Raw genomic sequence first — 102,069 nt, 5'->3', positions numbered from 1 at the left:
TATTGTAAATAAATTTGATTTCTACTTTTTGGATTTAACATAGAGGTATTCAGTGCCTAATGCATCACATTTACCGTATACCGACTATACCAACTATAGTTTGTAAAATTCCAAGTTAAATCTTTTCTCTGAGTATTATCCAGCACGATATTAATAATTAATATTTTATGTATTAATTTTGAGTATACTGGTTAGGTATATTTTAAGCTATTCGAGAATATTTAAAATTTAAAATGTCCTTATTTCATTTCCGATAGATATCCAATAATCAGCATAGCGACTTTCCCAGCTTTATAATATAAATTGATGTTTGATGTACGACGGCGTCACTCTATTCGCGGTTCGACCACAAGCAGACGGCATAGTAATATTCATATAGTACTCAACATTTATATGAACTAAAAATAAAAATTGTTGAATTTTGCGGGACATAAGAACTCCCGTGTACTGTACATTTGTAGTATGACTAGTATTTACAACACTATTTATATCATTTTAATTGTATAAATATGTTATTATTCTGCGACCTGGACATGCCGTCGTCGTTTGGGCTAGCGTATTTTTTTGTGTTGCGGGCTCGGGAACAAAAAATATGCCCCTATTTCACCCGGGTAGCAAATTGTCTGTGGCAATAAATTTTAATTTTGAGACTAAAAAGTAAAATATGTAAGCCCCAAAAGAATAGGTAATCAAACTTACGTATACATCGACTCTTCGGGTAATATATAGCTGCAAGACCATATCTTGAGCGCCGACGCCAAATCGAGGAACTTCTTTCTTCATCTAAACCCGAACTGAAAAAATCGAGATTTTTTATAAACATTACTCTAGTAGAATGAAATATGTGAGTAAATTTTTATTGTTGCCTTACACATTTCTCTTTTGTTCAATGAAATTATTAGAATTGTGAATCGTCTCCGATGAGTGACGACGATCGGCTTTTGCCATAGATGATAGATTTTATAATATAATATGTTGTTATCAGTTTTCGAGTTTTTGAATTCTTTGGATGACACGATACATTTTTTTATCAGATTCCGAAATAGAATATTATTCGGAGTGTTTAAATCTATACAATTCAGAACACGGAACTCTGCGTATAGGTATTTAGATACACTACTGTCGCGAGTCCATTTTTTTTAGCTATATACAACTCTCAACTTCTTATAATTTTCGTGGTTTGAAAATATTACGATGGTCTGATTGCATTTGCGTTTCGCCAGCACGGCCACTTTCGAATCTTAAATTCAAACCTTGACAGTATTATGTACTTTTTTTTGTACAATTTTATACAACCGATGCTGGAGAAACTTTACACCATCACTGCCATGAACCAATTATTATAAAATTGATATTTAAACTTCCCAATGAGAATTCTGTCTACATGGAAATGTTTTCATATGCTGTAGAAACGTACCTATCTAATATTTGAACCATGTGTCTTACCAATGTCGTCACTTTTCCCACTGTGCCTACTGTCGACTTACCAAAGCCAAAATGTTATGCAGTACTATGGTTTTACTAAAATAATGTGACAATAAGTTAATAATAACCAAATAATATGAATAAACTGAGTTTTCTTTTGTGACTATAGTATATGGTGAACTAAATGCAAATAACAATGTTTATAATAGTAAAACCTCGTTATCTGATTTGCTCTCGTAAGTTGTGATATTTTTACACATTTGCATTGTACAATTAAATTTTAATAAATAGGAAATACAAACTATAGGTATTTCATCAATTATATGATGTTTAACAGCTTATAATAAACCTTAGCTATTGGAATAATTATTTAATTATTAGCTATTAATTAATAAAAATATAACTTATAATTATGTACATATTAGTAATTGTAATTGTTAATGATTATTGACATCAGGTGGTTATTAGTTGTGCAATAAATTATTTACTGATTTATCAGCAAAAAAACATAAGATTAATAAATATTTAATGATAAATCTTATTATTTAAAAAAAATTGACTTACCAAACAAAAACCTTAATATGTGTATATTAGCATGTAATTCATTTGGTAAAATTTCAAAAATATCTCGGCACTTTTTTTTCCTTTTACAAAAATAGATACATGATATTGACATAAATACAAATACTAAATTTTACAGATCAGTTTTTATTGTTAAGATTTTGAATTATTCAACATCAAATAATTTGTGTTGCAGATCTTTGTTTTTTGGTGTTGCAGCAAATTTGTAAATTGGTCTGCAGATAACGTAAATTATTACTTCAATGTTTTAAAAATTTGTATATTGTTTGAATTTATACATCCTTGTTTCATCCTAAGACAGTTTTTTGAAAACAGATATTTAATAATAACAAATTATTATTCATTTATTTATTAAAATTGATTTAAACATTAAAATAGACTACTACCAATCATTGGTCTAATCTAATAGTAACACTTAGTATACAATATTAAATACTAAATGCTAAATAATATATTATGAATTAGGTATATTTTAATAAGTTATACAATTATATTGAATTGATGATACCTTCTAAAATAGTAAAATAGAAAGATAACCATGAAATTTGACTACAAATAACAAAACAATTATAAAAATATTGTATTAATTTATAATATTACTTTAATTATTTGTTAAGGACTGCAAGAGTAAACTCAACAAAATTTACTGCACAAAAAATACAGATTAAGTTTATTATTTATTATACTATAAAGTATAGACAATAGTTGAACACTTTAACACTAAGCAGCTATACTTAAATGACAACACACCTACTATAAGGAAGGTATAGGATATAAGTTTATACTATGCAATGCAAGGTTTTACTAATATTATACTTCCAGTAGATGAAAAAAAAAAATTAAACTTGTATTTCGTATTATTAATTTTTCCTTGTTGACGTTCCCAAATTTTTTTTTTTTTGGTTGTATACAAAAAAAGTACATAATACTGTACCTATAAGTTAAATATCAATTTTATAATAATTGGTTAATAGCAGTGCTGGTGTAACGTTTCCCCAGCACGCGCATGGACAAATTGGGTTTTCTCGTGTTTGGGGGAGTGTATAAAATTTTATTTTGGTAATACAAACTCGTACAAAAAAAAGTACATAATACTGTCAAGGTTTGATTTTAAGATTCAAAAGTGGCCGTGGTGGCGAAATGGACCTTGCTGAGGAAGCTACAGCGCTTCCGAAAATTTCGGGAAAATAAAAAAATGTTTTCTTAAGTGTTATGCATATTTCTAGAGACAAGATATAACTATGTGTTAAAATTATGATTTGTGTAAACGTTGCTGCATACATCCAATACTTACGGTATGAGCATGCCGCATTTACGATGGATATTATTGAAGCCACCCATATAAAACCAATTATCACATCATCCCTCGCAAAAAAAAAAAAACAAAATCTTTGCTACGCCACTAGGTTATACCAGCGTATTATTAGAATGGAAATGGAAATAGGTCTTTTGGAAGTGGTCAAGTGATGCGATCACTATAAATCAAAACAGTTAATAAGGTGCTTATATTACAATAATTATTACATAAGTGGGTAGTGTGTAAAAAATAATTTGCGTATACGACAATATCTTCAACTGTACACTTTTTTACTGTAATGTTTTTTCATTGTTGTAAGATGTAGATTTCTTAACAGGAACTTTAAATTATGTAACAACAAATTCAATTTTGAAACTTTTACTTTGCATTACTTTACTTTCCTTTCTTTTTTCATGTCATTTTCCCTTTTTTATTACATTTAAAACTGTTTTTTAGGCATAACAGGCATATTACATGATATTATATCAAAGGGTTTCATCACAATAAAATATGTTTTCTTTGTCCTTCATGAGGTCCTTATACTAACAGCAATAAACAAGAACAAAACTGAACGTGAAACGTGTAAACATGACGTACACGCAGTGACATACCGTATTGATGACATGCGTTCATACTTGTCATTATTTGCGAGTGTAAACTTATATATTCTATGATAAAATGTATTTACCTGTACAATTCAAGATGAATATTATTTAGGTATGGGACATAATATCGAAGACTATCTTAATGTGTGTATTATAACTTATAAGCAATTATAAAATAATTTAAATACGAAAAAAAAAATTTTATCTAACCATTATTTTGATTAGAAATTATAAGAGCAGACAGTTGTCCTTTCGGGCTATCACGACTATATATTATGGTATCTATTTATGTTAGAAAATATAATATGCTAAATTAATTCGACTAGGTAAGTAAAGTTCAATGTTTACGGTGGCATTCCTCTCTGTTCCTTATTTCAACATTAAGCCGATCAAAAGTTTGAGTATGTGCTCCCATAGTCTGACCTACAACATGGTAAGTATAATATTGATCACTGGCTTTAATTAATTTCCTCGGTGATATATGTTGTGTGCAAACAATAATCATGTAAATGGTTCAACCATCGTATTCATATGAGAAGACTTTTTGCATTTCTATTTCAGAAATCTCATGTCGATTCCAACTTACTCTTAAAAGGTTTATTTTGTCTTACGACAGAGTCCTAAAAAATAACCAAAGTTTTGAATGTATCCTTCCTCCGAGATTATTTTTCTTTTAGGTAAAATCATTTTTTACTCATTTCGAAATTTTATTCTATTCTATACTTATTGTCCCTTTTCGACTTTATCGACAACCATTAAACATATTTCTCATTAATAATTATTCCAGTCAATGCCCGCAACCTTTTTGTATCTTAATATTGGAATGAATTCATTTTCAAACCATTCACTACTGAGATCATAAACCTTGTTATTGCACTTTTTAAAATTATACTTTCAAACAATTTATTCGAAAAAATAAATCAAAGCATTGTGACTATTTTGAATGTTTCTTAACCATGGCAATACTTCGTTATTTTATAATAATTGAACAGCTTCTTAAGATTGAACAATAAATTATAAATTAATAATATAATATTCACTTATAAATGCTAACCTTCTGTCAATAATCATAAATTATCAAATGTACACGTTATACTTATTGTACTTCATGGATTGTAAATAATTCTGACAAAATATAAAATAATAATAATAATATTGATACAATTTTTTTTTTATTATTTATTATTATTCATCATATTAGGCGCATAATTTAAATCAAGTTTAAAACAAAAAAAAATATTTTTTATAAAAAGATTAACGAAAAATTGTTAGGAATAAATTTGAATCCATAAATGTATGTATATAATAATATATAATAGGAACATTGGTAAATTCTAATACTCCGTGATAACCTAGACATGCGATGTGAGAATATTTAAGATGGTCTTGAAATTCTAATATCTAACGGTAGTCGCTATCTGAAAGTATCTAAACAATATTATAAAATATTACACGTTGCCTACAGATTACTAGACACAGTAAATATAAAATATATAATGAACAAGAGCTCGCTTGACACGCTCAACGAAAATTTTGTTTCCTGAGGCCCCAATCAACACATCGGTTGTACATATATATAAATAAAATATGTTTGAATGATGTGAGGTAATTTAATTTATGAATTGCCGGGGAAACCGAAATTGTTTGTTGGCATTATCGTCGAACAACTAAAGTATAGTTCGTATTCGTCAAACAAATTGATGCCCAAGAATCTATACGAATCTATTGTTGCTTATTGTAGTAATAAAAACGTATTTTCTAGTTCTTTATTGTTATTAACTTGTTCATTATTATACTGATGTACATTAAAAATGTTCTGTTCGCAAACGGTCGATGGACAATCACCGTCGATCGTCGTTTGTTACTAATTATTTTAATATTTTCGTGTGCGTTACAAGGACAATCGAATGGTAGTCCCGTTCCAACTACACGTACGCATGATAATACATTTACCGATAATAAAACTACGCGATTCGAATTGAGCGCCATAAAAAAAGTACGATGTTTGTTTAAATCGTAGCTCTTTTAATGTATTTCCAGTACCGGCCAACCAAGATGGCGAGCCTTCGACTTCACCCAGCCAAAACGGTGGGCCTTCGATGTACAGCCGTTACTGGTTATCATACGTTTCGGTGCTGCTGCCGAAACCGTCCGACGATAATCAGGGCAATCCACCGATCCACGGCAGTCGGGATTCGTCGCCCGGCCAGTCGTCGAATCGCCGAGAATCGATTTCATCGCCCGACCCGGAGTCGGATCGCCGACAATCGATTTCGTCGCACGACCAGCGGCTGTCTCCGCGGTTCGATTACGACGAGATGATTACGCACCCGGCCCATTCGTCGATGGCCAATATGCGAAGTCCGTCGTCATCCGACAGCGATCAGAGGGTTTCGTCGTCGGCCGACAACGATCTGAGGATTTCGTCGTGGCGACCCATAAGTTTCCACGACCAAGGAGACAAAGATCACGAATCGCCGATGATACTATTTGACGAGCACGGGGAGATGCACAGGAACTACTACACGTCTAGCATGGGCCTCGATAATAAAAACAAATGAAAAACGGTAGTGTCGAGTATCGTCATTCTGAGGAAAAATTTTCCGGTGAATGGTCGTGAAATAACAATTAATAGTTACTATAAACTTTTGTTATTGTAAGCACTTCAAATTGCATAAATATGTGCTATAATAATATCACCTTAAACATCGTTAAAATATGCAAAAAAAAAATCGAAACTTATTAATATTATTAGGTCCTTATTATGGGACATGGTATAATAATTTAATAAACGGGTTTTGATTATTGTCCAAGATTTAATGCAAATAATATGACGTATTCAATAAATAGACACAGGCACGCTGACATGGCAGCGGTCGTTCATAATTTCATGTAATTTATTTGGTTTTAATTTTAAGCTATTTTTATCTACTGGTTTTTATGGGTTTTCGTCATTTATATGGTTTTAATGGTTTATTGTCGATTACAATAATTTCAAAGTTTAAGTAATTATTATAATTTGTAAATGATAAATCACAATAATAATCATAATTATTAGGTCCTTATAAGTGATACATCAGTTAAAAATTATAATAATTACTTAAACTTTGAAATTATTGTATTCGACAATAAACCATTAAAACCATATAAATTAGGAAAACCCATAAAAACCAGTAGATAAAAATAGCTTAAAAATAAGACCAAATAAATTACACGAAATTATGAAATTATGAACGACCGCTGCCGTGTCAGCATGCCTGTGTCTATTTATTGAATATAATATATTATTTGCATTGAATCTTAGACAATAATCAAAACCCGTTTATTAAATTGTTATACCATGTCCCATATAATAAGGACCTAATAATATTAATAAGTTTCGATTTTTTTTTTTGCATATTTTAACGATGTTTAAGGTGATATTATTATAGCAAATATTTATGCAATTTTAAGTGCTTATAATAACAAAAGTTTATAGTAACTATTAATTGTTATTTCACGACCATTCACTGGAAAATTTTGGAATGGTGTCAATTTTGGTGAATCAAAAACAGGTTAAATTGCAAAAATTCCAGAAATAGCACAAAAATCCAAAAAACTGCCAAATACCTAGTATACAAAATTAAACTTTTTATAACAGTTTTCTGGATTTCAATACAAATTTTGAGCTTACTCTACTAATTCTTAAGCACTTTAATAGAAAACGCTATACAATTCCAACCCTAATTATAATATTAGTTTATTAGTTATAAAATGTCTGTTCTTATTTACACGAAAATGTTCAACAAAAACACATTAGTCTTACATAAATCTGATACATAAATAACACTGTGAAAAAAAACGAAAATTGTATTAAATATTAGCTTTATTCCGAGGGTAAATTAAACCAAGTTCAACATCGGTGGCGGTTACTTGTAATAAGTAACTCTTTCCTATGTGAACCAATTGCGAGAAGAAACTAACAAATATGCAGTTACGATTTTAATATTATTATAAGCAAATAAAACACCATAAAATAGTTAATTTGATATAATTATTATCCAAACCTTTCTTGAATCGTCAGTCGAGTTATTTTTGAATCTATAAGCCTCAGTCATTATACACTTTGCGTTTTGTATAATTTTATAACGACTGTTCCTCGTGGCTTCTATTGTAATACTTTTACGACCCGTCTGGGATACAAAATAATATGTGTGCAAAGTTGGTGTCAATTATCTAGTCGAAAACTGAACTAAATAATATAAACGACATCATATCCTAGAAAATGAAGACCCTGACGCAGTATCATTGAAAAATAATAACATTATGTGGTGATTTAACATTTAAATGATCGATATTATATTAAAACTGCAACAGGCTGTGTATATTGTACTGAAAAATGTAAATCTATAGAAAATATGTTTTGATTTAATGAAAATAAAGTAAATTACTCTGTATAAATATTATATAATACAACATTATACAACACTATACACGGACATACCGCAAGTATACTATTACAATTTAAAAATATTTAAAAAAAACTAAAAGTGAATAAATATCTGTAGAACTTTTTGGGTCTGAATGCAAATATTTACATCATGTGGTTCGTTTTACGAGAAGTTTTGCTTAGAGCAAACCCAAATTACTAGACTTAACGTAGATGAGCTCTGTTAATATTCACACTTGAGAAACATTAAAAACCATTCACTTCGTAATATGATTCGACCTGATCAATTTTGTTTTTTGTATCAGCACAATTTATTTCTAAGCCCACAAACTGTCTGGTCCACCGTTTTTCCAGGCTTCCCAAATCTTCGTCCACTGTGTCAAGCCGTCGCTGGCAGAGTTTACCTCGTGCCTCTTTCACTTTGGTATTTTGATTCAGACCTTATGTAATACCTTAGGTATTAACTTGGTCTCCGGGCATGGCCAGCACACTCTATAGTATATTTTTAGCTTTCAGATAGTTTAATGTGTTGGGTCTATTGAAATACAGTAAGATGTATGATTTACTCATTTATAGAATCGATTTAATATAAACGTCATACATACTATATAAATAAATAAAGAAAAATCCATTCTATCATAATAGTTATAAGGCATATTATAATTCTCCGACAACGTCCTTATTTCGTCAACGCACTCCAGGATTATCAACGTATTAATGCGCAGCGATAATACCTAAACAATGTAGTGGGCACACCTATATCAATCATTTATCTTCAAAGAACATTATACATGCGTCGTATAATAATGTAAAAACACGTAAATCTGAGTTATAATATAATATATTATACAGGGTGAGTGTGTGTGTTTTTCCGAGGAAACGAGCCCGTAAAATCGAAACGAGCCCGTAAAACCTAACGAAAATCGGAATTTATGTATGCGCGGCGAAGGGGAAATTATTCTTAATGCCCTCGGAGGCCAAACGAGACCATGTATCATGAAACGGACGGTGGCTTTTCGGATCTCTGTATTATTGACATTCGGTCCAAGACTATTTGTTATAATAACACAGACCATATTTTACGAACTGACGACATCCAGTGTTCCCCCCTCCCCCCATACACACACACACGCGCGCACACACACACACACACACACACACACCCGTTACTTGGCTCTTGAGTCCTGCGCGCGCGCATATACACACTCGAGCACTTTTACTTTTCCGGCTGCTATTCGGCTGTCGCCGAGTTTTTATTTTTTATTATTATTATTATTGTTAGTTTTTTTTTCTAAAGGAAATTAAACCATAAATAAAAAAAAAAAAAAAACAGAAGATTTATTTTTCCTCTCCGTTTTCGTTATAGTTTTTAGGCACCATCGTTTATACGTCGCCGTATATTCGGTTGTAGTAAAATAATAATGTGAGCTCAGTGTGTTCCCGCGAGAGTCATAGTCAATTTCAATTCACCGCCTAAATCACGATATATGTACATGTTTAATGCAGTGAATTGTGGTTGAATTTTATTCATGAAAGATGATTTCTAAATCTTTTAAATACTAATCGAACGCGTTTATTCGTACATTTTTTGTTTGTTTCTGTAAGAATACCTCGTCGATGCTACTTCGTGATCCCTGAAAGGTCTTGTCTATTACGTAATTCGTTGTGAATTAAAAAAAAATATTTGAATATTAAAGATTTTTAAAGAAACAATAATTATTTGACTGATTCGAGTGTATCGGTGGAAAACTGAGCGTTCGAGGAGTCGTGTGAATGACATAGAAACGTACCGACAAATATAACCTTGAAACGGATTGACTACTCACTACGTACGGATTATTCGAATTATTAGTATCGAATTATTCTTCATGAAAATTCGGTAAACGATTGTTGAAATTATGTCCAAATAGTCGAGAATAATTACGAAGGCTATGAGGTGTGGTGCCGACTTTAAGGAGCCAATTGTATGCACTGTTTCATAAACAATTGTTATTGATGGAAACGATGTTGAACAATTACTATACAACCTTGAGGAAATTAGAAACATTTTAAAGTTAAAAAAAGATTCATTACCTCCGTAGTTGGAACAACTTCGTGTTTTTTCATACTTCGTTACGACTATAAAATACAATTATTAAGAAATAAAAGGGATCTTACCGCTTGCACTCGATTATTTGGCTTGAAAATTAACAGCGGTGGTTAATTACAGTATAAACTTTTTGAAACTCGCCATAGTTTAATGCGATAACTAAAAATCTTTTAAACGGGTTTTTAATAACAACATTTTTTTTTTTTTGTAGAATAAGTATACTTACGGGTATTACAATTGCTTGGTAATACATGACATAACAGTAGCGAATATAGTTTGGTAATCAAAACTGGGATTGATTTTGATATTAAAATGAAACATAAATGTAATTGTTCAACATCAAATTATACCATATATAGTAGCTATCTAATAAGTATGATGTTTTTTTGTTATGATTATTCCAAAAACGGAATAAAGTTATTGCTTATTTTACAAAATTAATAATATATCCAATAACTGTTGATTAAAAAAAAATTCTCATTTTTTTTTCTATGACATTTGAACGATTCCTCGAATTTCTTCTATTTCGCTAGTCGCTTTTATATAATATGTCACAAATTTTTCATTTTTTTAAGAAAATGTTTGCGACATAAATATATTTTATTTTATTAATGTATGTGTTTGTGGACGGCCCTCACGTCGTGTAAAATGTTAATACGTTAAATTAAATAATAGTATGTTGTCGTGCGTACAAACTAGATACGCAAATTGTGTCGAACTTTATTCCGTCAGCTATAGATAACAGGGCTTAAGTGGTGTTCGTTTTGTGTCACATGGAGTGCGATAGAGATCGGTTTAAAAACATCAACGAAATAATATATTGAACGCTAAGTAATTACAGTAATATTATGTTTTAATGGACGTACTGCGAAATTAATAAATAATCCAAAATAATAATAATTTAACTCTAAAGTTAAAAAAAATAAGCACCCTATGTGTTTTTAATCAACTAATGACGTTAATATGATTATACTATTTCCGATACCTATTTTACTCAAGTTGCAATAACATTATATTGTATGGAGGTACGATTATTTTAGGTTTTTATAACAACTCGTGTTACTATCGTCCGATTCATTTTAACAGATGTATGTAAAACAAAACGCATAGTTTTATGTTAGTAGTTTTATCATAGTAGTTACCTATTTTGTTTTAATTAATACGTTTATTCGCTATACTCTTTCTTACAACCATAGTTATATTCACAGCATAATCATATTTGTACGGTAACGATGATGATCAAATATATATTGCCATTGCTGTTATCGTGACGGCTGTGTATGGGTCTTATACATTTTAGACACGTTTTTTTTTTAAAATTGTATCGTAAGTATAATGTAGACAGACGTTAGGTTCGGTTTATCATAGACAGAATACTGTGTATGCTTTATTTAATCAGGAAATACATTTAAGACCTTCGTGACTTTTACTATTTCGGGGAACTATATCTTATATACTCTTGGAAAACTTTGGCCGACTAATCTTCAACAGCATACGTGGTCTCAATACACAATGGATATCAAGAGGCCTGTGAAAATATTAATCTTTCGAACAATACAATTTCATTTAGGTATATATGGAGACGTAATCTTCTTTGTGTAGGTATAGGTAGAATATAGAAGATGAATAACATTCGTTAGGGAAACAAACTTAATTCTATTGCGATCTTAAGCAAGACAACGAGGTAAGAGAGAGAAATTACGAAATACAAAACACACTGCAAAATTTGGTGGAACAATACAATTTAAAATTTAAGCTACTACATAAATGGCAATATGACTTCCTGGAAAGGAATGATTGAAGCTGGAAACCTGAGCGGTTCCGCGAAGGACTGAGGTATGACTTATGTGGACCAAATGCACTTTTTCGTCCCGCCAATTAGATTCCTGCTCAGCAATTAATTTTCATGATGCTCTCCAAAGGGATCTACGAACACCTATGACAATAATGTTGATGTTACACTTAATCCCGAAACTGCTTATTAAAACCGACCAAATGCAGGACCATTTAAAGCCGTCCAAAACAGACTGTCTATACTACCTAATTATTTTGAACACACGTAGTGTATCGACTATTTATAGCAATTAAATGTGCAATGCTGGTTCGTTATTTTATTTGTGTTCGCTGGGCATTGTCCGTACACCTACTGAAAAATCACTATTTTTTTGTCCAGACACGGATGCATATTATTATACCGATAACGACATTCATGCCAAAAGCACTTGATGCGTTTTTTTTTTGTGCAAATCGTTATTTCCTAGTAAAAAAGTAAAAAAAACCGAATAATTCTCTTGCACTGTAATCCCTTTAGGGGGAAAAATAGAGCGATTCTATTCGAGTTCCAGCAACTACCTACATTGTTATCCATCCAGATGCCATGACGGTTGACTCTGCCCACGTTTTGACGTTTGTGGCCGCCAGTCTTTTCTTATAAATTTAATTATTTTTCGACCGTCACTGCGCACGTCGGTATCTGAGCATTCGCAGGAGTTTCGTACGTCTGAGCATTGATGGGAGTCCGTGTTGATCATCAACTTTGAGGGTCATTTGCACATTCGCGCGCAGTCGATTTTTTGTGCTGATCATTTGAGACAGAGTTCGTTTTTATTTTTCACGGATAATAATATGAATACGACTTAGACCGGCCACTGTTATCGGTAGGTTTTACCGATTATTCACAACAAAAAAATATTGGAACTAATGAGCACCGATACCCCGACAGTGCGATGTGACGCCGGTTACAGAATCACGACAATATACTATTGCATGTTCCCTTGCTGCAGAGGGCGTGGACTGTTTCGGTGAAGAATAACGGAGTCAGACACATGGAAACGGTACGAATCGATTAAAATGTATATTGTACGGACATTATGACCGTAATAATATATAGTGATCTGAACCCCGGGCTTTGTCAACTACCGTTTTGTCGAACATTGTTTATCTGTGTATATTTTAATGCGTTATGTATATGTTACCGTCAGCCGTGTAATTTATGTACTAGCGTAAATGCCTAGCCAATAATATCATCAACGGCTAACATTAGTGGGCGACATCGTCCGTGTAGGCACAAACAGACGACAATAGATTATGTAAAACGTCGTAAAAATCAAATATGCATTTACCTACAACCGTGACTTCATTAGAGATTACCCATTAATGACTTCTACTGGTGAACGGTGTTGGTCAAAATATGTTTTTTAATTTGATTAGACATTTAAAATGTGACAGTGCACGGAGAAATCGGTCGACTACAAAATGGTTACCTACGAGCCATAATGCGCTCGTTCGCGTGCGCGTGTACAAATATTATAACAAATAAGTTGTCCGTTATCGCCGTCTATGTTGTGTACCTACTGTGTGGATTGTAGTAAATGTATAATATCCAATATAGATGCCTTGTCTTGATAATATCATTGTTTTGAACCTTGGCTTTTAACGAAGGTCGGCCGTTTCTAATTTAATAGTCGAATTCGATAAACATTTTCATAAATTTAGGAGGGAAGGGCCCGGAATTATCGACATCGCCTAAGAAATGTTGCCGAGTGCGTATCATTAAAACAATGGACATTGACGTTATTTCCTAGTCAATATCGGGTTTACAGTGTACAACTGAAATGGAAAAATCATTACATTGATGTTAATTCCTTCATAGATACAAGTCTTTAACAGTAACGTTTTTATATATATATTTATAATGCAATGTGTGTGTTTTTTTAGTTTATCGACCCAACATCTGGAGATATTTTGACGAATATTTAAAGGACTGTTTTTAGAGAGATTCCAAAGAACGGCAAAGAGTGATTTGAACCACATTCGATAAGTGGAACTGAAGATTTTTTTTTATATTCTTCTTGTTGTTTACATTCTATATAAACTACACAATGTATAATATAGCTATTACAATAATATAATAATAGTCCGTATATTTTTATGAATGGACGAGTAGTTTTTCGTACTCAAACATGCCGACTTACAGTTCGGGTTTTTTACGCCATGCAAATTTATATACGCACATTATTTGTAATATTCTTACAATTAAACACATTATTATTTTTTGTTCTCATTTCGTACCTGAACTTTAGAATGTACAAGCAACGAGAGATGAGCAGTTAACTTACTGTACATAGCTCTCTGGCGGCCACGCTATGGTTTTTAATATGTATATATTTATACATCTTACTGTTTACACGATTTTCACTTGGCGAAAATGAAAAAAAAAAATTGAAACAAGACGAGGAACTCAGAAAAGGTCATTAAAGAAGGGTAGAAAAGAGTTTTTCTGCATAAAGACTCTTGTTGTTCGGTCCGCGTCGGAAATAACGTTCGGTTTTTTTTTATAAACTTGAGCATATACCCATAGCGAGTTCATTGTTAATTTTTAATTAACCGATTGTGTTCCGTTAGTAATTATTATAATCTGACAGTATTTTCATACACTATTCTCTCTCTTAACTCTTGTCATATTCGTTAAATTAAACGTCATTCCCGCAGTAAAAGCTCCGTGAATGTAATTATAATTATTTTTGTTTTTTTTTTGTCATCGTCAAGTCTTACAAGACATTCGAGATGAATAGATGATAATTTTATTATTCATCAAATTTATTATTACCAACATCAAACAAATAAGTTCATTTCTTGCATAATATGTGAACGTTCACCGTTATCACTGTTTAGTTTTTGTCATTAAACATAATATGCCATTAAACGCATTATTATTAATTTAAAAACTGTTTAATGCAAACTGTCTGATACTCATAATATCAGGATAACTAAGACAGCAGTTTACATGGATAACAACATGAATCGTACTGCAGCGATTTAAATTATTTTTGTTTTTTTTTTTTTTTTATGAAGTGCATCATATTGATCTCACTGAAACTATTTATCGTATCGAATTGTGATTGAAAAATGAACATATTTTCTACGTGTGCTGTAAAAACACTAAGATGATAGGTATATTACAAAACAATAATTATTATAGTGTATCATTTATAACTACTAAGTACTAACGATAGGTAAGTATAGCGAGTTGTAAAAATTTACTTTATTCAATATTATAAACCACAACATGTTTTTGTTTAAGCTGGCCATTACAATATTTCGAAGTATTTCAAATTTAAAACATTTATTATCTATGCTAGTCGATTTGTTGAAAAATATTAATTTTCATGAATGATAGGTAAAAGTTGAAGCATTTTTTTTCTTCTTGAATAAGTGAAATACCTCATCCCTTTACAATATCCATACCTACTTCAATATTGTAAATTTTCAATTCAACTCAATACGGAACCCACTAAGTACCTACTTATAGTTGTACACGTATATTGAGTGTTTTAAAATCCAAGCAAATATTCCGCAGATTATTTTTTGGTTATTTTTTAATTGTATTAATTATAATAGCTTTAACTAAAATATTTTATTTCAACCAACTAGATTAGTTAGTTCTTATAATTAAAAATATAATAAACATTAAAACTTTTATTCCAGAACATTTTTAATAATGAAGTAACAACAGAGTTATTATACTATTAAATGTATAACTTTAATAAATATGTTTTTCTTTTGTTTTAAAAATAAATTATAAAATATAAACCTAAGCAGAATTTCATTATGTTCTACATTGTATATGTTAATTATTATTTGTAACTTACTATTTGTACTTACTAAGAAATTTTCAATAGTAATAATTATTATGTAAATACAATTCATATTGTGTTCAACTTATCTTTTATTATAATTTATTCGTAATATCAAATACTAAAAATGTATTTATTATTATATCATTAATTACCTAATAGAACGTTTTTTATGGCTGTAAATATATTATAAAACATATTCAAACAAAGAGTTTCTGTTTTGTAATTGTTTAATTTCGTATACCTTTGATTACCAAAAAAATGTTATATTTTTCAATAATTCCACATTTTAATTATTTGAGCAATAATCGTAAGTATCAAAAATTCCGCCGATGTTTGGTTTTCAACCTAAAATTATGAAAAATGAGTTGGGTTATTTAATATCAGAAGTAATAAATTAAGTAAACAGCGTTAAATAATTTCGGTTAAATAACCCCAGAAACACGAGGTATGACCGAAAAAAAAGTTCAAGTTTTAATAAAAGTTATTATTTTAATCAACCGTAATTAAAAATGATTATCTAAAAGCCTTGTCCTATATTATATTCTTAAAATATTTTTGAGCGTTGAAAAAAAAAAGAAACACTGAAATGTTGTTTCGCCTGAGCCTATGTATATACTATTATAATCCTTACTTTTTTTTCAACTTATACAGTACAAGCGAAAATAAAACGGTTCTTCGTAAACATTATTTGTACATCCAAAAGGAAAAAAGTAATAATAGGTAGGTCAATTTAATGTGCGTTCGTTTTTTCCTTGTATTTTCAATACCAGTGGTGGTACCCATGTTCCGATTATTTTTTGTTTTCATCAATCGTATTACTATAAGTTCACCATTTCAGGCTTTAATCAAACCGCACGAGGGTGGTACTTAAACGATATAAACAAGTGTCGTTGAACGGGTGTTATGGGTACACAGGTTGTGTAAACAATAAGTAGGTAGTCAAGACTTTTCTTTTTCTCTTTGCAAAAATAAATGGCTAGAGTTTTAAATGCAAATTTCATAAGAGAATGAAAACCCGAATTGCAAAATACTCTTGTTTTAAATAATTCGTTTCGGTTCTTGAACAAGGGTATTCGAACAAAAGATCCCAACAATCTTGATTTTCCTCTCGAGGCAGTAAATGACTTTGTACTGGATTTCCAAGCCTTCTTATCGGCACAAAAGAGTTTTCGTCATAAATGCCGGAAACAGGAAACTTGAATAATTAATATTCTCCGCCAAAATATTAATAGAATATCTCTTCTCCTTAATTATGAAAAGAAAAAACATCACAACATAATAAAAGATGATTCAAAATATTGAAAATAGATTATTGACTCGGTTATTAGAAAAAAAACTTCTTACGATCGCTGCAAAAATGTACTTACAACGACCATTTAAAATGTATTTGAACTTTTAACTATTACATTTTCCAGGACCTATCATTCGTAATATTAATGTTAATCAACTGAAAGTGCTCTCTCTTTATTAAGGCAATAAACCGTGGAAAGGATTTTTAACGAAAAAAAAAATATAGTATTAATACAGAAAAATAATATGCGAATAAAAAAATTATATCACGTTTTTAATTACGAGTAGTGAATTTCCAACTAAGGAAATGAGTTTTGTTTCATTTCAATAATTAAAAAAGGTACCTTAAATATTTAATTTTTGAAGTTCCATAGAAATGCAACTCGTTTTTCTTCAAAAATGTTTTCAAATGAAGTTGAAATAAATTAAACTATGTTTTCAAGAAATTATATAAAATTGTGTCCGTGGAAAAAATATTAAGTGTAAATTATAATCAAGGAGTAAAACAAATAAAAATAAAACAATTTGTTATCGGATAATTATTTAAATTGAATATTCCATAATTAAAAATATTTTATAGAACAGTAAAAAAGGGAATAAAAATATTTTTTCAGAGTCTCAGCGAAGTGATGAATGTATTTCATGTAGGCGCAGTGCGTTTGTTATTTGTTATTTTTTTTTTTTTTTTGGGTCAGTGACTTGTGTACACAAATAATCGTATTATAAGAAATGCTTCGATTGATAACTTTGGGGGTGGTTTCAGCAAGGAAATCGTAACTATTTGGTAACTAACAAAAACGAAAACTACCAGCACTTTTTGAATTAATCAGGAGAAACAAAAAGACATTTGTCTAAAACTGTACATTTTATGCAAAACCAGTTTATCAACTAATTTTATTTTTTTGTTGTAATTTAAATAACATAGATGACTATAGTAATAAAAATTAGACATTTATCAAATTTTCATACTACAATTTTCTTGACATGACATCAATTATTGCAAAACGTTTTGCATTATTTTAATGCCGGTTTATCTTCAACCAATATTTGTCATTTATTAATTATTCAAAAACAGTTACCGCAGGGCGTATACTGTATACTTGAAACATACCACCATAACCCAATCTATAATTTTCTTTACTTAGTGAAATTTTCAAAGTATTCAGACAAATTATAAGCGATTCATATCATAGGCATTTAGTTTTTTTTTAATTGTTTTAAAATACAACATACTTTTTACTAGAACGCCATGATTGTTTGTTTCCCACTTTCGATAAGTCTTTCGCGTCGTGTTTGTCTTTTTTTGTCACATTCCGATTGGTCTTAGAAAAATAAATCTTTCTTTTAAGATTGTTCTCTGTACAGGCGACTTTTCAACGCACATATGATATTAATCTTATAGGTATGTACCTACATTTTAGTTGTAATATTATGTGTGTGTGTGTGTGTGTGTGTGTGTGTGTGTGTGTGTGTGTGTGTGTGTGTGTGTGTGTGAGAGAGAGAGAGAGATACGTTGATCCCTTCAGGTATAAACAATTGTTTCCTTTTTACCTACCTACCTAAAAGTTATAAAGAAAAATATTACACTTGTAAAATAGCTTTAGTAAACAATTGTTTTCCGTGAACATAATTACCTATATTTTATATTTATATTCATATTATACTGTTATTCAGTGAGAACCACTATTGCTGTATCAGTATAATGATATCAATATGTGCATAAGTAATGTCATGATCGAAATAATATTCTATTTAAGTAAACCAAATATTTTACTGTAGTTTTTATTTAAATTATTTATTTATTCCATTGTTTCATCGTGTACTAAAATATTTTTGCAATATATTTTTAATTAATTCGGGACTGTAAAAAAATATTTTGAAAAATGAATATATTTCGAATTTAAACTTACGAAATTTCACAAGTTGTGATGATTCTGATAATAATGGTGAGAGTATGACATCTTGATCAAGTGGTGGTTTCAATCGGCTGTCTAAATTTATCTACCCGACTGTACATAGATTTTTAATTTTTGTTTGAGAAACAATTGTCATCCAAGCTATAAATACTCGAAAGTCAATACTACTATCGTCGCGCATAAAAGTTCTGTACAGTTAATATAATAATTGTTAATGTTAAAAGGAATTTGAGAACACGATGCCTACTAAAAATAATAAAATCGTTTTTAATTAAATTTGATTATTTACTACATAATAATAATTATGAACTAAAACAAATTAATTAAAAATGTGTTCAGACAATTCACCGGATCTCGGTTAATCCATAATTAATTTTGCTGTCTTCATTCGTATTGTCTGAACTCTTTAATCATTTATTTACACATATTATTTTAGAATTGAGAAAAAACTATAGGTACATATTATTGTTGAAGTTTAATATCGTAAGTGAACAGGGTGATTTTAAATTAAAAATATAATTATTTGGTATCTACGTGAATAAAATAAAATAATTTTTAAATTGTTTTATAGTTGTGTAAAGATAGCATTTCCTAATATTATATTATTATTTTTATTTTTTAAACATTATAATATCAACAATATTGTTTGGACATTGACGTATTTTGACTCAATACACACATGTTCACCAATACAAAACTTCTAAATTCCGTTCAATCTAAAACGTTTTCTAAACATTTATTAATAAAAGATTTTGCTAACACGACGTTTGTGTTGTGCCCAAGCCGTTAGTGTTAACAAATTTTAATTTGTATTGTGCGTTTCGACCTCGCATTGTATACTTATATAAAATGACCTGAGGTTTCGACGGCAGATTTGTAATCACCGTTATCCATTCAAAATTCTACGAGCATATTGTGCAAAATTCTGTTTGTCGAATAGTGTTGTAGGGGAGATGGTTTCGGTACGTACCATTCGGTACGTAAATGTGATCTGGATAATGCCTCCTACACACCTCTCTCGTTCGGTTTGCGTACAAAGGTCACGGGGACAAGGACGACTACGTCTACTGTGGCGACCAAGCGGCGACCTTGAACAAGTCATGGCCCCGTGGGGTAGTGATACTGGAAGACACTGCGACCCACCCCGACGAGGACTCGGGTCTCACAGCGGAAACGCGAGCGGACGAGAGGTGTTTACGCGTCGTTTTTAACCGTCGGCGCCGTCAGCATCCCTGCTCCTGGCCGGACGATATGTCTGGACCGGATATATGGGACGAACCCGGTGTAGTGTGGTTCCGGTCGGGGTGCAGTGCACAGCAAGCGGTTGGGTGCGTACGACCACGACTATGGCGACTCGAAAAAGTGGGCGGCGACGATCGCCGTAAATCTAATCTGGTCGCGGGGTATACTCACACACAATCGGTCGGTCTGCTGCGGTGGTAGAAGCGGCAGTACAATAATAAATAATAATAGTAAGAATAATAATAATAATAATAATAATAACAATAATAATACTAGAGGGTATTGTAGTATAATGCTCCTTTGAAAGTCTTAGACTCGGAGCCGCGATCCATTGTCAACGAGCCCGCGGCCGGTGACGACTTTACAACGAAATAATACATCCAACTCTTAGCTTTGTTCCGGATTCCGATAAACGCATATATATATATATATATATATATAGTATTTCAGTATAATAATACCGGTACGTTTTTCCACGCGATCGGACGATAAAACCACAGTAATTTTGTTATTATATAATATATACTTCACCGAAACTGTGTCAGTTTTTCAAGTGCGTAACCCGTTAAACCTAACCATTAGAGTTTTTTGTCAATTTGTTTGGTTTTCGCGAATACTTAGCTAATATAGATAATAGGTAAGCCATTCGTAGAGTCTGTAAGGCGATTGATCATTTTCCAAATTCATACGCTTTTGTTTTTTTTTACTGTGGGCGAAAATTTGGGGACCGGAGTATTTTTTACAATTGCACATCCTCCAGTCGGGAGAGAATGTATGTTGGGTTTTCCGTTATAATGTTTATAAATATTGAACTACTCGTTGGTTTTCTTCGGTTCGGTTTGGTTCTTTTTTTTTTTCAATCACTCATCGACAGTAGCCTAGCTGCAATATTTTAATGTTTACTCACCAAGTAAATAATTATTTCCGACGGTCATTTCGATCGTGTTATTAAATTGTACTGAAAAAAAAATTCGTTTCGCAAAAGTGACGTTTGATTTCGATTTTCCCGACATCGACGTCATATAACTACCGTTTTATTTGGCATCCAAGCGGTTTTGTAAATACGTATAACAATAATGTCGTACTCCCGAAGGTATTTGCACACAGCACTCGATTGTGAAATTCGTTCAATGCGAATTACCAAAAGCTTGATCGATTTCCTGTGTGACACGCGAACAAACACGGCACATAAAACGTGTCAATTTGACCGAAAAAAAAGAGGGAAAGAAAAAAGACATCGATTTCACGTCTGACGAAATTTTATGGGGTGTACGTTAAAAACAGAGTAATAAATGTGAACGTCGGAAATAATAAAATGACAGCCAAATTATCCACAGCGTCACTGAAGAAACGTTTCTTGGGATAATCGATAGTATTTTTATATTTTTGGAATGTTTGTTAATAATATACTTAACCACATTATTATATAGTATCTACGAGACAAATTTTGACTATTTTGACAAATTTTTAACCATTATAGTTTTATTTTCAAAAAATTGGGGAATTTAAAATCATCTCTTGTTTTCTATATATTTAAATGAGTAACAAGAATGGAGTACAATAATATTCCGTAGACAATTATGTCTAAAACAAAAAATTTGACAATAGCTAATGTTATATTTAACTGTTTTGAAGGTTAAATACTTACTTGAAAATCAAATACGTAAACCAAATTTACTTACAGTAGTTAAACAAAAAAAAAAAATAATTATGACGGTATGATTATGCATAATCATAATGGAACAACTGGAAATTTATTTTTAGATAACATTCTTCGTTCAATTTTTATTCAACTCTATGTTTTGTTTCATAAAATTAAATTATAGTTTCAAGCGAGGTGGAGCAATTAGTAAACAACAAGAAATATTAAATTATATTATTGACAGTGCTAAATTGCCTATACAAGGCTCCGTGTTAAGAAAACACATGAATACAACAATTAATTATCACAATAATCGATTAATGACCGCATACTACACTATATTAAATTGAAAATCTACACTAACATTATTCTAATGGTATCATCCAATCATATTTTACTAAACATTTTATCAGGAAGTTAATCATCTTCGAATATTATCATTCAATACGAGATAAACGAGATTAAGTAGTAAACATTATAATCTTGTTTTAATTTTCAGTAAAATAGAATATTAGTAAGATATTTATTACTAACTATCACCTGTAATGAGTAAGCTTTAATTGTATTGATCTTTTTTTTAAATCTAACTACACATTATCCAATGTTGGTCCAAAAATCAACTTTAGAACAATTATTATATAATTTCTTTTTTACTATTCTTCAAAATTTTAATATTTCAATAACCATTAAAGGTTTTGTTGAAAAACATTCGATTTTAGTAAAATTGTTTTTAAATACTAAAATTAAAAATTAAAATCTCATTTAATTTAGTTCGAATTAAAAAATTCTTAGTTAAAAGTTTTGTCAAATATTTAACTTTTATAAACTGTTTTCATTGTTACCAATATTTTAATTTTTAAATAGCATCAATTATAAATTAAAAAAATATTAATAACTATAAAATTATTATAAAATAATAATAAAGAGCAGCATGGCTTATACATTGTAATTTTAAATATAAAACCCTAATACTGGATATTGTAATATCGACTTCTTATTTTTATAATTTCCTATTTTTGTTGTATTTCTTAGCATATTAAAATTTAAAATAATATATAAACAAATAACAACTATAGTGTTATTATAGTATACCTAGCGACTTAAACCTAAAATAAAATATTTATGTAAATTTGGCACATTTATGTTTGTACAAAATATAAAATAAAAGAATGCAAATATCTCGTATTATAATATTATCAATTACGTCGTTATAGTACCATATGGATGAGAAATAAACATTGTTAACGAGTTGAAAAATCAAAAACAATTATTTTACATTCTAAATAGTGAACACAATTTATAGTTTTGTGTTTCGGTGTTGGTTTTTTTAATTAAAAATATTTACAATAATAATGAACTTGTAAAATAGGTTCATTTCGGACACTACTGTACTTTTACTCCATAATGGTCAAAGTGGAATAAAAAGTAAAAATTCTTTACAAGACACGTAGTTATATTCTAACAGTAAAAACTAAATCGTGCCTGAAATAATAAAACTTTATTAAACAAAAGGGATCGACAATTTTTTAAATGTATTTTTTAAACGTTTTTCACATTTTCAGCACTTTATTATTTCTGTATGAAAAATAATGAAAACTCGAATATGGCAGTACTTTATATTTCATAATCAACAGACAATATGTATATAATATTCTTCTATTTTAATACTCACATAATCTCAGATTATCTTAGAGGGTTAAACAACATTAAAAATGCGTACAACGAGGTCAACAAACAGTTACAACATTTGTTACAATATGAAAAAGAAAAATTAGACATTATTCCGTTACGTTGGATACTAGGTGTTTCTAAAACCTTAGAAAACGAGATGGTTGATAGGCAGCAGAAGATGCAATATAAGCCCATTAGATCAACGATTAATGTATGAGTTAGTAATCTATGCACAAACAATGCAAGTTGGTTTTGAATAATGCGTTTTTTATCTTTCATATAGTTGTAACGCATATACAATTTGGTATTAACCGTAAACACTTTTATACCAAATTTACTAATAGAAAATTATTACTATAGCCCATATATTTTCAAAAATATACTCACGTTATTGAAAAAGCATAATATATTTTTATTTTTTTTCAGCAGTCATTTTTTTTCGCATATACAAAAATCAACAAAACAATACTATGCATAGTTTTTAAGTATTTTTTATTATTATATAATTTTATTTCAATAGCAATAAACAACAATAATATAACAACAATAATTTCAAACATAACTGATTACAAAAAAAAAAAACGATGTCAATTTTTTCAAGCGATATTTTAAATTACTAAAATTCAAAACTTGTCTTTTTAAAAAAAAATGTACATAATATTATATTGTGAGGGGGTATTTTTTTAACAAAAAGCTCGTCATTATGATTCAAGTATGCAATTTTTATAATAATTATTTCAAGAAATAAAACGTCCAATCATTATTATTTTTGTTAAATTTTTTTTTCGTTTTTTGTCTATTGCGCGATTAAGGTTTATAAGATTTTAACATGTTTATCCTTAGAAATATTGATTGTCTCAGAAAGCCAATATTATATTTTGTTCGTATTTTTATAGAAATATTTTTTTTTTTCGTAATAGTTATTTGTTCATTTTGTATTGCTATTGTTTACACGAAATTGCAATATGTAAAACGCGTCATAACAATAAAAAAAAATATATTTTATAATTACAAGCTCCCCACAAGCCCCCCCGATTCCCCCAATTTTGAATAAATAGAACAGTGATTTTGTAATTTCAACTATAACACTTTAATTTATATATACCTATATATACTTTTTTTTTATGAACTTCATTTTAAGTTCATACAAAAATTGCGTGTAAAAAAACTTTTAGTGCCGTTGTAGTGATTTTTGAAAATATTATTATGATTTTTAACAAGAATTCATAAACAGCCGCGATTTATGATGGTTATAATTATAATTATAATAATAATAATAATGATAAAAAATCGTACTAATTTAGTAGATGATAAAAAAAATAATTAAAATTAAGATATAGCTGCTCATGAACGAAATATTTTTTTTCTCAAAAATGATAACTTTCAGACTATTGAAATACAATTATAAATTCGGTAACGCAGTGTATAAAATAATGTTCGAAATCAATAATGTACAGTTATTCAACTTACACTCTAAAATTTTTTTTAACCACTTTACATTTGATATTTACAATTATAAAAAAAAAAACAAATTACAATTTTGTTTTTATATATATAAAGAATTTTCTAAAGAACAATACTGCATATTAGGGTACAGCATATTCCGATACAATTTTTTTTTTAGTTTTTTTGTTTTCTTAATTATTTTTTTTAAATTGGCTCTCCTAAGGTTTTTCTCATATTTTTTTGTATAATACATAGGCGATTATAATTTTAAACTACACTCTTGATAATACTAAAACATTATAGAGTACAACGAGCGTTATACATATTTCTTTTGTTTTTGGTGTTCTACATAATACACATTATAATTATAATCAAATTTTACGATTACGAGACAATTATATAAACGATAAAGTAGTTATTTATGTAAACTATTATACAACGAGATTTTATGCTATACAAAAAAAGTTACCGACGGGTGTAGCGCTAACACGTCGTTCGTTTTCGGTCTAAATCGCAGCGGCGAGACTCGAAAAGTGGGGCAGCGCACACGTTGTGGGCAACACGATCGAGTATGACGGAAAAAACATTTCGGTGGGAAAAAATTGTATAAATATTAGGGCATGAGGTACATAAAAAGTGGACATAAAGTTGTTTCTCCTGGAGACAACGGTCATCAAGACACTCGAAATCATCAGACCCGTGAATCGAAACGATTGTGTACCCGGACCTGACCGTTAACCTGACAAGGGAAACGAAAAATTTGACGACCATGACGATTGTATTCTGTTTATTTCCAGTGTGTTCGAGAAAAATAAATTTTTCAAAACGCGCAGAGCGATCTCCGAACCATTGATCGTTCCAACGAGACGCGCAAGTTAGGATTTCAAAACACACCGACACGCATGGACACGTAGTAATAAGCGAAGACACGTACAAATACGCACAGCTACACACACTTAATATAGTATGTGCTTATACTAGATGGAAGAAATTTTACATCATAGGTTTAACCCCCTAAGTTATAAAATTTCAACTATCCAGTACACGCACACGCATATTAATCGGTGCGTGTGTGTGTGATTTGGCACAGGTACTCGAATACGCGAAAGATGTATACTTGAAGTCGTAACACGGCGATTGGGTGGATATGTTACAGTATGTGGTTTTGATCGACGATCACGTGCTTCGATACGTTTACCTAACCGACGTCCGGCGTAGGGATCAGATAATGGTATATCAGAAAGATTTCGTTTCAAACGTGTTCTGATTTCGATGAGTGGACAAACAACAGACGAAACGCCTATGATTCTCGGCGTTCTACCGTTCGCATTTTCGATAAACGGGAGTACAAACAGCAGAGTTTGCTAAAGAAAACGAATACAATAGGTGACACGAAGAAAACCATCGTAGTGTAGCCACGTTCGGCGGAGGCGGAGGTGTTGGAGGTCGTGGAGGTTGTGGTTGAGGAGGTTGTGGTGGTAGTGGTTGCGGTCGTGGTCGTGGAGGTTGTTGTGGAGGTGGTTGTGGTGATCGTGTTTGTCATGTGCGATTGCCGCGCAATCGAGCCCGGCCCCATGCGATTTAGATGTACGAATACGGACCGTCTGTGAGAGCGCTACAAAGCAATAGTCAGGAATTGTCGTCTTTGGCACGTCCTCCGTTCCTGCTGGTGGGTTTGTACTCGAGCCCAGGATCGAACTGCATCAGCACGAATACCTAAGACGGATAAACAATAATTCATATTAATAAACGACGAAAAGCCAATCGTTGAGTCCATGAAAAAAAAATCTTCATATTGTATGACGTCATTGTCGTCGTGAAAACAATAACAACATAATATTGTCATCGAAAAAAAACTCCGACGAAAAGATTAATTCTCGACTCGGACTCGTATGTTTTTTGAGGTTTCTTTTGCAGAAAGGTCTAAAACGACCGTTTTGCAAATAATACCTCATATTATGAACTAATAACTATATATCAGGTACGATTCGATAATAATGATTATAATGGAATAGGCACCTATGTACGCCTGTGCGCGACATCGCGCCTTATTCGCGACACAATAACGGCTAACCTCGACATTCAAAACGAATAATCCGAACAAGCCACGCTGCACTTGCGCACGCGGACGCGATGTCGTCTTGGCCCGGCTCCAAGTTTTTGGTAAAAGAGTACGCTGCGCATCGTTGGAAGCTGTGACCCGGTGAGTACCAGAATAGAACGCGTTTTCGAATCATATTGCCTACGGACACCGCCGCGGCGGGGGGGATATAAATTTACACGCGCCCGCCCGCAACTATTAAATTGTGTGAATCTTAATCGACCGTCAGCAACAGTCTGACACAGTCCGTCTGTCCGTCGTGGAGAGGTTCGAAAATATAATAGTAAATAAATGCGTCAGTTCACGGTGGGATTTCGAATGTTTCGATTCGAGGTGGATAACGTGTTCAAGCCACGCTCGTAGATTATGATAATACATATACATTTTTTTTTTTTTTTTTTACTACCTACCTACGATTTTATTTTGGAACGACGCTTCTTAAATTCGTGTCAACTCATACAGACAAAAAGGAATTTCGTTTTATTTTATTTTATATTTTGTTTCGTCTATAATTTATTATATAGCAGAAATAGACCAGCGATCGAGAAATTATTATTTTTTACTGGAGAACATTTTTAACGAAAACTATATGAATAATATGATACATTTTTACAGATACAATATAAAGCGTGTTATAAGAAGATATAGGACGTCCGTCGTCCCGTCGCGATATGATAACGGTCGCGCGAGGTCTGATAAATCGAATCTATGCAGTATAATAAATTAGAACCATCGTGATTATATTTTGCTAGAAATTAAATAACAAATCTAGAATGACGGTTATACTAATATGAAATAAGTTACCTGGTCCGTGGGCATCAGTGAGAAATCGTCCGGTGGGTTTGTGATGACGTATCGTTTTGATGACGCGTCGCAAGACGAGCTCCTGTCTCTGAATCTGTAACAACACCGAAGAGACCGGATGAGAATAGCGACGTCCGGTCGCCGACGTTAAAATACGCAAAAAAGGGACGACACTCACAAACAGTATAACTTAAGAGTACACCGACACCACAGACATACACACAGACACGCAGTAATGCAAACGGGGAGAAGGAGGAGGGGTAAATTAAGAGGGATCCAGTCTGAACCGAAAGACGACAAAAGGACAACTCACAGTCAATTTTTTTTTTTGGTCTTGTGCTAGTGATTCTTTTATCGAAAAATAATCAATGTTGAAAACATTACAACCATTTCCGATAATATTTTTATTACAACTTTTAAGTTATAAAACACCTAATGATGTATCATTATCATAAGTTTTTTCTGTTTTGAACGAAAAACATGCAATTTTCATTTCTTATTATAAAAATTAATTATTTTTAAAATACTTTGATTTATAATTTATAAAAATCAAATTTTGGATGAGTAGCTCACTATTTTTTTTTAATTTCCAGTAGGTTAACCTTGATGAGTTGAAACGAATAGCAAAACAGGTTATACACAAAATTATGCTCATTAAAATTTCAAATATTTTTAACTCATCAAATTCTCGTCCAAAATTTGATTTTATAATTATGAAAACTTCGAAAAATATCTTTAACTTTGAAAATGACAACAATAGAAAATGGTAAAGAATATTATTTTTTTGCAAAAACGTTGTTCTGTAACAACTTAAAAATATTATTTTCAAAAATGTTAAATTAAAAATTAAAGTTTTTAAAATAATAATTTTTTCCCGATAAAATAACCACTTTTAGAGATCAATATTTTTCTCTTAAAATTTTTTTTGTGAGAAAAAAAGTGAAAAAAGCATAAAATATATTTGTATAAATTATTCGGCGCCAACACCTATATTTTTGATAAAAGCGGTTTGTTCAAAAACAAATTGTGCGTCTTCGGATTGTTTTTAGACCATTTTCGATTCGGCCCCGACGAACAGATAAATATTTCGTCCCCTCGACAGCATAAATGTATCGTGCAATCGTCAAAATGACAATATTAAAGCAAAAATATTTTTTTTTTTTTAAGACTTGTTGTCCACATGCACACGCACACCACTTACATGACGTCTTTACGCTACGAATACGAACAAGTCAAGTACTTGGCAATCGATCGAAAAACGAGATGATTTTCTTCGTAATTTAAAAATCCCAAGTCATCGGTCCGTTCAATTGTCATAGTGACAATAATACCATAACCATAACTACATAATGGTAGATTGTTCGGAAAAGCTGAAGTGATGATCCCCAGAAATCAATATCCAATATTTTGATTCTCAAATAAATAAAACAAGTGTTTTTATAACTATGTAATTTACATATGTAGTGATAAAATAGGTTTCTTTTTAGCACGTCTTATGAATTTTTAAGTATAGAAAAATTCGTACAATTAAGATAGTACGTGCTGCTCGATTACAAAATATTTAGTGGATGTATACTTTTAATTTATATTTTTAAAACATAATAATATTGCACTACTATTATAGTTCAAGTTGCCCAGTCATTAGTTAACTATAGACAATATTATGACCTTATATATATAGCGCAAATTCATAATTAGTTAGTATTAATTCAATGTTGAAGTAAGCGACCTTTATTTAGTTTTATCAATCAGTATCTACATATTATAATCTTAATATGTATCAAAATCTCGTGCCACAGTGTTTGTTGTTTTTTATGTCTATTTTTTATTAGGTTTACTATTCCTAGGACTCAAATGAGATCTCTTCTGAATAATCTACAATCTGGTAGCGATATCGTTATAAAACGATGTAGTATAGTTATGGTAGTCATGTTTGCCAGTCGTGATGTCATGTGTTCGTGTGCATGTTATAATAAGATGTATGTAATACGATTCGTCTTCTGGTCGAGGAAACGAAATAACCGTCGTGACATCATATTTAAAGTGGCAACATAGTTAGGTCACCAAATTCGTTTTAAATTTAAAATAAGAGTTTTCTTTTTAAATTATTTGTATTATTGTTTATAACATTGAGTAATATATTATATTTGTCATCAATCTTAATAAAATAAAATAAATCATAGTACATCATATTTGTCATTGTTCTGCTGGAAAACCACCTTAACTCTCAAGTGCAAAATAGGTCAAAATATTTTCTTGATTTCTGTGATTTCCGAAAAAATATATCTCTATATTAAACACACCTCCAGTTGTGTAGGAAAAATTAATTTAAAAGGAAAAGTGATCAAATAAATAATACGTTATGTGGACTTTAAATTATAAATAGATACTATATCTGAGAAATAAATTATACACTAAAGCTAAAAACGTTAAATAATCAAAAATATATTTGTTTTCAATACGATTCTCTGAGCCTTTATAATTTCAAACCGATAATTATAATATAATTAAATTATTAATAACTAATTTTTTTTTTTTTAAGTCTGTTTTAAAATTTGATTTTTTTATTCTTTATTGTATACCAGACACCATTTTCAGACTGAAAGTTTCTGTAGTTTCCAGCACTCGGTACGATAACAACTTTCGATGGAATCCGAAAGCTATACTTCGCACACGCCGCCTCGGACGATTGCAATAAAGAAATAAAAAAATTAATTTGTACTGAAACGAAATAATATTATTATGATATCACGACGATGGATCACGATCATGACGATTGTGACGACCGTGTGTCGGGGACGGATCTGGGACCCCTCTTAATCCGTTTTGCGGTTATGGCACTTAAAGTTAATAGCAAACTACAAAACATGTATAGTTAGTTGTTCATACCGGTACCTGTATAGACCAATGCACAGCATCCCGTACGACTTGAGGGCGGACACGAACAGGTCGCCGTACTTTCCGGCCTCACCGAACTGCGCCAGTGGCCCGTCGTAGAGCGAGATCTGCCCGACCCGGCACCGATCGCGGTTAGCCAAGCTCTCGTCAGTGCTGAAAAACCGTGCGATTGCGTCATTAGAATACTGAATATGATAACCGAGACCGTTGACTTCTATATATAATGGATTTAGAGTTTAGACTTTGAAGGCCTGCGCTTTATTTTTCCAATCGGTGAAGCTCGGGCCACGTTTATATGTTATGTATTTTTCATTTTTCCATGATGGAGTTTTTTTTCTAATATTTTGTTTTATAAAAATATGTCGACATAATTGGAATATTTGACAGTTAAGTATTTAAATTGTGTACTCCATTATAATATCTGGGACAATGTTTCGAATCAAGTTGTCTTGGAATGTTTAGTCTATGGATATGATACGGAATTGGTACTTATATAATAGTACACTGCATTTTAAAAATAATAGATCGTTTTAAGGCAACTGTTCAGTCGTGCCACTAGTGAATTTTTCATTTTAATATAATTTGAGGTTATTACTTATTTTATTTGATAGCAAAATAACAAAAATTAAGATTTCTTATTCCACACAGCTATATTATCCAGTTTGGGAATTTGAATAATATATTTGTACTTGCCATAGCCTGGTGTTTATTTTTATTTGTTATAAAATGTTATATTGTTGATTTATTTGTTGTTCTTTTTTAATGTTTTATACAGATACAATACCTGAACACCAATAATAATATCATATTCTCTCAAACGCTTTTTACCGAGACTCAATTTCGGTTCCTACCATGCCGTTATTATTTTCACTTAAATAGACTCCAGGCGTTCCATGTGTGTTCTCCAAAAAACAAAAAACACGATAAATACCTACCGACATGCAGTATTTTACTGGTAAGTATAATAATAACTTCAGGTCGTTTGCGTGTTTAAACTGCGATACTCACGAACCGTCCCTGGTGCATATTTTAACTCAAAAACTTTACAGAGCACAATGCTATTATTTATTACACTATTGCGACTAGCCAGGGGCATAGTTTTGTTAGTTTAATTTGAGATTAAGATCCTCAAATTAAGTTGTACGAACGTTCTACCATGCTGAGTGAAAAAGTTTAGTAACTCCGATTTTAATCGAAACCAAGAAGTTATCACCCGAGTAACGGGGTACTGACTTAACATGGTTTTGTTTGATTTTTCATAAAGAAAATACTTTACTATATCCACTTTATTGTACGTAAAATGAGAGTATAAATATTTGAAAATAAACGACAAGTCCGTTACGTTTTACAACCGTAAGACATACGAAGCAAAAAAAGCCGACGATCATTCGTTCGGTAGTTAATTCGCGTAGTCATGTCCCACAATTGTATATAATAAGTGTACAAAACTTGAAACTAACCTGTAACCACCTCGGAGCCCTGCTCCTTCGGCCAAAATGAGTTCAAGTTCTGGCGTCGCACCACCGGTAATCAGCGATCGGATGAGCGTCAACGCGTTTTGATTGAAATAAGTCTAAAACAAAAACAAAATAGCATTCCATTAAATATTATATGATGTTTTCCACCGTCGTATTATTTTAATGTCACACACTTGTTATTATAACACGTTACTGCAAAAACAGATTAGGTGTGTCAAATTCCAAAGGTCAATAGTGTGTGCTGACGTCCTACTCTACATGGGGTTTTCATAAGAAGTCAAAAGGAGTTTTTGATTTAAATTATTGTCCTGACGAGCGAATACCCCAAAGCGGAAGTAAACTTTTATGTATACAGGTCAACAGCCGATAAAGTCACAGTAAGCGCAGCACGAGAGTGACCCACTCAGTCAGGGTTAGGCTAAATATAGCAAAGGGTACTGTGATCTCTGGAATATTTTTAGAGTTCCGAGAGTAGAAAGAATAAACTTAAATATTATTCTTGTCTCAATTTTTTTTTTTAATGTTATTAGTATGTCACAACTGATTGTGAGGGTTTTAACAAGTATTTTAAATTCCTAAATTAGTATCCCCATATTATAAATTTGATTTAAATTTAAATTGATAATTGCTATCACTAATTCTTTAATTCAAACTCGAGCACCCATTTCCCCAGAATTTAGACTGTGTAATGATTAGGTATGTATACAACAACAAATTATAATCTTAATTATTTTATCGGTAGAAATTATTCAGGTTCGACCTTAAGGGCTTCAGTGTACAATGGTACCTTTTGTAGAGTAAGCTTTTTTAAGCGGAACCGGAAATAGGGGTACAGAGTCTCATTGCTCTCCATCACCACTTGCACCTGTTGCTGCGATAAGCTTTAGTCATGCTTACTACAAAACAATTTTTTTCCTAATTTATATCTTTAAAAATGTTGGGGTGAGCAGCTTCCCTGCAGGGAAAGCAAGAGACCCACATCCGGGGCCATTACTGTTTCATGTGGTACGCGATCGTGAATATTATTATTATTTTCAATGTTCGATGAATTTATTTCATGTTATTATTATTATGCCACTTACCGTCGACATGAGCGAGTCCAAGACGCTGACGGCGAAGGCCGTACCACACGCAAATGGCTGGGTGAGATACAGCTCCGTGTCGGGGTCATCATCATCGTCTTGGTCGAGGAACTGCACGTTGCTGTCGTTGACCAGTTCAGTAATCATCGGAACGTTGGCGCCGTACACCGACCCTCGTCTCTGCAACACTATGGGCCCGCCGGCACAATTCAGACCGTCCGGATCGAATTGTTTGGTCACCGCGGTTTCGTCTGCACAACGTGTCAAAATTAAATAAAATGTGAATGTATCGTTTTTGACAACAAGTCTTATATATTATATACATTTAAATATTTATGTGTTCAGATGATATTTCCAAAAATACATTTCAGAAATTATAAATTTAAAAAAAAAACCAAATACCTGTATATTATAATATATTTAATACCTACAATATTCTAAATATTTTATGCTTCTATACATAATATAGTATACATTTATGTCATTGTATTATTAAATATATTTAAAATTCAGTAAAGCATTATAGAAGTTCTGTATAACAATGAACAGGTTTCGTTTTATTTAATTAAGCTACTAAACTGTTTAAGTTTCTCAAAAAAAAATGTTTGAAATGCAATATAATGGTGACGCATTATTTTATTATATTCATTTTTTATCACAAACTTGGCCAATATTGTACTAAAAAAATATCCCATAATCAACTCTTGTACTAACTCACAGCCATCTATTAATTTGTAATTTTTTTTATGTCTTAAAAAGTAGGTAAAAATTCATAGTTGATTTATATTTGCGTGACATATAACTACCGTAATTATATACGATACACAAACTACAAGTAAACATAATCGATCCGGATGAAGTTCTTGTTCTATGATTCAAAGTTTTAACCCTTACCATTAACAAAAGTGTACGTCAATTTTAATTTAAATAAAATTAGTGAAAGTTAAGAATAGTTGACAATTTAATACGCGAGAAATTATGTAGAACTACATCGGTTCAAATTGTTTTTCAGTCCAATCAACAACCCATAAATATTTCAATTAATTTTGTTCGTGTAGTAGACAGCTTTTGGTGGTGTTACATACGGTTTTCAATTAAACTCTTTCAGCTAGTAACAACTTTATAAAATCGTATTTTATGTTGATCGGGATAAAGTAATGTAGACACAGTCACCAAACTAATTTAAGTGAATAATACGTACCGGGCTCTAAAACAAATTAAAGCGAAATTCGAGATTTAATTGGAAATCAATTCAAACGAATCTGAATGAACAGAACTTTAAACGATTAAAACTTCGTGAATTTAAATCTAAAATTATAAAATGGAAGATCCAATTAAAATTAAAAATAGCTATCATTTTATTACTTCTCCTTTTAAATAAACTCTTCGAAAAGGTTAGAATTGAATGTGAATAACCTATGAGATTTACATTCTAAAAATGTTTGCATTTGTTCGAATACGTTTTATAGTAAAAGTATACAATAGACACTATAAAGACGGCAACGATAACATAAAATAATAAATGGTGTTTTTTTATGAGAAAAAAATACAGTGTCAGCTGTATTCACTTTTAAACAAATATTTAACGAACACTTTTATTTTTTTTTATAATTTATTTTTTTTACCTTGCGTGAGCACTCCAATGGTGTCGTCGAAAGTCATCGCTTTGATGTTCAGTGACGCTAAAATGGCCTCTTTGTCGGCCAACGTAGGGTCGTCATTGCTAGGAACTTTTGCCGACAATATCACACACATATCGCACAGATTTACGTTGACCGCTCGCAAGTCAGCTCGACTCAGTGGCGATCCCTGAAAATGTTTTTAAAAAAATGAAACAATAAATAAATAAAAACTGTAGTTATAGTACTCTTTTTGCTGTCCGATAAAAAACGCAAGGCGATAGCAATTTTTTTATACAAATATTAATAAGCGTAGTGACGATGAGACACTTACGTTGAGCACCGAAATCTTCGGTAAATTCTGTAACATCTTCCACTCTCGGCGGATATAGTCAACGGCACCGACGATCACCACGTGCTTGAGCTCGTGGTAATGGAAATTTGACGCCCGCAGAGGCATAACTAAATTTCTTAGTCCGATCAACGGCGAATCCGGATCGGCGAACAGACACACCACGACGTGGCCGTTCAATACGGTCATTGCGGCTTGGTTCCTGTCCTGAAGAATTTAAATTTTCGATATTAAAATACGCGTTTGTATGCGGGATAGCTGAGTGAATACGACGCATTGTCAAACAGTGTACAGTTTTCCAATGTAACTTACCAAGATACATTCTTCGAGGCTTTTAGCCGAACTCCAGTGGAACATGCCAGTGGAGTCGTACTTCATTTCAGTCTTTTCGAAATCAAAGTCTTTCGCCTGGTCGTCGGCAATACCGATTTGAATACCGTTGCTGTTTATGTTTGTGCCAGCTGATCCTCCTCTGGTCGTCGGTCTTCGATCACGCATGGAAATAATGAAAGATTTTTCGATTAATTTAGCCTTAAGCACAAATCACCATGAACAAGTTCAACAATAATAATTTCAACATAATATTTTACTCGATAAGATAATATTGCTGCTACAAAAATGAAAATAATAAAAATAATTTATGAAATGAATAAAATAATAATATATAATTTATATATAGGTACATATTTCATGTTGATAAAATAAATTACAAATGACGAAATAAACACTGAGTTGAAAAAATATAATAGATGTAACTAACATGTTATAGATATAACTTATTATTCAAAATTATCAAACGATTTTTCCAAAATATTTATTAATCGAATTCACATCAATAATCTAATCATAAATTATTATTTTGCATCAGTTAAAAAAAATGCTTTGAAGCTGATTCGTGTACAAATAAATCGATGGCCGTTTTCCAGAAATGGTATTTTTTTTTTAAAGTATAATTTTTGAAAAATAACTCAAATAATCTAAGTGTTAAATATTTAAGACCCGTTATCAATGAAGAAGACAGTAAATCTAATAAAAAAAAAACTTATTGAGCTACAAACGAAAAATATATCTATAAGTCAAGCGAATTAATAATACAAAGCAAACAACATAGGATTGAAAAAATAACAACATATAGAAACAAGCAGGACAAGAGTGGTGGAATAGTATAAAATATTAAGTAGAAAGCGTACAATAATTTTTTAACTTCGTATGCGAGTTGATATCCGGCGTAGCTTCCTTCTTCTTGTTGAGCTCTGCAATATATTCAAGACGACCACGATCAAACATTTAATTTACACCGAATAAAAAGGAGAGAAAAATGGAAAATAATCAAAAAAAAAAAAAATAGTATAAACCATATGTGGTTATTACTTATTTTATAATATGTGTATGATCAAGTATGTGTTAGAGCTTGGATTCGTGTAAGGAATTAATGCAATAGAATTTGTTAAGAATTCGTTAGTGTGAAAATTTAAATTAAAAAAATATGTTAAAAAAACACAAAAAAAAAACAAAAACAACAAAAAAGGCCGAATACATTATTCGTACATTATTGTAATATTAATTCACATTAGTATCGGATTTTTGAAAAAGGCCTTGTATCTCACCGGTTGTAGTTTGTGTTGGGCGACCCTTTGTCCGCGGGACGGTTGATTGGCTTCACTTTGTTCACCTGTTTTGCCGCTGTCATTATCGAATTGGGCATAGCCGTTGGCGTATTTTTGTTGCCCAACACTGAAAATATAAAGTGAACATAACGTTGTCGAACTCGTGAACGATTTTAAATTGTATTCTCTCTATTTTTGGTGGCTCTCTCTTCTCTTTCGACACATCCCTGTCTTACCACCTATACCACGCCGCTCTACATCTCCCCTCAAAACTTTTACCCTCGGTCCTCACCACTGAACTCGTATTAACGATGTACCACACAAAGACCGTTGGCAAACGTCGAAACTATTCTCTCTCGCAGCCATTGTGCGTCGTTCCCCGGCTAAAACTGTCCAAACTAGAGCCGGTAATTTATCTCTCCCCTTAATCTTCTTTGCTCGTTTATCCCATCCCCCGTATTCCTACCAACACCACCACCACCACCACCACCACCACCACCACCACCACCACCACCACCACCAACTACAGCATACGGTCTTACTCGGCAAGGGTTCATCTCAAATACCGTCACCCTACCCCTCACGATACAGTATCTCATTACGAAGTTCGAATTTCACTTCTTTTTCACAATTTCACGCCACCTCTGATGCCAACATATTTTTCGAACCACGCCTTAATATTTGAATATTATAAATCAGCTTAGTACACCACTGGTTGTTTGCTGTATTAGTATAGTGCTGTTTTCAGCAGAGCAAACTGTGTAATACGCTTTGCCGGGTCCTTTAAAAGTACGCTAAACTACGAACATCTACCATATTAGTAACGGTCAGTAAAGTCTTCCGCTTAATGATGAAAATAGTTGTGGGTGGAGGGTAGGGGCATCATAAATAATCGATAACAGATATCGAGGACCTAACAAATTATCGGCTCTCATCCGGAAAATATAACGAGGATATAAAACGCTAGGACGACGATGGTATTATTGTTATTAGCGCGTTATACAGCTGGTATAGCGGTTGTTGTTATAATTACATTTTAATATCCTAAACAGTCAATGTTGAAACAATGTTAGTCGACTTATATTACGATATGAATCTAATAGCGCAGGTAGCTGTCGTAGAAACATTGTAGTTTATAATAACAAAACAGTAGTAGCGTTGAAAACCATTCGTGTTGTAACACGTGAGTAAAAAATCAAACACCTACTTCGAACCTTAACGTCGTTCGTACATACTCGATGATGGCTTATGTCGGACACAGGATGTTTTGTAAAGTTATATGTAAGCATCAAAAGTATAATTATTATTATTACGTTTTAACAGCGTCGGCCTGCAGCTCTCGTCTACATTAGATGAGGAAGTCGTGTTAGGTATATCGTATACAAAAACCCCGGTGGGCGGTGACCCAGTATCAAAACTATAACGTTCCACTCGAATTTCGGCGTCAAAGTTTTAGAACGGTAACTAGATATTATATAGGTTATGAGTCAAAATAATTATAGGGTAGAATAAAACACCAGCATATGAGAGGGACAGTGAAGGAGTAGATAATTAAACTCGCGCAAAAGTCATTTTCAAAAGATTTTCAATTGTCCCGTATCAATATCGTCATCTTGCAGTGTATATCCCCCCCCCCCCCGGTTGGACCAGCTGGATATCGGACTATTGCAAACGGAACCGTCGAATTTTGATCCTGCTGTGATTTACATGACCGTCATTTCCAGTGATCGAAGTGAGGTAGAGTATAAAGGGATTGCCACGCATCCACTTCTTTTACAGTCGTTTTCCATATTTCCAATGATTTAGTTCAAAATTACTCATCCGTCTTTGGTTTAAAAAATTCAGTTGATTACATAATAAATGCAACTATCATAAACCATGATGTTGCCTAAGTTTTGTTTTATAAAATTTAGTAGACCAAAATATCCAAAATTTTGCTACCTAATGTTGTGATTTCAAAATAATAATAATATGTAGAAACAGCAATTTATTAATAAATGATCACTAATGAGTAATGACCGATAAAGATTTTACTATAGCTTATGAATTTGGGAACGAACTGAATTAGTACCCCTTTCCCCCACCACCAAATATTATTTTGATCCACTCCGACCACTGGAAGTCTCTTAATATGATATGACTACATTCATATAATTATATCACGATGCACAACTGTAAACGAACATAATATTCTATTAAACGCGCGCCGGCAATGACCCACTCAGTTGATTTTTGTTTTATTACGTATTTGGGTATAAGATCCGTCGTGTATTTGTTCGTGCGTTTTATTTCAATGATAATTTAATACGATCTCGTCCTATCGCTAAGGCTAAAATGTCGTCGTGTGCATCTACAATACAACGCGCTGCAGTTGATCTTCGGTTCACATTAATGTTATAATAATATAATGGTCCATAAACTTTGGGACAACGGTTACTACAACGGCCGTTTACTTTTAAACGCGCGGCAAAGTGCATTGTGCAAAAACTATTGGTTAGATATATTATTTTAATTTACAGTGTTGTATAGCAACTTACGTGTTATTTCCTTTTCCTTCCCGACGTCACCTGAGAAAAGGTTAAACAAAAAAAAAATACAAAGACTATTAAAAAGCGTTAGTATAGAGAATAAGAGTTTTAGTAGACGTCAAATACACAAAATAAAAACACTTCAAAAAACCAAAAACAAAATTACTAACAAATGTCACGAAAGCGATATTAACAAAACCCAATAATAATAATAATAATTTAATTATATATAATTAAGGCCAGCGCACATCAAGCAATTGTAAATATCATGGCTTCGAAAAACAACGTTCTCAAGAGCAATTTAAATTGTAAATAATAAGTAATAATAAAATAGCGAGTGTATAATATTTCGCCATACATTATTATGATGCCTAACATTGCACACAGCATAATAAACGTATAAATTAATATAATATAATCTACAGAAAAATGAAATAAAATGTACAAAAGAAAAAAAATTAAAAACAATGTTCAAACAAACGGGAAGGTATACATCTTACATTTCACACGGATAGGTTGAGATGTAAATGTATATGTTTGTGGAATCGAATAGATTTAAGTTTTGATCGTGAAAATTGGCAGAAAATCGTATTGTTGTGTCGCATAATGAGAGTTTGTATAATATATAACATGTGCTTATTTCTTTAATGTTTTTTTTTCTTGTGAACAAAAACACGTGAAAGGATGTATATGTATTATAATATGAAACAAAGATGAAGGAATGAAGGAACCATCAAGAGTGCCACGTCGAAGACACAATGCACTTAAGACAATATAAAGGCAAAAGCAACAGCAGTTTGTTTTGTTTTTATTGTTGTACCTCTGATATTATGTACTCTCTTTGGAAGAGTTGGTGGAGTTTCCGTGGGGGGAGGATGATCGTCTGAAAGAACATACATTCCAAAATTCACTAACCGACATAATTGTTTTTATTTAAAAAATAAATAAATACAATTTAAGGATGTTATATTCAAGTATTATGGTTTCATAATTTATCCCCAACAAACACACGAAATCAAATTATTAATCGTAGTATATTTCCATACGCAATTTATACAAAAACCTAGTTTGAGCGATGATAAATAGATCATGAAATAAATTATGAATTGATTTTGGATTCTTTATCGAACATTTTGATTCTTTTTACATCTGAAGTAGGTAGGTACCTATACATTTATATAAACCTATCATGACGTATATTTGCAAAGGAATGAAAAATAAAATATTTAACTATATCAACGAATACTCTTAACTATAATGTAGTAAAATAATATTATTTGTTAAAAATGTAATTCAAATATACCAAGTTGAAATGTTTAACGAATTTAAATTAATAGCGAATGAAAATTCCAACGGACAAAATACTAAAAGCTTTGTGTTCATACTATGGTTGTAATCATTATTCACTTGGTACTTAATAAACTTGTATATATTTGAAAGATAAAGTTGTCAATATATTTGTTTGAAGATTGCATACAACTTGAATAAATTTATTTTGTATTACCGTGTAGCGTGAACAATATTGAGTTAAGTTTTAAAATACGATTGACTGTTATATCTATCGATTTGTACAGTTTTACGTGTATACTGTATATTATATTTGAGTTTTTTTTTTTTATATACAGAAGATAATATATTGAAATAACTTAATTGCGAGTTGTTATTTTGCATATTTATAGATAAGTACCTGACATTTTAATCAACATAAAAATATATATGGAATAGTAACAACGACGCACGACATAAATCTATAATAGCAGTTCATCAACAAATTAAGATTATCAGTGGATAAACTCAAAAAACAAATTGAGCAGCTACAATCTCAATAATATGAAAGCGTATCGTTTTTCGCAGTTATCATTATCGACTGATTCGTGAAAAAATCTTCGATAAAGAATCATATTATTATTATCTGTTTGCCGGCACGTTGTCATATCGAGGTCAAGCCAACGCGCGTTCAGTTCTACCCACACCTAAGTCTACGGTGTTTTTTTCTTCAATTTTCAATATATAGGTATATACTATTATTATCAACTTACTTCAAACCATCCAACTCTGTTCAAAAAATAATAATAATACTTACAAAACAGAAAAATAAACAGTACTCGAAAAAGACCATGCAACTCTATAATGCGAGGTTATCATAATATAATAATATTATGCGTGCATCTTCAGCAGCAAACACGTAAAACCATAATTACCTAACGTAAGAACCTAACCTAACCAAAACATAATTTAAATAATGGTCGTCATAATTTGATATTCTATTTTTATAATATGAAAACGATATTATCACTATAGTTATGGTAATTAATAGTTACAAACTAGTGTGACAATAATCAATCTCCGGGGCGGATGTTAAAGTTCACCAGCAATCGCCATCGCGCATTCGTATAATATAATAGGTACCCACAACAACTGCGCAAAAAATGGACGAGGGCCAAAAACTTTGAACGCCGCAAGCCGTCGACGCTGCCGCCGTCGGGACCTGCGTCCGCATTGTCTGACACACACACACACACACACACACACACACACACACACACACACACACACAAGAAACGGCCTCGACGACTCGGTATTTAATACAGTGTATTTTAGCCGCAGAGCAATTCGATGATGTTTCGACGGCATCCGAAAGTGCCAATAAACGTCGTCATCGTGTGTGCGTGTGTACCTACTACACCGGTGCAGAAACGGTATTAGAAAACCAAGACGTACGTGAATCGGCTCTCGCGTTTCACTCGCGGGTTGGCCGACTAAATATAGGCGTATATTTGTGACATTGGATTCGTAAAAAATCGCGGTCACCCACTACGGTGGTTATATATATAATATAATATGATCGTATGTATATTTTTGTTTTTCCGGGAAAATAACAACACGTAGGTATGATATTGTTATAATACCGATAGGCTATACAAGCGATGGAAAAAAATACAGCCATACCTCGAAAACCTCGATAATTCAAATTGCTTTCTTTCTCCTTGAAGTATTTTTAAGTTGTGTTTGAGGAACTCATAAAACTCAAAAAATGTATAGGTCGAATTTTTTATTCCTCTTGAGATCTGAGTTATCGAGACTGGACTGTAGGATTTTTGTTTGTTTTTTGCGCGCCGATCGATTATGTTTCCGACGTTCGGCGACGGCTGACCTGTGGCAGTGTTGTTATATAGTACCTATATACTATGAACGTGGATATGAGAACCGGCCAAAAATATATTAATATGATCTATGCCATCAAATCCCGCCGGTTATAGTCCCAGTCAAGAGTATCCGTTGGTATCATATAGCAGGAAAAAAGGATAAAAACAAAGTCAAAGAAGATAACGTCATGCTTTCACACGTCGTTGGGTACTTTTCTAAGACACGTTGAATTTAATACAATTTTCTGAGAACAAATTATCCGAAAAACAAATAATAATATTCAATCAATATTAGCGAAAAACTAAACGTTGTGTTTGAAAAATAAAAATAAAAATAAAAATAATATAAAACTAACAGATACGAATATATACGTCTATACCGGTCGACCAATAATGTAATAGAAAAACCAATATTAACCATTTATTATTATAAGTATAACTTTTAGAATGGTATTCATTACGTAGGTACCCAACTATTACAATAGCATGCTAAACCTAATCGACCTAACTAATATACCTACGGAAGAATAGTAATAAACAATGAGCCCAATATGAAAACATGCAGCAGTCATCCCAAAACTAACTACAATAGTGGAGTCCAAAAATAAAAATAAAAGAAAAATGATGAATAATTTATCATTTTGTAAATGATATTTAACTACTCGTGTGAGAATAAAATATGTCAGCCTGATTGCTTGTAATAACAACTATATAAGTCCTACGCGTTATGTAATGTTTTTTTTTATTGAACAGACATCATAAGTACAACAAAAAAAAAAAATTGCTCATTACAATGTATAGAACAATATGTGATCGTTATGTTATTATTATTATTTTTTTTTTTTGTTAATACAAATAATACCTAAGATAGGTTATGTTGTATGAGGGTTAACTTGGTATTATTGGTTATTTTAGGTAGAAAGCGTAAAAAGGGAAAAAACAAAAACCACACAAAGTAAAACGTTCAACAGCACAGAAAATACGAAAGAAAAATAAACCCACTGCCGATTAAAAACCAAGAGGAAAATACATTTTTATTAAATAGACATTATAGATAGATATATAATACATATATCCATATATTGTATACGTCAGATACACACATAAATAAATATATATATACCTATATATGTATATATCAAATATATATAAATAAACAATATTTGTTAACTATAGAAAACCAGCTAAAAAATTAATCAAAAAGGCATCAATTCGTAGACAAACAAGAAATTTGATTTAAGGAGAATTTGAACGTACTTGCCCGTCCGACCATTTGTATAGCGCGAACGCCTTTCCGGAATGTCGCCACTGTGTTAAAATTAGAAAAAAAAACAAACAAAAATTGAAAACGTGAAAATTATTGTGTTTTATTGTCATTTATACGCTACTGAAAAAACGTTTTATTAGTTTCAGTCCAAATACACACAAAACAATCTCACATTTTTAGTCACGTTTATAAAAAAACCGGAAAACCTAATTTAGTAAAAGAATAATAAATTTATATAATTTTAGTTAAATCGTTAATAATTATTAAAAAAAGGAACTTAATTCAATATTCCAACATTAGAATTCTAATAGACATTCGTACAAGGTACACACACTCATACTCACGAACAAGGACCGGAGGTTGATCACATTGACTTAATCGATTATGTCTTCAAATTTCAAAACATTTATTTTAAACACTCAAATTTATTAGTATTTATAACGAAATTAAAAATATTATTTAGGAAAAGTTTTCAAATACAAATCAGATAAATATTAATATATTATTAATATTGCAGGTTTGTATAAACAATACAAATTTACGATTTTGCTTGTATTATTATTAACTTTAACAGAATATAATTAGTGATTCAAGTTGCATTGCAACGGTTTATACAATTAATTTACATTTGGGTGTATATCATTTAAGTATACTAGGTACTACTTTTCAATAGAAATAATTATAATATATGTGTTATTTTTTTTTTGGAGTGTTTATTGTTATATACAGTACATTGGTAAATATTACCTTATACGGGTAAAACCATTTATATATATTTTATTAAATAGGTAAAATCAAAATACATATTACATTAAGAAAAAAAATGATCTTGGATAAATTAAATAATAAAAACGTGTTATAATAATAATTTAGTTATATTTAGTTATATATTTTAGTTAATATCTACATTCCGAACAATGAACATTATATATAATGTAGTTTCACTTATATACAGATATGATGATTATGCGTAGTCAAAAAATAGATGACCTTAAAGAATTATCTATTTACAAAAGTCTCAACAAAATTCAACCCTAGGTGTAAGGGGACTTATTTATTAAATGATGAAAAATAATTAGAATAAAAATATATTATAAAATATTAAAAATGTCTATGTGTAGAGCACACTTCATATTTTTGGTAATCAAATAACAGCCACTTGACTCAAGGGTATCGACTTCCGGACCTCATCTCAACGATTATTATTACGAATAATCAAAATTGCACAAAATTAATTCATAACCCAACAGTATTCGTTTGGTTACAAAAAAAAAAAACAATAATATTATAATATATACGGACGAGACGTTGTAATATTTGGTTAAAACATTATATTAAATTGTTATTGATCAGGTATTTATGGACGTATTCAGGCAAGCGGACTTCAAAACACAAACACATGTAACTTTTTATATTTTTTTGAAACTTTTATAAGTACCCTCGAAATTATAATTATGTGCCAACATTCCAGTCTCCATCATAATCATACCGACATCTGTAACATGGTGTCTCTCTCTATAATACTTGAACGTAATAGTAATAACATTTTATGTGAAAAAAAAAACATAACCAGCATAATATTGTTAACTTAATTATTGTTTAGGGTATTTTTTATGAGCACAAATCGTATAATATATTTTTACAACTGTATAAAATTATTATGTTTTTTTTTTTGGTTTTGAATTTCCGTTCAGAATATTTCAGATAATATTATCGTATTTTTATTTGATGATAATAATAACATGTGTTAAAAATGTAAACAAAAAACTATTACAGGTAGTGTAGTAGTCCTGTTGTTACATTACATGCAGCATATATTATTACATAGCTGTGTAATGGAAGAAAAAAAAATTCTACGATATGTATAAAAATAAATAAAATATAAAGCTGCTTAAGCTCGTAAAACGTGTGATCGTCGTGAGCGGTAGTCAGGTGGTGGACAAAAAAAAAATAAAAATAATATGTATGTATGTGGCTTATATTTAATATATTATATACACAACGTACAATATACATGTATACAATATTGTATACATTTACATTGTATATTTATGTAGAATTTAGATGTATTACATATATATATAATTATACATAATATAATATATATATACATGTATCGTTAAACAAAATATAATAATGTGTGTATACATTTCGTTCTACTTTGGAGTGCAAATGGGCAAAGGTGTTTTCGTTTCGTATTGAAAAACAAGTCGATTTAATATGCGCCCGAACTTAAAGCCTTAATACACATAACAATACTGGTCGTAATTGTATGGGCACGTGGTTCGAATTTTAGAATTTAATAAGTTTATATATTGCATTGTTCCGACGCACAGTAAATCGGTCTACAGCGGTGGGATATGGGCGGGCTAGACAAAAAACAAAAACCAAAAATATGAAAGAATGAAAAAATATGTGTTTTTTTTTTTGTTTATTTGCAGGGTTGCATTAATAAATATATATAAATATATATACGAATATATCTATATAAATATATGTATGAAAATATGGGTAGGTATGCGAGAATAGAGGTATGACAATAACAATCATTTAAGTCGCACAAAAATAAAAGAAATAGTACAGACACTTTATACTTAGGTACATATATATAGATTTGTCGACCAGTGCATTTGAAGATTCACATACACAATAGGGCTGTAAAAGAAAATTATAGCGAATGATACTCACAGTTTTTGCACTTGCACTTCTTGATCAGCGTTTCGTCTCTAATTTCTTCGTGACATGCCTTACAGTAATACCAAGCCCTAAACGCACATAAATAATAAATGAAAAAATTATACTATACACAAACACGCAGTATTTTAAATAATTATTTGTTACTCATATTTTTTTTCTTCAAATTATGTTCTACCACTATTTAATATTATAATACGCTTTGGGAGTAGTTGGTACGCCGCCATTTTGTCAACGAGTAATACAATTATCGCATGCATTGACAAGTATAAGTATTATTCTTTAATAATATGAAATTCAAAATTTCCATTGAAGATTTAATACTATAAAATAAAGTGAACTTTATATGTAATTTCAAGGACCACTGTGTATTACGATGATGTATATTAATGAAGTCGACTCTTGAAATTTGAGACCGAACTTGAGTACCTAATTTTAATTTTCAATATTTTAATCAACTTGCAGCACGAACACAAGTTTTTACTGTCGTTAATAATTACTATGGAACAAACAATTATAAGTAGAAACATTTGATGTTTTTTTTTAATTTCCGCCTTAATAATGAACGTTTTTTTCTAAACTCTTAATTGATTTCAAATTATTTATTAGTTATCAATAAATATATAAAACACCGAAATCAACGACGTTACAACGAAATGTTGACATCGGTATTTATTCTAGAATTAATGTGGTTTTACAAAATATTGTGTCCTCTCACGAGACTGATTAGTGATGACGAGTACCTTAAGGTATCACGTTTAAATGATTTCAAAAACAAATAATGGCAAGCCAGTTGACGAAAAAAATTAGTAACTCAATACAAATTGCTTATGATTGATGCTCAGAGCGCTTCGGCACGCCTAGCAATGAATCGTACAAACCTTTTGACTTCGTCGGCCGACTGAGCGATGAAGAACCCCTGGGTGCTCGCTTGTATCTTGGAACCTCTGGGGTTTATTGATATCTTGCTGTCCCGTCCATCCTCGCCTTTTATTTCTATGGCCAACAGCAGAAGTTTCAGCTTCGTGAAGCACAACCTGCACGTTATAACACGGAGGAGCATTAGACGAGTTTTTTTGGAATCGTAAAGAATCGTATGTGATTATTAAGTATATATATATTTTTTTTTTGGTCGGAATGTGTGTCGGCTGTTGAAAAATAAAAATGAAAACTTATCATGCGCAAACCACACTAATACAAGCACATACGACGACGATACAAAATAACTATTATGCACCATGCATTCATGCCATATTTTTAATAAGCTTTCGATAAAGAAAAAGAATAAGCCATTTTTGTACATGCTGATTAATGTTTTCATCATGGGGTTCTTGACCGATTTCTATATAGTTATAATTATAATGATAACTAAAAAGTTTATAACAATAATATATTATATTATATCCATCGAAATATTAATTTATCTATCATGCTGGGTTGTCTATAGCTGTTGACCTCACATATACGGATACCCTTCATTAGGGTCGAAAGTCTTAATCGTGACTTTATAAATATATTCATGTATATATATATATATATATGTAATGTATAATATAAATATTATAATCAAAAAATTGTCGGAGGTAATCAGCTAACCCGTAAAAACTATATTAGTGTTAAGAATATTAAAAAAAAATTTATAAAAACTAACGACGAATGAATTTTATTATTATATATACTTATATGTATATTGAGTATGTAAAACAACTAAATGAATCGTATTAGTAATTAGGTATAAGTATACGAGTAATTTAAGTAGCGTGTGGATCAATGTTTAAACGCGATATTACCAATAATAATAAATTCAGTTGTTTGTATCGATAAATCGTTGACATTTTTCATTTTCTTTCAACGAATATCAAAAAAAAATGATATTTTGATGTGAGTGTGGTAAATTATTTTAATGATAATTATAGAATGAGTGAAATATTTGTATATTTTTACAAAAAATTAAACATAATCAAAAAATTGTCAGAACTAAAATCAGTAAAAAAATAATTATGATAGGTAATTGTATAATATAATATTGTTTAATAATTATTGTCTATATTTACCACAATATTGTTTTATAAATTATAGTGTACGGCTGGAATAATAATATTAATTGTTTTGGCTAAATATTCTAAAGTAAATTGTTATAAATATTAACTATTTTTTTTCACATGCAAATACCGTGCTCAAAATACACGTACACGATATACGTAACATGTATTTATAATAGGGTTTTTAATTCCATTGACACATATAAATATATAAACATATAGGGTAATTCACCAATAATGCTCACCTCATATTTTATCCTTTAACAAATACAATATTTATAGATACTTAGGTTTGTATACTATTTTATGAGCACCCTGTATATAAGCTAATTTTTATCAAATGAGACCTACCCTTATTTACTGTGGATTGTTAGGTCGATTATTTCATTGACAATGTTGTTACATTTCATTTAAAATTTGAACAAGTAGTTTTTGTGTTTTTGTGTAATTGACCTTTTTATACTCCGTATAACAATCATTTGATTAGAGAAGTTTTACATAAAATATAAAAAATATTAAATAACATTTAGTCGAGTACTGATTATACTCGCCAATTATTACAATCATAAAATTTTAACACATAATATAGCACGTAAAATAAATATCGTATAAAAAATATACTTATATTAATATTAAATACTATTTTTAAATCATCATAGTCCCCATATCTCAAAATCTATTAAATTAAAAAAAATTATAATCTCCTTAGCAATAAAAAAAGTATGATTCTCATTTGAAGAAAACAAGTTTTTATGGTCACAGGTCACTATTATACTCATTAAATGGCCTGCTAATTATCAAGAGTTTGAAAATATGATCTTTCTTAATTTTACATACTAAAAATACAAACTGTCAGTGATTTAATCAATTTAATATCAAAGAACCAAATTATTGGGTGAGCATACTTGATGAATCACCATAGCCTATATAGAATAAAAATCTAACAAGACTACTGGCAGCAGAACTACCAACATCATGCTTCGTTACATTGAAAAGTAAAGAATAAAAAAATTGAAAAATGTTTTGGACTTTTCATAACCTGGGTATTTCACGTCATACATAATACGAGTATTATATATCACATATTATTTTAAGTAACAATTTTCACCACACGCTACTGACACACCGGACGCGGTATTAGTGGCTGGATACACGGTTCGCGAAACAAATATAATTACGTATATAATATTCGAATGGTAAAAGAATAGCTTTTCATTGTATAGACGATGAATTTTACCACTTGCTTGTTTGCGAACAAATAAAACGACAACCGAATATAGAAACAATTAGGTTGATGTCCACGGTTCATGGGGCAGAAAATTCCCTGTTGAGCTACCTACATACAATAATGAATAAGATTTGCTTGGACTCAATGTGTTCATTTTCAAAGACTCATTTATTTCTAATTTTGAATAAGCTTAAAAAAATGTAGATATGTTGCATAGACGAAATATTATAACTAGGAAATAATTCTATATGAGGAATAGACAGTTCAGTTTGTTTTGTTTTGTGCTGAAAATATGTCCACGATGTGGTAGTATCCGGAAGTACAATGATATAATACTATATTATAATTATAACAATACATTTTGTGGGTACGGGAAATGGCGAAGGTATAATGAAATTATGTATAATAGCAGCGATGGGGATACAGTCCACGTTTTTTGGGCAGGTAGTAAAATGTGCGGTAAGGGGGGGGGGGGGGGGTTGATCGTAAGTTATTTTTTCAGGTGAAATATTTACGGACAACACAACAAAATTTAGAACAAAAGAATGAGTACCAAGGCATCGGTGATGAAATCGTATTTCCACACATCGTATACTACTCGTATTATTATCGTGTACCAACTACCTACACGTACTTTTAATTACTACCCGTGCATTGTCATGCTTGCGTACCTACAGCGTCGGTCTGGGAAACGATAAAAAAAAATTCCGTTGGCGAAACGAACTTGAAATTACCATTTTAAATATTAACCCTAACGATAACCCGTTAAACCCCAATCACGTCCTCCGGGACGGAGCTGGTCGTATAGTTGTATTTTCACGAACGGCGGCATTTCGAGTGGAAGCCATAAAAAAAAAAAATGCCGACCAATGGGATTTTCGCGCGTCTTGAAAATTTAAACGAAAAATAAAAACCACTCGCCCGATCTTTTCACATATAGGTACATTGCAGTATGAACGCTATTGCACGCCCCACCAAGATTCACGTCCTTATACCCTTTTCCTGTTGTTTTCGCCCTTATACTGTACACTATCGTCGGTATACCGCATCCGTACATGTTGTTACAATGCACCACACTTAGGTGGGCACCAAAATTTAATGCAAAAATTGTTTGATTCGGAACTGCGTCCAACCGATACCGCGTCCAATTTAATAAATAATATTTAACTATATGTAATGTATTATAATATAGTATAATATAACTAACATCTAATCCAGTGTTTCCCAACCTATGAGTCGCAGTTTTCATCTGACCGGTCGTAAAGGTATAGCCAGATTGAAACATTGAATTATATAATTATACTATACATAGTACCTATTACAGTATAACGATACAACTGGAATTTTTTTTTAATGTGTCACCTGGCAGAAGAAGAGTCTAACAGCGGGTGGCCTTATACCAAACTATTGGGAAACACTGGTCTAACCTACTGAAATAATAATGATAAATACTATACAACAAAAAATATATATATTTATAAAATATTCGTTATAATAAACGTTAATATATTATTATGTATTGTTATTATGTTCAGACAAAATAAAAAACAGCTCTGTAGGGAATCTAAGATAAAGAATTTACATATATTGTATGGAGTTAAGTAGGTATGTGTTATGTAATATGTGTATTGTATAATGTTTATGTATACACGTGGTGATCCAATTAATTACTGACTACATTCGTTCTCCCAAGTCAATTAATGTAACTTTGAAAATAAAAATAAAATTACTTTAGTAAGTACTGTATTTCAAAAATAATAGTTTTTAAGATTTTTATTTTAATATGCAGAATATATATTTTAAAATCTAAATATTGACAAATATATATTTAGGTGCGTCATATTAATAACAGTTTATTTTGAACAAAGATACCTAATAATGGAACATAATTTTTGAAGATATCCCTTAACATTTCACTAAGCACATTAATTATTAATAAAAATAACTTCCGTTCAATTTAGTTAAACATCAAAATGTTTTTGAATTTTTTAAAAATTGTATGATAACTATTTACTGGTCGTAAAATTAAAAATAAAGATTGTTGTTAAAAAATTTAATTAAAATCACTTCGATAATAGTATATAATATATATTAAGAAAATGTTTTTCACAAACACTTGAGACATTAAGGAACAATTTTTTTGTTCATACTAAAAAAAACTATCTTCGAAAATTATTGTGGCCAGTTAAATGGATCAGCCCGTCTGTCATATTATATGGGATAACGGAAAATATGTAGTGGGAGCTTTAGAGATGTGTGTATGTTTGTGAGTGTATGGTATAGTGTGTGTGTGTGTTTATGTATATGTGTATGTGTGTATGTGTGTGCGAATGGGTGTATGTGTGGCACTAGGAGGGACTTACTCGCTGGCCTGCGGAAACGTCATGCCGGTGAATGACGGGGACAGGGTCTCCGTATACATCTCGCAGCCGGTGCCCTGCAGATAGTCGTTCTGCCACGCTTGCGTATCCGGAGACTGAAATACACCAAACTCCACACTCTTCACAGGAACTATACACGGTATCAAACGCTCTATCACATCTCTACTCTACATCACATTCATCGGGTCGCAGACCGAAAATAAAAAAAAATGATAGAAAAAAAAACAAACAAACAAAATCAAAATCAAAAAAATCGTAGGTATAACAAAAAAATTTAAAAAAAGGTAGAAAATAAAACAAATTATATAAATCATATCATAACAATAATAATGTAAACAAAAGGTGTAGGATAAAAACATTTCCGGAGTTGGGTATGTTATGTTGTAATGTATTATTACAATTTATTATTTTATGACCAACGACTTGATCTGAATAATTACAAAACGTTATTTTTTCATTTTTTGGCGGAACATAAAATGTTTATTACTTAAGTAACTTTAATAATTGCAAAAAATATTCGTAGCTATATTGTGTTGATCGACACTGATTTTAAATAATTTTATCTCATTACCTCGAATATTTATAATTATTTTTGATGGTTTTTAGAGGTTTGACATAGGCCATTAAAATAATATAATTAGTGTGAACTCGTGAGTTTTTTGAAGTGGGTAAATAATAATTTTCCAGATTTTGGTCCAAAATAAAAGAAATGTTCATAACAATATTAGATAACACAACCTATGCAAGAAAATATCCCTGCGCATTCGTATATTGGAATAATATAACAAACACGTTTGAGTCACGTCGCCATAATATTATTACTATCATGAATTTCACGGAATACACGTGCTATAAAAGTCGAAAAATAATGTTTTCCTGCTTGGCCTATCTCGCATCGGAAACTTTGTATCAATATAAAACGTATAAAACACCCACAAGCGGATTTAAAATTTTCCACAGTTACGTCGGAGTTTTCTTATAAATATAATATTACCGAACGCAATGCTGATGTTGAATAATATTATTTATTCGGCCGAACGTAAAACGATAGTGTGTTTCTAGTCCAGTAAACCTATCGTTCGTACGGAATTCACAGTACAGTGGAAAATTGAACGGCCCTTCTATTCGTGGCTACTACTTTTAGTACGAATATAATATAATATGGAGTAGTTGGGTATATGATAGCATTATACGCGTCATACAAATACCATGTGATGGTGAAATGGGTATGATTATAGAGGTTTTGGACGTAAGACAAAATGATAAGTGAAATAATAATTATAAAAAAAAACAAACAATTATAAATTAATAAAAAACAATCATATAAAAAAATAAAAATAAAAAATAAACAAAATCGAGAGGAACTGTCATGTATACGATGTGCTTCGAGTTTTGATTACGATAATATTATATAATATACTAAAATCTATAGATACACATATTATATTATCTACACTCTACTGAGTACAATCTATTATGATATAAATATATATATATATTAATATATGTTTTGCGTTATGCCGTTCGATTCGTAAAAAAACTATAAACATTCAATCGTAGGTACCTATTTACAACTCATTACCTATATTGTATACACGCGCGCGTTACATAGACTGTTTTGAATATTATACATATTTTTCCTTTCATTTTGTTCTTATCAAACTCAAAAAATGTTTAAGTGATCACGAATATCCACCATGATAAAAAATAAAAAATCAAGACGTGAAACCGTCCACCATATCAGACGTAAAAAATGACAAGCCAACGTACGCGCATACGTGTGGCGTTTACGACGCGCGTACGTACGTGCAATAATAATAATAATAATAATAATAATGATAATAGTAAAAAATATTATAAGACAACAACAACAACAACAATAATAATAATAATAATAATAATAATAATTTATTATAAATTTGCAAGCTGTATTCATTTTTTTTTTTTTTGAACGACTCGCAAAACAGCAGTGTTTTTTGCGCGTTACTTTTTTTGCAAAACGGGTCTGTTTACCCTGGTTTTTCAGCTGCGTGTCAAGACGAAAAAAAGAGCCAAAAGCGGATCCAACCTTAAGTCGCTTTTAGTTATTATTATTTTTTGCTTTCGTTCGTATCACGTACTCAAAATCAAAGACATAATTTCATAAATTTATAAAAAATTACAAAAAAGAAAACAACATTCAAAGGGTCTCTACTCAAACACAGATCCAACCACCATCATAATATAATATTATAATGGGTGACAACGACATGAACTACACGATGCCCGCTAAGTGCTGCAACGAATCTAGGTGTAAGAATATCCAATCAAATAATACTTGGGTAATGATATCTGGGGAAAATAAATCCAAGGTACAAAAATTAGGGTTAAAAAAATATGCTTAGGATGGGTAAAATACCAATAACATTTTGAAAATAATAATCCGTATTATTCATGCTGTTGCTTGTAAAAAAAAAATAAACAATTTATCTGACATTTTATGAATGGTTTTTGAAAATTGCTTAATGACATATTATAAACTCAATCGCCAAAAAACCTTACATGATACAGAACTACTAACTTTCATTTGTCGCTATACTTTTTTTGGGTAAGTTTTATTCCTCAGTTATATTTTCCCCGAATATTTGACTGGATACTGCTGCACGTATTCGTGCACACTCACACGTCATTGATTTTAATAAATCCTAATCGTACAGAATAATCAGATTGTTCTATTGTAGTTAACAACGAGTATTAAAACAACTTAAAAGTCCGTATTACTGCAATTATCGAGAATATTATCAGTGTTTAGTTGTAGCATATTTAGTATATGTATTATTTTTAGAGAAATATTTGTTGTAGTAGTAATGTTAACATGCCTATATATTATAATAATACAAAGTGTATGTGTTAAGCACTTACACACAGTGTTGGGTAAATTACTTTTAAAAAACCATACAATTACATTACCCGCTACCCACTACATTAAATATATATTTTATTTAAATTACTTTTACGTCACATACAATTTTAATCAGGTCACATTACTTTATCATTTAAAATGTAGGGCGTTACAAAGGACTTCACTTACATTTTTTTTTACGATGTAAAAACACACTTAAAATTTGAAGGTAAAAAAAACTGAAAAATTATCTTTTTTAAATGAATCAAAAAAAAGTTTAAGTATAAACTTAACACCTACTCGCACCCAACTTTCCTGATCATCTTCATATATTTGTCATACACCCATACCAACTACCTATTATTAAATAATGTGGGATATAATGAGTAAGTAATAATAAGTAATAATAATAATAATAAGTCCATGGAAATTTAATTTTAAAAATAATTTTCCTACTTACCGTGGTAATTGAAATACAATTACAACTGCGTTATTAAAAACTTTATTTTCGGTAATTAAAATTTGAAAGTACCCAGCACTGCGTGTACAAAACTATTATGGTATACCGTGGTTCAAGTCGAGCCCCTTTGAACGCCAATATAATATAAAATATTATTTAAATATAATATAGCGACGTTGAACGAACAGTAGTGTTTCATAAAATATCATAATATGCTGCAGATCGTAGATATTACGTCTAATATTAGAGGCGCACGAAAAAAATAAAAATAAAATAATAAAATAACACGTGGGCATAACAACAGACTTGAGATGCACAAAATCATGTACAATTTCCGAAGGATAAAAATTTAAAAAAATAAATTTAAAAAAACAACAAAAACAACAACAACAGTATCGGCCGCCGGTACAACATTTTGGACACGTTATTTAAGTCCACTTACTCAGTGGCATGCGCAAACGGCATGCCAATGAATGTCGGGCTCAGCGTTTCGGTATACATCTCCATGCCGGTACCGCGCAGATAGTCGTTCTGCCACGTTTGTATAGCATCCGGTGCCACGACGCACCTCGTGTTCTGCTAACAGACATCGTCTAACACGCTTATTCACCACAACCGATAAATTGGGTTCAATTTTTTTTTTTTTTTTTGATTTAATATGATTAGGTTGGTTTTTAAAATAGTTGATAACACACGCACAGAAACGTACAAACACACAGGAGAAAACACCAAAAGTACTTAATAGTGTCAGTGCAGGTATAATATTATTATTATGTTATTATAACGAATACATAACTTTTATTATTTTAATAATAATGATAGGTACAGGTATGCAAGACGGAATGACGATCGCATGGTTCGAGTCCTCAGAAGTCAGAATTTAACGGGTCGAAAACATATTATTGTTGTTTTATATTATGCATATGAATCGATAAAGTGAATGGCAAACAATACACTATAATCAAAATTACAACGTTTTCTTTTCCGTTTGGTATTTCTTTAAAAAATGTTTTGTTTACATTTGGTTTCGCCTCTCTGGATGGATGTGAGCGCGTGCGCGCGACAAGAGTTAGAGAAGTGTTTTCTAATAAGCTCAAGCGTACTGGTTTAGAATGACTCACCGTTTTGAACGACCTCATGGCGAACAAATTCGCCATCATTGTGGAAAAGCCTGGTGCTAGACAACTCTGCGCAATGAAACCAAGTTTCAACTCCGCTAAGCAGATCACGTCGTCTCCTTGTTTCCAGTCCCACGACGGAATGTTGAGTAAATACGCCTGTCGGTCAAATTCAAAACACAATTTTTTTAATGGAAGCATCGACCAAACCCGATGACAGGTGCAATGCGTAAATCATAAAGATAAAAAAAAACTACCTATCCTTAATAGGACCGTGAAAATATAAACTTCGAATAAAACTGTTGTAAACCACAGTAACAATTTGTAACCTTGTTTTCAAGAAATCAAGACACAGAATTTGTTTTCTAGACCCTATCTTACTGGCCAAAACGGTTCACATATATCGCATCTATTTTCATTTGTTCGTTAGCCGAATAGGTTCCAGTTTGATCAAGAATTTGTTAGTTTATAATGATTAGATAAAATAAGTTTTCTCATCCCAATATTTTGGGTTTAAAGAAAAACAAATCTCACAAAACCGTTAGATCTCAATAGCAGCTTATACTTTAAGTGACCCGAATAATATTTAATTCAAAATAATTGTATTGTGTGGCGCATACGTACTTTGTTGTGATACTGCATGAGTTGTATAATGACCCTTATGTCGTCCGAGTAATTTTTGATAGAAATGACCCTCATTATGTTCGCAGCGTCTTCGGCGTCCGGGTCCTGGCAGTACTTGTTCGCCAACACCAGACAGGCATCAGCCTCGTGGACCTGAAACGTCATTACCGGCGTTTTACACTGATCATCTGGTTCCATGAACATATTGTATAATATTAAACAGATTAAATCAACAGCAACAACATTGTTCTCGTATATCGAATATAAAAATTACTTTTCGTTTAACTTGTGTACGTTAAACACTAAAGCTCATTTTCCAAAAAATAGTATAATAATATTATTTAATACTATGATGAGTTCAGCTACAATTATCACACACGCATGCACTAGGTTATTAATATTATATACGTACACAAATACACATACACAATACACATAAATACCATGCTGACGACAACGGACGACCATGATTGCGGTAAAATAATATGTCTACAGCACTACACGACGCGTATTATTAACATTATTATTATTATTATTATTATTATTATTATTATCATCATTATTATTATTATTATTATTATTATTATTATTATCATCATCATAATATGGTTTATAGGTAAACAATAAATATTATTAAATTTTTGACGCAATGCGTTAGTGTAGAACATGATTTTACTAAAACGTGTATGAGTGAAGAGTATAATAATATCATAATATACCGCGTGTGAGAGACAATATTTTACACTACTGTGTAACGAATACATTATTATAATATATTACCATATGTGTACAAATAATACAGCTAACTATGCGATGATTGTATGATTATATTATTATATTATAATATTATGTATATTGAATAATATAATAATATAGAATATTATAATTCAATGTTGATGAAATGAAATGATGCGTTTTATATCTGGGCAGTGAAAATGTCTTATTTTGTTGAGTACAGTATGTAAGGTAGGTAGTAAGGTTCGGTTTGTTGTTGACGGTTATCGTACATGTTTTTTTTTCTTCTCAATAGAATACAATCTATAAAAGCATGCGCCGTTAAAACGAATTTTTGAAAAACATCGTACTTATAAACAAAAACAAAAACGAAAACAAAAAATCATAAAAATCACAGTCGTTGTTTAGTGTTAAATATTATATAAACAGTTCGGTTCGTTTGATTATTTCGAGCCACTTGAGCATCGTGTAAAATGTCCGTAAGTTAATAATATATATATACATATACACTTATATACATCGATTATTGTATATATTATGTATAAATATTATGTATATATAAGTATATATGTGTACATATTTAATATTATGTAAATATTTATTTAAATCACAAAAATCCATCACCAGCGTCATACCAATCCAAAAATTGCAACCGTCATTCAATTTGTGCTAAAGCCATTTGTTTGGACATACCTTTACCCTTTGCAAATCAATAGGGTTCATTATAGAACCTTGGAAGAACTCGACAGTGGTAAAATGTCGCTTGAAAAGTCCTTCCAGTTCCAGGTCAGGTGGCTTCCTACGGTTTGGAAAATACCAAAAATAACTAAATTGAAGCACAACTAATACTGACATGTCTTCTATATATTGCACACTGTATCGTAATTATTTATAATATAATATCATATAAATCAAGTATCAACAATATAAAATCTATGGTTCAGAAATCCGTTCAAAGTATCTAACTAGTCACTAGGTGGTAAAAATAGGTACAATAATTTAATCAATAAACGGCTATATAAACGCTATATAAGTAATAACTCTTATTATTTCTTTTTTTTCGTTATGTTATAATAGCAGCTTTAAACGGGGTTTTTATGCTTTTGGCAGTTTGAACCTGCACACATATATAATATACATCTACATATATATATTATAGGGACAGTGTATCGATTTCAGAATTAACACTTCTCCAATACTAAACTACTTTCCTTTTATATATATTATATATAGGTGTAAAACAAAAAACTCATCTACCTGGTTCAAATAATAATAATAATAATAATAAAAAAAAAAAAAAACATTACCATCGTCAAGGTCTGTTCAAGTTCCCGTCCTAAGTGTTTAGTATTTGTATTTATATATAAGTATATATATATATGGGTGTATATATATAAATATATAATAAATGACAGCTAAATACATGGTTCAAAGCAAAATACATTAACTCTTTACAGTTTCAACGGCTTTGTTATAGCCTATACTAATATGTAAATACTGTTTGATCAAGAGGCTTAACAAATCTAAATGACGATATTAGTTAATGTTTGGTGTAAATAAATAAAGGAATATTATTTAAAACAAAATTTATGAATAATAATATAATATACGTATCTATATAATATATATATATATACATATATATATATAAATATTTTACATATATATACATGTATGCATATGTATTATATAGTGTACATATATTATATACGAGGTAATTTTTTAAAAGTTAAACACTAATTTTCTCAAGAATTATCAATGTTTTTGGAAATTATTTTTATTTAAATAATTAGAAGTCTACAAAACAAAATTTTTTACTTTATTTTATCATTATTATCTTTCAATATTTTCTTTTTTGGACGACTGCACATATTTTCATTTTCTTATCCCGAAACAGAATATGTATCTAAGAATTTCAATACATAAAAATTCAAATTCAAAATAGTAGTTAATTAGTTATAAGTATTTTCAGTTAAGTGGAGAAGTTGAACAACAGTTACGAGGTACCTACAGCAACATTCAACTTGTTAAAACTTTAAATACTTATAAATAATGAACAACTGGTTCAAAATTTAATTTTTAAATGTCAAAATTCTCAGAAAAAAATTGTGTTTCTCAATACGATATTAGGTACCTATGCTGTCATTCAAAGACATACAAACTTTAAATATGATAACGATAAAAAAAAGTAAAAATATAATTTTTTATCAAAAATGTTGTTTTATAATAACTTCGAATTGTGTAAAAATAAAATTCCAAATCTATTAATACAGTAGTGTTAGACTTTAAGAAAATCAACTTATATATAATATAATACCAATACACAATATATTATTATAATCTATCTCTAGAACTAATAAGAATTGTTTCTATTTCGTATCAGACTACATGTAGCTGTTATAATAATAATAATAATATTGATCTATGTATGGAAACTGAGCACAAATCGATAAGAAAAAACGTCGACAGTAAGAATCAGGATGAGAGTGGGTATTTACCTTCACCCTCTCTAGATCTACTGCGTTCATCATTGTACCCTGAAAAAACTCGACAGTGGTGTAGTGACGTTTGAGCAGCCCTTCCAATTCTAAATCTGGCTCTTTTCTGCAAATTACACACAACGTCGTACCTAATTTTTCGACTTAAAAACGTTTATATAGGTATATATTATAATGAAATACATATACATGATCATATAGTTCGGCAGTAAAGATCTAAAACGTGATTTCAACAGATATATTAATTGCGTCTAGTATTTTTTAACCATCGTTCATTATTGATTATTTATTACTTTGTCATAAAAGTTATTTTAAATAAATACATTATTATATTGAACTGTTTTGTCGTACCTGTGTAAGAATACCACTTCCACGTCTACGTCCTCTCTGTCTTCGTGTAAAAAATCTTTCAAAAAATGCGACACTGACTCGTAGGTAATGTGTCCGCAAACGACGATGTGCCTGTTTTTGTGGGAATAAAAACATATTAATGTATATATTTACATAATTCTAAGGTAAATTATAATAGTTATAATAAAAACTGATCAAAATAAAAATAAAATTGAAAAATATTGTATATGCACCGACGAGGGGCACTACGGTCAAACCCTAATAAAACAGTCAGGATGAGACTACGTAATAATATTATGTATGTAAGCATGATGATTGCTCGGGTGAAGTGCATTTTTGAAAAATAATCAATTAAAACAGGAAATAACAGGAAATAACTAAATCAAAAAGTACGAGTTTGTTAAATGTATATATAAATGTATCATGTGTTGTGTGATCGCTACGTTCAGTAGGGTTCACACAGCGTTTGAAAACAAATTAATAATATTATAGTAAATAATATGTCAAACTGCTTTAACACGGTTACATTTGTTTATGTAATTTCTGCCTAAAAATATAAATAAAGATATAAACAATAAAGTTATTGATACATTAATGTTTACTATTTTGCCATCGGTATAGTCACTACGGATTTAAGCGTGTTTACTGAATATGTTCAAGCTACATAATAATAATAATATAATAGTTTATATATTACAATCAGTGATATTTACATTAATATTAATATCTTTGGTCTAAAAATAGGGTTCAGGCAAAATTAATATTGTTACGTGCAGTTATTTATAAACAACAACAAAAATTAATATACATATACATATTATTATATGTATACGTTTTTTCTTCAAATTTAACCTATTCATTTGCGAATTTGTGTTAATTATGACGTTTCAGCCACACAACAGTTGAATTACATTTAATTTAGCAACTCGGCACGGTAGCTAAAGTTGCAAGGTAATCCGTAATCAGTGTATGCATCGTACTTGGATCGTACAACATCCTTATCAGGTACTATCCGTGTACTATACGTGGATAATGTAAAACGATCATGTATCATATTAAATATAAATAATATCATGTTGTGATGACAAAGAAGAAAATTATTTTAGAATATAGAAAAACGTGCTTTAGTTTAATTGACGCTGAATATCGTAGGCCTATAAATCCGTAGAAAAATATTGTTCAAAGCTTGAAGCTTATTAAAAATAAAAAAAATAAAAAAAAATAAAGTACTTAATATTATATAAAGGTGTATAAATGCTAATAATATATATATATATATGTATGGTATGTAAAATATTACCTCCTTCCACGTTCATTCTTCAGGGTTCCTCCATATTTTGGTCTAGTTCCGATCAGGTCAATTATCTCGGGTATACAACTCGCAAAAATCGCCTAAGGAACCCCAAATCATTCAAGGATAGTTCAAAATTTCAAGAAACATACATGAGAAAATTGCGCCACGTTATAATTATTATTAGAACGTATATTATTATCACATAAGAACCTATTCGATTTTTATTTTTGTGGTGTTTGTGTGAATGTTTACATTCGCCTGTGCTAGTGTATATATTATTATGTATTTATGTGTATATATAAGAATATGTGTCAGTGTGTGTGTGTAATTTTTGTGATTTTTGACAGCATTAGACGAGTGCACGATGACAGTCAGACGCACACTGAACGAAATGAGAACGGTTAATCGGAAGCATTCGGGTAGGATCGTTAATGTTCCGTTCAGTATGCATCTGTTAGTACCAAAATAAAGCCCGTATTTTATAATTATATTTTAATTTGTTTTTAATTTTTCTTTTTTTTTTTTGAGATCATATTGTCAGTTTTTACCGCCAATAATAATACCCTACAATTATTGTATTTTCGAAATTAAAAAACAAAAATAATAAAAAAAACGTACATTTAAAAAATAATTTTAATTAATTTATTTAAGGAATAAAATACCTAAAGAGAGCACACCTAAAGAAACGTGGCTTGTTAGCGATCAGCAGTAACACTTTGTTAGGTATTTACGTAAAAACAACTATAATACATCGTAATTTGAAATTATTTCTATACATTTTGATATAATTTCAATAAATTCACGCTTTCAAAACCTTACGAAATATTTTAGTCTTGTTAAAAAAACGGTTACATTCCAAAAAAAATTATTCATGCTTTATTATTATTTATTTTTTGTAATAGCTATTCTATCCTAGTTTTTGGTTAAATCATGTGAGTGTATAATTATTATTGTTATGATTCATTCGGAAATCTACCAACGAGCCAATGTTTCTTGGTGTACAAACAAAATAAAATGCAAAAAACAAAATATGAAACACACAACAACTCATAATAATGCACCTGCTATTTTAACATTTTGAGTTTGAAATAATAATAATAATAAAAATAATAAAATAAAAATAAAAAATAATAAAAAAATAATAAAAAATAAAACTGTGTGGCGGAAAAAACTGTTATCTCATTTTAGGCACCTTACTTTTGTCAGCGTCTTAAAAATACGAAATAAAATATAAAAAATTTAACTACCTTTATTGTTACTAGTAAAGCACCATTGCCCCTGTTTTTCTTTTAAAATCTATCTAGTTATCAAAATGTTTACTATTTTTTTTTTCATGACGAAAATAAAATATTTTAAAAATATATATCCGCGCCGAGTTGTTTAAAAACAAAATATAAACTTTCATTTTAATTTTCAAGTATCCAAAAAAATATTACAAAAATAATAATAAATAAATAAATAAATAAATAATTAGATAAATAAAATATATATGGTTAGATATTTTCTACATTTTTTCATGGCACGTAATATTCGAAAAAAATTAGATAATAATGCTTAAAAAAACAAAAATGTTATTCATGAGGAAAAGTAATATCCTATGACAATAATATATTGATATTATGTATATTATGTTTTTATTACTGACAAAACTAATGAAGCTATTAAGTGCGAATTCTACATGTATTGGGTTTGCAAAAAAATAGAAAATAAATAAATAATAATAATAATAATAATAATAATATAATAACGAATCTAACATCTAAATTTTAGATATTGTTTACTATATATATATATTCTAAGCTATTTTTTTTTTGACTATGTTAGGGAATATTTTGTTCATGCCACCAAGATAACTGATTTGGCTACGATGGTAGATGTCGCGTGATGTTTATGTGACAATGTATTTTCACGGCCTGGCTGAACAACAAACTAATATTATATTTTTAGCTTGAATCTCATATACACGTGACGATTTCACCTACGAGAACACAGATCAACATCTGTTTTTAAGTTTGGCCCTCAGAAAATCACATTTTATTCCGAAACGACCGTTACGACCGTGGCACGGCGGCAGCCGTTTCGGAAAATCCTTACCGCGCGTTTTACTATAATAATAGTAATAATAATTATCATAATAATAATAATACTAAGTATAATAGTTTTAGTAATAGTAATAGTGTTAGTAATAATAATAATAAAAATAGTTATTGTATAACAATAACATTTAATTAGCATTATTGTATTATCCACAGACCACGGAAATAATAAACGAATTTCCACAGGTTTAATTAATTTGGTCGTATATTTATTTTATATATTGCAAATAAAAACAACAATAATAGAAATCAAATAATAACAATTCGCATGGGTCGATTGTTTTATTGTTGTAGCAATTATTATTGTTGTAATCGTTTTAAAATACATAAAGCACGCTCCCGAATATTTAGTAAAGGTATACACACCATAATAATATTATTGTCAAACCGTTACACCCGATAGAGGGCGTTATTTTGGCATCGTAAATGGAAACACCCTACCGAGCCCTAGTTTTTTACACGATTGTCGTTAAAAAAAAATATATAAAATAAAACAAAAAAATACTTGTCCATTTAATTCGTATCGCAGAAATACTCCGTGAAAATACATTGTTTCCATTTTGCGTTATACTTCAAATTTAAAAAATGTATGTATATATATGTATAAAATTATAATATATAATGTAGCGTTAAGCGAACAAAATGCAATCTAATCGATCGTGAAAGACTAAAGGAAAATATTATTAACCCCATCGAAGCGTATAACAAATGCGGTCCGAGTTATTTCAGAAGATTACTTTTTTTTTGTAAATAACAAATTAAAAATAAATATATACTATAATATATAATATATATTTATATATTATATAAAATATATGTAATGTACGAAATACGAAAAAAAAAATAATAGTTCATTGGCGATTCTTGCCTTCGCCTTTCTCGCTTGTACTCCCCACCATATCGCTTCCTGTTGCCAGCGAGCTCGGTGATTTCGGGTATCCAGCTTGCCATCACAGCCTATCACCGTTCGGTTAACAATACAATATTAACATAATATTAAAAAAAACCCCAAACAAAAATAAAAACAAAACAAAACAAAAACCAACAAAAAGAGAAAAAAAAATAATAATAATAAAAAAAAACACTATATAACAAATCGTGTACATTTTTCTAAGATCGTGTGTGTGAGTGTATTTTATTATTTTTTTTTTTGCCCGTGGTCCATCCGATTACGTCAAAAACGAGGAATCATAATATTATCATCTATCGACTTGACCGATGTATTAATATGATATTATTATTGTAACAATCGTGCAGTCGACGTGATCGACGAAACAACGCGTTGACCGTCGTTCGGCGGATCGTATCGTCAGCGCCCCACGAAAAAAGTCATTAATATCTTTTAAACACGGTCGTGTTAAGTCTTTTGGCCCGTTCACGTCGTCAGACGATGTAGAATTTTGAGACACATGGAGAGAAAGCGAGAGACAGAAACAGAGAAGCCGAGAGGGAGATGGAGAATAATGGATTGGCGAAGAAATAAAGAAGATTATTTCCGACGTAACCGAAAGAACCGATTAATTATTATTATGCGTGTACATGGTAAGTATTGTATCGGCTAAACGTCAGGTCTACAACTAGTATAATAATATAGTATAGTATATAGCCAAATAACCATAAAACATTTAACATGAAAACGACATTGCAATCATTCATCAGTGACGCGCCGAAGACGTTTTGTCGTCGGTGTCGCCCCGGCTGTGGTACGGCGACCGCAGCAAACCCGGTGACCCATTTTTTTCTTTTTTTTTTTATAAAAGTTTAAAAGGTTAATCGCACGTGGAGTTATACAATAATATATTTAAACTTTGTTTGTTGCGTAAACAGACATAAAATTAATATATGATATAAATTATGATGTTATTGTTGTATAGGTAGAATATATTATATACCTAAAATTCGCGGTGTACATAAAAAACATTTTAATTGTATTAGCGTAGTTAGCATTCTATTAGTGCATCTCTACTTAGTAACCTATATTTCGTGAAAACTCATAGTTGGTACTTAGTTCATTTTGTATTACACACAAAACAATATTATGTGATAGCTGATAATCAAATCTTATTTGTGTATTAAAAAAATTATAATATATAATAACATAATAAATACATTTAAAAAATAAAGTTAACGACTCCAAATAATATATTATTACACTGCTCGTTGAAAGCAATATTAACAAGGTATTTGTTGGTAATACGATTTTGTTTTTGTGTTTATGTTCAATTATCAAAGTCACTTTGGAAAACGTGATTCTGATGATCTATACCTAGTACCTACACAGAGTAAAAGGTCATTGATGGCTATTATATTATTGTATAGTTATTGCATCAATAATTGCATTTAATTGTTTCTAACTATATATTAATTATTTACATTATAGCTGTACATTTCTAAAATCAAATCACACCAATGATAATAATTTAATAAAGATTCCCATTACAATTATATGATGTGTTACCTTTTATTGTATATTAGTCCACATTTTGTGTTATTACCTTAATGTTTTATGACCTTCGTATTTAACTATATATATGGTTCAAATACAGGGTTAATGCAGCAGACAAAAATCATATGGTGAGATAGAAAAATAAAATAAACAGGGCATAACCAAGAGTAAGAAAAAATTATAACATAAAATAAATTACATGCAAACAAAGGTTTTTTCATTATATTAATTGTATATGCAGAAAATGCAGGTCAATAGAAAATAATAAAAACGTCAAGAATAGTTATAATAATAATTATAATATTTTCAGTTAGTTAAGAAAAAAAATGAAACAAAAAACATGTTTAAAAAAACGGTCTTCTTTAAAAATGTAGGTCATTAGCAAACGCATGATGAAATTAAAAATAAAAATCATATAAAAAAAATCATCTAAATAGGTGGCAGACAAAATTAAAAAAATTTAATATGATATTATTATGGTTTCCATTTTACGTGTTTATATTGTATATACCTCTTTCCATGTTCATGTCTGAACTCTCCACCATACTTTGATCTAGTTCCTACGAGTTCTATAATTTCTGGTATGCTACTAGCAAATATTGCCTAAGTGATAATAAAACAAAATAGATATAAAAAAAATAAAATAATAATGAATGTATTTGTATTATAACAATAAATAATGTTAAAATTTGTAGTTTTCAATAATATATAAAATCTATATCATGATTAATAATGACAATAATGTACAAACTCGCCAAGCACACTAATATGCAATAATAAAAATATAATATATTCAACAACCATTGTATAACAACGACGTCATCGATTTAATATAAGTTATTATAGTAAGTATACTAATTATTGTGATGTACAATAATAACTTATTGTGAGTAAATATAATTAGTTATTACTTATAAGTTATAATATTATCCAGAACACTTATGAAAATTCTATATAAATAACGTATGCACGCACACAAACACGTAAGTGTACGACGCGCCACCCACGTGTGTGTGTGTGTGTGTTATAAATTTATAATATAATATATTTTATTACATATTATTATATTGTATTGTGGGTTTTTGTGGATGAATAACAAAAAATCGTCATTGAACCCTCCTAAATTATATCGTTCTACTATAATATAATAACAATAAAAATATGATCGAACAAATTCCATGCATTATTGTAATAATAATAATAATATGTAACATAGGAAAGTTATATTATTTCGTCAACTGCAATCGTGTTCTGCAATAAATGTAATCAAAAATAATTGATTCAGCGCGCCATAACCGCCCTCGGTATTATAAATGACCCCGCAGTCCATGCAAATCCAAAGCTTAACAGCGAGTATAAATTTAAACGAATATTATTGTGTAGCGAAATAGTTTAACGATATATGTTCAATAAGCTGCCAAGCATTTTAGCGGTTACCTTGACATGTCAATGTATATATTATATATATAACAACAATACAAAGCACCCAAAAAAAGAAAATGCCTCAAGTATATTATGTAAACGAAGCAAAACTATGTTAATAAAAAAAAAATACATATACATATTATTATGTATAGGTAATAAACTATGATTTAATATATTAAGTTTATTGGTCTGCATTATGAGCTATAATAACTATAGTGGATATTTGTATAGTGAAATTATTAATAATAATAATAATAATAAAAATAAAATAGTGTATGACCTTTTACTCCAATTTGTCTCTCAGAGGAGAATACCGTACGGGTGGGGAGGGTTAAACTGGAGCTTTTGTTGATGCTCATACTTTGTAATGCTAATGTGTGTGTAAAAAAAAATTAACAGCCAGCTTTTTTAGAGCTTTTAAAAAAAAAATAGTAATAATAAATCTAACTAAAAAATACGTGTATTATAGCGTTTTACCTGCTGAAAGCTTCTGCCACACAAAGATTATTCAATTATTCTTAGTTTAATAGTAAATCTTTGAGTATAAGTAAATATTATATGATTTTGTATTTAGCGCAAAGTAAAAATAAAATATATTTTTCACATATTTTTTTCTTATGATTGTAATGTATTATTTAGTGTGCGTAAAAATTCCATAACATACTGTTTAGTGATTTATAAAATAAAATGCATACATTTGTTTGTTGTATTTTTTTTTATTATTATCAATGCTAAATTCGAATATTATTTAAGCGAACTTAGACGAACAGCACTCATGCACCGCCAAAACATATAATAAGTAACAACGGTAGATAGTATTATAATTGTTTTTTTTTTAAAATTATTGTTGTTTAATTTTTTGGTACCTTTTATTTAATTATATCGTATATTTTATACTATTATTCGCAAATATTACGATATTATCGTCCCCGATTGTGCAGTATCCGATTGATTTAACCAAAGAATAACAACCTATTATATATATATAAATACATATATATATATATTATACGTCCCTATATTCACGTGGCACGTGACATTATATTTTACGTGATTCTACTATTACATTTATTTAACACTTAATGTAAACAAGAGGCAAAATATAAGAAATTAAAATATAATGTAATTAAAAAAGAAACATATCACTTACGAGGCCGACGAGTAGGAAAAATACTAGAAAAGTTCTGCCCAAAATAGTCTGGCAAAACACATCTCCGTATCCAACAGTAGACATGGTTACAATCAAAAAGTACACACAAGTCCAGTATGATAACCGTTGCTGGTTTTGGAACTCAAATGGATCTCCCGAGTTTTCCAGCTAAAATTTTCCAAATACCAATGTCCGTTTAGTAACAATTTTTGGGACCAAGGTCGTATCTAAGAAGTTGTTTGATATAGTGTGAGTCCAATCGCGCATTCACCATTTTTAGTATCGTAATCTAACTATATTTTTGTAAGTAAACCCACAATTCTCATAGATAAAATTCACATAAATTTGGCAATTTAAATTGGTAAATAATTTAAATTAAAAAAACTAACACACACACACCACATGTTATTCATTATTATTGTGTTATTCCAATTATTTTACTTCGTTCGAAACTTTATTTTTTTATGTGGGTGTAATAAATATACTATGAAAAAAATTGGCAATGAGATAATTATAATATATAGTGTCTAAACATCACAACACTCTTCTAAGATACGACCTTTATTTGACGTTTATTTCATAGGAAATTCTAACGTTGGACAATAGATAGACAATTTTGATGTAGCTTTCTCGGTGACTTTTAAGGGGTGATTAATTATTTTCACAATCAGAAAAAAATACATATAAATTAATTAAATGCAGTTTGAGTAGGTAGTACTTACGAGATGGATGATTCCGGCGGCGGTCAACCACACGGATATAAAAATAGACACGAGTTGAGCAAGTCGAATTGAACTCGACGTTTTTAGAATGTTTAAATATTGCAAAATATCAGGCACTGTCATTAGGCGCAGAGCTCGGAGGAACCTCAGACCTAGAAAAAAAGGAGCAAATCTAGTGTATTTCGAAGGTTAGAACGATAACATTAAATCATACATCTTTCTGATCTAATAGGGTAATAAGGTAATTCGACGGTATGGTTTGTTACTATCGTTTTTCTTAAACATCTGATTGCACTTACCGATCCAAGTTCGACCCAAGTATATCGAAAGAAACGACGGTGGAATCGTAAAGTAGTCTACAAACGAGTACATTTCTAACATAAACCATAACTTATCACTGGCGGCTATAAACTATAAACAAAATAGAATACATTTTTTAAATCCAAAGATAAATATTATTAAAATTGTGTAAATATAGTTACCATGATAATAAGTATAGCTTAATAATAATTGATGGTAAACCCGATATAGTGTTTTAATGTAATATTTATTTAGTATTTAATAACTTTAGTATGCTGTTTATACAAATTGTAATGCATTGTACTTTTCGGTCTGCAATTAAGTTGTAAATTACTGTGAATTTGATGCATAATCAGTAATCACTTTTATTATCGCTATTCACTAGTCCATAATAGACCAGAAAAGTCGATAACTTTTCTCCAGAACGAAAATATTCTTAATACAACTTATAAACTCTCATCAGCATGATATTTAAATTTGTACTCATTTAAAGAATTTTCTATTACACAATGCATGAAGAACAAATTATATTATGCAAATTATTTAAATTTTACAACAGTCATAAAAGCAAAAACAGGAAATTGCATTGTAATAATTTTTACTATCGTTCAAGATAATATCAATTTAGTTTTTTTTGCTCATTTTCGCATTTATTTATGTAAATTTTTCAATTATTCTAGAACGTTGATGTGACTATAAAAAAAATGCATCCCTATTTGTAAATGCTATTTCACAGTATATTTTATGTAATCATCCTAAATAATGATTACATATTTACATTTAATATTGTTTTTAAATATCTGCGGACAACAAGTTATCTCCTAGTATTATAAAATATAGCAATAAGGGGCCCATTGGGACTACCGGATTCTAAGAAACATTTTATAGGCAATATAATAATATGCATTCTGCCGTCAACCATGTCATTGTATTAGTCGTAAATCATCATTAGTGTGAGTTATGCATTCGGGTGAAGTAAATGTTTAGGTTACGATTCTAGGCACTCGCGCGCATAATAATTTTTCTTAGTATGTCAACTTACCATTTGACGAATAAATAAAAATGTTTAATTAATTTCAACAAACTTTATTGGGCTATAATATACTCCAAAGGTATGCTTAGCTTCTATGGTAGTTCTTAAAAAAATTCATTTGAATTCTCCATACTAGTTAGTAGTTACAAGAGAGTAAGGGACGATTGACGCACACTTCAAAATTATCGAGGTGAAAATTCTTTACTGAGGTACAGCAGGTACGCCAAAAATGTAGCGTCGCGTTAGGGTCTGAGCGTCTCATTCCGTTATTTTTCCATGAAAACGATATCGTGGAAAAGAAAAGAAAAGAAAAGAAAAGAAAAGAATTTTTATTTAATATTTATAATTATTATTTTGTTTTCAACTGTTGTACTCTTGTACCGATAGAAAGCATTGTAGGTATCAATCATAGAGTAAAATATGGTAGCGACAAACATATTATAAGATATTATTAACTAATTTTATTCCTTAAGCCGGATTCACAGCTACATCGTGTGTCGTGTCGTGCGAGGGCGTGGTAACTATATGGTTAAACTGGTAATCATATTGGTTTAAAAGTCGAGCTGTTGTCAATTCTTGGTATACTCGGTTGCAACTTGGTTATTACACGATACCAAAAAGTAACGTCCTATCACAATGAGATTCGATCAACACTACACGACACACGACGTAGCAGTGAATGCACCTTTATACTATTTCGAAAAAAGACAGGCTGTCCTGTGTTTGCAATCAACACTCAAAGTCACAACATGCTAGTTTTTTAACTAATTAAATAACATGTTAAGTTCAATTTTCTTTTTAGCTTCTTAACCAAATTCTTTCTAATAAAAAAAAATGTTACTCGAACATCGTATAAATGTTATGGAGAATTTTAATATATTTCCAGCATTAAAATCGGAATAGTCGTTGTTTCGTACAGTTATAATTGGAAATTAGAATGAGTGGTCATAAAAAAAAAATATGCTAGTCGCAAGCCCCTCCAAAGATAAATATACAATTATTAAACATTAATTAAGAACAAAAATACTTACTCTTATAAAATAGTAAACCATAAAAAAAATATTGAACGCTAAATCTACTTGTTGAGTAACATTGTGACTCCACTTTTGGCATCGTTCAACCTCCTCGCTGGAAAAAAACCGGTATTTAAATGAATGGTTCTTTGGAAACTGCTATGAGTGCATTACAACTTGTGTTTTTCAACTTACTTGGAGGCGTCGATAAAATATATAATTAGAGATGCTATACTTAAAATGAACACAAGCACCACCTGAAAAAAAAATATGATACATTAATGAGAAGTCTATTAGTACGAAATAATTATACATTATTACTGCTGATTTCTGGCCCGTGTATAACACTCGAGTCTCGAGCCCATTTTATTTTAATTGGATTATCCAAACGGGTGTTTTATCAGTAAACGTAATATTGTAATATTTATTAAAATTAAAATACATAGTGAAAACTAAATTTGTAGAACGGAACTTTGTTCGATACACAATATGTAAATTAGTTGGATCCAATTTCCGGCACCGGGTGGGCGATTAAATAGAAAATCGAGTGAGAAATTTAAAATGTATGCTTATACAATTTTGTTACTGGATTCGCGTTGTAATTTCCTACATTATTTTGATAGCGATGATATGAAATTCGGCCGACCTCCGCTTGATTTGGGCCCAAAGTCAATATTAGATTTTAGTAATCCGATTCAAAAGACGCGTTCAAGGTCGACGTCCAAAGCGTCATATTGTGTCGTAAGTATACTATAGTATATAAGTGCATTCAATTTAGCTGGCCGACGGTGTGTTAAACGAATCGTGAAAAAATTTTTCCTGAAATTTACAGTATATATAGTTCAGGGAGAAACGAAACGAAACGAACCAACATTTGCAAGCGACGCGATCACGACGGGAGCGGGTGGTTCAAATTTTCTCAAAAAAAAGACACATCGACTGACGATTAGGTGTTTTTTGACTTGTCCCCGCTATCGAGCTAAACAGGTGAGATTTGTTGGTTTCGTACGCGGACAAATTACTGTTAAACGTAATTGCTATAGTTTTGTAATATACGAGTACGACGGTATGGTCACCGTCATCGTCCATCACAGTGTCGAGAGTTTTATATTTGTCGTCGTGTTTTTTTGGTGTCGTCAGCGACGAAAAGACATCGAAGGGCTCGTTATAGACAAACGACATCTGGCCGGAAAAACAAACAAACAAACGAGCGAACTCACATTCGGCCGGTCAAAGACTATTATACGCGTCTAATTCCAGGGGATGACGCATCATCGCTGCGAAACACGCCTCGTCGTCGGACCGTAAACATAAAAAAGTATAGGCGCCGAACGGAAATCCGATTTTTTTAGTCCTTCGAGAAAATCTGTACGTATATTATGTACAGACTACATTTCGCTCTGAATTAATGCTGCTTCGTTGTATAACATATTATATTATGCGATATTATGTATAATGTATAAATACGCGTTGACTAACCAATATAATGTCATGTTAATAGCGAATAGTGAATTCAAAATAATTAAATATACTGTGACAAAAAAAAATACCTATTCTATACATTGTATTTAATTTCTACAATAGGTAAACATACAATTTATAGATTTGAAAAAGTCCATAAGAAATTTAATTCATATAATATAATATAATGTATAATCTGTACAACTAATTGTGTGTATGCAACAAGCCAATTGCACTTAAGAATACCTACAAATAGTATTTTAAAATTTCAGTGACTATAAATTCAGATTGTTTTTTTAAAGATTGAACAACCATTCCCAAACAGAATGACTACCTCTTATCAATAATAGTTATACATTCAATGGTAAAATCATGAAATTCGTTACCTATTTAGGTGCAACATGATGTTAATGTATACCAGCACAATGAATGAGTAGATTCGTATAAATAGTCCAAACAACTGCATTTAAACATGCATTGAACACACAAGTACTAGCGAATGCCACCTTGCTCACCTTATATAAGTAAACGAAACGTTTTGATTATTGAAAAAACTTGCAATCTCATAAACAAAACGAAAAAACGAATTATTTATTAACCTTGTCATTTCACTTTATCGCGCACTGCAGTGACAGATAATATTATTGTACTGTTTAAATTCGAACAACGATTTGTTGTCTTCCAATAATTTACGATTTTTCTTCAAATGAATACATATACCTATATGTATAATATACATAGACGAGAGTCGAGAATACACATAATAATATACAATAAATATATATATATATATATATATTTTATACAGCAAAGTTCAAGGTAAGCTCGTATATGTAGGTTTACGATGATTTAAATTCACCCTCCTTCCACCGTCATCGTCGTTATGTAATATACAGACTGCCGACGAAATTACATGAACATTTTTTTTTTTTGATTTACAACGCGAAACTGCTGCCTTGCGACCACGTGGTGACCGTAATTTCGTTCGGAGAGAAAAAACTAAACGGATAACAAAAAAAAAAAACGTTTCGGGTACGAGTTATATTTATACAACTACGACCGAGTCGTCTACTCCCCCCTCCCGCCCTTGTTCTACCCTTTCGTGAGCTACGCAGTAGTTTCCGGGGGACATGACACTGCTGCAATAACCTAATGACCATACCACTACACGTTTATTTTTTATAAACACGTTTTTTCTTCTTTTTGATAATGACACGTATTATATATTATAAAAAAAAATATTCTTTGATGATTCGGCTCGTGCGTTTATTTGTTTTATTTAATTTAAATTTTTTTTAGGACCAACAGACGGCTGTCTTAGAGGGCCAAATAGATGCGTTTTTTGCCACGTCAATATTGTATCGCTGCCAAACCCGTAAGGCCTAATAGAAATTGATTATTTTCAGCCCCCCTCCCGAGCATCTCTAGTCGCAACACTCGTCCACAGTGACGACGATATTTTAGCCTCTTAATTTATTTACGGACTGTGATATACTGTGGTGACTACTTAACCATTCGACCATTCGACCCCCAATCGTCTGATACAACAATAATTGACGTCACCGACCATTTCTGTATTTTTGTTTTATAATTTTTTTTTTTTGCTCGGCGTGCACACTACACCAATTGCACGCACTACAAAATCGAAATTATAACCACGAGTAAAAAAGTAAGTATATTACTGTATAGTAAATACACAAATAAAAACACTCACAATTTTTAACTGTATTATACCCACATAAATTTCTGTTCCGAGAATGAATGAAACAACATTTCTTATCTAACCCAATTTATTGCAACAACAAGATTATTTTTTTTATACATATTTGTGTAAGCGATTGATTAAATAAAATACACAAACTACACTGCACCTAGGCACCAATATCGAGTATGTTTTGGTCTATAATATAGTATGGGATTAGTGTAATCGTACAATGTTATGCAGTAGATCGTATAAATTATGAGGATAGGCAAGTCCATACCATATAATCATAGTTTAAATATAAAGTGTCTTACAAATAAATAGTATACAAATAATTTTATAATATTATAGATGATCAACCAATACAAATGTATTATTATAAATATTAACAAATTGAAGAAAGGGACAGAAATTAGTTCGATCGTAGTAAAAACTGAATATATTATAATTATTAGTTTAATCACAAAAGCTACGTACTCGAAATACAAAATAGGATTACCCACGCCATTATAATTACAATTGGGTCAACAGAGTAATTTTGAAAATTCAATGATAATTTTCTACATAAAACAACGCTATCAAAAACGTTTATATGCCTAGTGTACCTACTCATTTCATAGTTTTAAGTTTATAAAAATGTATTAAGTATTAACGTTTATTTAGCATCAGCACATAGGTGTATATACGTATTATTATATGAAGCTATGAATGTAATTTGAAATAAATTTGAGTAATGATTTCATAATATGTATGTATAATAGTAATAATATAAAATACGCATAGATACCTACATATTTTTTTTTATTTATCTCATTACATTAAAATCACTATTTTTATTTACACACCATTGACAAAACGAGGAACCAAGTTGCTTATTAATTACATGTTTTATTATAAAGGTCACTAATTATTATATTATAAATATAAAAATATAACATAGAATATTACGTTGAATAGTTAAAAGCCTAATTAGAAATATGTAAAAGAAGACATTATTAAAATTAAAAATAGAACATAGTATGCTTCATTTAATGTATTCGGGCGAAAACAAAAATACATAATTACTGTTTTATACCAGCTGTATATACTGAGATATGTACCAAGCTTGTATTTTATAATACAGGTATCTATTCAGATCAACTAACAATTATTATTTAGCACAGATGATGAACTAAAAACGATGGCATTGGTGCAGATAAAAGTGTAAAATACCAACAAAACTTAAATGAAAATACAATAATTTAAAAACATTTTTATTTTAAATAATAAATTATCACTATTAATTCAATATAATGATGTTTTTTTTGCAAATATCGAAAATAGATACCTCTAATTTAATTTATTAATAGAATAATAAGTATGTTTATTGTACATAACATATTATACATTCGATGCAATGCAAATAGAGAGAATTTGAAGGCAATAGTATCCTTGTTTCTATGGTGACGTGTTGATGTAATATAATATACGGCCATAGACGAAGCATGCAGCCACAATATAATTCAAATATTCTTGTCTATTTATTTTACAATGCGCTAGTTTATCATCAATAATTAAATTACCTAAATCGAGAGGTATACTAAAATAATTATATAAAACGTAGACATACGCAGCAAATAACTGAATAGTTAAAGATAACAGTGATTACAGAAAGAATTATTTTAATTATCACTCGAGCCGAAAGTATTGGGTAGATAGGTCCTACCTCCTACCTATCGTCAACGTGTTAGTCAAATATAACAAAATGAACGTCACATCATGTTATTCGTTTTTCATGTTTTACTATTGATTTTTCAATACATTGTAAAAAGGTTGATAAAAAATAATAAAACGGTCGAGCGTTTGTCACGCTTTAATTCGCTTTAGCCAATAAAAGTCTCCCGGGAATCGCGTTTCAGGGTAAGTCATTTAGTCGCTGAGGAGGGCACTTTAGAGATATGTGTTGTTGCCTTTTTAAGCCCAAAAGTGATTAATCATAGCTTACTAAAAACGGTTTCAAAAATTCAAACGGACCTCGGTTCGTTATAAGTTTGACCGTAAATTTAACCATATTTTGCACTTTTTACGATCTCTCGAAAAGTTGTACCACAACTTTCATATACTATATTAGTTACAGTTTTATCGTTTATCACATTTATTTCGTCATACATTGTACTACTGCTGTAATACACATGTGGGGATGTTTTTATTGTGAATAAATTATAATAATCTGTCCTAAAAATTGTGAACTGGAAAAATTAACACGAAAATCGTTGCATATAAAAGGCTCAGAACTCAAAAAGATTTTGTTCACATTTAACTACACAGTCATAACAATCAAATCACGCAGAGAGCAGTCATAAAGGAATTTTAATTAAAACTCTCTAGTAATATTGACGAAGATTTACTTAATTAGACACGGACAGTAAAAATTATTACACATCATTATACGTCGTAGTGTATTAAATAATAAACTTATTGTCATATTTATGAAAATAATTGTTTGAATAGGTATGTACACATATTCTATACAATCATTGCGATTTTATTTATTGTATAATTTTTTGAGTCATGGAAACTGATAAATATTATGGTCAATTATGATTTCAAATAATACCTAGATAATTGAAATAGGGGAAATATATTATTATACACAACTGCAAATATTGTAATTACTGACGCTAAATTATAATATGATTTTAATATTTACCTGGTTATGGGAAAATTGATAACGGTTTATAACATAGTAATAATCTAAAAATGATATCAGTCGTAAGACATAATACATTTATACTTACACACATTTATGTTATAGATTTGTGTGATCCATTTATTATAAACATTAATCATCTCATGTAAAGTTTAAATGATTCTGTTTGAAAAATGTACTAACTCGAATTCGAGAGTAGCATGAAATACAACTATATTCCCTTTTGAAATATTATGTGATACTAAACTCAAGTCAAAAGGAAAAAAAGACTAACAAACACTTATGACAATATTAGCTGCTGTTTGTTAGTTTTTATTTTGTGTACAAGCCACCCAAGAAAAAACCGAGTTATGTCTATGTGTATGCATATATTATAATAGAAAATGTTAACATTTTCTATCAGATAAGTAGAGCGTCGCTGTGGCCTAAAAGAGTGAGCAAGACACAGTGTGCATACACGAACATTCAGACCATCCATGCACGTCAATAGACACATATTTATATACACTTTATGCACACACACACACACACACACACATACATGAGATACAATACTAGTATGTGCATCGTAAATATTTTTTATTTTTACTTAATAGAAAAAGTTACGATTGCAAAACATATAGCGAAAACCAACACAACAGATCATAAAGAACGAAATGAGAGATAAATATCGTTAACAGAAAAGCGTTGTCGCGGCAACTTTGACACAACTTTACCAGTGGTGCATCATCGTTCCACTAAAGCATCAGTACACGGTCGGTTGTCAGCCACAGCCGTCGGCGGTTGTTATGGAATTAAAACCATATGATAACAAAGTTATTTTTTTTATTAACAATTTTAGTCATCCGCTTTCGGGCGAACCGTAGTTACCTACGCGAAAAATATGTATAATTATATTAATAATATAAGGTCGGCAGGTACATCTACCCATAAAAAATAAAAACTCGAACGGGACGAAAACACATCGCGATAAATGCATTATAAATAACCCGTGAGTAGGAGGTAGTAGCCCCGTAACTGATCGCGATAAAAAAAAAAACGGATTAAGGTTGGCGTGCAATAGCTGATCGCGTGTTCGTCGGAAACAAAAATAAAACAGTTTATCAGACTCGCAGGTTGATTCGGTATCTTCGACGGCGGTAAAATATCAACCACATCTGATGAGATTAATATAGTGTATGACACACGATATTGTTTTAAATGTACCTACCCATTGTGCGTACGTTTCACCCAAAAGTTCTTAACGATAAGGTATCCGAAAGTTTCTAATAATAATAATATAATACAAGTGCAGTTTCCGGGAATGGTACCCACGACAATAATATTACGTACCTACTTAGGTATTATTATACTATTTTAATTTTTATCGCGTATTTCGTTGAGAGATTGTCACTCTGGGGTATGATAATATTAAAGGCACTGCAGGGGCCCCACATAGTCGTGTAGATAGTCGTTGTAGGTACATATATTATTATTATGCGAATAGGAAACGTCGGGCTGTACTCTGCAGTACACGTATAAACTTTTAACAGGGTCCGGAAGTGGTGAGAAGAAAATATATATTATCACAATAGATGTGGTTGCGTGGTAGCGCTATTATATTATTTCGTCACACCGAATTTTCGTAAACCAAAACAATTGGTTGGCTGGCAAATACCCGTGAGAGAACAAAACCAACGATGACATGTTTTACGAACTTTGTGGATACAGGGTAGAGTCATCATCGATATATTGTTAGTTGTTACTAGGAAGTGCATGTATATAGTGCGCACCGGAAATACATCTCTGGTGCAGACGAAGATTTCTGGCGGTTCTCATTACGGATGTTACTAGACTATGGTGCGGGGGCAACATTTCGACCAGCCCCCTTTTGCAGAGATCTAAATAATAATAGAGATCTTCCTGCTGTGGTTTTTGCACTTTTTGGTTTTCGATTCCCTCTTGGTGCTGTCCTATTGGACTGGTGAGGTAGCTAAACTCGTAATATATTTTAATCCTTATCGCCCGTATTGTAACCGTATTACTATAAAATACATTTATGAAACTTAAAGTCTGCCAATACTAACCAAAACGTATATATCACCTACTTTATATACCTACCTAACCTACTATACTGCAGTTATGGCCATCACAATACTTGAAAGTACAGGCATATTATTCAGCAGATCTCAAATATCCCAACAAACGACCCGCAGTAGTTGTAGATGTTTAAAAATAATAAGGCGATGTTCACCTTCCCCGCACACCCATCTGGATGACTCAGAAGTATCCGATAGAGACACAATACTATCCAAAACTGTTATTGGTCAATACCATCGAGGTGCACGTGGGTGGCCGACAATCAGTCGTTGCGTGTTTAGGTAGTATTGCAAACGCGAGAGAGCACCTTGAAAAATAAATTAAAATATTTATAAGACCCGAAATCATTACCTGCACGACGTGTGTTATGTTAAACACCTGCACGTGTGTGTGTTCCAATAGGTACTCCATTATTGTTTTACACAGTAATTTGTGGCAATTCAAGATGCACAATATAAGCCGCAGTGGCATTCGAGTCCTATTATGGCTGGTTTATTGCGTATCGAATCGCCTAATGCCAATCCCTTGTACTTGCGACTAGAGGTTAAATCAATGCACGTGTGGTGAAATCGACTGCGGTCATCCTACAAAATGGCCCTAATAATTGTGATCTCTGTTTTTGCCGCCCTTCGTTTACCATCGCAATAAAATGCAAATTATTTTCTAAATATCCATTAGGCAAAATACGTCCTGTATGGGAGACATTAGATAGGGCGTTGCCGGAGCGTGCTAGTGTTTTTAGCAAAAATGTTTGGCCGAATACGATTGTAGTAGTCTAGGAGACCTACAAAATATTTTATTATTATATACATAAATATACGATGTGTATTTGTATTATATCAATCATCTAATTAAGTGCGAAAATCACAATATTTATCACCGACCTGCAGATTTCAAAATATCTTAATATTTAGATAACAAAAACGATAATTAAGTCCTTACCACGAAAATATGTAAACAATTTAATGAATACCATAAGGTATTAAATAATAATAAATTATGATAATATTTTAAATAAGATATTTCTGTAACTATACACACAAACACTGTCCAAAAAAAATACAGTCTTGGCACACATTTCTCATAATATAAAGACAAATTTTGAAACAAATCGAAGTTTTGGAATTGTTGACATACTGCGAAAGGGAATTCATTATACAATCAGTTTGTTTACAAACACCTACCTACCCACAACCCACTTAAAAGTAGCAAAAGCCGAAACGGAAATTATTGGAAAATATTGAAATTACTACACTAGAAACTTTCCGATTGAACTTGCCCCAGATATCTAATGTGGAAGTGATTATTTCTTCAAAGATAAACTTTGGATGAATAATATTTAACTATATATATTGTTTTTGCGACAGGCCAAAAACACACACATACTGTACCAAGAACATTTGTTTATAGCGCTATGAAATTTATTATATACTCTCTCTTATGTTGAACCCATCTTACAAGTTACAATTCGAAACGAACAATTATAACGGTAAACGTCTTGGTCGAGTTCTTGTACCGAGGGAATCGTATTCAAATTGTATTTTGGCTCTGGTCGAAATAAAATCAGAAATTTGAACTCCGGCGGCGCAAAACTGCCACGGCTTGTCGTACACTGATTGTGTAGCTACAACGGGACAAGTATCAACTATATTAAAGTCATTAAGCCCGAAAATAGAAACGCACCTACCTAATAATATTATACGACAATAGCAGATATAATAATAATAATAATAATAATAATAATAATAATCTAATAGAAGTGGTTCGCCTTAATATACGCCTGCAGTGGTGACTTGACCACGATAAAACGAAATGTTTTCCACCCTGTGGCAAGACACTTCTGCAACAATAATATTGTGTACAAATAAATCGGGGCGGTAAAACGAGCGTATAGGTGGAGGTACCTACCTATACCTCTATAACGACCCAATAAAACGCTCACCTACGATGATAATATTATACGAGAGGCGTCATTGACACGGAATCGTCGTTTCTAACAACGCGATATTGCGAGTTGCATGCTACATACCCTGGGCGAGACATATTAAGTCTGCAATGCTGAGAGGTCGATTTGAATTCCGAGGAAGGTTTTTTTATTTTTCGCAAATATTTATCCTCCACGAAATTACGAAAAAAATAATAAAATAAAAACCGAGCATCGCTCGGTGGCAACGTTCGTAACGCGTATACTACAGTGTCAATTCGGTATAAACCTCGTGGCAGTTCGTGCATAAATAACCACCACACGATATTATTATTAGATTTGTTTACCTGGAAACGCACACCCACGCGGAATGCGAACGGTTCGTAACAGTAGTTTATTGCGGTATTAATTTATCAACGGGGTTACACCGAGTTCATTAAAAAACGTGACTGCAAGAAAGAGCGAAGTCAAGTCAATGTCGGCAATGTCGCGTTTTCGACTGCATAATTCCATAGTAAAACCATAGTAATTATCTATAAGGAATAATAATATTTCGACTTTGGTTATTGTATTCGGATAGATTTCAAAAGGAGCCGGGCGTCCTTTGTCCTTAATTCTTATTAGAAACTTGCTAGCGAAAAATAAACATCACATTTCATATTTCATACACATACTATAGGCGTTGTGCAGCTAAATTATTAATCGTAATAATATTATTTACGACATTATTATAATATCCTGCCGTTATTCAAAGAACAACGCATTGTTTTAAATTTTTGAACAGGTCATCTTTTACGGATTAGATACCTATCCGTTTTTCCGATGTCTGCATAAAACAATTAAGACATAGAGTAAATAAAAAGTATTTTTTTTATGTGACCATAACTATATATGATATTACCGGATAAAACATAAAATATGAGCTGAGAGATTAATGCCTGCAAAGGACAATATTATTTACTTTGCCATGGTGCATCGTGTAGGTACAATTCACGTTTGATACGAATAATAGGAACCATCTTGAATAAAAAAAAAAGTAGGTTACAGAAAATATTTTTCATAAAGTACAAAGTAATATACATTTTGGATGTTAAAATTCTTATAAGACAGTAATAATTGTCAGTTAAATATAGAACGGCCATACGGCCACATAGCAGAAAAAAACATAGAGTATGATAATGATGACTCAAAATGATAAAACGTAAACACGGGAGCCAAGAAAGACACAAAAAGTTACTCATAAAAGTTTAACCCTAAAAGTTGATGTACGTGGTAAGTATCAAATTATTACGATGTACCTGCACAGTAACGCGCATCTACAAAAATATATTATTCACATTGCCGAGTGGAGTTTTCCCGGATTTCGAATAGATTTGGTGGATTTCGAGACGTAAAGTTTAATATTGTCACGACGAATGCACGACGAGAAGCACCACCAATATAACATTTTATCGAGAATAATACGAATAAAAATATTTTTTCGTCGGTTTCCCGGCCGTCCGATTTTTCTCGAAGTTCAAAACCACGGTATATGACATCGTCATCGATCATCCTGACGTCGAGGGTAAAGGTATACGAAGCCCTTTCCGGTGCAGGGGAGGGCTTGGAATGAAAACAAATCACGTAGGTCCGTACAACAATATTTTATTATATTAATCAATTGGCACTCGGTCGTTGGCGTATACGCGATAGACAGGTTTAGGTCGTATGGTACGGTGGCAGCAGGAAGGTACCTACCTCCTAACCATAGTCCTATAATAGATAATACACACGACCATCAGTTGTGGTTTGCCAATGCGAAACCTACCGATCGAGCGATTTTCAACGTTTGATTAATAGCCCCCAAATAACCACGACAAGAAAATTAATTATGGTAATTCGTCATAATCAACGTCGACAGAGCTGTCGGATGTTTTTTTTTCAATTAGTTTATTATAAATTATTATAACATTATATTATTAAATATGATATAAGAAACGATAATGCGATAGCAAAATATTATTATACTGCATGCGGAGAATGAAGAGAATGTTTTATAACTTCAAATGCTCGAAATGGGCGTCAACGTTTTATTTTCGACTGAAAACAACTTTATTTTTTCAGCTGCTATAATATCTTCATCAGCCACAAATTGTACGGAAATATGGTCCCATTTTTTTGTTAAAATGTACATTAAGCTCGCATTACAGACCACTCTATGGTTAGGTTGGTTATAATTTTGTAAAACTTCCACAACATATATTTTCATTAATGTGAAGAAAAAAAAATACATGATATTGTATTAATTATGAAGTTCAAAACTACAATATGTTGGTACCTACGTGATTCAAATAACAAACTACCGATCTGAAATATTGCAATTTGTAATGCATTCAATATTTTATAATTTATTATGTACGTCCGCTTACACAATTTTTAAATTTAATACAAACTTTAGTTTCTATCTGTATCTTTACATACTGCATAGGGAGTTAGTATTATTAAGATACCTATACTCATTAATCTACATTCATAGGAAAAACACAAAAGGGTAACAACAAAATATGTAAAAATGGTTGTTATATTTACAATCCATATTAAGAGAATTATTTCTCACTATTAATTGTTTTCCCTCCGAAATTTTCATTCAGCAAAACCAATGGGCTCTATTATCATAATTAATTTATATTAGAATAATTGTACCTATTATAAAACTTAAAGGTAAGAACATTATCTGTACGCTGACTCTTTCATGCTGTTTGAATGTTTTTTTGGGATTTATTATTACTATCAATTTTTAAACTGTAATATTTTAAATAATCATAACTTAAAAATAAATTGAAATATCATTTAATTAGTCACCGTTCAAACAACACAGGTAATGTTCTTGACTTTAAGTTTGAAGATATATCAATTCGCTCATATATATTAGATCAAACAACACAACCATGGTTTTGATGAACTTAAATTCGCTACGACAACTTGAAGCCAGGGGGTCAAAGAGAGGGAGAGAAAACAAATAGCCATCTTATTAATATAGAATGGACAAAAACTTTTAGAAACGACACCATCTCTTTATTTCCTTATCCTTTTTCGTCCGAAAAGGTTTTGTATCCGAAAAAAAGAAAAAGGTTATTTTCGGCCAAAATGGGTACCGCCCCGCTCAAATAGAAACGTCCTCGACGTTCTCCGACCCGTCCCCTTCCCACACCACACTCCATTAAATCAAACGCTCGGCGTGCGTATAAGGGTATTATAGTTTTAAAGCTTCCGTCTTTGTGTGCTATAAAATATAATAATGGACATTCCGTGTCGGCCGGTGATTTTGTTTTGTTTTGCGCATTATATTTACGTGTCGTCGGCGGGGGTGCGCGTGTGGTGGCGCCGGTGGTTATTTGTTTTCCGGTCGAACGCTCTTTAGCAGAGTTTGCTCGATTACGGTGTTAGGGGCCCAAAAAGGCACTACTCCGTTCAAACAGAAAACGTCCAGAGAGGAGAAGACTTACGGTTACATTTGGTTTGTGATCTCCAGAAAAATTTGAAAAACCCGGATTCATGCCAGCAATATGTTTATACGTCGTTGTGTATACTGTATACCTAAAGATGTATTTGATCGATTTGCCGTTGATTATCACCGCGATGGTATTGTCATTTAAAAAAAATATATTTATATAACATGATTATGTTGGTGCTACGAAAGTATTTTATGGGCGAAGTGAAAAGAATATCCTGAAAGATTTATTAAAATGTGGTTATTTTGTACAGCCATTATAGTATTATACTATGGACCTGAAACAAATTTGAATTTCCGGTCTACCTGTGCCGGGGCCTTTAAAATCCCAGTAACCGTAAAGTTGATGGAGTGTGGGGAGGGGTTTCTCGGTTGAGGCAAAATAAAAACCGCCCAAAAAGACGTTTAATCGATAAGTCCAATATACGACGGGCGGGGGGCGAACGGATACGACCTTATTGTCGTTTTCTTTCGCGGGTCACAAAAAAAACAACGTATACACACGTTTTACGCCATAAAAGGGTCACGACGACGTTCCACGGCGGTACGTTTATCTTTATTATCATAATATGATATTATATATTATTATATACATAGTGTGTCGTCGTCTTCGTCGTCGTTCATTCGACAGGCACTACCCCCCCCCCCCTGGAATTTGTTCTTTAACACAAACACGCGCACACAGGCGGTAGCACATATAGAGCTGAGCTGCAAGAATAATGCACACTATAGTGTGCGACGATTTGCAAACCAGGGGAAAAAAATAAAAATAAACGCACGACGGGCGCTCACGACTCGGCAGAGGCCGCTAAAAAACCGATCGATCGATTCGGGCGCGCGGGGGTGGTGCCCCGCCCCACCGGCCAAACTACCCCTCGCAACTGGAACAAGTGTAACCTACATTCAGAGTGCGCACACGCGCGCCCGCGCATCTGTTTATATGTGTATGTATGCCATTGTGTGCATGTGTGTGTGCGTGGGCGAGTGTGTGCGGATTATGTAAAACCAAATGCGGTACTTAAACATGACAGCCTTCGAGCGCGTGTAATTTCCCCGAGACGTGTTCCCGCTACCCATCTACACCTTCTCACCTTATCCTAATCCTCTCCTCCTGCAGTTCAGAGTCTTTTCATCCATGGCCAATCGACGTCGTTCGATTTGTATTTTTAATTTCTTCCGCTCGCCGCCTACGCGCCTGCACACCCAATCCTGTTGGTAAAAAGGACGGCTGGTAGAAGAGACCCATCGTTGTCAAATGATAACAGACACGTTTTCGTCAGATCTATCACACACACGTTGCATTTTTTTTCTTCGCAACGGCGTGTTTCATCGATTTAGAATTTTTTATGGAAATACAGAATACGCTCTCGCCGTTTTCGTATGCATATATATATTATTTTTTTTACCGTCATAATATATATATATATGCTTGTATGTTTTTTCCCTCTACGCTCTCGCATATTATTATTATTTGTTTCCGGCACTCCCCTCGAAATAGCGATTTCACTCCATTTATATAAATATAGTATACTACCCGTCATCCATATATTATATTATAAATTATTGTATTGTTCTCCGTTTTTATTAAATTCAAACCTTTCAACACGGTTTTTCTTCTACAAATTATTGACACGATGGAAAATTAAAACTTTGCAAATTTTAAACTCTGATGCGGACTTGCAATATTCATTTATTAATATATGGAAACGATTATGTTCCCAAAAAAGTCCAGAAACAATTTAATTTCCCAACTGCTTTCAGGACTTAGGGACAAACCACTAATTTCTGCTTTGTACCTAATAGGTACCTGCCTAAACTAAATTCAATACATCTTAGGTATTTGTCATCAATGCTTATTAAATGTTAACATAATTTCTCTATCGTTTCATTATTTAATTAATACTACCATCTACTTAAAAGTAAACTATTTAAACTCGACGTTTTAAAATGTAAATCTAGAATTTTACCAAGCATGTTTAATTTCAAAAAATACTTAAATAATAATTTCAATGTCCTAAATATAAAATATTCGAACGAAAAATTATGTGAGGTGACTTGAATGGTATTAAGAGTTTAAATTGTGAATTTACATATTTTATTCGCAAACGTTTGGTTTATCAGTTTTCGAGTTAGAATCAACGTGTAACACATATCTATAATTATAATACTCATATTGTGAAGAAGTAAATGACCTTCAGTGACTTAAATATGAAGCATTTCAAAAGTAATCAAGCGTCATTTTGAGTTTATATTATAGTTTTATACCTAGTACTAGATCTTTACACAAACCATATTGTGTAAGTACCTATTATAAAAAATGTGGGGAAATTAAATTTTCTATCCACGTTGTTAAATCTTTTTTTAAATAAAAGAGAGAAATAAAACGAATGTTAATTTTAGTGCATAATAAACGGTATGATAAAATATATTGAGCAAAACGGGTACAATAACATTGAATAATTAAATATATTTTATAACCAAGCGTTTATAATATAAAATTCTATACAATGGAAAGGAAATTAATTATTGTATACACGAACATTGATATTTTCACGAATAAATAATATACCTACTGTAAAAAGTAATGATTTTTTTTTTAGTTCATGATTCTACACAATAATAATAACCATAATGACATAATATACGTTACAATAATACTCGATTTTGTAACTTTATATGTTTCACTTGATGGGTAATAAATCGAACTTTGCAGAGTATATAGAAACTCAATTCCAACGTCGACTTCACAAAACCTACATTTCAATTAATCAACGGGATCTTACGAACGATTCAGACGGACGTCTGGTCTCGAGGTACGTGTGTGGGTTGTAAGTTAAAAAAAAAAATCACAAACGACTACCATCACAATTTGATGATGAAGTCGAAACCGTGTTATAAATATTGCGTAGAAGTTGAACGCGCTTCATCGCACCATGTAATAAAATACTCTAGAACGAACCGGAGGTCTTACATACGCCACTTAAGTGTCTTTTAAAAAATACTCTAGATGATGATGTCGCTCCGGGGTTGAAATCATCAAACCGTTTGTTCGCAAACAATGGGTACCTGTACGAGTTACATTTAAATTTACTCAGGGCTTTTCACTACAACGGCTGCCAAGCAAACGATTGCGACGAATACGAACTCGAGATCCGTTTCAAGTTTATATTTTTCTTCTTTCAAGAGGTCATCTGTTGTGGTCCGTCCCGTCTCTCGTATACACGCCTAAGTGTGCACCAGTAGTTTTATAACGTGTCGCTGACGCGTTTTTCACAGAGTCCCTAAACTGGAAAATATATTTCGTCGCATTTATTATCTGGATAACAGAAAACGACTCTTACTATTCCCCGAGATAATGACATTGTAAAGCCAAAACGTTGCATTGTTCCTCATAAACAACCTGCGATTTCAGCGTAATCACTCAGCACTATTTATTTATTAATGCCCGGGCTGAGGGATTTAGTTCCAATCACAATTTAAATTCTACATAGGTCTAATTATCCAGTAAAAATAAAAAAAATGTGCTAGAAAAAATATGTATGATGATGAACACCTATTTTATAATAGTACATAGGTAGTATATAATTTAGGTGGGTATTACGTAGTTATGTACATTATTATATTATTTTTTAAATTATAGTGTTTCCCCGTATTCGAAATCGATTACAGACAATATTTGTATTGTGTATTTAATTTATATTAAAAGTTAAGTTGTTTTTTTACACTATCAAGCAATAGTATTTTTCACGAAAAAAAACAAAATGAAATCTTTACATCAGCATTTTGGCCTAGTTTACATGTAGATATCTATTTTTCGGTCAATAATTAACTGTAACTTAATTATTTATTGTTTAACTCATTCACTGTGTAGCATAAAAAAGTACATTTAAATAAAAGTTCATGTTTGCGATACAGCATGCAATTATGATTTATAAATTGATAACCATTAGTTTTGCCGTACTAAAAAAAAAATTACAAATAGACTTTTATCATTCTGTGCACGATAGATGTTTTGCAGTTGCCAAGTTACGATTGTAGGTTGTTATTTTGGTATACAGACAACAAAAATAAATATTCAATATTCAATTGACCGTTCATGACAACTTTATTCATACATACGCCCCAAGTCAATTAATCATCTGTTAATGATTATTCAATATTGTATTGTTTTGAAAAGAGGTCGAATCTAATATAACATTAATATAATATGTACCTAAGATCATGAAATATTCGATTTCCACACACAATTGTAGATCAACACAATACGGAATCATTTTAAATCGAAAGGTTCTTGATATATTGGTAAAATAATACGTTAGTAAAAGTAATAAAATATTTAAATCGCGACTTATTTTTGAAAATTATTGTATTGTTCTGTATTCATTATGTAGTAATCGTCATACTAATTAATCGTTAAAAGTTAGTAAAAACAAACTTTATTTTCAGTAACAACATTTTTCAATTAATCAATATTTAATAGAACGTGATTATGATACAGAATTTTACATTTATTTTCTTTAATTTTCAATAACTTTATTTATTTTAGGTATATAATAATATGATGTACGTCGGCTTTTTTAAGCATATTTTTATTATTATTTTAATATGGATTCTTGATTCTTGAACTATATTTGTTAATAATGAAGATTGATTGTATAATATTTATAATTGAACTTTTTTATTTTCTGGCAAAGTATACCTAGCTAGAATGACTTAAACGTTTCACGAAATAAAAACAATTTAACTCCCTTGTCAGTATGAGCGATTTTACAAAACTTTGTTAATATTTTGTTACATTTTAACATTTTCCTGTTAGTAAGAACTATGAAGTATTTGCAATCATTATTTATGTGTTATAAATTACGGTAGTATAAACGCATTAAATAAAATTGGAATATTACTTATTATATAGAATACTAATTAAATTTCATTATATTAGTATTCAAAGAATAAATTGAAATAGTTTAGTTAAGTTTCGATATTTGTACGATATATCAAAAAATTATACTTTGTAACTAATTTAAAAACCATTAAAATAAGCAAAATGTTCATTTAAAATATTTTGTAACATATATTATATATAATATATATTAATGTATAATGTATATAGCTAAAATTAAAAGAGACAAATCTAAAAATAAAATCACAGCATGAAAAATGTCTAAGCACCTTGAATTTTGGATATGCGCCGAGAACTTTATAATTATTGTTTTTAATCCAGCATCAACCATAAGATAAATTTTCTTCGATCGAAAACTTTTAAAATGATCTTCATGCAGAATATTATAATTATATTTAAGGGTTTCGATTCATATTAGTATAGGTACCTAACGGTTATTATATTACGCTATGTATAATTCGACGCTAACATTCGAATGCAAAACGTTAACCATATTTAACAATAATATAGTATTGATTAAATGCTTACTTGTTCGTATAGTGGTTATTAAGATTTAAAATAAATTATAAACAAAAATACAATACGATAATAATGACGATGATAATAATATTCTAATATAACGAGAAAATGATAATAATATTATACGCGTAATGGTGTTTGCGCATTATAAACCACAATAATTGCGGTCTACGGACGTGTTTTATGGTATCTTGCCGAGTCGGTAGGTATTGTGTTAATGTGTCTGTTATTACGCGATAATAGTCGCGTATAATAATAGATCTTGATTTATTTCCAGTCATAAAGTACGTGGGTAGTTCAACGAGAATGAAGTTTGAATAATCCCGCACAATACACGATTTTCGCAAACATAATAATTACTCGCGTTTAGCTCGTTGAAATGTATCGAATACAATTTGAAATTAAACGACCGTATACCTAGGTAAATGTGTACACTGCACAGGTAGGAACATGAATATTAATGTATAGAACTTGTATTATAGTAGCGAACGATTAATTAATCGAACCTCTCATAAAACATTAATAGGTACCGGAATGGCGTTTTTAACTGTTCATTATCATTCCGATGAATGACTATAAATGATATTCTATACGTATAATAGTGCAAAAAAACACGATGTTGGATAAAAAAAATTGTTCGTTTTAAATGCATTTCATTAAAAAAAAAAGGTTAATCGATAGCGTCCACCATTCAGAAAATTACATATTATTAAAATCGAATTTTTTATTTGTCGTACCTTTTATTTTTATTGAGCCGTAAAATACAATTCTCCATTCATCGAAAGCGCACAAAGAAAACTCATAAATTCAAACCCACGGTTGTGAAAAATGTGATATATAAAACAGGATACCAATATCATGAAACCGTATCGTCGGAAAAAAAACATATATTATTATCCATCGAGCTTTTGACCAATTTATCAACACCTAACGCCCTACAAAAACATCATTTATATTATATTATGTCTGTGTATAGGAAGTAATGACTATATACATATATTTAGCTTTAAATAAGACTTGGATTATTTGCAACTACCATACTTTGAGAGTGGCTGAATTGGTTCCCATTTGGCTGAATCGGTTCCCGTTTGAAAAAGGTATTTTATTAAGTTAAGTCGAGTTGGGTCATCCCGTTTGCGTCCAGGTCAAATAGTTACAATTTTCATTTCTAATCATTCTTTTCAATATGAAATAATTTATGTGTATATTGGATATTTGAAAGAGAAAACTTTATTTATGACAACAAATAGTCTTTGATTGCGTTCGTGATACATACATAATAACAGACAGTACCTTTCCACCGAAGATTCGGGCTAGATTTGACAAAAATATTGATTGGACTACAAATTGTTGAGAATCGTTCCATTCAAAGCTAAATAAAGAATTCTGTATTATAATTTACCTGTTTTATTTTGCATACCTAAGTAATGACTGGTTGAAACTTCCAAGCCTACTTTAACCTAAGATAGGTATCACTGATCATATTATTTTTCTTTGTATACTAATATACTATTCATACAGGATAAATGCGTAGATATTTGAGAATTAAATAATTAACGAGGTAAAATTGCATTATTTAAGAAGTCTTTTATAAAGCAGGTATTAAGAACCCATAGGACTATAATTACGTCTTATGTATTGATTTTACAATCACTATAATACTATCACAATTATTTATAAGTAATAAATTAGGCCTCTTAAGAATTTGGAGTTTAATCATCGTTATCTGTAAACTTTTGTAGTACAAAAACAAACGAAATAAATTATTGTAATTTCCCAATGCTGATTAAATAAATCCGTATTATACCTACACCCATATTATATAATAACCCCGTTTGTCTTAACGAAATAAAGTTTAAAATAAGTTACCTCCCGAATGTTATTCTTATACATTTTAAAGCGATTAAAAATCACAAGTTTCTTAAAATCTTAAACTAAGATTTCTTACTACAGTATTATTAAAATTGTTTTTGTAAAAGTTTTATAACTCGAGTTTTTAATTTATGTAACTATAGGCTATTCGTTTATAAATCATCACACTCTCGTATTATCATGTACAAACTACGAATGTGAATTATTATTGTGATACATAGTCGAATAGCGTTTTGATTAACAAAATACATAATATAAAACCGGCCGCCTACTTTTAATAGTTCGAAAAGTTGAAAATATATTATCTGTTGTCTTGTATATTATACTTTGTAAAGATAAATACAATTAAAAGTTTCGACAGTCCTACAACACAAACACTATACATTTAATCTTTAGCAGTGGTTATTTTGGGTTTATGTGTGTGTTCGACTAACGTTGCGCAGTTATTATCATAACTCAACTTTTGTACTCATTCTCAGAACCGAAACTTTTATAAGCGACTACCTACGAATTTCGTCGAAAAAACAAAGCAGTGCAAAAAAATCTCGGAAAGTGATACGGAATTACTTTAAACACGTTAGTCGAAATATCTGCACGCAACGGTATGGCGTTTTATTTTACCGTAATGGGTTATAGTTGTCTCGTCAAAAAAAAGTATACATATTATAATATTATTATATTATATTGTAATAGCAATAATAAATCGGGGGCATAATACATCATTAAATAATAATATAAATTATAATGTACTAATGTATATAATTTCATCAAACACACACACAATACTTTGCGTACTCGTGACGAACGGTGTATCATAGTATATTGTTATTATTTAATCGCGTTTTATTATATTTTTACTTGTTCACAATACGTACGACACCGTTCTGTCACAACTATTAGGTACCGTCGAATGGTACAGACCGTCACCGCGATTTGTATTCGAATAAAAAACATTGTTCCGTCATACTCTATTTTTCCTTAGTCAAAACAATACCCTCTTCGTATCCAAACACGTTTCAGAAAGTTGACGAGCCCGTATTATGGGTCATGGTTGTTAAAAAATGGATTGTGTGTGAGGGTGGGGGTGGATTACGGGCTGTAAACGATTGTTTATTGTAAGCGTATGATGGACACGAAAGCTTCTCGGGCGAACCTCGTTTTCTGTGAGCGGGGTGTTGGAAAATCCAGTTTTATCGAATGCGAGCTGGCCAAATGTTCAGCTCATAATCTATAAACATGTGTGAGTGATGTCCGCAGAGATTTATCTGCAGAATTTTGGGGAGGGGGTTGGGCTATTAGAACCACGGCGTTAACAGTAATGGTGATGAGCATTACTTTTATACTCTATTTTAAAGTTTTTTCATTCTAATCTCTGACTTACGATTTATAACACGCCAATAAACGACGGACTGCAATTGCGACCCTCGAGATTTTGATAATATTGAACGTTTTACATGCAAACCGTACTTGGCAACACAATACCTATATTTTGGCACATCGGCGTGTCCGCCGATAAAATAATAATTAACATTTTTATGTAATATTTTGCCCGTACAAAGTAAGTGCATTGCGGCGGCGCTGACCGTGAGAGACCGGCCAAGTGAAATAATAATTCCAACTTTATTCAAATACACTCATTATATAATATTATTGCAATGAATCGTTAATAATAGCACAACGATAACGATGACATTGCTGCGATAATATCATAATATGTGAGACCATTACACGATCTGCGTTTAGAGGTATTCGCGGCACGTGGTTTTCCCCCAGAACATGATTTGCGCGGTCAACCCTTCGCCACTGTAAAAACCCTCTTCGAACGACCACAAGAACAGTACAACATTAGGCATACTTATATCGTATTAATAACTACACAGCCCATGTATATCATCGCGAAAATCGTACAGATATCACGTTTTTATTCGTACCTATGTATAGTTACTCTTCAAAATAAATCATATAAAGGTATACAATAAGGTGTTAGGTTTCAGGTGTGCGGGACAGCGTAATATTATTATTAATGTTATTATAATAACTATATGTTGACGACAATGATGAATGATGTTGATAATGACAATAATATTATAATATGTAATGTGACTCTTACCAATATCCGCCCGGTAGTGGTCTGTCCGGATATCAGTTCGCCCGCCCAGTCTTTGGCCTCTGTCATGAACGTTCCCTCGAACTCCTGTTTGCCCTGCCGCTTCGGCTCTTTTTTGGGCTCGCTGTTCGGGCAACCGGGCGCCGCGAGCTCGGCGGGCTGCTTGCGCGTGAACAGGAACGCGAAGAACCGCCATAGGAGCACGATCAGCAGCCCGGCGAGAAACGTAAACACGCTGGACAGCAGGAAGCACCACCACTTGCGGTCCTGCAGGCACTCGGTCTTCGGCGGCATCGTCGTCGTCTGCACCGGGCATAGCTGCGCGCAGCATTGCCTTTCCGGAAGCATTGTACCTCGCCGGGGTCGTCCGATCCGGAAACATCAAATACCACGGTGTGGCCAACGTCTCGTGGTCGCCGCGTACCACACGAGTGGTATCCGGCCGGCGCGCGCGCTGTTACCTCGCGGCCATGGCCAGTCGGTGGTTCCGATGTTGTCGGTGGTGCGGGTGTCGCCGCTGCCTCGACTTGATCAGCGGGCGGACGGAACGGGACGAGGGTGGCGGCCGGCCACGCGACTGGACGCGCGCCGTGCGTGCCAATGGGCCCTGCGCCGCTGTACAGTAACCGATCGTTGCAGTGCGGACCTGATCCGGCGACGGTGACTCGAGACTCGACGAAGACTTCCGCTGCAGATGTCGTCGTATAACAATATATTATTATGTTCTTACGCAGTAAGCACCTCGGCAGACAAGTAAAATACTAAATTCGCGCGTGCCCATGCACGCCCGTGTATATATGAATATATTATATAGGAATTTCGTACTTAACGAATATTAAAATGTTCTTGTATTACGCGTGTTTCAAAGTTATTTTGTGTGTGTAAATTTTTTTTAAAAAATTTTTTCTCCGTACAACAAATGATATCATGCCCATGTAGTTACGATATTATTATCATAGTGTCCGGCGTCGAGCGGGCGGACGGTCACACACACACACACATCACACACACGCCACACACACACACGCACACACACACGCACACACACACGCACGCACACACGGTGTATTCTGCGCGCGACACCGTCGATGGGTAACGAGCGACTGCCGCGGATCGGCTGCTTGTCCCCGGAACTTGCATGTATATAAGCCTCCGGCCGCCCGCCCACCGCCAACCATCGCGCGCCGTCCCGCCGCCGCCGCCGCGCGCGCGCGTAAGAAAACCGACAACCGTGCGACGACAGCGGCGGCGGCGGCGGCGGCGCGCGCGCGGGTCGCTTTTGTGTGTGCAGTCACACGGGCCGCGCGCCGCCGGGATCAATACTGACCTCTAATACCGGACCGGCGCGCTCGCTCGCTCGCTGCTCGCTGTCTCGCCCGCCCCTTATATGCCGGTGGTGGCGTCGGCCACACGGCCCCTTGACGGGGCGGCCGCGGCGTTTGTGCTACGCGTTTCACCCGAGTATCTTTTAAATTTTTTTTTTTCCCACACCCAATAATCTACAAGCGAAACCTACCCTTCGCCCTGACGCCACCTCTGAATAGCGGACAAAATTTCAGTGACCCACAGTGTCCACGGATATGTTTTACAATTCAGAGGTTTCCCTCTGTATTAATGTATTTTACTTAATAATATCATTATGCTACAAGCGCTCAGAGATTTTAATAATATAATAACAGTCTATACCATCCACCATTGGAAGATTCGGATTTGTATGTCGACGATCGACGGCCTGGCATTATAGCCGGTAGTCGCTCAAGCACACGAAATGGTCGACCCGACGGGAAAATTCCTTTATAAATCCTGCGTCCTGCTAATTGTACGGGGGCGGCCTTGATCGTGGTGTACGGTCGTATATCGTCGTACGCGTTCAGGTGAGTCGTTTTCGAGTGTGGGGTAGGCATGTTGGGCGGTCGTGTGCGTATATAGGGTAGTGGGATGATAACGGTCGTGTCTGTGTGTGAGCGCTATCAGGTTGGAGAGGAGGGTCGGTCGGAGTGGGTGTTCTACTACAGCATATACTACGTCGTATTATAGTATAGTCTTCGTCGCCGCCGCCGCCGCCGATGCCCGGGCAAAACGTTTCGGGGTCACGGAGAGGCGCTCCAGCGACGGCGGCGGCGTTCCAGTTCCGCCCTCGCCGTATTTGGGTTTTCCGCGTGGTTCAATAGGCTGGACGCGTTCCTGCACCGGGCGCCGCGACGATGAGGGGGGCGGTGGCTGCCGGTTGTGTGCGAGAAAGGGCGGCCCCTCGGGGTAACGGCGTACAGTCGGTTGGGTTGTGTGAGAGTGTGTGTGCGTGTGCGTGTGTGTGTAAACGCGTGTGTGCGTGTATGGTGGAGGGCTGTGTGTGTGTGTGTGTGGGGGGGGGGGTCAGGGGAGGGGTATACTTTTGCTGCTGGTCGCGGTGGTGCAGACGACGGTGGTGCCCTCGCTATGATACCGCGAGCTGGTGTACGGTGGCGGGGACAATTGGATTTTCACTCTCAAAGTTCACGCGCGCGTTTATTATATATTATACGCCACGCCGAAACGATATCGTCCGGTCCGGTCCCTATATATACATGTATTATGTGATATATTATGTATATGATATACGCACGTTCGAGCGGATGGGATTTCTTTTTACGTTTTGGCATTTTATTTATACATAATGTATATCTATATCAACACATTTCTTTTTACTTTCAGTGCGACGACTGGTGACGACGACGACGACGAGCGTGCATATCCCGAGAGGGAGAACTGCAACACGAGCGCGTCCCGTAATAAAGGTGTACCATAATAATATCATTGTATTATATATTATGCCTCCGTAGTGGGTGTGTATACTATACACATCATACTATATTATGTATGGGTGTATTAATAATACGTCTGCGGTAGACGACTGCACGCGAATAACATTTTAACTGCACTAAACCTACACTGGTATAGCGAGTACGTCGTATAATATCCGTGTAGATATACATGCACGACACGATTACAGCGCCATAAATACATGTATATGTATATATGTATATACATATATATTGTATACATTGTGTGTATAAGTAAGGCACCCACACAGACGCGAAAGTACGCGATATCGAGGTCGGTGCAGGCGGGGTGTAAAATAATTCCATAAACGTTTTGATAACGACCCAGTGTTTCGGGGTCGACCCACATTCGCGAAGTGATTTCGCCGGCGAAACGGCGCTCTTGCCACGGCCACAGTTGAGCTACGCCGCACGTTTACATTATATGTGTTTATATACATATGGACTTTCTGCAAGAGGAAAAAAAAGAAAACTAGAGTTTTCAACTGTACGCTCGAATCTTGCAATATATGCGTGTCGGGTGTGTGTTTATGTATATTGTATACGGAGTTTCCACTCTGATAAATACATTTTACTTCCCGTATTACACGTCCTAGGTGTAAAATGAAAAATTTTCTAATAATACATCTATGAACATCCCTTCTTTGACGATCATACAGCTCATATCAAATTTCAAGAAAACAAAGAGAAGATAACAGAAATATTTTCTACCTATCGGTTTGTGAGCTCTAAAAAAATTACTTCAGGGTATATGATATACAAAAATTGATTGAATAACTGATCTAATAAATCATTTAAATAGGGGTTAATCATGGCTACAGTATGATGGCCAAAGTTTATTCAAGAATATGATTATTTAAATCTATTCATTTAAACTGTACCACCTACAGTAAAATTATGTACTTATACTAGTTATGCTAGGTATAAAAATAATGTTACCTATCTCATTATTCTAATATTCCTAATCGTATATGAGAAATTAAATTTTACATCGTTTTTAGATATTTTTTTACCAAAATTAATTTAAAAATCTGTAAACACTATAACAATATGCTTAGATTAAAATATTCAATGATATTGTTTTTGATTACAGTTTTCTTTAAACATGCTTAGCATAGCAAAAATTTAAATTAGATACGTACAAGTATGCAGTGAATTTAATTTGTTTTCAAGTTTCAACTGAAACTTCAATAGCTCTTCTCTTTTGTGACAAAAAATCCTTTATCAAAATTAATTGAAGTGGAATTGGTAATAAAAAAAATTACATATAACATAATTATGTATTATATTATATTATACATGTAATCAGATTTACCGACAAATAAAATATAAAAGAGAGTTAAAATGGTTGAACTTAAATAATGTTGTCAATACAACACGTGCCTGGTTTGATTAAAAATAAACAGGTTAGGTTAAAACCATATTATATTTTTAAATTATAAGTATGTAAAAAATACATAACTTAATATGAATACAATATGTAAATATGTTATTATATCTTATTGCCAAGCTGTCATAGATTATCAAATCGATAAAAAATAAAACGAAACCATCATAATAGTTTTTCAATAAATTATTATTTAAAAACAATAAATATTAAAATATTATTTTATTATCTAAAATAATATGGCATTTTATTTCGACTTACATCACGAAAATAGACATACTCGATTAAAATCAATACTAAATCTAATACAGCTTCACGTGTTTAACCAGTAGGTAGGTACCGAAAATTATTATTTCATTCACGTGACAAAAATATTTTCCGTTGAGTGGCAATTAACATATTTTATCAAAATGATTAATGAATATTAAAATTTAAGCGAAGTGTTTTGAAAATGAAAAATACTTAGACAATAAATTATAATTTATTTTTGTTTAAAATAATGTATTATACTTTATCATAATTATAGGTTTAACCTAGGAGTATAGTAAACCGTTTGTACCTGTTGTATTTCTAGATTTCATAGTTCGTTATCTTGCTTTATTTTTTAAATTAGTTTATTTTTATGTTGTTCTAACTATCCTGCACAACAGTATGTCCGCAAACACACTCAAGAAAATACATTTTCAGACACTACACCAGTGCACTTCAATGAAGAACCAACATTAACTCTTTTTTATGGACCTTGCGAATAATAATTCCATACCTGTACACACTCCGCAGTGTGCAGTGGCAATATTACGTTTTAACATCCCAATATACTACAAAAGTCTTTATGACAGCTAATTAATTACTGATTTCATAAGTCTCTTGGTACACTTTCTATAATTAAAAACAATGTAACAACCATCGAGTTTATGAAATGGCAACCAATGTCAGTTAAAATAAATTACAAAATACATCCTTAATGTATACACAATACACATATATTATACAAGACATCTATTTGTAAAATACCAATAAAGTAATATTCTATGTCCTTATTTAATTTCGAAGATAACAAATGTTGAAACAAAAAAACCGAATTATATTTTTCTCTAGTTCATTTACTTTATCATCAGATTAGTTCACAATAAAATCTTGCAAACATTGTCACATTGACGGTGTATATGAATAAAACCGACGCCCAAAATTGTTCAGTTTGATGTTATATTATTATACCACACACAGTTATTAACATTAATAATAAAACTTACAGTGGATTTCTGAAATCAAAAATTTATTGATGCTTGTTATTTGTTTTTTGCAAAGTAATAATAATACACTATTAAATTCGATTAATCATGATGTAATACAAACATTTTAAATTACTACATATTATTCAACGCTTGGGTTAATTTATCCGTGTTATATCAACGTACATAATTAAAGTACACGATAACCGTTAAATAGGATTGTTCGGACTTTATTTTATTTTTCATCCAGCACAAGTGCGTATATTGCAGCCGGTGAAATGCTATTATTAAAACACCCAAACTCGTTTAATAACTAAATAGAAAACAATATAGTTATGGGTTAAACCTTAAATAAATAATACGTTCATTAAATATTTATATATCATTACGCACTTTATGAATCAGTTATTTCTAGTTGGGTAAGATCAAACAATTGAAAACAAATTTAAAACGCAACGTGTAAAATATCTTATTTAATTTATTGTTGAATTTATTTGTTCAGTTATTTTATTATTAGCTGCAATAATATTAGGTTCGAATTCATTTAAACTGTGTCAGTATTATAATTTTTCATCAACATTTTTTTAACCATCAAAAGTTTTTTTTAGAAATCATATCTATACACCAATATTCTTTACCGGAAATACAAATATTAAACTAAGTATGTATTTTTTCCATTGATCAAATACAGCTTGAGCAGCAGGCAAAGGTCATTAGTTTTATTTTAATTGTATACAGTTAAATAATTGTAATGTATTCTTTTTTTTAAATATATACCGATTTATAGTATATCTACTTAGTAGTAGAATACACATATTATAATTATTAGTTAATTTAAAATCATATTATTTCGGTGTAATTTTATTATATTATTATATTATTTTCTTATAATTACTCGTATATTTTTAATGAAAATAAAACTTTATTATAACATTTATAACAGATCAATATTATAGGTGTAGGTGCGTATATAATCAAATATTATATGATTTTATCTTACTATTGTGTACCTAGTACTTTTGATAATATAATACACATTAACATAACCATATTTTTAATATTTTTACCTTTTTACCTTTTTTAAATTAAACCTTAGGACATTGTATTTATAATCAGGCATTATCATTCAAAACAAATAAAATATATGTTTAAATTGTATTTTTTTTCCATATTTGACGAATCATCAAATTTGTGTACTTGCATTTTGGTTAATTTTTATTGTTTATGTTACATAATTTTATA

The 102,069-nt window shown here is 31.5% G+C and overlaps 1 protein-coding gene across 6 annotated transcripts; it reads right to left on the bottom strand.

The window, feature by feature from the left end:
- Positions 1-25,508: 25,508 nt before the first annotated feature.
- On the bottom strand, positions 25,509-96,510 carry LOC111038322 (calcium-activated potassium channel slowpoke). 6 transcript variants are annotated; one of them, XM_022321360.1, is made up of 28 exons: positions 95,393-96,510; positions 72,842-72,903; positions 72,665-72,761; positions 70,600-70,711; positions 70,301-70,452; positions 69,579-69,746; positions 67,515-67,606; positions 61,168-61,278; positions 59,012-59,117; positions 57,584-57,736; positions 56,963-57,118; positions 56,284-56,417; positions 47,731-47,886; positions 46,844-46,920; positions 45,594-45,650; positions 44,146-44,196; positions 40,563-40,625; positions 39,752-39,781; positions 37,215-37,341; positions 36,798-36,860; positions 35,920-36,091; positions 35,590-35,814; positions 35,262-35,445; positions 33,637-33,887; positions 32,537-32,649; positions 31,068-31,229; positions 28,179-28,272; positions 25,509-26,989 (listed from the first exon to the last, which is right to left on the bottom strand). In XM_022321360.1, the coding sequence occupies exons 1-28, from the start codon at positions 95,735-95,737 to the stop codon at positions 26,903-26,905; spliced, it is 3,600 nt and encodes a 1,199-aa protein (XP_022177052.1). In that variant the 5' UTR covers positions 95,738-96,510; the 3' UTR covers positions 25,509-26,902. The 6 variants fall into 6 exon arrangements, with proteins under 6 accessions (XP_022177052.1, XP_022177054.1, XP_022177049.1 ...); XM_022321362.1 differs by lacking the exon at positions 56,284-56,417 and adding an exon at positions 52,483-52,595 and having other exon boundaries at positions 95,393-96,509; XM_022321357.1 differs by lacking the exons at positions 56,284-56,417; positions 59,012-59,117; positions 67,515-67,606 and adding exons at positions 52,483-52,667; positions 60,817-60,922; positions 62,468-62,559 and having other exon boundaries at positions 95,393-96,508.
- Between the last annotated feature and the right edge of the window lie 5,559 nt (positions 96,511-102,069).

This window comes from Myzus persicae, unplaced genomic scaffold (genome assembly GCF_001856785.1).
Source record: "Myzus persicae strain clone G006 unplaced genomic scaffold, MPER_G0061.0, whole genome shotgun sequence".
Classification (NCBI taxonomy): Eukaryota; Metazoa; Arthropoda; class Insecta; order Hemiptera; family Aphididae; genus Myzus; species Myzus persicae.
Note: the sequence above shows the minus strand (reverse complement) of the source record. Positions and strands in the feature narration are given on the sequence as shown.

What these genes read in the sequence shown, in the direction of transcription:
- LOC111038322 (XM_022321357.1), bottom strand. Translation starts at nt 95,737, where the DNA reads ATGCTTCCGGAAAGGCAATGCTGCGCGCAGCTATGCCCGGTGCAGACG. An exon ending in TGGTTTACTATTTTATAAGA is followed by an intron (nt 70,712 to 72,664) that starts GTAAGTATTTTT and finishes TTTTGTTTATAG; the next exon opens with TTTATAGCCGCCAGTGATAA. An exon ending in CCGCCGGAATCATCCATCTC is followed by an intron (nt 69,747 to 70,300) that starts GTAAGTACTACC and finishes GGAAAATTTTAG; the next exon opens with CTGGAAAACTCGGGAGATCC.